Source organism: Pagrus major, chromosome 1, assembly GCF_040436345.1.
Source record: "Pagrus major chromosome 1, Pma_NU_1.0".
In the NCBI taxonomy this organism is placed as follows: Eukaryota; Metazoa; Chordata; class Actinopteri; order Spariformes; family Sparidae; genus Pagrus; species Pagrus major.
In genome coordinates this window covers 35,523,315-35,667,493 of record NC_133215.1, presented here as the reverse complement: position 1 = coordinate 35,667,493, position 144,179 = coordinate 35,523,315, and the positions used below count along the sequence as shown (strand labels likewise).

General features: G+C 42.0%; 5 protein-coding genes and 1 non-coding gene across 6 annotated transcripts in view; 2 read left to right on the top strand and 4 right to left on the bottom strand.

Moving 5' to 3' along the window:
* Window positions 1-6,256, bottom strand: part of LOC141005064 (sarcoplasmic/endoplasmic reticulum calcium ATPase 2) — a 31,898-nt gene extending 25,642 nt beyond the window's left edge. The window contains exons 1-5 of the mRNA XM_073476815.1: window positions 5,932-6,256; window positions 4,232-4,351; window positions 2,245-2,262; window positions 2,068-2,150; window positions 1,736-1,840 (exon numbers count right to left, since the gene is read on the bottom strand). Of these exons, the coding sequence (XP_073332916.1) occupies window positions 1,736-1,840; window positions 2,068-2,150; window positions 2,245-2,262; window positions 4,232-4,349 (324 nt within the window). The 5' untranslated portion in view covers window positions 4,350-4,351; window positions 5,932-6,256. The remainder of the gene's footprint in view (window positions 1-1,735; window positions 1,841-2,067; window positions 2,151-2,244; window positions 2,263-4,231; window positions 4,352-5,931) is intronic.
* Window positions 6,257-7,210: 954 nt separating this feature from the next.
* Window positions 7,211-16,357, bottom strand: pold4 (DNA polymerase delta 4, accessory subunit). Its single transcript, XM_073477983.1, has 5 exons — window positions 16,192-16,357; window positions 13,765-13,880; window positions 13,181-13,264; window positions 11,762-11,873; window positions 7,211-7,352 (listed from the first exon to the last, which is right to left on the bottom strand). The coding sequence occupies exons 2-5, from the start codon at window positions 13,868-13,870 to the stop codon at window positions 7,328-7,330; spliced, it is 327 nt and encodes a 108-aa protein (XP_073334084.1). The 5' UTR covers window positions 13,871-13,880; window positions 16,192-16,357; the 3' UTR covers window positions 7,211-7,327.
* A 5,718-nt stretch (window positions 16,358-22,075) lies between these two features.
* On the top strand, window positions 22,076-33,500 carry LOC141002645 (P2X purinoceptor 3-like). Its single transcript, XM_073474020.1, has 12 exons — window positions 22,076-22,197; window positions 23,231-23,366; window positions 23,472-23,543; window positions 25,520-25,589; window positions 25,794-25,887; window positions 27,234-27,311; window positions 27,398-27,539; window positions 30,502-30,638; window positions 31,664-31,757; window positions 32,724-32,789; window positions 32,910-32,987; window positions 33,375-33,500. The coding sequence occupies exons 1-12, from the start codon at window positions 22,076-22,078 to the stop codon at window positions 33,498-33,500; spliced, it is 1,215 nt and encodes a 404-aa protein (XP_073330121.1).
* A 7,626-nt stretch (window positions 33,501-41,126) lies between these two features.
* LOC141003226 (uncharacterized) lies at window positions 41,127-126,778 on the top strand. The gene is made up of 25 exons (XM_073474550.1): window positions 41,127-41,523; window positions 43,199-43,329; window positions 47,457-47,654; window positions 57,678-57,744; window positions 67,668-68,649; window positions 70,066-70,213; window positions 75,694-75,827; window positions 75,929-75,993; window positions 78,397-78,485; window positions 78,756-78,879; window positions 82,610-83,852; window positions 86,545-86,951; window positions 88,063-88,139; window positions 88,444-88,558; window positions 88,720-89,713; window positions 104,492-104,623; window positions 104,662-104,666; window positions 105,412-105,515; window positions 105,640-105,757; window positions 107,105-107,832; window positions 116,743-116,752; window positions 119,322-119,529; window positions 122,416-122,476; window positions 122,589-122,997; window positions 123,888-126,778. Exons 1-25 carry the CDS (start codon window positions 41,235-41,237, stop codon window positions 124,577-124,579), a joined length of 7,530 nt encoding a protein of 2,509 aa, XP_073330651.1. The 5' UTR covers window positions 41,127-41,234; the 3' UTR covers window positions 124,580-126,778.
* A 480-nt stretch (window positions 126,779-127,258) lies between these two features.
* On the bottom strand, window positions 127,259-127,330 carry trnam-cau (transfer RNA methionine (anticodon CAU)). Its single transcript has one exon. It is a non-coding gene; the product is annotated as a tRNA-Met (tRNA).
* A 1,458-nt stretch (window positions 127,331-128,788) lies between these two features.
* On the bottom strand, window positions 128,789-141,341 carry tmem132a (transmembrane protein 132A). The gene is made up of 13 exons (XM_073474446.1): window positions 141,317-141,341; window positions 140,954-141,180; window positions 140,612-140,824; window positions 140,337-140,518; window positions 136,952-137,029; window positions 136,558-136,830; window positions 134,983-135,135; window positions 134,444-134,639; window positions 134,163-134,306; window positions 133,311-133,513; window positions 132,241-132,460; window positions 131,795-131,986; window positions 128,789-129,748 (listed from the first exon to the last, which is right to left on the bottom strand). The coding sequence occupies exons 1-13, from the start codon at window positions 141,339-141,341 to the stop codon at window positions 128,789-128,791; spliced, it is 3,066 nt and encodes a 1,021-aa protein (XP_073330547.1).
* Between the last annotated feature and the right edge of the window lie 2,838 nt (window positions 141,342-144,179).

Here is a 144,179-nt window from a genome sequence, read left to right as displayed (position 1 = left end):
GATAGAAAAGGGAGACAGAAACAGCTGCCAACAAAACAGCATTATCCAAAAAGATTCTGTGAAGAGCAGTCACGTTCCCCTGCCTCATTCAAAGTATTTTCTGTAGTTTAGCGATTGACCACAGTACACAGACTGCTTCCTGTTTACAACTGCATGTTCATACCCAGTGTGCATGAATGGACATGAGATATGCTTTTCAGGTGTGTTGTATGGATGCAGATTATTTCCGAAACAGTGCGAAGCGCTCATCATGACAGAGATTTTTTTTTTTTTCAAAAATACCCACATATGTATAGACTAGGCCTCACTCAGATCAAATGAATCCAGGCACTGCTAGAATTTAAAAACATCGACTCATCAACATGTGAGAAACAAGATAGCATTGATGAGCAACTCTGAGAGTCTGACAATCAGAAAGTGCATGCAAGCCCTGAGTAGGTTCAGTCTAACTGTAAAATAATTATAATTAATAATGAATAATTTGCACTCGCCACCTTTGTAGGGATTTGGAGAAACATATATTGGGTAAGGCTGTACAAGCCTCATTAAGCTTTTCACAAAAACCTGATGTTAACACGAATCATTTCAAACACTTGTTTTACCCCGAGGAAACACGGGAAGTAGCACCCTGGAAAAGCCATGGAGAAGGTCAGATGTCTTATTTTGCAGTTCATCTTCAAAGAAGACAAGCGCCTGGGCACATTTTGGGTTTTGAATTAGCAAAATTTAAAAAAGTACCTTGTTATAAGTTCAAGCACCTTCACCTAGAGACAGTTTCAACAGTCACATAATAAGAGCCTGAAACTATCAGTTTATTGAACCAAGAACCAACTTTGAATCGAGAATCATTTCTGTATCAAATCGTGGCACCAAGAATCATTATCTAATCGTGGAATCCAACAAGAGCACAACAAGAGCTGTGATTGGTCAGTTTGGGCTTTTTGGGTTTTATCTAACAACTTTCTGATGGTAGCAGAGACTGATCAGAGCAAATACAGCACGCGGACAATCTTCTCCTTCTTCCTAACACACATCTAACATCCCATCTCTCGCAAGCTATCCAACCATCACTCCGTATCACAAAGTGAATGAAAGACAAGTAAACACTAGGGGGTCGACCAATATGGCTTTTTCAGGGCTGATACTGATTATGAGAAATCAAGGACACCAATGACCAAAATTTGGAACCGATATTAATTTGCAGAAACAAAAAAAAAAGAAATACGTACAGTTTACTCAGGTACTGTTCTAAAGTACAATTTTGAAGTCCTTTCATTGAGTATTTCCATTTTCTGCTACTTGATACTTCCTCTCCACTACATTTATTTGATACATTTATTTACTAGTTACTTTGCAGATTCATTTTGCAGACTTTAAAGTCTATACATTTCGACATATGACCAATCAGATATTGTTGTAGGTGGGACATTGTGTGAGAAGATGCTACATCAGAGCCAAAGTAGCACATTTTTAGATTGATTTATTTTCCCTAATAAACAAATTCACTGTGGGGAACATAATTAAAGCATAACACAGTTTCTCACTCCACCATGAAAAAGTTGTATTTTTCTGGCTTATTATTTCTTCATCCATGTACAGTAAATCATTTTTTGTTAAGTGTCTGAAGGGAATTTTTTAAGAATTCAAGACTCATTAATATTTTTGAATGGATTCAGAATTTGACTTGATGATGATTTGATTGTTGGTCCACAGAACCTACAAACACTTTGTTTACCTGCCATACTCCTACAATAGCATTGGCGATGAGGATGAGAAGGATGACAAAAGGTTCAACAAAGGCTGTGATTGTCCCCTCCCCTTCTTCGAACCAAGCCAGGGTCTATGAGACAGAAGACAAGACAGAGAGAGGTGAACATTTGTGTTGACTGTGGCTCTGTGTTAGTAACACTCCTTTCATTTGTGTCTATGGAGCAGGGTTAAACTAATGTAGCAGTTAGTTAAATACACAGTCCATACAAACTACAAACTTGTCGATGGTTGTGATTACTTGTGTTTGTGAGTGTGTATGTGTTTACATATGGTTGTGCACAAAGTTTGTTTCCTTACAAAGGAGATGCATGCAGCCAACAGTAAGATTCGAACTAAGAGGTCCTCAAACTGTTCCAGGACCAGCTCCCACAGTGACTTCCCTGCATCAAGACACCAAGGAACACAATGAGCAGCAGTAAAAAGCAAAAGAAAAGACAGACAGAAAGGGAACAATGAAACTGATACATAGCTCACCTTCTTCAGCAGGCAGTTCTGTGAGTAAAGAGAGAGGAGAACGTAGATAGTAAAGAGAGAGGATGCAGAAGAGAAACAAAATTATATCACCAACAGTGCTTTATACACTACAATGCAGAGTAATGATCAGCTACTATTTCTTCCCCGACAACTTGGTGCATATGAGTTTGTTTTTTGGCAGCAGGACTAGAAGATATTGAGTTTACCTATACTTGAACATAATACAGATCTAAATGATGAAAGCAGAATATAAAATGGATATCATGATGCGTGACAACACTGTACAGTAAATGTGTATCAATGTACACTGATTTACTGAACATTTCATCAATACAGCTGTAGCATAAAACAACATTATGTAACAATTTTACCTTCAAATTACAGCTTCAAAATCATATTAAAGTTACAGTGACTTGTAATAGAGTGAATGGTGTTTCTGTCTCAGCCATTCAGCCCCTTATCACTTGTTTCTATGTAACTATGGTGAGAGGGTAGCATATAGGTTACATCACTATCACAACAGCTTTGGGCCACTGGGAGGAGGGGGTTATCAGGGGGGCCTCATTTATAAACATTGCATATGCACAAAAGAAGGCGTAATGTTTGGGATTTATAAAAACAAACTTGACAGGAGAAGTGCGGCTCCCCACTTTTTCAATTCTTTTTTTTTTGTTTCTGCAAATTAATATCGGTTCCAAATTTTGGTCATTGGTGTCCTTGATTTCTCATAATCGCAATTGAAAATGATTTTGACCCGAAAACTAAAATACAGTAAATCTTAAAAGTGGCTTTTTCTTCGTAATTATGCTTTTACACGAAGGTTTGACTGGGGTACATTCACAAAAAAAGCCTAGGCTGTATTTTGGCAAGAGTTACACTTTAAACGTGTATGGTTAACTCTAATTCAAAACAAGGGAGTATAAATTCAGCTACCTGAGTCATGGTGCATCTTTCACAACTGTGTCCTGCTCCAGCCCCACTCCACTCAGGAGGGATTCTCTGCTATTCCTGCCAGTTTCTCATCAAGGGGGCAGAGCCGCATGTCCTTGATCCCCCACAGCTTGACTTTGCACTTTTGGTGTCCACTTTAATGTCTGACAACTTCTTTTTTATTTCTGAGCCAGCACTATTCACTGCATCTGCGACTGTCTAAACCTCCACAAAAAGACCTTTGATTTCACACTGTGTGAAATTCCTTTTTTTTAAATCCGTTTTTCTTTGCGTTTCCTGTGGTCAGATTCATGCAGTCAGTGTGAATCAATATGAATACGGTGCCTTTCAATGACTATTTATAGGCAACTAGGGGCATTACATGAAACTTGCAAAAGATGCACCATATCTCCAGTTGATTGTGAGTTATAAAGCGAAATCGGCGTAGGATGTGCACTGTTTTATAAATCAGAATATTTTGGACCATAAGCTCTTTCTTTGCTTTGTCTGTACTCCACCTTTTGATGTGATTCCCACACACAGTTTTATAAATGAGGCCCAAGAACCAGAACCTGACGAGCAAGCAACGGAACCGGGCTCAGCAGCCTCTACGGACATCAGGACAGAGGTGAGGGGACCGAAGAGGTCTGCCTAAACAGACTAAATAAACAAACTGTCTTTGTTTTCAGGACTGAATAAACATAATCTATACTGTTTTACTTTGTTTATATGTGGCGGACCCTGCCACCTTTCTAGCTTCAATCAGTGTTCTGGGACTTTATTTTCCTCTGAGAACAGCTTGTTTATTCACCTGTGGAAACAGTTTGTATTATTACCTCAATAATATTATAAATATTAAAATTCAAATTTCTTCTCCAAAACTACACAGTGCCCCTTTACCTAGAATTAATTCTACTATAATATTTTACATGAATATGTTTTCTTAACTATAATGTTGGTAATCATTAGTAGTAGTAATAATTGTAGCCATTTGAAAATCACAGTGTGACAATTAATAAATAGAAGATAGAAAGAAAAAAATGATTTCCATTTGTACCGTTGGGTCCCCATTTCTCCCTGTTCTTCTTCAGCTGCTCACAGCTCAGACCTGTAGACTCGTTTACACTGAAGAAGCCCAAAACCTCCTCCACCGTCTTAGTATGAGCATTATCCATCACTATGGAGAAAGCAGCAGAGAGAAGACAAGGCAATATCAGTATCAATATCAATGTAAACAATAAGATTCTTCAGCACAAAATTGACACAAGTCAAGTCCCTTTTTTTTTTTTTAAAGTAACTTAAAGAGGCAGAAATAGAACTGAAAGAAAAGCAGTTCAATTCAAAATGTTCATAGCGTTTAAAATGATCATTATTTCCAATTAAACAAATGGAAGGTAGTGTCTGTAAGGTAGGTGATGATATTTTGGGTTGAAGGTGCAAACATTTGTTTTTGTATTCAACATTTCATAGATTTTACTAAAAATATTTTCACATGCTTATTCTTATTGGTCCTATTTAATATATCTGAGAGGGAGCACACTGACTGGAGCTATTTTCAAAAAAGGCAGTGTGTCAGTATTTTCCACACTTGAAAGACAGCCTACTTCTTTAATGTGTTTCCTGGCACCTGCAATAAAAATTACACACTGTTGCAGCATTAGTTGGCTGGGGAATCAAATGTACTGTATAGCCAAGCAACCACACAAACTGGAACCCACAGAGTCAAACAGGCCCAAGAGACATGAATTACTATCCACAGGGTGTGAGCTGGCTCTGAAAAAACACCTCCCTGTGTTGCATTACATTAGACTATATTTATTTCTATGTTATTTAAGGCAGTGCTTCTCTTGGAGGCTACTTGGCCTCAGACTTGCTCACGTGGCTCCAAGCTCCATTAAAAAATGTGACAATTTAACACTCTCTTGCCTCGTGACAAATCAGAGGTACCTGATCGAACAAGGCTTAAGGCCTTTGTAAAAACAGGTAGGCACTCCGTCAATTCGGCGTATATCTAATGAGTTTTCACTTAGTCTAGCAATAATGTAACAGTAACAAATAATTTGCCTGTTATCCTCATAATCTCCTTCTACCACTATGGTCATGTGGACTTATTCAAAAACTTTTAACCCTATTTAAGTGCTTAATGGCAGATCGTCAATGCCGAATTTACCACAGGACCCCATGCTCAATGATTCCTAAAGGCCCTAAATCAGGTTCGAAGACATAGACCTTCAATTAAGATAATTAATTCGCCCTAACCACTGATGCCAATTTTGCCATCTACAAAATACAGTATTGGGCGACCAACCCTGCATTCTGCACAGGAGCCAAACATGTTCCGAAATGGGCTGACTACGAAATAATAACGATGACACTTCCGGCCATTTGATCAACGTTTGACGTAAAATCTGTCGATACCTAGCAATGGTAACGTGTTAATGGTAACGTTAGATAACATGAGTTAGTCGCTGTTACGACTGGCCCAGCTAAATCCTGGTTATATGGATGACATAACGGAACATTGTCTATGACATGTTGCTCACGTCTGATGAGGTTTGCTAGCGATGTGATAAGGCTGCATAATGAACTGGTTATACATGTGTGAAACGGCAGGTGAAAAATCACAACAGTGTAAAGCCTTCGAGCCAGAAGCTAACAGATAGCTTCATGGATGTCTCTGTAGTTCACTTGCTAGCTAGCCACACAGCTAGCGTTACGGTACAACGTTAATCCTCCGGAGATGAACAGGTTGCTTACCGGAGCGGTTGGTGTTCCTGCCCGTGTGTCGTCTGTCCACTATCCCCTCAGATTTAGGTAGACGGGATATATCACAGCACCATACGTATTGGACTTAATACCAAACAGTAACGAAAAGAAAGCAGCGGAAATATTTGGAATAAATAGTTTTTAAAAGACTATCTATCTTAGGTCTATCATAACAGCCGCTCGTGAGTAAAAATCATCAGGACAATATTTCCATTGAGACAGAATGCGTTTCCCAAGTCGAAAAAATGTCCGTTAAAAAAAAATAAGGCTTACTTAAGGCAAATATTACTGTAAATACGGCTGAGTAGCAGTTTCTCCAGACAGAGCGGTATTATCACTCCTTATCCTGGCAGCAGGAGGGTCAGTAATATTCAGCCTGCAGACTTCAGCAGCCAATCAAATCAAGCTAGAGAATCACACGGACACTTCCGCTCCCACCTTTCAAAGCAAAGGCTTACCCTTCATAAATCCTGCATGTCATGCCATGATCATCCCAATGTACATTTCATGACAATGATTCAGTCATAGTATATTGGAAAATTCCTTTTTTAATGGTCAACCAACGGGTAGCTGACAGCTGTATTTCTTCTAACATTAGCCGCTTCTAGGCTTATTTTAAATACAGGTCGTCTTACTTCCTGAACTATCGCGACTAACTCTGCCTACCTTGACCGTGCTGCACCGTGATGAACATGATTAGCGGAATTTGCCAGTGTAGGAACCCGACGGTGGGAATAAACCAAAGAGCGGCCCAAGAATCAGACTGACGGAACAAATTAACAAATCAGCGTGTAGACTCATCTGAAATCCCGCCCATTGGTAGATTTACTACTGATACACCCGCCTCTGATCCCAGCTACCGAGCTCTCAGCCAATCAACGAGTAGTGCGTCTGCTGTCGCTCAACAGATCAACATGCGAACCAATCACCGTTGGGTTATGAGTGTTTGACGACACTGCGGACCAATAGAAGGGCGCTGGATGCGGTTTACAGTGTAACACAACCTGGTGTCCATCTGTCAGAGAGCTGTAGCTTGTAATACATTGTATACCAGAGGGGAGTAAATAATGTGAATGTGTAAATAACATCACAAGACGGTGTTTTGGTAGATTTCTTTATTAAAAACTTTAATAAAAGCTTACTGCGTAGAAGACAACATCATAGAACATACACAAAACAACCACAGGTACATGTTGTGTCATTTGTCTGTCTCCTTCCTGAAAAAGGGAACCTCCTATGTTGGTATGTTGGAGAGATTCCTGCTTTTAGATATTTTAACCCTGTTTTATAAGGTTAAGAATAGAATGGAAATCCCTCTGAGACACATTTGTGATTGAAGTCCACTTTTGTTGGTGTCTACGCTCCTTTCTTCCTTCCAATGTCTTCCTCACAAAGGATATTCGCTCCATAGGCTGAAAGACAAAGAACACAGTCATTACCAACAAACTGAGACAATCTCAAATCAAATCAAAAGCAGCATCTGCAAGAGTAAGGGCTAAATATCTTCCCACAGTGACAGTGTCTGCCATGTATCTCAGCTGATGAATTAGGGGAACATTATTTACCAGTGGAGTTCACCCAAGACTGACTTACACATTTACAAGTTGATTAATTTGCTTTCCTACAGTAATACAGAATGCACAATGTTTAAATGATAGTCCCCTTTTCATAGACTTACAATTGGTATAAGGGTGAGTAGATAATGACTGAATTTTCATTTTTGGGTGAACTTTTCCTTTAAGGGTCATTGTAACTGATAATAATAATTGTGAAATATGGTCTGAGATGGTATTCATAAAGTGAAAATGTAACACTGTTGCAACCCTGAATATAACTGGTGTCCTTTTAGTTAACATAATGAATTTATGAGGTCATTGATATGTGAGCTGTGTTGATACAATTTGAGGTCATATTGAAGAGAAATGAGTTATACTATAATTTGTATGAAACCCAGGGTCATAATAAATGATACTGTAATGTACATTTTCTCATATGAGCAATGTTGTAATCATATTGTTGATATGTTGCACAGAATGGGACTTACAAAATGTGACTGTCATGTAAGTTGTGACCCTGGGCCTTTACAGAAGCATTTCCATGCAAAGCTGCTCACAACCAAATCAGCTTCCTGATATAGATCAGCCAAACAGCTGTTGTGTCATTTCTGTGCAAACCTTATTAGTGTGGCACTACTTCTGTCTCTGCGGTAGGTAAAGTTATTACAAACTAACTTGAGGGCATTAAAGTGTCATCAAATGAGGTTACATGCACTCAAGTAACCTGCAGTGAAATGATATAATTAATAACCCTTTTCCACCGGTCAAAAATCCCACTCCCAGCATTTATACCCGGGTCAGTTGACTCTGCAGTAGACCCAGGTTTTTCAGGTAGACCCGGCTCGGCTTTGAGCTAAACTAAGACCCGGGTCAATAGGCCAAATTCCGCTGCGCAAAGTGATGATGCGTCATCAACATCTGGTGGCAGCGAGTAAATAAGGAAGGAATTTGGGATGCATCTATCCAAGGACGTTTTATCACTGGACACAGTGTTTGAGATGGAGCACGTTCATTCCTATGAAAGCTGCTCAGTGGTGTTTTGAAGCCAAAAAACCTCGACTTCCTCGCTGTGAAAAAAACCTGGATTGCCTACCGAACTGGCTAACTTCCAGTTTAGTGCCCAGCTAACTTGAATGGAGATAAAATGATTTACTTGTGCGGCTCTTCTAGACTTTCCAAATGTTATTGGCCCGACTGGCTCAAATTCTGACAGTGAAACAAGTCTTTTTGCAGAGGTTGAGACGCTCAAAATAATGGTTCCATCGTTTTACAGACGCTTCTTTCACAATGGGTCTGTTGTTGTTTTCTCTTCTGTTTCAACTGTTTCCAGCACATTCGTGATGTAAAAAGGGGACTTCAGTAACGTACAATGCAACGCAGAAAGAAATCACAGACGGGCTGCTTTGCCTGTGGGAAGTGGGAATGGGTTGACCCGCATTTTAAAAACCTGTGTAGACCTGCTAATTTTGGTGGAAAAGCAGTATAAGGTTAGGTACAGAGGAAATCTGGTTTCCATGACCAGGCTAAATTAGGGAGACCTGAGTTCTTAGCCATGTATACAAATAAAATAAAAGGAGACACCATTTAACACAGTGGTGATCAAGACCACTAAATGTGTCTATTGCAATAACCTGATTCCTCTGATTTACATAGATGATAACATATTGAGTATAGGAGTTCCAGGACAGGGGAACAGGGGATGTGTGTTTTCCTCCTCAGCCGAAGTTGTTAATAGCCCTTTTCACGCAGAGTCGCCGCATTATCTCAGCAGCGGCGGTTCGCAAATTCTCCACCGTTGTTTGTTCACACAGAGCCAAGCAGCTCTGGCGTAAAGACGAACCAGTGTGTCAATTCATACAGCACGCCGGCACTGCTGATCCAAAAGAGGCGTGAAGGTACACGTCATGATGATGACGTCTGTGTGGTTTTTTCAATGTGTTTCCCCCGGCGTCCTCCTGTTAATCTAAACATGTACCCACTGACTGTTTATAATTATATGGATGCTGTTATAATGTGTTGTGATTGAGATCCTGACCCACCAAACATCCTGGAAAGTGACAAAGTCACGTTTTTCGCTCTAAATTACATAATTACATAATCGCCATTAGTAAACAGGACGCTGTCTGACTCTCTCACTCACGGGGGGGGGGAGCTGTTTTCTGGGGGAAAGTTCACTGAAGTCTCGGTCGGGAGGGCTGACCGTCACCGTGAGACAGTAACTACAACAACACAATAGTGGAAGGAGACAAACACATGGTGAGTTAAAGTTTTTGCCGGGGACAGATGCTGTTATTCGGGCAGAAATGTGACGAAGAGTCGGTAGGACAGACAGGATGACAGACACTTCTCCACGTATAACTGCGGTATTTTTTTCCTCACATAAGTTGCCACAGACACTACCAGTTACTATGTTACTGTTGTTTGGTCCTGTAACGTTGCTTTGTGGGACATTTCTCTTTATTTTGTTGAGTGATGGATCTGTTTAGTTATCAGACTGTCAGACCGACACGCCCCCACTCCGCACCGCTGGCTTATCCACTCACACAGGTTCTGTTTGCCAATAATGCGCCTCTGATACTACCTCCGATGCTACCTCCGATGCTACCTCCGATGCTACCTCCGATACTACCTCCGATGCTACCTCTGATGCTACCTCTGATGTAGGGGTGTGCGATTTGACGATATTAGATCGTGAAGGATTAGAATGTGTAGACGATCTGCCAAAGTGCAGAGATCGCAGGATCGTCTTGGGCAAAGTCTATAAATTGCAGTTCTATGCTGATGCACCGACGCACCAAACGTATTACGTCGTCAACCTGACCGACCAATCATAGCGAATTACGGGCAGTGACGCGCTTTCTTACCGGCCTCCTTGTTTATGTGTGTAGCGGTAGCCGCATACAGAGCCATGGCTGAAAGCCAAACGGAGGAGTTGGTCACTTTTTAAAAAAAAACAAAAAAATCGCGTTTCACCATCTCTCATCTCTGCCAGTTAGCCCCTCCACCTGCTGCCTCTCTCGGGTGCGCACGCACGCACGCACATATGAATAGGTCACGCTTGGCCGCTAATAAACCGTACTACCTCTGATGCTACCTCTGATGCTATCTCTGATGCTACCTCTGATGCTACCTCTGATGCTACCTCTGATGCTACCTCTGATACTACCTCTGATACTACCTCTGATGCTACCTCTGATGCTACCTCTGATGCTACCTCTGATACTACCTCTGATGCTACCTCTGATGCTACCTCTGATACTACCTCTGATGCTACCTCTGATGCTACCTCTGATGCTACCTCTGATGCTACCTCTGATACTACCTCTGATGCTACCTCTGATGCTACCTCTGATACTACCTCTGATACTACGTCTGATGCTACCTCTGATGCTACCTCTGATGCTACCTCTGATACTACCTCCGATGCTACCTCCGATACTACCTCCGATGCTACCTCTGATACTACCTCTGATGCTACCTCTGATGCTACCTCCGATACTACCTCTGATACTACGTCTGATGCTACCTCTGATACTACCTCTGATACTACGTCTGATGCTACCTCTGATACTACCTCTGATACTACCTCTGATGCTACCTCTGATACTACCTCCTGAGGCACATCAGAGGTGCAGCTAAATTTCACCCCTCACTGCATCTGAGACTTTCACACGGTGGAGGATGCGGAGAATTGGTGCAGGATCCCTGCACTCAAAGAGCAGTGTGAATGGGGCTACTGCTTCACCGCTTCACTTTCAGTAGTAATGACACAGGGAGACTACATTTAGGTTACTGCTAAACTACAAACCTACTGCTAACTGCCCTTTTTCTCGAGTCACTCTGCTGCACAATGTCACACACTCACTGCTCACTCACTCACTCTTGCTCTACCATGCAAACCTTACATGTTGTGTCATGTTAAGTTACTGCTTGTGAAAACCCAGCATTTCCTCATTTTGCTGCTTCATATCAAAAGATTTTTAAATGAATAAATAACGGAGGATTTCTATTGTGAAGAATTTATAGGAAATGAAACGTGTTTGCCACTGAATTAATAAAGCTTTGGAGGGGGACTTTTTGACAGTACTGTGAGGAGGAGGACTGATTACAGCTGCTCCTTTGTCCACTACACAAGAGAAGCACTTCATTAGTTGAAGACAAACCTTCAAGCAGGTAGCCCTGTTGTAATGGAAATGCAAGTCAAACTGAGTTGAGCCAGACCCGGCAGATGTAATGGAAAAATGCTGTGTGTGTGTGTATGTTACCTCAGGTTGTACTCGGAGTCAGTGTGTGTTTGCGACAACAGCCATCTGATCTCCTCAGGTGGGTTCAGACCATGAAGTTTTGCTCTCTCCCATCTCTGCAGCCTGCTGATACCTGAAAGAGAAAGGTGATGTGAGGAGATGATTCTGTGTTTTAACACCACTACAACTTTTCCTTTCTCAGACAGAGCAGATCACAAAGTAATGCAGGAAAACTGCAACAACACTGCTTTGTGCACCAAGATGTCAGTGGAGGAAACACGGACTGTAAAAAACATGACATCACAGATTTGTGAAGCATGAACCTTTACAGCTTGGAGTTCAGCTGACCTTTTTGAGTCACTCGAGTCAGGCTGGTTGTAGTTGTGATTAAGGATGCAACAATTATATATTTTGATAGAAAAATCCTGGTTTTATGATTATAATGCAATCATTTCTTTTAAAAAAAAATCATTGTTGTATTTTGACCCCACAATATGATTTTGTTGGCCTTAGTTTTAACGTTTTTTGTCTTTCAAAAAAGAAATCATATAGTAATCAAATAATGAAGTAAATATGAGGTGTTAGACCTTCTTTTTGGCAAGTTTTGCAGATTGGATGTCCGTCCTTTTCATTCGCTCAGTATCGAAAATGCCCCCACACCAGTGAAAACAAAAGTTTTATTGTGTTTTGGTTCCGCCTGCAGTCTGTCGGTTGTGTTGGCAATTTTTTAAAATATTTTTTAAAATTTTACTCACTGTACATCGCAAGTTTGTTCAAAGGAAAATAATGTACCATACGACCCAGATGTGTTTTGGCCTACAGAACAAGTTGTAAACACGTCTGACACATTATCACTGTATAAAGTTGACATGTTGAACGTATTCGCAAACATAAAACATTCAACTGACACAGAGCAACTTGAGCATTTAATTGCAAGTCTAATATTCTTGCAGCTAACTTTGTTGTCAGTCATTTGGTACTGGACAAGTAGCTAGCAGCTGCCTGTTGTGGATGGAAACAAGGCTGACGTCAGCAGGAAGGCTGAACCCAACAGTGAAGCTTGTAAATCTTGCAAAACACAACTTTTTTGCTTTCTTTTATCATCCTGAAGTAAATACTGATTGCACAGCATAATGGCTATAGAGCAATGATACTGTCCACATATAGATTAGTTCCCTATAGACCTCACTTTTACTATGCTATTCAGTTGGCCAATGGGTTAAATTTTTCAAAGAAAAATAAAGGTCAAAGTAATACGGCACAAAGGAATTGCATCTGCCATTGCACAACCAAAACAGGAAGAGGCACCGTTGAAGCATGTAGACAACTTTGACTACTCAGAGATTCTTATCCTGTACACAAATTCAAACCAGTGAATTATATTTTTATGCCAAAACCAGATACTGTACTTTACAATGTGTGCATGTGTAGGAATGTTACCTGTGCAGGGCCCAAATCTCCAGTCCAGATCAAACTGTCTGAGCTTCTGCAGCTCCTTCTCTCGGACCGTTTCAGTTTCAGCCTCTGCTCCAAGACAGAATTCAATCACAACTATTTAGTGTCAGAGAACTCGACTGCTGGTCTGACATTGATTATATTCAACTGAAATCAACGAAAATAAAATTCAATTTAAAATTATACATCAAACATTCTTCTTTATTTCACAAACACTTTTTTCCAACAAAAAATACTACAATACTTCTACTAACCAACAATTTTCAGTAACCTCCAAAGTAAGTAAACAGTGCATTATTAATATACTATGACATCAAGAATTTTACAGGGTACATACAATATGGACCTGGAACTGAAGGTAACACCAAGTAAAATATGAAAAATATATCTGAAATTATGAATATAACATTTCTTTTTGCTGTTTCAGAATCTATAATGCTGGGATTTGTAGTTCATTGACTGTTTTTGACTTAGGTGATGCTGCAAACAATGAATTTCTGTTCCACAGAGTGCAGATTAAAAACAATGCAGAACCCAGCTGAAACATGACCACTACAAACACTGCTCACCTCTCTGTGGTGGAGGAGGAGAAGGCCTCTTCTCTCGTTTACCACCTCTCCTTGCTTTCCTCACCACCTTGAAGGAATCAGTTATCAGCCCGTGCTTGGTTGTCATGCTGACTGATCTAGAACATGCAAACACACATAGACTTTACTGTAGGCTTTACATTACTGATCACGGGGCTTACAGTTTTTTCCAATTGCTAAAACCCAATTTTGCAAACTAGGCTGGTTTCACACACACCCAAACTGCAAAATACTCATATATCCTGCAAAATGAAGCACTGCAACCAAAACTACATATAGCATTATCAAAATCAAACTTTTGCACCAAGTGGCACACACTTCATTCATATTACCAGATTTTTGTCTAACCAACTACACACTGTTGGGCATAATGAAAAGCACTCTCATCATTAGTATGCTTTGCCATAATACTAAAATAGTTCAAATTGTAGAGAATTCTTCAGATTGTTCACATGCACAGAAATATTTGCAGATACACACACATGCTGTTGAAACATTTATTTTTTTTATTTTTCACCAAACAAGTCAGCGCAACATATGCACAGCAGATATATTTACATTGGAGTGAACAAAAATATGCTCACAAAACAGTAAACTGAAAAAGAAAATTGCAGAAAAAATGTGCAGAAAAAATATAGAAAAAAAAGAGGCAAGAAAAAAATTTAGGCAGCATCTTGCCGGACAGCTGGGTCTGGCCACAACGCTTCGTCCACATCACAGGCAATATCTTCCCTTGCCAGACATCGAGGGAAGAAGCGCCTTGAGTGCCTTATCCATCGCTACAATTGTTTGGCTAGGTGGCACATATATTGGCCAATTAGCTCATGTAGTGTCATTTTGAATGGCAGTGTTTTGAAATGGCAAACGTGACTTTATTTCAGATTGTTGTGGCTTATGCAGAGAGCCGTGTTCTGTGCATTTAAGAAGTGCCATTTTGAATAGCAAAATGTGTGTAAAGCAGAAAATGTGTTTAAAGTTTTGGAGACTTGAGAAGAGGTTTTGCTCCCTGTGTGTCAGTTTAAATATTTGTGCTATGCATGTCATTTTAGTGTGTTAGCAATTGGAAATCACTGTAATAGAGCATGGTGTATGGTGAGTTGTTTTTTGTACAACACTAATAAAAATCATTTTATTCAGGATGTTAACAATTCTGCTTGAGAAAATGTATGTATAACCGAAAGACAACAGTTACCTTATCATCTTTCTCTAATAGTTATCAATGTTCATGTTTGATGCACAAAAATGACTCAAGGTTCATAATAAAGTCTGCCGATGATTCAATGACCGTTTCCTGCAGGACCATGAAGTTTTGGACAATTTCATCAAAAGGTGTGATGACTAGTACCTTCAACTCAATGTCTCTAAGACAAAAGAGATGTTAATTGATTTTCGTACAAACTCACCTGCTATAGCACCAACTTTTATCAATGTCAATATAGTCAATATAGGTACCTCAGCACCATCTTGGATGATTAACTGATTGTTGAGTCCATCTACAAAAAGGCCAAGACTGTTTTATGTGAGAACGCTGAGGTGTTTTAATGTCGACAAATCGCTAATAAAATTGTTTCAATCATCTTTTAGCAAGTCGCTTATAACTTTCAGGATGATGTGTTGGTTTGGTTACCTTAGCATGGTGAACAAAATGATGCTGGCAAATGTTGTTTAACTAACCATCACTAACTTGAATGATCTTGGCTATGTTTATTGTTGTGTGCTGTGCTGTGTGTTATGTGTGCTGTGTGTGTTGTGTGTGCTGTATGTGTTGTGTGCTGTATGTGTTGTGTGGTGAGTGCTGTATGTGTTGTGTTGTGTGTGCTGTGTGTGTTGTGTGTTGTGTGAACATGTCCCGACAGAGGCTGTACTGTGTCTGCTCTTACCTTCCACAATAACCCAGCAGTGAGAGCAGCAGTAGGGTCAGCCCTGGAGCTCAGTAACAGTGACACTTCTCAAACATGATTCATGTGTTTCAGTGACTTGTAGCCACAAACTGTTCACTTCAAATGACACACGTTGCACTCTCATACGGTCACAGCAGATTCAATGTTTACCCACTAAACCAAACCAAACCAAACCAAACCGAACCGAACAGTGCAGTGAGAGTGAGAGTGGGCGGCCCTGAGGCTCCTCACTCCTCTCCGGACACTCCCTTCTCCTTCCTGAGCGGACCGGAGCCGTTCAAAACGCGTTAAGCAGTAATAACAACTTTAGTCACCTATTACTAACGATACTCTTACATTTCAGACGACGTTACCTATGTAAAGTAGACAGAAGAGAAACAGTATGCCTCACGTTACTTATCGATAATAAAAGCTGCAGGAAGTAATCAGAGGTTTCATAATGAGCTCGAGGCAGAACATGGAGGTGTTTGAGCGCGTGCAGCTTCATGTTTCAGTGTGAACAACTTACCTCGTTATTCACAGAACACCTGCTCTGTCACGATATGTCCTCTGCACTCAGTCTGCAGCCTAACCTAACCCTATCTCTAACCCAGACCGTCGACCAAAACAATGACGACGACGATGATGATGATGCTGTCTTCTTCTGTCTCTTCGGTAGACTCCTGGGCTCCTTTGCTGCCGCCTGTCGTTTGCTGTGCACATTACACTTTGGTGTTTGTAGCTCCCTAACCTCAGTAGGGTGATTTATGTCTGATTTGTGAGCATTTACAATTCTTATTCTTACAATAATTAGCACTATATCTAAGACTATTTTTGAGTTTAATAAGTCTGCATTTAACAACAGACGTTGGTTACAGTGATCCATGTTTTAGTTTGGTTTATATTTACTTCTTAGTTGACAATTAAGTCACAAACTACCATAACCCCATACAGTACTACCTAAACATGAAGGAATCAAATCTGTTTTACTTCCCTTATTGTTCCTCAGATCTTTTTCTTTGCCTATGTTGCCTCGTTTTAGAGGACTTTGTCCCTGTATACAATGTGAATAACTCACTATCAACATTGTTAACAAAAATGCCAACATTTAACAAAAATGCCAACAACAGACAGCTTGGAGGCTCCACAATAGAAAACAAATTGAAAATATGTGTATGTCTATAGGAAGCTGAAGTGTAAACAGAATAAAAAGAAAACTCAAAATCACACTGACATGTTACTAAAAACAAAAAATCCAGCCTTGAACAGAAACCTGCTCCACAGTAAACTGTGTTGTTCACTCTATGCCAAAAAGAAAGCTTGTGACATAACAAGTGATCCATCCCATCCACTGTACCCACAATTTGAATTGCTTGTCTCGGAAAGGAACATTGGACTGCACCAGCCACCAGAAATGTCTCAAAGAAATCATTTGTCCTCAGCATAGGTAAATGTTTAAATAATTAATCACATCGTTAAATCACACAGGGCCACTCCTCGCTGAATGTGTACATCTGTATAATATATGTTAAATTAAATGATAGAATAATTGCAGCTACACTGGCCACAAAAGAACAACAATAGTTTTGTAGTTGTTTATAACTGTAATAATAATTGTTTATTCGATCGGCAGAGCTGGATTCAGCAGTGATGGCTGAACTAGTCACCACTTCCAACCATCAGCTAGTGAAAAGAAGACATTTACTGTACTTTAGTCTTTATCTGGATTCCCATAAAGTGGTCACAACGTCCAGATAAAAGTTTACTGACATGAACTTTGTAGCTAATGCGTCAATCATATCGAGGGATGTAATCTTTATGATGAAAAATATGGTGAAGATGATCTAATGATGATGATGATAAAGGGTGACAGAAAGGCGGAGGCCTGTCTTTGTGTCTCTCTCTATTCTCTCTCAATGTGTCTTTCTCTCCCTCTCTAACTGGTTGTGAAAATCAAAATCAATACAAATCTTTTTGACCTGTTCTGCAGCTTTCTTCCTTGGTATTTACTTCTCTACATCTCCCTTACCCCTCTATCCAGATAGATCACTTATCATATAATCTAATCTAAGATTGTGAAGAAGAAGTGTGTGTGTGTGTGTGTGTGTGTGTGTGTGTGTGTGTGTGTGTGTGTGTGTGTGTGTGTGTGTGTGTGTGTGTGTGTGTGTGTGGTTACTCCTGGAGAGAATTCCACATTCTCTTTGTCTTTTACGTTACATTGAATACATTGAAATAAGGGGAATGCTTATAGGAGACTTACAATTTGGGAAATATAATTAATTTGTCATGGTTTTATCAAACATGTTTTTTAACATGGCAGTATGATTTTAATAATAAGTTATATATCTTAAAGTCAATTTAAAATATATATAAATATAAATGATAAGATGTGGCATGTGCAGATGCAGCGGTGAGTAGCTCAAACATCACCACATTCATGTTTTATTTGTTGTTTTCACATTTCTATCTGAACTACGCGTTAGGCCTACCACTGACAGAAAAAGGCTTTGAGATGGTCACTGCCCAAAACATCTACATCTTCTGACCCACAAGCAAAACCTACAATACAAAATTACACTACAAGTGGTGTGACTATCCCAGGAAGAGAGCCGGCATAAGAACTAAACTAACCCGGCTTGGGCCTAAGGCTGCTCCATTACCAAGTCAATTCTGCCTAACGTCCAGCTGCAGAAAAATAAAATGGATGACAAAAGACTCACGCTAACCCAGCATCAGGAAATCAGAGACTGGTGTGTGTACAGCTTTACAGAGAGCGTGTTTCACACTGAAATAACAAAAGGCTCCGGTTAGAGGAGGGGGTGATGTGCTGGCTCTCCAGCACATCAGAGGCAAAATCCCAGCCAGCCTGGACCCTCACCAGTTTGCATTCAACACAGAGGAAGCCATATCCACTGCCCTCCACTCAGTCTTCAAACATCTGGAGATTAACAACAGCTACTTTAGAATGCTGTTTGTTGACTTTAGCTCAGAATTCAATATATAATCACATTCAACTGCAAAAGGCAAACTGAGCACACTGGACTTGAGTATCTCACTCTGTAACTGGATAATGGACTACTTGGATTGGCAGTCAGCCCTACTCACTCTAGTGCTCACCACCGGAGCCGTGTGTACTGTACTGTACACCCATGACTGCACTTCCAGACATCAAGAGAACTCTATTGACACCACCATTATCTGTCATATTATGAACAATTATGAGAGTTCATATCAGGAGGAAATCAACAATCTTGCAGAGTGGTGCACAGAGAACAATCTACTGCTCAACGTCAGCTAAACCAAGGAGCTGATCATCACACATCTCCGTTCTCACTGTCCATCAGTTGCCAGTTTATGAGGTGCACCTAGCTAAATAGTGTGTGTGTGTGTGTGTGTGTGTGTGTGTGTTTACTCCTGGAGAGAATTCCACATTCTCTTTGTCTTTTACGTTACATTGAATACATTGAAATAAGGGGAATGCTTATAGGAGACTTACAATTTGGGAAATATAATTAATTTGTCATGGTTTTATCAAACATGTTTTTTAACATGGCAGTATGATTTTAATAATAAGTTATATATCTTAAAGTCAATTTAAAATATATATAAATATAAATGATAAGATGCGGCATGTGCAGATGCAGCGGTGAGTAGCTCAAACATCACCACATTCATGTTTTATTTGTTGTTTTCACATTTCTATCTGAACTACGCGTTAGGCCTACCACTGACAGAAAAAGGCTTTGAGATGGTCACTGCCCAAAACATCTACATCTTCTGACCCACAAGCAAAACCTACAAGACAAAATTACACTAGAAGTGGTGTGACTATCCCAGGAAGAGAGCCGGCATAAGAACTAAACTAACCCGGCTTGGGCCTAAGGCTGCTCCATTACCAAGTCAATTCTGCCTAACGTCCAGCTGCAGAAAAATAAAATGGATGACAAAAGACTCACGCTAACATCTCCGTTCTCACTGTCCATCAGTTGCCAGTTTATGAGGTGCACCTAGCTAAATGGTGTGTGTGTGTGTGTGTGTGTGTGTGTGTGTGTGTGTGTGTGTGTGTGTGTGTGTGTGTGTGTGTGTGTGTGTGTGTGTGTGTGTGTGTGTGTGTGTGTGTAAAGTGTAAAGAATTTTCTGGAGTCAGTCAGACTGGCGACCCTGGAACAACATAACCGTGTTGGTTTTGTGTTTTGCTCGGCTTTTGTTTTAAGTGTGTGTAAAAGCCTTCTCTTTGCTCTCTTCCTGCCTGTTAACCCCCTCATCAGTCTGACTGGCGACCCCCGAACAACATAAACAAGCTGGTTTTCTGTTCTGCTGAGCATCTATGTTACATGTATCTTCTCTCCATCCATGTCTCTGTGTCTTCTTACCTGATGACACCCCGTCCTTGTCCTCCTCCTCCATTTCTCCCTTCTGTTTCTTTTCATCTTTTCACTGTCGCCATCTTTCTCCATCTTAATTCCCAAGCTGCTCCCTCCTCCTTTTCCTCCTCTTCCTTTATCTCCACTGTCTCCCTTTTTCCATTTTCCATTTTTCTATTCTTCCCCTTATCAGCTTCACAAAGAAAAAGACAAAAAAAGAAAATGTAATAATGTTAATGATATTTAACCACCTCCTGATTCTTGTCCAGTGGCAGTCCATTATTGACTTGTCTTAAGTGACTGCTGTTTAATGGAGGCATTCAGAGGGCATTAGACTGAAGGAAGCTCAGATTGAATTAGTGTGAAATGTTATCTCCTGGATATGGTTTGCCTTGTGAATTCGGATGTAGAGCCTGATACATGGGGCTCATTGTAGCCTGTTATACACAATAGGGTCTACTCCACTGTCTGTGGTCAACCTTTGACATGATCATGATGGATATTATGGGGATGAATTTTTACATATTAATTGTAGAATTGACTATCAACATTACGTGGTTGTGTAAAGGAAGACGCGTTCTGCTGTTCTGAAGTGATATGGGATATTTCCATAATTTCAAAGTTATCTATAAGTATATTGGAAATGTAACACTTTGATTCATAACATGTTTGAGCAACCACTGTTGTGTTGCAGGGATGATGTATTTTTGTAGTTAGCATCACCCTGGTTCCCTCAACAAAAAGCCTGTAGTTGGAGTATTAAGTGGATCATTGCACAAAAAAGGCTCAGTGGCAAAACACATTTTTTGATACTAGTTCTTTATTTCAGCATGATCATCTCTATAAATGAACACCACTTTTATGATATTTGAAGCATAAATGCAATCACCAGATATATAAAGTGAGTGTTAAGGCTATAAACAAACTTCATCACGGTTGCATGACTTCAACATGCACACCACTAAGCCTTAAAAAACAACAACAACATAGCTTGGCCTAAATGTGGGATGAATACATTTAAAGGCAATCAGTGCACAGAACTCTCTCGCATAGGACCTGTGATCAGGTGCTGGTCGAACATATAAGGTGAAGATAGAAATAACCACTGCACTCTGAAATGACTTTCCTGTGAATTTATTTGTATTGTGTTGTGATATTTAGTCATGTGACCCAGATGTATTTATCACTCCTGTGAGGACTAAACGAGTTGTTCGCTCCCAATATATTCACAGTAAAGTCAATTCAATGTGTGCTATTTTGAGCTTTACACTTTTATTTACACAAACTGAATTAAAGAAACACATAGACAGCAATCAGAATGTTAATACCACTGAAAGCAGATTTTAGACTGTAGTAATCACAATTATGACTGGAAGTTGCCCTAGTCCTGTTCAGTACTCTTATTACAATACACTTTCAGTTGTCTTTTCCCCAGAATGCTGCGCACAAGAAACTTGACTAATGAACGTCCATGGTGCTCTGAGCAGAAGGAGGGAGGAGTCATTCAGATAATGGAGGGGGGAACCAGAGGGTCAGAGATAAACAAGAGAAAGAGAGAGAGGAAAGAAGACAGAGTGGCAGAATGGGTGATGAGCAAAAAGAGATGAAGAAAGCTGTTTACTTGTTGACTTCATGATACATGAAGTCTGATGTTACAGGAAGAGTGCATCAGCTGAAGATTGGTGTCACAGAGCTACAGGGATTACTTCACCGTGTATCAAAGACAGTTCGACTTTTTCCATGAAGAAGGAGAGATTCAGCCCTTGGATATCTGGATGCTGCTGTCAGTGTTGGATCTGAAATATTGATTGATTTTTTCCTTTTTCAATTCAACAGAAAACAATATGAAGACATCGACATTCGAAGAATAGAATCTGTGATTGCTGCAGGCACACACACAAACAGCAGTGTCAGCCTTAAAATCCATAATCTACACATAGTGGAATGATTTTGTGATTTGCTTTTTATTTCTAAAAGTCATATAACACACAGAGAACACACACACACAGTAGTTTTTGTATTAACTACAGTAACACACATACTGCTGGGATGTGGTCTTGTATAACGGACTTTTTCACCTATGAAACCACCAAGTCAGTGGTAGTGAAGAGCTGGACCATCGGCATCATCAACCGTGTCGTCCAACTCCTCATCATCACTTACTTTATTGGGTGAGTATTTCCCTTCATTCTGGTGTGTTTTTAGCTTTACACAGTGGTTACATTGGTCTGATTGAATGAAACAATAGCAGCTGCTGATAAAAAAGAAATAAAAGACATTTATATGTAATTTGATGGATTAGACGTTGATTATTATATCGCACAGACCCTGATTGACAATTAAGTACTAATTACAAAGCAAATAATGTAATGATGATGATGACATGATTACAAGTTTACAATTACATTTAAAATTATAATAATGATGAGTAAACAAATGACAAACAAAAAACAAACAAAATAATTTAAAATCAAAATAAAAAATAGATAATCGATAAATAAAAAAATAACAGTACCAATAATAATTTCAGTATGGTCATCACAGTGGAAATGTCTCATTTCTACACAGAGTCAGAGCACATCTAATCAGGCTAAGTGAATAGTCAGATAAGAGGTTTCCATGTTCTCAGGACAATTTCCCCCCCATTTTTAAAAGTGTAGGTACGTTGTACTACATCTGTTTGAACAATTTAAATGTTGAGGGTCTTTGCTGGTTCCAGTTGAGCAGAATACACTTCTTTGCTTTGTATGATATTATGCCATTTCATTGACATGGGGTCTAACATCCTGTCCAATTCTTTACCAAAGAGGTACCTTACTGGCGAAATCTCCGAGACCTTAACAGTCAGATCGTGTACCTCTTTCCAAAAGTATTTTAGTCTTCTGCATTCCCAGAAAATATGGATGATTGACCCTGTACATGTTTTACATCTGTGACATCTAGAGGATGAATTAGGATATATCTTACTTAAACGTAGTGGGGTAAGGTATATCTTGTGCATAAATTTATAATTTTGTTCAATTATTTTATTACAAGACAATGAAGCAAAGACACATAACATCCCCTGGTCATCATTAAAATCACATGCCAGATCGTTTTGCCATACAGTCTTCGATGGGAACAAGAAGGAACTATGATGTTCTAATTTTATTGTACATTCCCACAAGTGATGAAAACATGGATGTGTTTGTGTGTGTGCTTCAGGTGGGTGTTTGTCGTTGAGAAGGCCTATCAGGTGAGAGACACAGCTATTGAATCCTCAGTGATGACCAAGGTCAAAGGTTTTGGAATCTACAATGATAAGGTGATGGATGTTGCAGACTACGTCACTCCTACACAGGTATGGATGGTTTAATGGATGGATGGGCAAATAGATGACTGGCAGTAGGATGCAGTGATGGTGATGAGCTATGTATGTTATGTATATTTTGTTTTTTTTCCACAGGGAGCGTCAGTCTTCTGCATCATCACCAAACTGATCACCACAGAGAACCAAGTCCAAGGATACTGTCCTGAGGTCAGCTACTGTCATGACCATTACATTATAATACCACCACTATTATCAGTGTGTCACAATTATTACCACGTCAACTACCATTACAACTACTGTACATTAGCATTAAGGTACATTCTCACAGTCACTGTAATTGCTAATAGTGCAAAACGCATCCCATTACTGTTAATACTACATTAAAGTAAAGAGAATACATTTTTTTATAATTCATTTTGGAGGCTGTTTGTCTTACAGTTAAATTGCATTGCATTATTTGCTAGAGGTATTTCTACATTAATATTTAAGTCTATCCTCACTGACACAAATAGGGTGACAACATTACAAACAACTGTCACTATAACAGATAGAATGCAGTCAGTAGTTAGTAGTTATTGCACAGCAGTTGCAGTATGCTGCATAAGGGTAAGTTAGGTGAACCTAACAAACAGACAACTGAGTAACAGCAAGAGAAAACACAGGCAGCTGAAAGAAGTCACATCCCATAAACTATTCAAACCACTCACCCTCAACCGCAATAACTGCTGCCGTTTCATCACCAGTGTGGCTGTGTGTGTCCGCTTTCCACAAACAATGGCTTTGACACAAATAACAAATAAGTAGCCCAGGGAAACAACTAAATAAAGTTTAAACAAAGTGAAGGTTTCCACCAGCGTTATTTTTAAATGTCTACAGAGAAAAGTAAAGCAAATTAGTATTATGTGCATTGATTTGGAAATATTGTTACTTCCAATCCCCAAATTTTTTGTTCTGGGATGGAAGATGAGACACATTAGAGTAACTATACTATCACCAGGATCTAGTCTAAATACTGCCTGCTTAATATGGATTCATTTTCCTTCTGCCTGACATAGTCGTATGTGAACTACGGATTAATAAAAACAAAGGTTCTGCTGACAGAGAGTTGACAATGATGATGGTAGAGCTTTTTCAGTCGTCAGAACAGCAACATCGCAGTATTTGATGTGTGTGTGAGGACTGTGAGGTCATGCAGCAACACCACAAACCCTGTTAAGTATCTGAGATTTAATCAATACAGAATATAATGAAGTTATCCAGTGGTAGTCTGAGGAAGATAAGAAGAAAGGTGCTGCTAAAACCAGACAGAGTTCAATCACTGAGTCCTTTGGTACTGGCAGGTATAATCCAGGTACAGAGAGAGAGAAAGACCCACTCAGACTAGTCAGTAAGAAGCATGGACTGGTAGCTGGAGAGGTGCCAGTTCACCTCCTGGGCATTGCCAATGTGCCATTGAGCAAGGCACAGAACCCCTAACAACTAGGGGTGTCCTCGCTCTGATACCTCTCCCAACCCAAATGCATCTGTATAGGTCCTGTTTCTGCATGTGTATTACGGACATGTGTGTGTAAAAATAACAGCAGGGGGATTAATAAAGTATGTCCTCTTCTTTTTATTCTTGGGGTTTTTCCACTGTTGTTCCAGTTAATGTGATCATTCACACGTGCAAACTGCTTTTTGTAAGAAGCTGATTAATGTTTTATCAAGATCATCATCATGGTCATGATCGAGGAATGACCTGCTTTTTTAATGCCAGCTACCGCATTACCACGTTACCACACAGCTCTTTATTTACACAACAGGCAGTTTCTAAGGGAATAATGCATGGATCTTAATGAAAAAAATCAGGTGTATTTAGGTGACTGGTATCTATCGGTGCATACAATTTGATGCAGATAAAGGGCACTGTTGGGCCTTGGTGGAGGTATGCGCTACACTGATGGCCATTCTAGTTCTGGGTTGTATAATGACATGTAGTTAATGATGAATGTATTTTTCATATTGAAGTGTGGAGAAAGAGTCCAGGAGTCTTGCCTGAGGAATGAAGCTGCTCTGTAGTCTGGTGGTACAGCCCCAGATATTTTTTTAGTTTTAATCAGTCCTTTGATGTGTTGTTGAAATGGGAAAAAAAATGAATGCAGTTTTAATGTGTGTGCCCGTATGTGTGATTGTGTGTTACCCAGAGTGAGAAAAAGTATTATTGTACCCAGGACACTGACTGCACTAGGCACCTCAACAAGCCAGGAAGTTATGGTGAGATCCTCTGTTGCTTTATCTACACTTCTCATTTCTACTTCAGAATATTTAATAAAAACAGTTTTATGAGTATTACTGTTATTGCATCAATGCATACAGTATGTGTTGAATTAATTAATAAGAGATGGTACTAATTTTTGAGACTAAAATACATTTTTTGCTTTTCCAGTTCGCTCAAAAACTTTCCTTTTTCTGGCTCAGGAATTCTTACAGGGAAATGTGTTCCTTTCAACACCACCATCAAGACATGTGAGATAAAAGGATGGTGTCCTGCTGAGATCGACACCATCAAGACGTAAGACGATACTGTGCATGAGATCGCTTTCACTGCTCTGTACTGTTATGCTACTTGAACCATTGAGAGAGAACATGACTATCCTGATAGCAAAGTCATGATATGCAGTTCAATTTAGACATGTTGCTATGTTTGGGCAGTGCTCTCCTTAAGAAGTCACTAACCTCTGCTTATATCTATCCATGCAGATAGTTTTTAATAGTTTTTTGTTAGGCATGGGCGATAGAACGATAGCAATATGCATTGACGATAGACACATCATTGATAGAAATAAGAAAATAATTCGATGTTTTTATTAAATTAAAACAAATCCCACATAAAACAAATTCCATGTGTGCTACCTTCCTGGCTCATTTACAGCCTTTCACGTCCCTAGGTGCTATCTGTGACACACAAACTGCAAATCATTTAATAGGTGTGTAGCTTGGTTGCACCCTCGCCCAGTGAGGCATTATTATGGCTCCCACTGCAGTTCTCAGAAGACCAGTCGACTCCACCTGTAAAAACTGTTAACTCACACAGTATCTCTGGTAATGGCTCTTCTTGCAGTCTGACATTGCAGTCTATGAGCTGTGGTTTCACTGATAAACACAACAACCTCTTATCCTCAGGAGCCGCTCATTGCTGCCGGAGTGTCTCCGGGCTTGTTAGCAGAGCCGACAGAAGGCTGCCCTACTGCTGCTGGGACCCAACCAGCCTGTCCGCTCTACCTTACAAGCCCAGAGACACTGCAGCTGCAACAGCCAAAGTGGTTGGTGTGATTACTGGGGTAACCATGACTCACATTCTGCAATATCAGCTCCACCGCTGGCTGATTATTTTACAAACCAACCACAAGAAAAACACAAGCACAACCCATTAACCCCAGAATGAGAAAACAAGTGCTGACAGAGAGGAAATTGTAAATGAAAAAGGTCAGCTCACAGGTATGGCAGTATTTTTTAAATTAATTTGTGTAATTTTATTTGTGGGTTTTTCCTTGTTGTGTTAACATAATTATAGCCTGTGTGTCTTGATAAAGTGGTTAAATTCCAAATAAAGAGGTTTATTTTATTCAACCTTTTTCCGTTTGGTCTTTAAAAAAGATAAGGTAATCAAAACTTGCGATATGAAACCTTACTATCATGACTTTTCAGCCATATTGCCCAGGCCTAGTTTCTGAGATATCTGAGATTTATACATTCACCCCAATACGGTGGTGGTGAGAGGTGAATTGGTGGAAATCTCCCCCTCTCCATACCATAATCTGTTTGATAGATAACATTGTGTGCTGGCTTTGTGGTGCTCTAGAAAAATAATCTGTCTGTTCTCCTCTCTGTGTGTTTCTCCCTTCCCCTATCCCTCAGTACACCAATGATGGAAGTGGAAAATTTCACCATTTTCATTAAGAATAGCATCCGTTTCCCTACCTTCAACTACACCAAGTATGACAATTATGATTTTGATGATGATGATGACACTGATGAAGACGTGATGCATTTTGATATGATGACTGTCTGTTTGTGTGCAGAGGGAACTTCCTTTCTACCATCACTGACGATTACATCAAAAAATGTAACTTTGACAAGATCAACAACACCTACTGCCCCATCTTTAGAGTGGGAGATGTGGTCCGTTATGCTGACCAGAACTTCACCAAACTCGCAGACAAGGTAGAGTTCTCTCAATACTGGCCATTACAATGACACAGATTTGTGCATTTCCTTACAAAGCTGTGTTAACAGTGTTTTTTTAAAATATAAACATAAAGTCTATCCCTTAAATGTTCAGGAGCATTCCCTATGGGGTCATATGTGAATGGGAGCAGTGATCGATGTTCAAGGAAATCTGTTCTACCATTGGAGCATCTACAATATCCTGCTTCATCTGTAAATTTAGAGCGATAGCTGTAGAAGATGAAGCCTATATGAAACAGAATGTTAGTGGCGTAGCACAACTCCAGATATCAGAAGTATGGATGGAGCCTAAAAAGCTGTTTTCCTTAAAACTATCCAACTGTCTGGTCTCATTTTAATTTATACACAAGGTTGAGACTGAGGTGGGGCCCACATTATACTTGGAAGTGGACTAAAAGTCTAGTGCTGTGCGACCAGGGATGAACCCACAAGCAATGACCTTACAGGCACCTGTACTCATAGAATCTTTAGTTACAGTCCCTAACTCAAGAAATCACACACTATAAGATTTTATCAAGTGAATGTCAACACTTACTAATCCAGACTGGAACAAACTTGGTTCGATCAGTCATTGCTCTTAAAGAGATCGTTGGGGTCTTTTGATGTGGGGTTGTATATTTCTTAAATCATATTAAGAATTGGCTCAACAGCCGTGATGTGTGTCAGTGCCTTAAATTGTAATTTTTGTTAAGTCTTGCATGATATGAATTAGTGATGTCAACGATGTCAATGAATTAGTGATGTCAACGGTTAACCTTTAACTTTTAAATTAACTGCTAATGGTTATCGAAGAAATATTTTTGACTGGTTACCCATCGGTCTCATGGCTGTAGCCAGCCATGGGGTCACCGAGGTCCAGACCTTGGTATTTATTTCCTGAATATTAAAATAAAAAAATCGGGGCTATATAACTGTATAATCAAGCATTGAAACATCTGGTCAGTCCTTAAAGAGTCTGTGTGGCAACTCTACTTTTATTTATCTATTATTTTTATAAATTAATGCACAATACATTGAGAGATGGTCAGCTCGTCCCAGGTCTGCTGGTGCTCTGTTATTCTACCACAGTCACTCCTCCACATGTAGACAGATAACAGCTGCATTAAAAACAGCTCCATAAAAAAAAAACTCCATTTAAAACAAACAACAACAAAAAATCTAGACCTCACTAATTTATAAATCCTGGATTGGTCTATAGGATAAAGCTATGAAGATTTTTTTTTTTTATGTATGATGCTAAACTTTAGTTTAGTAGTGTTTATGCTGTACCACATTAAGAACTAGCACCCTGCTCCCATGTCTGAGGATGGCTCGCAGCCAGAGATCATGTCGCTCCTAGCGAGAAAGAGAAGGTGTGATGCGCTGGTCCGAGGAGATATGCTGCCATCAGTGTGGTAGAGGGCAAGGGATTCAAAGACCTAGTTCAGTAACTTGAGCCCGTTGAGTACATTATGAGAGCTACTGTGACTAAACACATGGAAAAGCACTTTGAGAATAAGATGGGTGAGCTCAAAGTAAAACTAACCAGGGCAGACAGGCTAACGATCACCTGCTGGACAGCTCTCACAAAAACAAAGTTAACTCAACAACTGCTTGTAGCTTTATCAGTGCTGACTGGGAGATGCAGTCAAATGTTCTCCGTTCTCCAGAGCTGGCACAGCAATAAAACCAAATGTGGAAATGAGTCTGGTTATTATCTGGGTTAGTGTGCTCTGCACTCGAAGCCTCTCTGTCTGGCCTGTCAGACAACCTTGCCAAGAAGCTGATGCGGTGTGCCAGGGCTCATTGAGTCAATGGAGGAGCTGTCTGTAGGGGAGCAGGAAGTGGGAGGAGCAGGACTTGATCAGAAACTATATATGTGTGATCCGGGTTCAGGACACCTGCAGCAGCCCGCAGAGCCATGATCTCCCATGCTGGCAGCAATTGCTTGGCTGTGTGAGAATGTGAGTGAGGGTTAGGGTTCTTTGTTCATTCATGTTGGCAGTATCTTAATGTTTGACCTATTTAAGTTAAGTTAGAATGAATATTAATACATACAGATATTTGCCCCATATTAAGTTTTGTACGATGTTAGTTTATTGTATTTTCTGTTAAGACAAACCAGCTACAAATGGTGCCAGGCTCCTCTGTTCAACATCCTGTTAAGAGCACAATACACCTTGATTGAAGTGGACCACTTCTGGTGTCTAACTCTTCCTGACCGCACACTCTGTGTTCATCACAATCCTGGGAAATCAGCCTACTCTCCTTTACAGTTCTTAAAGTATTTTACAGTGGGTGTCAGACAGGCTGTTGAAGGCAAAATGAATCGAACTGACAACCCTAATATGAACCAGTGTTTGTGTGGCGTGACATCTTGCCTTTCATTTCTGCATTCATTTTCAGATTAGAGCAGCCACACTGGCTGCAAGTTGCACTGCTCACGCATGTCAAGTGAGGCTGCAGCAGCACTTTATCTAGAGATTCTGAGTCTCGCCTATTACTGTGACACATGTGTGATTCTCAGCAAATATAGACCTGAAAACGACCTGTAGACGGTCACATCCACATCATACCAGCGTTTCACTACAGTTTCAATGTTGGTATCTGTAAAATATGTCACAGACATGAAGATAATACACACAACAGGTGAAGGGCAGTTTTTTCCATTTTACTTCACAGGAAAAAAAACACGTATTTATTGATAATTATCAAAGAAAAACTCCATGTAAACAGACGTGTGGACACACGTGAGTGAGCAGCAGCAGCTCAGCAACGCAGCCGCCACACATACAAGCAGCCAGTGTGTCCATATGAACAAAATGTTACTTTTGACCATAACACAGGCAGCATAATATTAGCCGGTGCAAAATAGTTGTATGTAAATGTAATTCCTTGGAAATAGGGTTCTGCACAAACAGTCATTTGTGTACTTCTCTAACTTTGACGATCCTGTCAGGGAGGAGTGATTGGAATAAAGATCGGCTGGATATGTGATCTGGACAAGTCAGATGACCAGTGTAACCCCTCATACTCATTCACTCGACTGGACGCCATGTCACAGAAGAACTCTGTCTCACCGGGCTATAATTTCAGGTATTTAGCTGCATGGTTCGACAGACATATAGCATCTAGAGAACTTAACAAGAGAATTCATCAACTACTGCCAGATTGCTATAAAGGTAGATTGCAATGGATTTTACTGGATTTTCTTTAGGAGGATGCACCCTGACCACGTTGCACAGTCTGAGCTTTACTCTTGTGCTAAAATGACTTTGTATGTAAGATATCGACGCCACATCTGCCTGAAGTTTGCTGTGGATATTCATGGCTCACTGTTTACAATTGGGTTCTCTTTTTCATAGTCATCATGGCCATCATTCTCACCAATTTCAAGTACCTGAGCCACCTATTTGTAAAAGAATAGTTGTAAAAACACAATCAATCTGGAGTGCATCATTAACATCCTGTACATCAGAGATTGCTGATTTACTAGTCCAGGACTAGTCCAGGACGGATTATTAGACAATAACAGACCTTTGCATCTGTGTGTCTTTGAGTGTCAAGTGACACTTGAGGGGGTGAAACATTTAGTTTTGAAGGCAAATCAGTTCATGTCATCCTCATGTTCATCACCTTTAATTTAATGTTTTTGCTGTTTAATATTTGTGATCCGGCTGGTAGAGATTTGACCCTTGCTTTCAAGTGGGATTTATAAATAACTGTTTATGGGTTTTTTTTTTCTGAGCAAGTCCCTAGAAGCGGAGCGTCATGCCTGTCTGATGTTGATGTGCTCAGATTGTGTTTATTTCATAATTTCTCCTTGAATTTGTGCTTCTACTGTGGCTGAGTAGTCTATAGTTAAATTGTTTATTGTTCATATTTTCAACTTTGTTCTGCTGTGGATCCTATGCTGTTCCGCTGTCCAATTTCCTGTCTGGCTCGATCTGCTCTGTGCAGACTGACACGGCTGCCGTCTGATTCTGTCAGAAGTGGACTCTGCTTAGACGACTGCGATCAGCTCTGGTGACCATATCACGGCCGAAACGGTCCCGGTGGAATCTGGGGGTCACAAGTATTTTCTTTAAGATAAAAATGATGTGATTTGTCTTTCTTAACAGGTTTGCCAAATACTTCAAGATGGAGAATGGGACAGACTACCGCACTCTGGTCAAAGCTTATGCTATTAGGTTTGATGTTCTGGTCAATGGAAATGTGAGTATAACTATATCAGCCACTTATCCCCAATCAATATAACACGATATAAACCTGCCCTTACAGGAGGAATTGATATACTGAAGTCATTTTTGTCTAAAGAGCTTTAAGTTAAGCATGTGTACTTGCAAAACACTGTCCATTATGAATAATGACACAGGGATATGAATCTGTATCGACAGCTTAACATGAGCTACTTGTTTCTCTTTATACTGAAATATATGTTATGGTACGTGTCATCTTAGGCATCTTGTGTAATACAAAGATCTTGTTTGGCATTACAAAAGGTCTTCGGATAATATATATAAAACATCTACATACAATCTTGATAACAGTGTGGCCTGAAATGTCAGGTCAGAGAAAGTAGATATGATCAGTAAAATTCTGGTATCAATATTTTCATATAAAGGCTCAGGGTTTGTATGTTCTCTCCACTTCTGTGTGGGTTTCAGGCACAAGGTGTATTTATTATTCTACAACATAGTCTTGTACAATGAAATGCAAGCTTTCCCTTTATGACACACAAAGAACAAAGTACCAATTCCACTAGAAGAGACAGTGTATCGTCCCGTAGCAGTGACTCTCTGTTCTTGCATTCTAGCTGCCTGCTTTTTTCTTTTTGTAGCTAGACACAGGTTATAGCATCTTAAAATGTAGAAATTGTCAGTTTAGTAGTAGATTCACATTTTAAGACATTAAGACTTTCTTTGCTCCCTCCAAAACTCTGCCATTTTGACCAGCTGACAGATTTTAACTGACTTGACCAACTGACTTTGTGGTGAGGCACTGCTGGCTGGTTGGCTGTTGAAACAGGTGACATGACATGCTAAAAACAGCCTCTGGTGAACTGACCTGCTGAGTGGCAGGTACTAAAACATTTATGAAGTGCTGGTCATACCTAGGAGACTTAAACCTGATGTACATGTAAACCACCAGGTTAGAGCTTCTTCACTTCTTCCTTCATAGGCAGGGAAGTTCAACATGATCCCTACACTAATCAACATGGTGGCAGCCTTCACATCAGTGGGAGTGGTGAGTCTTACTAACCAGTGTAAACCAGAGTTTGCATCATTTTTCATGTAGCAGTTTTGTTTTTCAAAAACAAAATAAATGGAGCCAGAAATAACCTTTTTATTAATTATTATCATGAAGGGCACGGTGCTGTGTGACATCATACTGCTGAACTTCCTGAAAGGGGCGGAGCAGTACAAGGCCAAGAAATTTGAAGAGGTGAATTGTCAATTCTAAAGATAATTGACTACAATGTAATGTACACTTAATTTGATAAAACCTTATCAGTCAGAGTTCATGATTACAAATATGGGGTTTGTCAATCCTAAAAGCAGAATTAATTGATTGTATAATTATTTGAGCCACTTCAGACAGTAGAACAAGCTTTAAACCCAAATAATCATCCTTTAAAGTTGTAATGTTTAACCTGCAAGCATTAATAAGGTGAAGGGTGGTAGATTTCTCTTAGCCTACACTTCAATTCAGTGTTTGTAGTGTGCATACAGTTGAGAGATGAGTTAGGAGGCTTTGACAGATGAAAATATGTGTGCTACCATACTATAGAGCATAACATCTCTCTCTCTCTCTCATATGCTCTCGCTACAGGTGTCGGACAACCCGCTGGATTCCCAGAGCAATGGGTTTTACCGCTCACAGCTGTCACTCAGACATAATGAGACCATCATGAGGTCAAGTGACTCAGGAGCATTTTCTATTGAACATTATAGCTAAAACCGACCACTGTGGACTGACGATACAGTGGACTGACAAATGTGTATTGAGTTGCTCTAAAAATGAGTTTTATTAACATGATGCATTCTAACTAAAGTCAAAAACATCTGAAGAACTTTAAATCGTTGCTGTATGAACCTTTAATCTTTCAAACGGAGACGGACGGTAACAAACACATTTAATAATGAAATACAGAAGCATGAGTGTCTTTGCACGATGACACTTTTGGCATGTGACATTGGCTCAGGATTTTCTGAGCTTCCAATGTTTAAAAAAGAAATTAAACCTGTTATGTTGTTATGCTACTAGCATGCTGGTCCCAGTAGTGTTCTTTGTCCACATCAACGGATTGGAAAACATCAGTAAACAAGCAGGATACAAGGCTCTGGGGCACAAGATCAAACCAAGAGATCACAAGTGAAACATAGCGCTGTTCCCTCTGTAGCATTTAGCCATGCTAAATAACATGCCCCACTTCTGACCTGTTCTGATCTGAGGTCATACCTCTGCGACAGTAGGTTAAGCATGTCGGTCCAACAGTGATCGTCTGCACCTACAGATGAAATAAATTGTTTTAAACTGGTGTACAAAGCCAAATTGAGTGAATAGTCATGTCACGCTATGTTACACTCCACTGTGTTTTTAGTAATTCATGCTGCCAGCCTGATTGCCAGCTTATGTCACTGGCCACCACAACATGAGGTCAGGATGTGTTTCTCCAAAAGTTGGGTCTGTGTCAATGTTTCTGCTGCAGCCAGTTGCATTTTTTGCCAGCAACCCCCTGCATTCATACGCCGAAGCCTTAACACACTACTCTCATTCACATGAATGGGAGGACCTGCGTTTTCACCACAATGCCAGTTTTGGTTAACCTGGGTACTCACCCTCTACCAAGTGAGCTGGTGAGGTGAGGTGACCCAGGTGTTTTCACTTAATCTGATAATTAGACCTCAGCTGTTGGATAGAGCTATGTTAGGAATAATATCAGGAAGCCAATGAGTGTCTGCAGAGGCTTAAAATGTTTAAAAAATACTGAGTCAAAAGTACAAAGTGTCACATTAACAGCCACTACTACAGCACTAGAAATCAGGCTTGCTGCAAATTTGTCTACAGTACAGAAAAGAATCTCCTGCTGCCCCCAAATAATTGTCCTCATAAGCCTCCAATAGAAGACAGACATTTGTAAAGCTACTGACAGAACAGTTAATTTGTATTACAAAGGGCTGTATTATTCAGAAGCTTGCATGATGTGTTGGACATGGTCGAAGAGTATCTTATTGATCAGTGAGGGAAAATATCAGCAGCACAAAGTATAACCTCCAAAATGACCATGATCTGAATCAACACCTCGCTAAAACCATTTCAACAAAAACTGAGCATTAGAAACTTCATGCATGTAGGATTCATTTCAGGACTGTTGAGTTTGACCCTGTTTGTTTGTGATGCAACTTCAGTGTGTCACCAGTGTTTATTTGAGTTTATTTAGACAATTTCATTGTCATTGATCACCCATTAATAAAATGTATGCTGTTGACAAGAGAAAGCTTAAGCACGGTCTGAGAAGATGTTGTATACACCCCAAAATATATAAGGAAGGCGTATGACTCAGTTTGAGTGTAACTATGTTCATTATCCATATTATATATATTATTATTAATCATTAGCACTGTAACTTTAAGCAACCGATGTTAATGTGAGATTCTGTCTTCCTCTTAGTTATATGCTGTTCAGTATTGTTTAAATGGCATCCATATTCATTGTTTAACCTGATTAATCTGTGGTTTGTATGTTTCCCTGTATACCACACACTGTCACTGTTCACCATATAACCTGCTATTAAACTGCTCAAGAGGAGTTCTGTGTCTCCTGTGTCTGATCAACACATGTGGCGACAGCTATCACCCCTGAGCCACTAGGCTAGGGCACACTCACACCAGGCAAGACCCTTACAAGCTGGACACACTGGATGCGTGGCGTTACCTCTCGCTTTCCATGTCAGAATCAGATCAGACAGATCAGAAATACTTTATTATCCCCTAGGGGAAATTGTTTGTGTTGCAGCTGTTACCATTCAAAATTCAGAATATGCATAATAATAATAATAATATCAATATCAACAAAAACAAAACAAAAATAGATATACATATCTCTACATATAGAGATATGATGTATAGCTCTACATATAGAGATATATATGTAGAGATATACATCATATCTCTATATGTAGAGATATACATCATATCTCTATATGTAGAGCTATACATATCTCTATATGTAGAGATATACATCATATCTCTATATGTAGAGATATACATCATATCTCTATATGTAGATATACATAATATCTCTATATGTAGAGATATACATCATATCTCTATATGTAGATATACATCATATCTCTATATGTAGATATACATAATATCTCTATATGTAGAGATATACATCATATCTCTATATGTAGAGATATAATAATAATCAATATCAACAAAAACAAAACAAAAATAGATATACATATCTTTACATATAGATATACATATCTCTATATGTAGAGATATACATCATCTCTATATGTAGAGCTATACATATCTCTATATGTAGAGATATACATCATATCTCTATATGTAGAGCTATACATATCTCTATATGTAGAGATATACATCATATCTCTATATGTAGAGCTATACATATCTCTATACGTAGAGATATACATCATATCTCTATATGTAGAGCTATACATATCTCTATATGTAGAGATATACATCATATCTCTATATGTAGAGATATACATCATATCTCTATATGTAGAGATATACATCATATCTCTATATGTAGATATACATCATATCTCTATATGTAGATATACATAATATCTCTATATGTAGAGATATACATATCTCTATATGTAGAGATATACATATCTATTGACAATTAAGCGGGCTTTTATTTTGAAATTCCACATCAGAAGCTTGTGATATTGTGTTTATTTTTACATTGGACTAATTATTCACACAGTTGAAATGCCATGGCCTCCATCTTCTAAGGCTTCAGTGTCATCAGAATTAGGATGGTAAAATGAATTAAGTAAATAATCAATTATAAATTCCTTAAATGCTCAATTAATTAATTGACTAATCGTTCAAATAATTCATCAATTAATTAACAGACTGACCTACTAAATTAACGTGAAATTACAAATTGAGTTCATAGATCGGTGCTTTTATTTTAAATTCTGTACTTGCACTGCATTACCATAACATTCAGTACATACAGGCACCACAAAGTAACTGGGGGCTAGTTTGACCGGGGTTTTTCGGCTTGACCGTCGGAGGACATGGGAGGGCGACAGGTCAAGGAGCAGATGTTCATACATCGAGTAGAAGATCTTCAAGCTCATGAACAGGTCAGCATCTCAAGTGGTGATGTCAGTAGCCCCTTTTAGTTAGAAAATGCGGCACATTTGCAGCCAGGTAAAGGCTGCAATCTGCCGTCTTGTCCATGTGAAACGGAGTTGTAATATTCCTCCTTTCCAAAAAAGCCGCCACTGGGGTAGGCGTAAACATGTGATGTGACGTGAAGCACGAAGTTGGGTTTGACGAGTGATCTGGTTATTGACGATTCTCTCGGCTGTGATGGTTAGCATCTCCCGGATCTCAGCGGCTTTCCAGTTGCTCATCTTGACGTCCGCGGATGAAGTGATGAACTGACAGCTGTGATCAGCTGTTTCCTGCTTTTAAAACTCCCGGCTGTGGGTCGCACAACAGTGCACGTCATCGACACCTCTGCCCATGTCACGCAATTGCCGGGACATCGACGACTTGGATTTACATAGCAATGGAGGCGGCAAAAAGTGTACCCTCCTAAGCGTCATATTGGCGGACCAAAACAGACTCCCAATATACCGCGGTCTGTCTAAATTCGCGGACCTAGCCACAAAAAAGACAGCCAAATTTGCGGGTTGCTGTCCAGTATAAAAACGCTTAGTGACTCCTGATAAACACCACCTACAACTATTTGTGTTTGTACAGTATATGGACCAGGTATGTAACTTGGACACACAAGTGCCCTAATCAGAATCACATTTTTTCACCATTTCAATTTGTGTTTTGGTGCATAACAATAAACACAGTAAGTAGAAAAATGTAAAGAAAGATAAAGGGCTGGTACTTCAAAAAATGTTATATAAAGTGGGACATCTGTACAGTTTTGTCCAGGAATGTCTAAAGTATTGACCATTGAAAGTGTGTATGTTCACAGTATGCTGAGGACAGTCGAGCTCTGTTCCATAAAAATATCTACTCATGTTGCTCATCTGTTGCTTTACAGGCCAGAATTCAAGGACTAAGTTTGGAGCAATCACATCAAGTGCTGAACTCTGCCTGACACCTATTTATTTGTTGTTCTGTTTTTACTCCTTGTTTTGCATCATCTCTAACTTGTTTGAATAAAGTCTTGAAAATGATAAATGCCTTTTCTTTACACTACCAGCATAAACAACCATCCCATTACAGTTCTTTCACTTTACATGATGCACTAATAATAACAACTGAATTAGGTAAGACTCTTGTTTATTCCATTTTTTCGAATACATGTAAATAAATAACTACAAAAAATAGTATATACAGTACAATTAGCATAAACATCTATATACAGGAAGGACATCCAGAGGTTTCTTGACTGATTATAAACACAGATCAGTGATGGCCAACAGTTTAGGCTGTTGATGTCGGTGCTGTCTCAATCCTCTACTGTTTTGGCAGTGATTGTCCTATAGAAAGAATAGCACAATTACTTATCTGACAGTAAATACAGCTTTTCAAGACCTCTGCAATTCGCCCCGGCATGCTGTCGAAACTTCTGGGCCAGATCCTGACTGATGGCAGCCCATTCTTGCATAATCAATGCTTGGAGTTTGTCAGAATTTGTGGGGTTTTGTTTGTCCGCCCGCCTCTTGATGATTGACCACAAGTTCTCAATGGGATTAAGGTCTTGGAAGTTTCCTGGCCATGGACCCAAAATTTCGATGTTTTGTTCCCAGAGCCACTTGGTTATCAAAGTGAAATTATCTTCAATTCATTATAACACCACAACTTGAGCTGCATTTTATGCAGTGACAAATATTCCTGAGAACAACCAGAAATGGCCTCTGTTACATCAGAATTGTGCTTTAGTTTCTTTTCATATGAGGTAATGTCTGAAAAAGCAGTGGCAACTGTTGGTTGTTGAACTGAAGTTTGACTAGTAGAAGCGGTGGGGCTGGGCTGTTCGCTACTTGAGGGGAGGCTGACGCTAGCATGATAGTGTCACAGGGTGTGTGTGTGTATGTGGGTTCCCTCCCTTTCTAAGATGTGTGGCTGCACATACGCTGTGACAATGAGGAGATTGGGAACACCTGTCCGCTCTGGGAGGAGGGCGGTGATTGGTTGGTGCGGGCAGGTGGTTTCTTTTTCTTGTCTCCCTCCACATTGTTGGGAGAACAGGACGGGACAGGACAGAGTGAGCGCGGGCGTGCAGCGAGAAGACAGGTGTGCGGGAGGACAGAGTGAGCGCGGGCATGCAGCGAGAAGACAGGTGTGCGGGAGGACAGAGTGAGCGCGGGCATGCAGCGAGAAGACAGGTGTGCGGGAGGACAGAGTGAGCGCGGGCATGCAGCGAGAAGACAGGTGTGCGGGAGGACAGAGTGAGTGTGGGCGTGCAGCCAGAAGACAGGTGTGCGGGTGGCAGAGCGGATGTCGTGCAGAACAGACGGCGTGGCGGAGCAGGAGTGGGCTAAAATACCTGTCACAGGTGCAGAAGTCTCATTGAGAGTTACAGAAATCGTTTGATTGCAGCGATTGCCTCAAAAGGTTGTGCAACAAAATATTAAGTTAAGGATACCATCATTTTTGTCCAGGCCAGTTTCATTAGTTTGTTTTTTAAAATGATTCTCTTGAACCACAATTCAAAAGCAATGTCTGATTTTCATTAGTTCATTTTCAGTAAATTTTTATTTATTATTACTTTTGTCAGTTTCAAGTTAGTTCAGTGACCATTGTGGGTTTTTCTTTCTTTAAGGATGGGGTACCAACAATTTTGTCCACGTGTGAAGGTGGGTGATGGGAAGCCATAAGCTTCCCATCATGGGTGATGGGTGACAAGCGGTTATTTATAGGGATTGTCAGGTGCATTCTGTGTTTCCCACATTCTACTGTGGTCAGCTCACAGTCAGATCATGAATTGAAATGAAAAATCTACTTTCTTTTTAAAATATGTCTTACTAATAAGCAATAGTCTCAAGCAGTAGGCTAACAGATGACTGCTAGGACCAGTACTTGAAGCATTTTCCTGGTGCAGCTAATGAGATGATGCCATTTCTTTTAGTATTGGGCGCCCAAGAAAGTCCAGCCAGCGCCAGGACCGTCTCCTAAAGTTGATTCAACTGCAGGATCGGGGCACCACCAGTGCAGAGCTTGCATAGGAATGGCAGCAGGCAGGTGTTAGAGCATCTGCGTGCACAGTGAGGCGAAGACTTTTGGAGGATGGCCTGGTGTCAAGAAGGGCAGCAAAGAAGCCACTTTTCTCCAGAAAAAACATCAGGGACAGACTGATATTCTGCAAAAGGTACAGGGAGCGTAGCAAGTCATGTACTCAAGGTATCCTTGATAAATACCAGCTAGATTTAGATTTAGGGCATTTGGCAGACCCTTTATCCAAAGCGACTTATAACGAGTACATGTAACGAGTCACAAGAAAGAAACCACAACATATCACCATCGATAAAGTAGAAAAGAAAAAATAGAAACATTTTTAAAGCCTTCATCTGAGCAAAGTAGCTGCTATTTATTAAGGATACCTTAAATAAGTTCTATGATTTAAGTGCTAAGGGTAAGAACACACAAGTGTATATATAATTTTTTTTTCTTTGGGGTGGGGGGTGGAGAGGGAGTCATGCTATGCGGGGTCGAGGTGAAGTCTGAACAAGTGAGTCTTGAGTCTTTTGCGGAAGATGGTGAGTGATTCTGCTGTCCTGACTTTGGTCGAGAGTTTATTCCACCACTGGGGCGCCAGAACACAGAAGAGTCGCGACTTTGTTTGCTCTCAGCGATGGCAGTACCAGTCGGCCAGCTGATGTAGTAGAGTGAAGTGCTCGCGCAGGGCTGTGTGGTCTGACCCAGTGTTTGGAGGTAGCTACTATGCTCAGACGAGGGCTTGAAAATTGTTTCTATTTTTTCATTCTTACTTTATCAACAGTGATATGTTGTGGTTTCTTTCTTGTGACAAATGTACTTATTGTAAGTCGTTTTGGACAAAAGCATTTTGGACTAAAGTGTTTACATTTAGGGCTAAATGCCCTAAATGTAAACACTGCAAATATTGACTCTTTGCATAAACTTAATGTAATTGTCAATAAAAGCCTTTGACACTTATGAAATGAGATCTAAAAACACTGAAGCAGCAAACTTTGTGAAAACCAGTGCTTATGTCATGCTCAAAACTTCCGGCCACGGCTATACTGTACTGTGCGGCAGGTCGGCTCCTGGACACTGGGGGCGCTGTCATACTGTATTCATAGGTTCCTACTGGAAAAACATGAGTAAAATTAGCGCTTCCGCGTAGCCAGTATATCAACAAAAGACTCCGTAGCTCACACATTGAACTAGTTATGCATTTCAGTTAGCACGGCGACGTTTATAGTACGGTCAGTCTTGTTTTTAAGGAAAATATACGTCTCTTCGACTAAGAGGCCGTGTGTTGACGATGTCGACTGCCATGGACTTCCATTCTCAGATTGCCTCCATCATGGAGGTCCTGGCTAACGCGGCCGTGGCAGAAATTTGTAAAGTTGTGGACGACGGATACGCGGTGGTTCATCTGGAAATGTCCAGGAGCCAGAAGGAGAATGAGTTCCTGCGGAGGAAAATCAAACTGCTCGAGCTGCAAATCGCAAGGTACCGAGTGGAAAGAGTGAAGGGAGCGGAGGGCTCCACCAGCAGCCGCTTCCCCGGGGTCCGCCTCCTCAACCGGCAGAACAGGGACCCGCTGGCCGGTATGTAGCCACGACGCCTATTATGGTAGTCAGCACAAACTCCGGTCACAAACATGTTCAAAATGTATGGTACGTATACTGCTCTCAACATGAAAAAATGCCTTCATAAAATTCAACATCAATTTCAGAAATAATCCTCCCAGTCATGTGATAACAGTCCTCTTAATAGTCCCTATGAAAACTATCACAGTGTGATCTGTGGATAAGCCACAGTATTACCACAGTATTATATATACTTTACTGTAGATTAATTCTGGTGGAATATTGGAAATTATATCAGAAAAAGTTTCTGTTACAAAAATCTTTAGACCTCTGCATGATCCTTTGGAGACACACCGAGCTGACGCTGGTATCACTGTTATTGATAGTTCTCCCTGTGTTGTTAATAGAAAGGCATAGCAGACACACTCATTGTTCTCACCATGTTCAACCATTACTGAAAGCAACCAGTCACAGACTTAAAGTTGTGCTGATCAAATTTTTATATCGAAAATATTTAAACGACTGTGTGAAATGTATCCCTTTTTTCCTGACTGGCCAACAGGAAGTTCTTTGTCTCTGCTGATTTTACTTAATCAACTAAAATACTGAGATCAAATATGGAATACCACAAGGATCAATTCTGGATCCTGTTTAGTTTTCTGTGTGGTGATTCTGTCATCCTTACTTTCTGTATACATCTCTGACAACACAGAGGCTCGATATAACACCTTTTTAAAACATATACAGCCACTCACTGGCTCCCCCAACACCACATTTGCCTCAAAAAGTATTGCTGCGGTGTTATTTTTAATAACAGTTTTAGGAGCAACATACCAAGAAATTAAGGCTCAACAATTAATCAAAACCTCATTGAAATGACAATCTGACCAAATGCAATATCCAAATTACAGCTGCTACATTTTGATAAAGGTAAAATGTCTGACAAACGGTACAAAAGTGCTGCAGAGATGTCCTGGTCTACAAATCTTGTTCTCCAGATGTAAGAAAACATGTTTGTTTGGTATGGACCCCAACAAATGTCACATCAGTACGATTTTAATAGTTTTTCAGTGAAAATTAAAATGTTGATAAAAGATGATCATTCCCGCTAATTGTGATTTATATTGCAATATGATTTCGTTTTACCACATTGTGCAGCCCTAAAATAAATTAAGTTTCTATGAACTCTGAAATATCTAAAAAAAAAAAAAAAAAAAAAAAAAAATCAGAGCTGTTACACCTTTTAGCAACATATGGAGAATGTGACTGTGTGTCTTTATAATGCCATGTTAGATCATTGTGATATCCTGTTCGCCTGCTGTAACATGAGTGTTGGACTAAGTGTTGAATTGTGAACAATTCTGCAGCCTGTGCCACTTTTGTTTTTTCATACATAGGTAACTCACACTAAGGGTTGTAATAAAGTGCTGATCACTGGAAGTAGACTGAAGTGGGAAAAAAAAGTTTTGCAGACTCTGGCTTTGTATGCAGAGCAACACGGTGTTGATCTTGAAGAAGGCCTGAGGGCCGAAATGACATCAGATTAAAAAGTAAACTGCATATGGAGGCAGAGTGTGCAACACTTTTTTTTCCACTTTTTACTTTCTCTACATTTTTTAAGCCTATATAGAGATACTTTGAGTTTAGTTGGAATAATCAGTGGCTAATTAATCTCCTTCCGATCTTCCACAAGGCCCGTCTCTGCAGGGCAGGACCAGGTTTCTGAACCGTGGTCCAGGGGCTCAGCAGTCTGTGCAGAAGACCCAGCCCATCAACCTGGACCAGGACCCTGATCAGGAGGTTGTCACCACCACCAAAACTGAGGTAGCTATCCCAGATGAGCACCAACACCAGAAAACATCTTCATATAGGTTCCTATGTGCAGGATTCAAAAATGTCTTTGGATTGCATCCACTCAATACTACCACTAAAAGTCTACGTTTAACTTTTGTTTGCAACTTTAAACTCTTTTCATGGAAGATGTGGTATATGACTAGGGATGTAACGGTATGAAAATTTCACACCACGGTAATAGTGACCAAAATTATCACGGTTATCGGTATACTGCGGTATTTTTAAAATGTCTTCAAAATGTTGAAAAAACACTGATACACTGATAAATTGAAATAATTTCACCAAGATTTATATTTAAATAGATTTATTATATATTAAAAGGGTTAGGGTATAAGCAGCCTGTTTTTGAAATGCGTCCTTTAATGTCTGCGTTACAGAGGTAGAATGAGATGTACTGGCAGTAGCACTCGATTGGCCAGCAGACCCTCTCTGTGAAAAAAATGAATAGAAAATATCATTATTAATTATTACTGTCATTGTTACTCAATACTAAGGGTGCAACCAACAGATCACAAAACTCACAATCTAGATGGACTCGGTCAATCTGATTGGTCAAATGCTCCGGTGAACGGAGCTGAGATGAAAGTCAGTCATCTCAGTCAGTTTGCATTCACTAACTCAGTCCACCCAGTACGTCTTTGTCTCAAATCCTCCTCACTGCAGCTCTGCATCAATATTTGGGGAATTATTAGGTCGACTTTAAAAAGTGAAATCTACAATTAATAAGCGGTTCAGATAACGTGCCAAATCACGGATCAACTTCGTTCAGTTATACCACTATCTGGTCAGTTTGCATTAGTGACAACAGCAAATTAGACAGAGAAAACTCGACATACACACACGTCATTCACCTGAGCTTAAGGTTAATTTACCTTGCATTCACTTAACAGTTGAGGGCGATGGTTGCGCAAATAAGTAAGTAAATTGGATGTGTTGCTGCCCCTCGCAACAACTTTCTTCTTGCAGCTCCTGCAGATAGGGCTGCCATCCTCAACCAGCTGTCCCTGAGCATTCTTTATAATAACCAAAATACGCCCAGACTTCAGATTTGGTTCTCTTTGAAGGCGGAAAAATGCCTTGAGGGCCGCTACTATCACGTCCTCCCTCCGCCATGTCTTCTTCACTACATAACAAGCGCACATTGCACGCTGCGCCTGCGTAGGGAGACTTGGATAAGTATCTCGCGAATTTTCCACACCGTGGTTATCGGCCGCGTCGGTTGCCATGGTAATTAAAACTTAAACGGTAACCTTCACCGTCGGGAATTTTACCGTGGTTTACCGTGACACCGGTAACCGTTACATCCCTTTTATATGACCCTTCTTTGAAGCAACATGATTGACTTTTGTACTTTCAAATAACAGCAGCTAAATCATATTGATGGTACAATGTCTTGTAACAGAGTGAATGGTGTCTCTGTCACTTGTTTCTGCTCTGTGACTTCAGTGAGAGGGTAGGATCGCAGCGTTACATAGAAGTAACAATGAACAGAACACCATGGTTATGATGTAATGAGTTTTGTTTGTAGTTAGCACCTACATTATGTCTGACAAAATGTTACACACCTGGGATTAGTGTTTACCACAGTGGTGTTACACACAGAAACTGTGGGGGGCACCAAATTGCACAAAATTACAATTTCTACATAATGTTACTTTAATGCAAGAACTATGATTGGTTTTTGATGGGAATAGAGATAGTGACAGAGATAGACAAGTTGAAGAAAGAGTCAGTAGGGTCTTCCTGTCACCAACACACATTTAACAATAAAGCCATCTCCACTGCAAATCTCCTGCTCCCTGCAATCCACACTGTTTGTTAGTGCATGAAACAACATAGAACCACAACAACTGCCAGCAGTAGGCTGTCAGACCAGTTTAATCACATGTAACTCTGGGCACGCCATTAGCACCAGCCACCAGTGACTGGTAGAGTTGCTTCACACACCAACCAAAAGACAAAATTGTTGCACTCCCAAGATTTTTGGGATACTTTAAGGAACAGAAATCACGTCTTTAACAATATAAATGGGTTCCTTTACATTTACTTTGACTTCAGGACTTACCATCTATGTTAGAGTTTCTTAGGGGAAACTTGGGCAGTTTCTGCTTGACATCAGGGAAGCCACTGACTGTTAACCATGTTGGCTTAGTTTGTGGAGAAAGACCTAGCAAAATAAAATATTTTGTCATTTATTGAGAGGAAATTCGTAGATAAAGTTCTTCAGACTGCAAAGACATCTAGCGTGACAATGACCACTAGAATCACAGTAGGTGTCATTGTATTGAGTTATTGTGAATTAATAATCAGTTTATGTCACTAGGTGAAATAAACATATTTTGCCCATGGTAACACAATGACTGGGTTTTATAGCGAGATCAAATTTTTTCCCCCAACAAAGCAAAATGGTCTCGACGTGTGTGTGCGTGTGCGTGTGTGTGTGTGTGTGTGTGTGTGTGTGTGTGTGTGTGTGTGTGTGTGTGTGTGTGTGTGTGTGTGTGTGTGTGTGTGTGTGTGTGTGTGTGTGTGTGTGTGTGTGTGTGTGTGTGTGTGTGTGTGTGTGTGTGTGTGTGTGTGTGTGTGTGTGTGGCTGCGTGTGTGTGTGTGTGGCTGCGTGTGTGTGTGTGTGGCTGCGTGTGTGTGTGTGTGGCTGCGTGTGTGTGTGTGTGGCTGCGTGTGTGTGTGTGTGGCTGCGTGTGTGTGTGTGTGGCTGCGTGTGTGTGTGTGGCTGCGTGTGTGTGTGTGGCTGCGTGTGTGTGTGTGGCTGCGTGTGTGTGTGTGGCTGCGTGTGTGTGTGGCTGCGTGTGTGTGTGGCTGCGTGTGTGTGTGGCTGCGTGTAAATTTACTTGATAGACATGCCCTGAAGATGATGATTATAGGTATATGTGACAAAGAAATGGTCAAACTGCAGGAATTCATTTTTCGAAAAAAGACACTGCTGTTGAGTTTTTCAAGCACCACAAGCCGATCTCCATTATATTCAAGAAAGGGCAGACGTCTCTATAGCTGCTATCTCCAAAACTCAGCCTACAGCCACGCCCAGAGGTTGTGGCAATGGATATTGCCAGCTTCTAGTTTTTATTGTTATACTAAGGTGGAAAATGTTGTTTTTTGTTTTTTTTACCTCATTGTGATATCATTACTGACACACTGTCCAGCTGTTATATTCCAGACAAGAGAGGTGAATAGAGTTTATAAATATACTCTGTGTTAATATGTAATTAGATGCCTTCTGTGAGATAACAGACATTTTTTGTATTTTAAAAAGTCCATACCCTGTAGTTTATCCACACCTGAGGATAAGAAAGGCTAGGATGTATTGAGCAGAGATGGATGATTTTGACATTCCACAGCTCTAGTAAGATTAGTTGTGCTAAAAACTTGTAGACTTTTCCCCTGCTCTCTGAACCCTTAAGGAACGTGTGTTTCAATCATGTTGGAGTCTTCTGAAACTGTAAAAAATGTCCGCACAGCAACACTTTGGTCTACTCTGCATGGCTCTGTCAAGCTTACGTCATCAAGTGCGACAAGCCATGCTTGTTGTTGTTGTTGTTGTTGTTCTTCTTCTTCTTCTTCTTCTTCTTCTTCTTCTTCTTCTTCTTCTTCTTCTTCTTCTTCTTCTTCTTCTTCTTCTTCTTCTTCTTCTTCTTCTTCTTCTTCTTCGATCGCAAACCAACTTTCAAGGTGCAAACAGCCACCTACTATATCAGTTAGTTCATTCTGCTTTATTTAATTATTAAGTCTATAACAATCGAGCTGCACGTGCTCTTACGTAGTATTGTGCAATAATGATTTGCAAGGCATATTTCATTGCTTTGTTGGCTTCTGTTATTGTGGAAAACAGTAACCTATTTCATCATGTTTGCTACATTGATATTAATGTATATCAAAATATATGATAATATATTATAAGAACCAATGTGACATGTTTTAACATCTGTTATCCTTTTATCATTGTTTAGTTTTTAGTATAAAACTATAAGCAGCATCTTTATTCTTGTGATATTAATAAATATTATTGTAGACACATTATTATTCTCATAATAGTTACAAAAATTGTGGACCCTTTTTTTTTTTTAATTAGTTTGTCCTCTCAGTCAGCAGAGCCAGAGGAGGAGGGGGAGCTCCTGATAGTCAAGGTGGAGGGAGCAATGGAGACCGGAACCACCAACCATGATGTGCCAGTAGACGCCTGCAACAGCAGCAGAGGTGATGCAGACACCGCCACATCGCTCCCCACCGCCTCAAAGGACACCAGTGACAGCCGGCCAGCCCGACGCCTCAGCGAAACGGAGGTCAGTGGATCTGACATCGTCACCTTTGTTGTCGGCAGGACAGCTGAAACTGACACTACTCCCAGTTCCCAGCTGGCGCTAACAGGAAGTGATGTCAGAGCAGGGAACAGTGAGCAACTGAACTCAGACACTGACATGAGGCCATGCAGGGACGCTATGCCAGCTTCCGGCGATGATATTATGGATGCCATAAAAGATAATGAGGCTGTGTTAGACACCTCCAAGTCCTCCATTTCAGAGGTAATAGTCATTGATGGAGGGGGGACATCAGACAAGGAGGGGGAGGAGTGTGAGTGGTCAGATGTAGACCACACAAAGAGAGAAGCAGGCAGAGGGAGAGACACACATGAGACAACTACATCACCCATGATTCAGTGTACTGGGCTGGAATCAGCAGGACCTAGGTCAGTGCAGGCAGGGTCTGTTCTCCCTTGTGACACTCCAGGAACATCCAGTGGTGGAGCTACCTTCAGTATCAACTCCTCCAGCAATGCACACAGGGTGGCTCTGCACCGCCCCATGAGTCATCTCAACCACAGCCACTACAAACCCTTCTCCAGCAGCTTCCACATGGCTTTCTACCACGCCGTCACCATGGAGCGTCCATACGGCTGCACCAGCTGCACTAAGCGCTTCTTCCTGGAGTCGGACCTTCAGAAGCACATGGCCAGGCACACCAGGGAGAAGCCCTACACCTGCCTGCTGTGTGGCAAGAGCTTTGTGTGCCAGAGCCAGCTGGACATCCACCGCAATGTGCACACTGGAGAGAGGCCCTTCAGCTGCTCCATCTGCAGCAGGCGCTTCTCCCATCCCAGCAACCTCAAGAGGCACCAGAAGATCCAGCATTGAAGACACAGACCAGACCTCCCACAACACTGCTACACCAAAGTCTCACAGCCAGGGTTTAGTTATCCCTGAAGAGTACTAGACAAGGCTTTTTTACACCGTACCAACAGTTTCACTTTTTAATCCTGACGCTTATTTTTTACGACTTTTCAGGGTACTTCATATTTTATTTGGAACAGGACGAGATGGAAGAAATGCAGAGCAGACAAAAAAGAAAATGCAGTCATCAGAATCAAATGTGATATTCCAAAATATCAGTAGGGCTTCTGCCCTATGACATGTCTGCATGATTCTCAAGTTTGTGTCATCATAAAACATTCATCATTTTATTTAAAATATAGGAAATTCAAATCTAGTCAAGGGATGGTGGACACTAACAATGGAAATTACTGTACAGTGCATTACAGAATGAAAATACAATCAATGGCTATTGCAGAAAATAATAGACCATAAATCGTTTTAAAATTGGAAACTGAATTCATGTGAATTTTTTCCAGTGCAGTATGAATTATAATTCCACACTGTATAATTATTTCAGTAAATCACACAAAGTATAGAATGTAATTCTTTGATGAGAACACATATACATGCATACTTGTACTTCAGTACTTGTGAGGACCCTCATTGACATAATGCATTCCCTAACACTTATCTTAAACTTAACCATCATAATTAAATGTCTAACTCCTATCCCTAACCTAAACCCAGCCGTGGTAATTTCGTTTCAAAAATGTCTAAGAAGTGTTTGTCAATGACACACTTTATTTATAATTCAGCAAAAAGGAAAACACAACGCAGTAAACTGACTGAGAGATGACCTGTGGCTAAAGAATAAGTGGTAAGAATACAAACAACCTGAAGAGACCATTCAAGCTGTACCACCCGGCTTTTAATGCCACGGTGAGTTGGTAGATTTAACTAAAAGTCCTAATGTGAACTAAGCATATATATTTGCTATCGTTAGTCAGTCAGTCTGTCAGTGTTACTGGGCTGTGTAAACTTGAGGCAAATGTGCCTGAAAACCACGTTGACTCGTCCTGGCTGGAAGCCAGTTTCTCGTTTTTAGTTTATGGTAACAAAATAATGAATGAATGAATGAATGAGCCTGTCTTCAGGCTAACGTTGGATGGGTTAATGTGTTTGCCAAAGTCAGTTCACTAGCTTCAAACTTGTGAGTGAAAAATGCAGAACTACAATTATCACTATAACTTGCCCGGGACAAGTAAACGTTTTGGTCGGACAAATAAATTGTTTTATCATATAGTAGCAGTGTGACAAGATCTCATGCCACAAGAGAGTGATATTAGAATGTGGTGAAAAGCTGTCTTGTGGTATCAGTACATAACAGACTAAAGCAGCCAGCATGATGAAGTCTGAGGTTTAACTCAAAATAGCATAGAAGATGCCCCCTCCACTTTTAAATCGTTTGTGTGGCAGCACTTTGGTACCTGGTGGAAACAATAAACAGCGACAGAGTGACAGACAAGACATGAACAATATGTAAGCACTGTAAGAAATGAGTGCCGTACACGGTGGCTAACTAGAGCACTATGCACAAACACCCACAGAACCACCACAGCTCTCTACTGCAATCAACCACACCTGGGAAGAAAACACTGAAAGGCCAGACAACGCTGACAAATGCCTGGGAAATGGTAAATGTTGTAATTCAGACTCGCCCACTTTTCGAGTCCCATACAGGGACAAACATAGCTGAAGTTTTTACAAGCAGCTGTCACTGACTGGCAGCTTAAAAGGCCAAACCATGGCATCGCTATTGGGACTGACAATGTGCGTAACAGCCTAGAATATCTTAAGCTGGGCAGTGTAATTGTAGCCAGCTCTCAGCTCTGTATCATGCTTGAAGAAAAATGTGGTCAGTCTCTATTTGCACTGTAAGTATCCAGAGAGTTCTACTTTGATTATGGTTTGCACTTAAAAAATAAGACTAAGAAAAACTTAGTGTTATCTATTTTTGTCATTTATACTGTTTTTATTTTTAATTTTCAATTTGTGGAAAGGAGTTCAGTTAGAAGGTCACATACAGCTTCAGTGAGAAGTTAGAAGCTCACACATAGTTCATGCACAGTTATAAGGTCTGAAGAGACTCATGACAAATCATACAGGAGAGAGGACAGTCGGTTGAGTTTATGGCATAACCTTTTACAGTGCTTACATACTGTTTGTGTCTTTTACTGCATATGATAATTCATACTCTGTCAGAAATTAAAACTCAAGTGACATTCATCACATGATGGATACTAGTTAAAACATTTCTGAATGGACCTGCATTGTTTTACATTTTGTGACTTTTGATCTAATAAAAGACTATTTTTCCAGTCATATATTTCATCATTGAAGTTTTCTTAAAAACAGTGTTAAAATATTGTCTTGTTTCGTCTCGTTCTCATGAACCAAATATCGTGTATCGTCTTGTCTTGTGAGATGAGTGTATCGTCACACCCCTATCATATACTCTCCTGTTGTTCTAGTGAAACATGGGGTAAATGTGTCTGTCTGAATGCGTGTGTTGCTGCTTTAAAGATTGTAGCCTGTGAGTATTTGGACAGGCAGCTTGTAATCATGTTTGATTCATTTTCACTTACGTATTTAGCTCTCAGTGTGGATTTGCAGTAACTTTTGAGTATAAGTGTTGGTTCTTGGATGACACAGCAATTTTTTGGGAAGATACTGTATTTGTGTATGATTTCAAAGCTCAGAGGCCAAGTAGGAATATTGATTGTTTCACCACTAGTGTGATTTTAGTGGTAGTATTAAGTACAACCTACACAACATGATCTAACTGTGGCATTTTTGGAAAAACCTGACGCTGCTGATAATGCAGAGGCGTATTAGCCTAATTGGTTAACAAGTTTAAAGAGGAAAACATTTTCATTTAAAGTTGACTAAAATCGTTGCTTAAAAATAGACTAAAGGTACGAAAGATAAAATTGCTAAAATGTGACTAAATCTAATTAGAATTTTCATCTAAAAACTAAGACCAAATCTAAAATGGCTGCCAAAATTAACACTGAAACCCAAGCGAAACCTAATTTCTAACCTATCTCTTAAAACCAAGTCTTCACCTTTAAATCAGCCTGCCTAATCAGAAAAAACACCATATCGGTTGACCTCTAGCGGTTGGAGTAGTTATTACAGCTGCAAAGGAGGAAGTGAGGAGAAGTAGAATAAAAAGCGAGAAAGTCTGTACAAGGAGGAGGTCAGGGATGAATGTTTGGGTTAAACAAGCACAGGACTTTCAGGGAACCGCTGTTTGTGTCCAGTGTGAAACCAGAAGTCAACGGTGAGTTATTTTAACTTACTATCATAGTGAAGTTATGTCATGCACATAACCAACCGTGAGTTACTTAGTAACCTAGTTACATTTGTAACTGAAGTTATAGAAGTAACGTAGTTATATTAACCCAAACCAAAATGTTTTCCTAAACCTAACAAAAGTACAAGGGTATGTCGAATGTCCAGTCTGCCTGTTTCTAGTACACTGCAACAGACATGTCGTGACTGGCCAAAACGTCCTCACTTTCCAGTAATGTCCTCATTCTGTTTTTAGAACATGATCCTCACTATGTAGCAAGAACAAGTGTGTACACACACACATATATATTCATTACATTCATTATTCAATAATCCATTACTAACCCTTCTAGAGCCACAAGATTAATTTGACCAGCTGTTACTCTCCTTTTATTTTACATTTCATTCATTCATGCCAGCTGCATCAACGAATTTATGAATTTCCAACACGTTCCGTACGGCATATGAGCAAATAAGACTAACTTAACATCTCATCATTCTATTCATGTGCACTGTCAGACTTTATCATTTACTTTTCTATATAATTGATGAGATTGATGAAATGTATTCAGACATTCACTGTGAGAAGAGGGGCAAGTGTCCCATTATTAAGGGTTTTTAACGAGATTTAAAGTCCATTCTGACAATGTGACTAAATCTGCTGGCTCAAAAATATACATACAACTCGTATAACTTAAATAATCATTTCTGGTGATTATAGAACATTGTGTGAATGAAATGTTCTGTGTAGCATGGCCTCTTAACCTCTTCTGAGTGATTTTGTTTGATAACAGCTGGTTACTTTTCTGGGCCCATTTTAATAGGACCTATTTGATACACCCATTAGACTCAGCCACTAACACTACAATGGGAAAGTCTAAAGAGCTCAGCATTGATCTGAAAGAGATCATTTCTTTGAACAAGTCAGGAAAGTCACCTGGAGCCATTTCAAAGCAGTTACAGGTTCCAAGATCAACTGTACAAACAACTGTTTGTAAGTATAAAGCTCATGGCACAGTTGTGTCACTGCCTCCATCAGGAAGAAAACACAAACTATCAGCTGCTGCTGAGAGAAAACTGGTCAGGATGGAAGAAGAAGCGTCAACCAAAAACCACCAAAAAGCAAGTCTGCAATGAATTAGAAGCTGCTGGAGGACAGGTGTCAGTGTCCACAGGCAGGTGTGTTTTACATCAACATGAGCTGAGAGGCTGCTGTGGAAGAAAGAAGCTCTTGATCCAGACGCAGCACCTTAAAGCGTGCCTGAAGTTTGCTGCTGATCACATGGACAAAGAAAAAAACCTTCTGGAGGAAAACTCTGTGGTCACATGAAACTAAAACTGAGTTGTTTGACCACAATGAGCAGCAATATGTCTGGATGAGCTAGAATTGAGAATTTGGGATGGTCTTCCCAAAGTCCTGACTTGAACCCCATCGAGAACATGTGGACTGTGCTGAAGAAACCAGTAAGTGCCAGGAAGCAAACAAATTTAGTTGAACTTCACCTATTCTGTCAAGAGGAGTGATTAACAATTCAGCCAGAGGACGACCAGAAGCTTGTGGATGTCTATCAAAAGCACCTAACTGAGTTGAAAGTGGTCAAGGGTGATTTAACCAAATATTAAAATTACTGTATGTATATTTTTATAGATTTGGTCACATTTTCAGAAGACCTATAATAAATTAATTATTGAACCAAACTTCATGAATGTTTTGTGACAAAGTAGTATGGTTTCCACTCATTCCATCACAGAAAAATGAGGGCTGTAGAAATCATTGGAACTGAAGACGTCCATGATATACATGTTCTTTACAAGCGGATGTAAACTTTTAACACATACTGTATGTATGAGTGACCAGAAGCCACCACTCTAACATGTAGTTGAAGTCAGCAGTCTCAGAAAAAAGGCTGTAGAGAAATGTTTTCTTTTCAGTTCCTTCCGTGATGTCATTAAATTGGGATATACTCTACCAGTCAAAAGTTTGGACACACATTTACATTTAGGGCATTAAGCAGATGCTTTTTTCCAAAGCAACTTACAGTAATTCATACATACATTCATACACTGATGGCGGTGGCTGCCATGCAAGGTGCCGACCAGCCCATCAGGAGCAGTTTGGGGTTCAGTATCTTGCCCAAGGACACTGTGACATGCAGACCAGGGAAATCAACCAGCGACCTTCTGATAACAAGACGCTGGCTCTACCCCTGATCCACAGCCACACCTCCTCATTCATGGTTTTTCTTTATCTGTATTATTTTCTACATTGTAGATCAATACTGAAGACATCCAAACTATGAAGGAACACATATAGAATTATGTAGTAAACAAAAAAGTGTTGAACAAACCAGAATATGTTTTATATTTTATATTCTGCAAAGTAGCCACCTTTTGCTTTGATGACAGCTTTGCACACTTCTGCCATTCTCTCAGTCAGATTCATGAGGTAGTCACCTGGAATGGTTTTAATTAACAGCTGCGCCTTGTCAAGAGTTAATTTGTGTAATTTCTTGCCTTCTTAATGTGTTTGAGACCATCAGTTGTGTTGTGCAGAGGTAGGGTTGGTACACAGGTCAATACAGTGAATAGCCCTATTCGACTGCTGTTCTAATCCATATTATGGCAAGAACCACTCAGCTTAGTAAAGAGAAACGACAGTCCATCATTACTTTAATATCCTCAAGTACAGTCGTGAAAACCATCAAACACATGATGAAACTGGCTCTCATGAGGACCGCCCCAGGAAAGGAAGACCAAGAGTTACCTCTGCTGCAGAGGATAAGTTCATTAGAGTTACCAGATTCAGAAACCACAAATCAACAGCACCTCAGATTAGAGCCCACATAAATGCTTCACAGAGTTCAAGTAGCAGACCCATCTCAACATCAACTGTTCAGAAGAGACTGCATGAATCAGGCCTTCATGGTCGAATTGCTGCAAAGAAGCCACTACTGAGGAAGAACAAGAAGAAGAAGACAATAGCTTGGGCCAGAAACACAAAGATTGGACATTAGACCAGTGGAAATCTGTACTTTGGTCTGATGAGTCCAAATTTGAGATTTTTGGTTCCATCCACTGTGTCTTTGTGGGACGCAGAAAAGGTGAGCGGATGGTTTCTACATGTGTGGTTCCCACCATGAAGCATGGAGGAGGAGGTGTGATGCTTTGCTGATGACACTGATGGTGATTTATTCAAAATTCAAGGCACAGTTAACCAGCATGGCTACCACAGCATTCTGCAGCGACATGTCATCCCTTCTGGTTTGCGCTTAGTGGGACCATCATTTGTTTTTCTACAGGACAATGACCCCAAACACACCTCCAGGCTTTGTAATGACCATCTGACCAAGAAGGAGAGTGATGGAGTGCTGCATCAGATGACCTGGCCTCCACAATCACCCAACCTAAACCCAATTGAGATGGTTTGGGATGAGTTGGACCGCAGAGTGAAGGCAAAGCAGCCAGCTCAGCACCTCTGGGAACTCCTTCAAGACTGTTGGAAAACCATTCCAGGTGACAACCTCATGAATCTGACTGAGAGAATGGCAGAAGTGTGCAAAGCTGTCATCAAAGCAAAAGGTGGCTATATTATGTAGTAAACAAAAAAGTGTTGAACAAACCAGAATATGTTTTATATTTTATATTCTGCAAAGTAGCCACCTTTTGCTTTGATGACAGCTTTGCACACTTCTGCCATTCTCTCAGTCAGATTCATGAGGTTGTCACCTGGAATGGTTTTAATTAACAGCTGCGCCTTGTCAAGAGTTAATTTGTGTAATTTCTTGCCTTCTTAATGTGTTTGAGACCATCAGTTGTGTTGTGCAGAGGTAGGGTTGGTACACAGGTCAATACAGTGAATAGCCCTATTCGACTGCTGTTCTAATCCATATTATGGCAAGAACCACTCAGCTTAGTAAAGAGAAACGACAGTCCATCATTACTTTAATATCCTCAAGTACAGTCGTGAAAACCATCAAACACATGATGAAACTGGCTCTCATGAGGACCGCCCCAGGAAAGGAAGACCAAGAGTTACCTCTGCTGCAGAGGATAAGTTCAGTAGAGTTACCAGATTCAGAAACCACAAATCAACAGCACCTCAGATTAGAGCCCACATAAATGCTTCACAGAGTTCAAGTAGCAGACCCATCTCAACATCAACTGTTCAGAAGAGACTGCATGAATCAGGCCTTCATGGTCGAATTGCTGCAAAGAAGCCACTACTGAGGAAGAACAAGAAGAAGAAGACAATAGCTTGGGCCAGAAACACAAAGATTGGACATTAGACCAGTGGAAATCTGTACTTTGGTCTGATGAGTCCAAATTTGAGATTTTTGGTTCCATCCACTGTGTCTTTGTGGGACGCAGAAAAGGTGAGCGGATGGTTTCTACATGTGTGGTTCCCACCATGAAGCATGGAGGAGGAGGTGTGATGCTTTGCTGATGACACTGATGGTGATTTATTCAAAATTCAAGGCACAGTTAACCAGCATGGCTACCACAGCATTCTGCAGCGACATGTCATCCCTTCTGGTTTGCGCTTAGTGGGACCATCATTTGTTTTTCTACAGGACAATGACCCCAAACACACCTCCAGGCTTTGTAATGACCATCTGACCAAGAAGGAGAGTGATGGAGTGCTGCATCAGATGACCTGGCCTCCACAATCACCCAACCTAAACCCAATTGAGATGGTTTGGGATGAGTTGGACCGCAGAGTGAAGGCAAAGCAGCCAGCTCAGCACCTCTGGGAACTCCTTCAAGACTGTTGGAAAACCATTCCAGGTGACAACCTCATGAATCTGACTGAGAGAATGGCAGAAGTGTGCAAAGCTGTCATCAAAGCAAAAGGTGGCTACTCTGATGAATATAAAATATAAAACATATTCTGGTTTGTTCAACACTTTTTTGTTTACTACATAATTCCATATGTGTTCCTTCATAGTTTGGATGTCTTCAGTATTGATCTACAATGTAGAAAATAATACAAATAAAGAAAAACCATTGAATGAGAAGGTGTGTCCAAACTTTTGACTGGTAGTGTATTTTGTGAAATTACCAGTCAGATCTCTTGTGTACCTGTGTGTTTAAACATGCACACACATATACTGTATAACCAAACAAAAACAGTTTATTTTAATGAATGCCTCAGTGGACTGAGAATATTAGAATCAGATGTTTGTTTATTAATAGATTTCTATTTTCCATTCAGTTCTTAAAGATTTTAATGAGTCAGATGAGTTTTCTCATCATATCATTACATTTTGTTTTCCAAGAAGAATTCCTCTTTTGGTCATATTAACCAAGGCTGACAACAATTGGGATGATATTGTATACTACATTTCTGGATAAATACAGTATGTGAGCAGTTGGAGCATGCTCTCGCTATTTGGATTCTGCAGTAAACAGGCTTAAAATCTGTGGTTAAGTTTCTATACATGTTGTTAAAGCACCATTATTGTTGACTGCTTTAACACTTTAGACCTTCTGTCAGTCACATGTTACTGCATGGTTAACCATTGAAATTTATCCTTTTAATCAGCTATGAGTTCACCAAAGAGGAGAGGTGAATGTAAGCAGAAATTTGTACTCATGTATTCATACAGTGTGGTGTAAATATGGCAATAAATAAAAAAAAGAGTTTCACTGTGTCATTTCATGTGTTATTTACTGTTTTAGTCACAGTGGATGCAGTTCTCCACTGCAGTTGAAAAGATTTACTCAAAGTGAATAACTGATCTTCATTAAGTGACAAATATCTACCTTATCAATCCAATGACTCCCATTTGAAGCAGTAATTATCACTGTGACAGAGCCTTTTGGGTTCTTTGTGTCAGCTAAATGCCTCCCTCCTCTTTCCAGGGCCAGGGATATCTGACCAACACGAGCAGCCCTCAGAGCAAGGAGGAACAGATGGATGAAGTGCAAGGTATCAGTCTGTTTTTCTGTCGCATTGTTTCCTGTGGCATGTGCAATCTGCACTAAGCAATGTCATACACTCACTCTGTGACGGTGCTCTACTTTGACAAAGTCATCAACAAACTACAGAGAACATCCACATTTACCTCCTCAGCTGTTCTGTGATGGTGCATAGCAAAACACAGAAAGGAGGCAAAAAGGATGAAACAGTTGAACATTCTTATTGTCAACATATCCCAGTCAAACCAACAATGTGTCAGTGTCTGTGGCTCTTGGTTCCAAGCCCATTTTTCCTTACTGATGATGTAAAAACACCTCACAAATATGTATATAGTTTCATTTTTAAGAAAAGAAAAGAATGTAATTTCCTGAAACAGTTGTTTGCTGTAGTTTTTAACAAATGTTACTCAAACAGGAGGACATTGCATTTATTGGGTAATATTTTCAGCAGTAGATGCATTTTTTCTTAAAGATTTTAATGTTAATGTTCCCTGTACAATACGAGCAAATGTAACTGGAGTCAAATTCCTTGTTTGTGTACACATACTTGGCCAATAAAGCTGATTCTGATTCTGAGAATAATCCACATCTGGTGCTTCAGTGAGAGTTTCCAGCAGCTAGACAGTGTGTAGCTCTCTTCACAACAGGACAGACACAGGTCGTTCTTTGAAACGGGCGTTTATTGCTGCAGACATATCTTGCTTCTCATCCCTGCACGTCTTGCTCACGCCGTGAGAACTGTATATACATGAACAAACATATTGCAAACACACGTAGGAGCTACGTTAGCATGTAGAATGAAATGCAAATGCGGTGCGTATAAAACAAAGAAATACAAACTTCAACAAATACCTCGTTGGCCGCTTGCCGTGAAAAGAGGTTAAAGTCCTTTTAGAGTCCTTTTAGAGTCCTTCGTTGTCTTCTTTTAGCTTCATAATTTAGCATAACGAACGAATGACGATAACAAAGTCTGATGACATGCGTAACATGTGTCCTATACAGTGTCTCCACAAATCTCACCGTAGTGATAACACACCTGGGAAACATTAGTTCCGGCCATGAAATAATTACTGATTACAATGACTAATAACATTTTCATCTGTCCCATGACGTTTTAACACCTCAATTTTACATTTGCATCATATTATTTATTTATTTATTTAACTTAAAATTATCGTTTAATTTATGAATTATTTATGCCTAATGAACTTAAATTTTATACGGCACTTACACTCCCACCAAATCACTCATTAACCTCGAATGTGGGATTTTCTCTTTAAACAACACTAAGGAACCAACAAAATGTTTCAGGTTTGAATGTATGTGACCTTATGTGTGCTGCTTAACTAGCTTCAAGTAAGGTGACAACCTTGTGAATGGGCCTGTCAAGATGAACTAGTCTGGTAAGTGTTTTTCCTTTGTCAAGTGTTTTTTCAGTGATGAGAAGCTTCAGCTTTCGTACCATGCCATCTGCACTGGGGTGAGCTTCCACGACTCTGGCAAGTCTCCATTCATTCCTTGGTGAGCTGTCGTCTTGTAGAATCACAATATCATTTACTTGTGAGTTTCGTGTTGGTCTTTGCCATTTCTGTCGTTGCTGGAGGTTTAGCAGGTATTCCCGCTTCCACCTTTGCCAAAATTCGTTGGCTAAGAATTGCACTCTTCTCCACCTTTTACAAAGATAGAGGTCTTCCTTGCAGAACTGTCCAGGAGGTGGTAGGATAATTGATGATTTCATGGTTAGTATGTGATTCGGTGTGAGAGGTTCTGGGCTTGTAGGATCATGAAGGTGTTCAATGCTTAGTGGCCTGCTGTTGACTATAGCCATTGTTTCATAAAGAAACGTCCTCAGAGTTGTGGTATCGAGTCTGCTTGCGCACTTATCGAGCATGACAGTCAAGATACTGCGGATCGTTCGAATCTGGCGCTCCCAGACTCCGCCCATATGGCTAGCTGATGGGACGTTGATCACAAATTCACAACCGAATGCTCGTTGACGCTCCTGATTCATTCCCTTGAGCAACTCAGAAAGCACTCTCCTGGCACCCATGAAATTTGTTCCCTGATCGCACCTTAACTGCCGAACAGGTCCTCTGATGGCTATGAATGTCCGAAGAGCATTCATGAATGCATCTGTTGTCAAGTCATCTAGTGTCTCTATGTGCACAGCTCTAGAGCACAAGCATGTAAACAGCAATCCATACCGTTTTAATTCCTTTCTTCCTTCCTTTACGATAAAGGGGCCGAAGCAGTCGAGGCCACAGTACGTGAAGGGAGGGGATGCTTCAGTTCTCTCTTCAGGCAGATTAGCCATCTGCTGAACTTCAGTAGTTCTGCGGTATCTTCTACATTTTACACATTTGTAAATGTGTGAGGAGACCACATTTCCACATCCTAAAATCCATAGTCCATTTGCACGTATCTCATTCATGGTCATGCCTCTCCCTTGATGGTGTACACGCTCATGGTGGTACTTGACGAGCAGGGCTGAAACATGGGATTTCTTAGGAAGTATTGCCGGATGTCTTACATCATGGTGCAAGGCTGATTGGGACAGTCGTCCTCCCACCCTGAGAACATTGTTCTTATCCATGAATGCATTCAACCGGTGAAACTTGTTGTGCTTGTTCATGGTGTGTTCCTTCTGGAGTCTGAGTTTTTGTATCTCTTCGGCGAAGGCGTCTTCTTGCACCAACTTAATGATGCAGATTTCGGCATCCTTTCTTTCTTCTAGGTTAGTTGTTTCGTTTGTTCTTGATTGAAGTCCCTTAAATTCTCTGACAAATCTTTTAAGCCTGGCCACTGCTTTCACGACCCTGGACCAGTCCGAAAATTTGGTGAAACGATGTGCTATCGGATTCACTTCCTTTGTCTTGACCACATGAGAATAGGCTTTGCGAAGCTCAGGGTCGGTTGCCTCGACTTCTCCCACCATCTCCTCTTCACCTGGCAGATTTTGCTGCCAAAGGAAGCTGGGTCCTTTCAACCAGCTAGACTCTTTCAACTGTATGGCAGTCATTCCCCTTGAAGCGCAGTCAGCAGGGTTGTTTTCAGAGCTTACATGTTGCCATTGTTCAGGGGTTGTACTCAATCTTATGCGTTGGATTCGATTAGCTACGAATGTGTGAAATCTCTTGGCGTCGTTGTTCACATAGCCAAGGACCACTTTAGAGTCGGTCCAGTAGTACTCTTGCAAGTCATCAATCTCAAGCTCTCTTCTGATGACGTCGGCGTTGCGAACTGAGGTCACAGCTGATGACAATTCGAGTCTTGGGATGGTTGTTAGTTTGGTCGGGGCTACTCTTGCCTTCCCCATGATGAGAGTGCAACTGATCTGTCCTAAATCACCTGTTGCTCGTAGATATGAACATGCACCGTATCCATTGAGGCTCGCATCTGAGAAACTGTGCAGCTCGTATTTCGTGACCTCACCAAAGCTTGGTGGAAGGTAACTTCTTGGTATCTTCAGGGCTGCCAAGTGAGGCAGATCTCTAAGCCACGATTCCCATTGGAACAGAACATGGTCAGGAAGATCTTCATCCCATCCTAACTTATCTCTGCACAAGGTCTGAAGAATCTGTTTGCCGACAAGTATGAAGGGAGCCACAAACCCTAGTGGGTCATAGATGGAGGCGACAGTAGAGAGAACTCCTCTCCTTGTCAGTGGATTTTCCTTAACTATGACTCTGAATTGGAACTCATCTACTTCGATGCACCACTGAACTCCAAGTGCTCGCTCAATGTGAAGTTCTCCCAGAGCCATGTCTAGATCCTTGGTTTGAGCACGTTCTTCAGGTGGTACTGCTGCGATCACGTTTTTGTCGTTGGAAACAAACTTATGCAGTCTAAGATTTCCTGTTCTACACAAGGCTCTTGATTCTTCTACCAGACATATGGCTTCAGCAGGTGACTTCACGCTTGTTAAGCCATCATCAACATAAAAGCTTCTCTGGATGAACTTGATAGCCTGTTCACTAAATTTTCCATGCCCTTGTGATGCAAGATGTTTGAACCCAAAGTTGGAGCAACCAGGGGAGGAGGCTGCCCCAAATAAGTGTACCCTCATCCTGTACACCGAAGGTTTAGAGTCCAAATCACCTTTGTCCCACCAGAGGAACCTTAGGTAGTCTTGATGTTCCTTTACGACGTGAAACTGGTGGAACATTCTCTCGACGTCACACATTATAGCTATTGGACCCATTCTGAATCGACATAGCACCCCAACTAATGTGTTAGTCAGATCTGGTCCAGTCAAGAGGTGGTCATTAAGAGAGGTTTCTTGGAAGCGCGCTGAACAATCAAAAACCACACGGATCTTCCCAGGCTTGTGGGGATGATAGACTCCGTGGTGCGGAATATACCATGCTGGTTGGTTATTGAGTTCAGGCTGTGGAACCTTCTCAGCATCTCCTCGGTTTATGATGTCATTCATGAAGTGGACATAGTCTTTGCGATACTGCTCATTTCTCCTCAGTCGACGCTCTAATGAGATGAGCCTGTGAACTGCACATGCCTTGTTGTCTGGGAGATTGGGCTCGTCCATCTTGAAGGGGAGTGGGAGTTCATAATGGCCATCTTCCTTTTGCCTTATGCCTTCCTTTACCTTTGACAAGAAGAGAAGGTCTTCCTGAGAGACTGGGTTATTGTCCGCAGTGTGATCTGTGAAATCAGACTCCAAAGCCTTGATTATATCTGTTGGGCCAATCTCTTTGACTTGAATTCTGCACATGAAGTGTACTTCTCTCTTTAGGTCAGCAGATGCCAGCACAACAGGTGTCACTTCTCGTACTAGGATTCTGTGACTGATTCCTATTGCATCACCGTAGTTGCTTACTGGATTTGAGCAGCCGATAATGCTCCAGCCAAGATCTGTCTGCTGTGCGTATGGTTGATTCTCTTCTCCAGACAGGATCTCTTTTGGGAGAAGGGCTTGTTGGCAATCATAGCCGATCAGAAGACCCACCTCGCAGTCCAAAGGTGGAGGGATCTTGTCTGCCAGTTGTACTAAATGAGGCCATTTCAGAGCAGTTTCAGAAGTTGGAATGTGGGACCTATCTGCTGGAATGAACTCACGTGTGAACAGTGGTGGCAATGGAATTCTTTTCTCCATGTTGTATCCTCTCACTTGTAGATTTGTTAGTTTCTGGCAGGGTATTATTGTTGACCTTGCGGACATTGTAGATAACTGCAGGCTGGTCTTCTCTTTGTTTGTATCAAGGTCTTGAGCGACTTGGTCCAGAACAAAGGTTGTGTCACTCTGGGTGTCTAAGAGTGCGTAGACAAGGACTTCCTGATCTGGCCGTTCAATGGGTGAGATTAAAACTGGTACAATTGAGGAGGTGCGTGTGCCTAGGCCTCTTTGCATGACTCTGTTGGTGGTTGCTATTGCAGCTATTTCTTTGGTTTCCACTTTGTCCCTATAGTCTCTTTTAGGGGGTGCTGACCTTTGATGTCCTTTGAAATTGTCATCGTGTAGACATGTTGGATGTCTCCTTTGACACTGTTCACATGTGCTCCTATTGTCACATCTTCTTGAGTGGTGACCAGGTTTTAGACATCCGAAGCAAAGCTTCTCTACTTGCACAAACTTAACACGCTCTGGAACTGTCTTTTCGCCAAACTTTCGACACTTGGCAAGAGTGTGTCCTGTCCTTTTGCAGAATGTGCATGATGGAATGCTACTCTGTGTTGTGTTTGTGAGCAGTGTCTTTGCTTGAATGGTTTGACTTCGCGGGTGCTTTGGCTTCTCACCTTCAACACTCCTGAGTGCTTGTATTGAAGATATAGGATCACAAGCTAGATCTGCTTCCTTTGATAGGAAGTCAACAAGTACCTTGAATGGTGGGTACCCCATGTCAGTTTGTCTGGCTTCCATTGCTTTGCGGTTCCATTTGGATACCAACCAATCCGGCAATTTCAGCAGAATCCTTTGACTCTCGCTACAGTCATTGAGAACTTCTAATGTCTTAATATGGGGCATTGCAGCCTCACAGCCCTTGAGGAAGTCTGCAAATTCTCTTAGCTCGCAACCATCCTTAGAGCTTATTCTTGGCCATCCATGCAGTTTGTCTCTGAAGGACTTCCCAATTATGAATGGGTCTCCAAAGCGTTTCTCCAACACCTGCCAAGCTGAGTCGTATGCTGCTTCTGTGCCTAGTAGGAAAAATCCTTCAACAGCTGTCTTTGCAGCGCCTCCTAAGTACTTTCTAAGGTAGTACAGTTTTTCATTCTTTGGAATGTTTTTCCTGTCGATTAATGTGTCGAAAGATAGTCGCCAGTCTTGGAATTTCAAAGGATCTCCAGTGAATAATGCAGGCTCAGGTGTTGGAAGACGATTAGCACTTATGGCTTCTGCTAGCACGTTGACCAAATCAGAGCTGTTCTGTACTTGAGGCATGGGTACTGGCTGCCGTCCATGGAGAGTAGGAGCTTGGCTTGTAAATGGCAGGGGTTGAGAAATGAATGGAGAACTTGAAACACCGTGGACTTGTGTTGTGACTGGCAGAGACTGTGGAATGAGTGGAGGGCTTGGAGCATAGAGGGCTTGGGTTGCGACTGGTAATGACTGTGGAATGAAAGGTGGGCTTGAAGGGTTAAGAACTTGGAGGTCTCCTGGTGGTTCAGCATTATGCGAGAAATCAATTGCTACAGAATTTTCTTCAGTTTGGTCGTAGACCTTTACTCGAGCTCGTGCAGCATTCAACTTCTTAATTTCTTCCAGGCGGTTAAGCTTTCTACGTTTGTCTTGTATTGCTTGTTGTCTAGCTAGGTTCTCAGACTCAAGCCTTTGAAGTTCTATTTCTTCTCTTTCTTGTTCATCCAACACTGCCAGAACTTCTTGGGATGCAGCAACTTCAGCCGCAGCCTCACTTCTTTTGACTGAGTGGATGCTAGAGCGGGTAGAACCACATTTTGATCGCTGAAGCACAGGTGGCCTTGATAACGAACCTGTTGAGTCTAGGATCGATCCAACATCGGGCCAAGATTCCTCTTCTTCACCAGTTGCATGCTCCTTAAGTTGCCTTTCTGCCTTTCGAATAATGAAATCTGAAAGTGATATGCATGTATCAACTTTGCGCCTCAGTTCTGTTTCGGGAGTTTTCAATCGACGCAGCTCTTCATAGATGACCTTTACATCAGTACAGGTGCCTTTCATGTTCTCAATCAGCTCATTCAATTCCTCTTTGGAAGCCTCATCATTCAATATTTCTCTCCCTATTTTTGCATAATACCTCCATTTCTCATAGATAATTCTGTACCGACGTTGTACACTCTTCAGCCTTTCTTCTTGAAATCCTGCTCCCTTTTCTGTGAGTGTTCGAGCTCTTTCACCTCTTCGTAATCTTTCCACTTCTGCAGATTCAGTGTTTGTAGCTTCTGGTTGAGTATTGTTACGGCAGGTCTCAGCACTTGTGTCAGACATCTTGAAATAACTTGAATGGCTATGAAAGCATATAGCTATTGAGACTTGAGTTGGATTTCTGTTAGGCTGTCTGTAAATGTGAGCTACTTAGGCCTAAATGTGAATAGCCATAAAGGTCGTTAATACCTTAATCCCCTCAATATTACATGAAGATAGCTGTTGGCATTAAAACCAATGTAGACTTCAGGTTCACTTCAAATTCAAAACAAAGATGATAAAATCAAAAATTAAAAACTTGGCACAAATGCAAACGAACCTCTACTGCAGATTAGATATGCACAAATCACTTATACTTTGCACATGAAATATTTTGAACCAAAAGAGTGACCCTTTAAATTGATCTAAATGACCCTTTAACTTGATCTAAATGTAGTTTTACAAACTTAATTTCAATTCAAACAACGTTCCTTTGTGTAGTCTCTACTAAAAATTGTTTACTTTCTTATGAATTAAATTAGCTTATGATAGTGTATTTACCCTTTAAACCTTATAGCGTGTAACAAACACGATCACCAGCACATTAGATTTACCCCTTAGACATGTAGGCTATAACACAGTATGCAAGGTTAGTAGAGCTGAGTCCTTGTTTACAATTTCCAAGCAAATCCACTTCTCACACCGCTTTAACTTCAAGGATATGGTAGAGCACTTTCTGGCGTTGGCTTGAAACTTGCGTCTTCAACACAGTCTAATCCCCGTTGCTTGCTGTTGCTATGCCGACAGTTCGTGGTGGGCTTTGCTTATCCGATGCCGGTTCCTCGTTGCGCCGTTACGCAGCTGGTCTCATCATCTCTCCTACCCGTGTTGAGCAGTCGAGTTCTCACTGTAGCTCTCTTCACAACAGGACAGACACAGGTCGTTCTTTGAAACGGGCGTTTATTGCTGCAGACATATCTTGCTTCTCATCCCTGCACGTCTTGCTCACGCCGTGAGAACTGTATATACATGAACAAACATATTGCAAACACACGTAGGAGCTACGTTAGCATGTAGAATGAAATGCAAATGCGGTGCGTATAAAACAAAGAAATACAAACTTCAACAAATACCTCGTTGGCCGCTTGCCGTGAAAAGAGGTTAAAGTCCTTTTAGAGTCCTTTTAGAGTCCTTCGTTGTCTTCTTTTAGCTTCATAATTTAGCATAACGAACGAATGACGATAACAAAGTCTGATGACATGCGTAACATGTGTCCTATACAGTGTCTCCACAAATCTCACCGTAGTGATAACACACCTGGGAAACATTAGTTCCGGCCATGAAATAATTACTGATTACAATGACTAATAACATTTTCATCTGTCCCATGACGTTTTAACACCTCAATTTTACATTTGCATCATATTATTTATTTATTTATTTAACTTAAAATTATCGTTTAATTTATGAATTATTTATGCCTAATGAACTTAAATTTTATACGGCACTTACACAGTGTATGTGGGATTGAGTCAAAATACACTACAGTGTGTGTTTATGTGTTCATGGTAATGAAGGGACATGTCACCCAGTGCAACAGTGTGGCTCACTGATGCGTTTTTAATAGTTTCGGACAACAATGAAGAACAATGAAGGACAATGAAGCACAGAGGGAAAAGAAACATCAGGCTTAGATACAATACTTAAAGGATACAATCCGTGCTGCTCTGGCTCTGCATATTAGATTTGTTGACACACCGGGCCAACGGTTGGTTGATGTCGGGGATGTCGATGAGCATAGAAAAAGATAGTGAAAGTCCATGGATTCTGTTGCTGTAGTATCTGTGATTTCATCCATTCAGTGTGGTTTCTCCTTATATTTTGCATAACAACTGTTTATATATCTGCAGTCCTCAGTCTTCAGGTCGAACAGCTTACTTCTGGTTTAGCCCTCCACTAACTTTAATTGAAATAAAACCCTGGTACAGCTCTTCCAGACTTTCCAAATGTTATCCTACCAAATGACTTTATTTCTGATAGTGAAACAAGTCATTTTGCTGTGGTTGGGATGGTCAGAAACATTTATCCAGTGTTTAATAGCCATTTCTTTCACAGTGTAAGCTAATGGGAAAAAGTCTTTGGGCCAGTGTGTATCTCCTGGCGTTGTAATTACATGCTAACGCCACTATACCAAATTGGCTTCAAAGCCCAGCTCACTTCCAGGGGTGTTGGGCTGTAGTCTTTGTGGTGTGCTCAGGTGTAGCTTTTTGGCCAAGACAAAGGCAAAGTGAGGCGACGCAACAGTCAGCCTTCATTGCAAGTACTTCTTTGATTTTGGTTTAATGTGTCTGGACCCTCACAGTTTAAATTGGAGGTCATCATTTCCATAAATGTTTTCCAAAATGTCATTGTTATGTGGCGATACAGGCAATAGCAGGATATTACCAAATTAAAATAATCTGCTCAAAATGTCTGTGTTTTTTTAGAGTTTGTAGAAGGATTTATGACACCAATTCTCATAAATGCTTTCTAGAATCTTCTCACAATGTTCAATACCACGAAAAAAAATTCTTTTTCTGTTTTCTTTGCTTCAGGCTCATCAGGTGACACCTCAGAGAAACACAGTTCTTCCCAAACGCTGCTGGAATGGCAGGAGAGCAGGCAGACTGAAGATATGGAGCGGCCATCTTGTTCCACATTCACACCTGAAACCGTGGCAGGAAACTCATCATTTCACCAAATAAGGACCAACCATGCTTCTGGTTTCTCCGGTGTTTCTGAAAGGCCTCAGTGCAAAGTGGATCAGGCAAACCCTGCATCTAAGCTCAACGTCATTGTCATCAACTCACTTCCACATGCAGCGGAGGTCAGCTGCGGTGGGGCGGTGTCCTCTGGACGAGGTGGAGATGGCGGAGCTGAGGAAGAGACACCTCTCACAGGTCAGAGCAGCAGCAGTGTGAATTCGCATTATCAGCCGCTGCTGTGTATTCAGATCAATGAGCCACCTGGTGATGTGATGTTTGAAAGTGATGCCGCCTACCGTCATCACATTTCTACCTTTAACAACCAACCTGTTACCATGGGAACAGTGGACTCCCAGCAGCAGCAAACCCAGCATTCCTGGTCTGGGATCAGGCCGATGGACAACGTAAACTTCTCCAGTCAGAGCCACCTTTATGGAGCATCTAGCAGTCAGAACCAGGAGTCTGTGTCAGCACAGCCCCAGCAGCAGCCGCTCTGCCTACCCTACGCCTGCACCTTCTGTTCACGACGCTACGCCCACCAATGCCAGCTGCGCATCCACGAGCGTGTCCACACAGGGGAGAAGCCATACCAGTGTGTCCAGTGCGGGAAGAGCTTCGGCCAAGTCTGCAGCCTCAAGCGCCATCAGATGGTCCACACAGGCGAGAGGCCGTTCCCCTGCCCCCACTGTGGGAAGCAGTTCTCCACCTCCACCAACCTGAAGGTCCACCAGAGTGTCCACACTGGGGAGAAGAGGTTCCATTGCTCCAAGTGTGGCAAGAACTTCTCCTTCCTCAGCAACCTCATCAGGCATCAGGCGCTGCACACCACCAAGTAGAGCAAGTGACACAGACAGGTCTGTATGTACCGGAGGGAAGAAATAAACATGAACACTTTCCAGCCAGTCAAGGCTACTTTATGACATTAAACTGTTAAAACAGGTGTTCATATTATTGTGCCCAGCCCCTGTGGATAGATGAGATGTGTGCTCTTCATTCCAACAGCATTTGGTCCATCATGTCCTTAAAAGATTTACATTTAGTGTCACTCTGTTTTTGTTTTTTTGGATTCACTTTGTAAAATGTTTTACATGTGTCTTCCATCTTCCTGTAATTACTGAGTCAGGTTTTGTTTTGAAAAGATTTGATTAAAAAAATGAGTAATGATGTACTTTGTTGTTTCTAGAGAAATGAGAAATTAGAGCTGATTGTGGTAGCATAGCACTTGTAGCAATTTCATGAAATGCAAAGAGAACATCTCTGTCATCATGGGTGCACGTCATGTTAACAGCTCTCTTTACTTTGAGGTTAAATAAATTTAATTTGCTCATCTAGCTGCTTTGAGACACAATAGTTTGATCCGTTGAACAGACAGTTTGCACAAGCAGCTGAGAAGAGAGGTGATAACACCCAGTGAATTCATCATATAGAGGATCATTTCACCCAGAGATCAAATTAAAGGGACATTGGGAAAAACAACTGTGAATAAATTACTGTTGCATCAAAGGGAAAAGGAAACTGTTAGAATAATTGACAAATGGGTGTTCTATGATGATAATCTGCAAAGTAACATGGAAAACATGAAATGCAAAGTAGAAATGCTCAAATTTAATGCTTAAAATTCCAGTGTGTAGAATTTAGGGGCACAAATGGAACATGATGTTCATTCTTGTGTTTTCATCAGTATATATTCATCTAAAACTAAGAATCTTGTTTCTGTTACATTGGAATGAGCCCTTTATATCTTCAGAGGGAGTGGAGTCTGCCCATAACGGACAAGATACATTTTGTCCAGTTGAAGGAAGCTGTGAACTGCTGCTGGTGAGTAAGGAGAAATTGTAGATTCAGTGTTTAGGCATTCTGTGAGGAAAGTTAGTTGAAATATTTAATCTTGTCTAGATACTTTTTGTGTCAATTGTTGTGAAACCATTGAAGCTAAGTAGCTATCAGTGAGTTTCTGCCAAGTCAGGTGTGTTGAATAAGCTTGATTGCAGGGCATAGCTAAGTCTGCATGAGAAATCTAGCACATATGGGCTAGTCACTACAGCGTCAGCTGCAGCGTCAGGACAGCCGAACAAGGACATAGGGAGTCTCTCTGCGGGAGTCCAAATAACTCACTGTCCATCACCCATCACAGCCATGAGTCCCTGCCAATCCCAGTCAGGACATCAAACCGGAGAAGATTTCACTGGAGACCCACTGCTTGAGGCTGTAACCCAGCCAATGTCTGTTACCCAACATTCTCCACCAGTACTGAACTTGAAGTACTACGGGGGCTAAGGAACTGCCAATCTGCAGTCAAGAAGGCGGACACCATTTCAGCCTATGCCTCCCTGCAGACTCTCCACTTCCTGGCCCTTACGGAGACCTGGATCACCCCAGAAAACACTGCCACTCCAGCTGCCCTCTCAACTGCCTACTCATTCTCACACTCCCCGAGACAAACCGGTCGAGGAGGAGGAACACGACTCTACCAGGTCCTTACCCTTGACCACCTACCCAGATCTGCATTTTAATTCCACGCTGTCTCTCTCACCCTTCCTTTCAAGCTCAACATCAGCTCAACTGCGACATCTATGATGAGATGGATGCCCTCCTAAGCTGCTCCCCTGACGATGGCACACCACTCGTTGTCCTGGGTGACTTCAACATCCACCCAGAGATTCTCTTTGCTCCTCACCCCTCCTACCCCTCCCCCTCCCTCCTCCCTCACTGCTGAGGACTTTGCAACTTACTTTACCAAGAAAGTAAAAGACATCAGCTCCTCATTTACTCCTATGACCTCCCAGAAAGCACCTCTCCCAACCCTCACCTATGACAGCCTTACCTGCTTCAGCCCTCTCTCCTCTGAAGATGTTCACACACTAGTGACGTCTAACCGTGCCACCACCTGTTCCCTTGACCCGACTCCCTCCTCTCTTCTCCAAAGTATCTCACACAACATCTTGCCTTTCCTCACAACTCTGATCAACTCCTCCCTCACTTCAGGCCATATTCCAGCTCCTTTCAAGACAGCTACAGTAAAGCCACTCCTAAAGAAACTCACCCTAGACTCGGCTGACATCCAAAACTACAGACCTGTATCTCTTCTCTCATTCCTCTGTAAAACCCTGGAACATGCCATCTACAACCAACTGTCCTCCTACCTTTCACACAATGACCTCCTTGACCCTAATCAGTCAGGCTTCAGGACTGCTCACTCCACTGAGACGGCCCTCCTCGCAGTGACTGAGTCACTCCGTGCAGCCAGAGCCTCATCCCACTCGTCAGTCCTCATCCTCCTCGACTTATCCTCTGCGTTTGACACAGTCAACCACCAAATCCTCCTCTCCACTCTGGCTGAACTTGGCATCGCTGACTCTGCTCTAACCTGGTTCACATCATACCTGACAAATTGCACCTTTCAGGTCACGTAGAATGGTTCCTTGTCCAAACCCTGCTCCCTGGAAACTGGTGTCCCTCAAGGCTCAGTACTAGGAACGCTTCTGTTTTAACTATACACTAGATCACTAGGCTCTGCAATCACATCACATGGATTCTCTTACCACTGTTATGCTGACGACACCCAACTGTTCCTCTCCTTTCCCCAATCCTCCAATACCCACGTTGCCACGTGCATCTCGGAATGTCTGACAGACATCTCCGCTTGGACAACTGCGCAACATCTCAAGCTCAACCTCAGTAAAACTGAACTCCTCTTCATCTCGGGTAAAGACTGCCCTCACATGGACCTGTCAGTCACTGTCGAGGACGTCACAGTGTCGCCTTCATCGACTGCGAGGAACCTGGGCGTAATCCTTGACGAGGGACTATCCTGCACCCCAAACATCACCACGGTGGCCCGATCCTGCAGATTTGCCCTCTACAACATCCGCAGGATCCGGTCTTTCCTCACAAAGGACGCAACGCAACTCCTGGTCCAATCGCTGGTCATCTCCCGCCTGGACTCCCAGCCTCTGCGACTAAACCGTTGCAAAGTATCCAGAACACTGCAGCGCGCCTTGTTTTCAATCTACCCAAATTCTCCCATGTGACCCCCCTCCTCCGTGACCTCAACTGGCTTCCTGTTGCGGCCCGCATCAGATACAAGACCATGGTGCTGACCTTCAAGGCCGTCAACGGAACTGCACCCATCTACCTCCACACACTGGTCAGACCACACGCCCCAGGGCGAGCACTTCGCTCTACTACATCAGCTGGCCGGCTGGTACCGCCATCGCTAAGAGCAAACAAAAGCCGCTCAGCGAAGTCGCGACTCTTCTCTGCTCTGGCGCCCCAGTGGTGGAACGAACTCCCGACCAATGTCAGGACAGCAGAATCACTCGCCATCTTCCGCAAAAGACTCAAGACTCACTTGTTCAGACTTCACCTCGACCCCGCATGGCATGACTCCCTTCCCACCCACCCCCCACCCCCAAAAAAAGAAAAAAAAAATTATATGCACTTGTATGTTCTTACCCTTAGCACTTACATCATAGCACTTTTGTACTTAAAGCTATAGTTGGCAATGTTGGAGAGCTAGCAAGATTTGAATGTGGCACCTCCTCTAAGCTCCACCCCCTCCCGTCAGTGCTCCATCCAAAGCCACGCCCCCACAAACTTGAACGCACATCTGACAGTAGGAGTCAGCAGGGCAAGGAGAGCCGAGTATTTCAGCACATTTTGGACATCAACCAAGCTACCTCATGTACTACCAGATGCGTCGAGTACAAACGCTCAATGCTCCGTGCAGGAAGCACAGATCCTATAAGTTGGATAAGCAGTATGTACTGATGACCTGTAACGTTACTGGCTTACACTGACAGAGAAGCTAATGTTAGCATTGGGCTAATACGAGCTACAAAAGTAGCTAAGTTGGCTAACGTTACATATTTCATGGAAATAACAAATCCCCCCGAAGCAAAACAAAGAATTACCTGTCCAACAGAAAGACAGCAACCTCTGCATCACTTCTTAGGCCCTTCAGCTCCCTCAGTTGTCTCCACCGTTCAAAAGCTGAACCGATGTTGACTCTGGTTTTCCCTCTGGTTTTTTGTTGCAGCCTTTTCTGCCTCCGGCTTTCTTTTCTTAGCCTGTTCAGCGGGGCGAGCCGTTAGAAGTAACGCTGGAAGTGCTACTACTGGCTGCCATTGTTCTCTCCTGCTAACTCGGTATGGAGTGTGCTGAATAGTTCCGACAACGGTGACATGTGATGCGTGCACGCAGGGAGGAGGGAGGGACAGAGGGGGGCGTGGGCAGGATGAGACATGAAGGCATCTGATTAGTTCTTTCCACTCGCACCGAGAGGCAGGGATTGGTCAGAGTTTTTACAGGCCTGCAGCTGCCACAGAGGTCTGGTTTTTTTCGTTCCTTTTTCTGAACACATTATGTATTGACTACTCTCAGGATGGAAGGACCATTTCACCCAGTATAACAAAAAGTGTTTCTGAACAGGATTATCAACTATAGCTTTAAGGTATCCTTGATAAATAGCAGCTACTTTGCTCAGATGGGGGCTTGAAAAATGTTTCTATTTTTTCTTCTCTACTTTATCGACGGTGATATGTTGTGGTTTCTTTCTTGTGACAAATGTACTTATTGTAAGTCGCTTTGGACAAAAGCATCTACTAAATGCTCTAAATGTAAATGTAAGTCAAACACTGGTAAGAGAGAGGGCCTTTATAGCGACCATTGTCGGGGAGGGGGAGATGAGGGGTGTTCAGTTGTTTGCAATTTGCAACCTCATTGCTAGATGCCACTAAATTCTACACACCTGTCCTTTAAATGCTGTACTACCCTACTACGCCTGCTTCCACTGCGATCTGACCCTGGATAAGCGGATGACGAACAACAAAGGAAACAACACTGACCATCACCTTTCGCGTTGATATGTGCAGCCATGTGCTTATTTACACGTCCAGCAGATTCAGAGCAACATTATCATCCATTTGGAGTTATGTATGTGTCCACCTGATGAATGTCAGTAATATTCTCCAATATTCTTTCGATCTTGGCTCTGATTTGGTCTCCACCAAGCCTCTGCTAAATACTGCACTATGTTCAGTAGCTGGTGTCTGACTGTCTGTTAGCTGTTGGCTGCTGAGCAGGTAGTGAACAGAGGGCTTTTAGAGCTTTTTCTCTGAAAACAGCTAATCAGAGTATGAATGTGGGATGTAAAGCTGCAGGGAACTGCTGTCAGGTGATACCTTTAACAGGGGTTGTCACTTCAGATGATTACTGTCATATTACACTGTCATGCATGATACAGTATATGATCCATTGTTAGTAAAACATATATATATATATATTTATTTAGTGCAGTTAAAGAGGCACTATGTAATTTTGGAGAGGAAATTCAATCCAACAAATTTTTCCACGAGTGAATAAACAAGCTGTTCTCAGAGGAAAATAAGGTCCCAGAACACGAGCCCCTTTCACACTGCCCTTTGAGTGCGGAGAACCTGCGCCAATTCTCCGCATCCTTCTCTGTGTGAAAGTTTCAGATGCGGCAGGGGTGAAATTTCACTGCGGCTCTGATTCGCCTCCAGAGGTAGTATCAGAGCCACAGCAGAAGCGAACCGGTGTCTGTGTGAATGGATAAGCCGGCAGAGCAGGGGCGTGTCGATCGGATGGTGTTCACAGTCTGACAACTAAACAGATCCTTCACTCATCAAATAAAAGAGAAGCAACGTTACAGGACCAAACAACTAGGGATGTCCCGATCAGGTTTTTTTTAACCCTGATCCCGATCCGAGTTAGTTAATATTTAGTATTTGTTGATACTGAGTCGATCCCGATCCAGTATAGCCCTAACTAAGATTTGATTAATCCTTTGTCAAAATCCTTAGCTTTTTATTCCACATCAAAGTTGGGCGAAAATACTTATTCTTGTTCTCTTGTAAGGATTACTTGAAAAGTACACAGTAAAAGTACTTCATATTATTCATGCAAGTAGTCTAGGAAGTACTTAGTTCAGCTTTATATGAATCTTGAACTACTTATGGAAGGAATGTTTTTTATTCCACATCAAAGTTGGGCAAAAACACTTATTGTTCTCTGGTAAGAATTTTGACAAAGGATTACTTGAAAAATACACAGTAAAAGTACTTCATATTATTCATGCAAGTAGTCTAGGAAGTACTTAGTTCAGCTCTATATAAATCTTGAACTACTTATGGAAACAATGTTTTTTTTAATTTTTTATCTCACGTCGTCCTTTACTTTGAAATCCGGAAGGATACCTTTGTGATACCTTCAGTTCATTACGGGGAATAATTACTGTAAAAGTATCGTATGTTTCATGGGTCTGGCTGTGAGACTGCAAGCTGCTCCAAATTCAGTACCAGCGGGTCTTCAGAGCAGTTTCATTACGATTACCGTAAACGTTAGATCATTTGCGCACTGGAAAAAGGGGCGGCTGATTTGACCAAGCAAACATGAACCACGGCTGGCTTGACCGCAGCAGTAGCAGGGTTAACCCGCCCTGTTTTTCACTAACAACGCCTCACCAGCTCTTTCAAGTATTTTTAATATTCGCCTATACTCGGGTAATTGCGGCACGCGAAGGAACAGCCTTGCGGCATAACCGGAAGTAAACAGAAACACAATTTTCTTTTAGAAGCAGTTTTTAGGAATGGCAGTTATACAGAGGAGTACTGTCATTGTCCCCGCTCACATGTCTCATCTATGACCTTATGACTTAATTTTCAACATACAACTTGAAAGTAGATTTGCTGTGAGAAACGCCGAAGTGAAGCAGCGCCGTCCGTCCGTACCGCTAGGACAGGATGGCAAGTTATGTGGATTTCCACGCTCAACTAGCGTCTATCATGGAGGTGTTAGCTAACGCGGCGGTGGCTGAGATCTGTCAGCTGGTGGACGATGAGTTTGCCACCCTGAGGCTGGAAATAACCCGAAGCCACAGGGAGAACCTGGCCCTGAAGAGCAGGCTGCGACTGATGGAGGTCAGTCCAGGAGAGCGACCCCACAGAGAGCCCAGCACCCCTCCGCTGGATGTGACCCGCACCGGGAGAGGTTAGCTGCTCCAGCAGAAACTAACCCAGCTTTGTGTCACCAGGGTCCAGTCAAACATTCTGCTTTTTAACAGCATTAACACTGCAGTTATTTTCCCACAGCAGGGAAACAGCTGCTGCCCCGACACTACGATCGAGGACGTTATGCTCTTACAGCAATGTGCTCAGTATGTATGTTTTTGTCTCTTGAAAACTATCCAGTCAAAGCTTAAATACATACACAACATTTAACAAAACAATCAGTATACGTCCTGAGTGGAGTAATACTGAGTAATAGTACTGAAACATAGTACCTGTGTGTAGTTAGGTGCAGGGGTGCACGTGTGTTAACAGCTTTGGCAGCCCATTGGTGACAAACATTTCTCAGTTTTTCGTTGTTTTGAGAAAATGCTCTTGTTTTAATGTTTTTGCTATAACTGTTTGTGCAGAACATTCTCATGTTGGAATGATATAATAATTATTTTTCAGTTATTTAGTTTAACAATAAAGCCTTCTTCTGTAACATCATATCACTTACATGGAGCAACTCTGTTTACAATGTGCTAGCTGTACCAACACATCTCGAACAATAAGTTATGTTGTTGGCCTCAGCAGAACCCCGGCCCAGAGACAACTTATTTTTTCATTTGTTTTTGTGGTTTATGTTTACTATACTGTTTTTGATGAAGACATTTAAAGATGGAAAGTGTTTTTGTATGCTTTCTAATACTTAATGAAATAATGTAAATAATATTTATAATAATAAAATGAAAAAATACATGAAAACAAAATAAAAATAATCAGACAGCCCCATAACTCAAATTAAAATGTTGTTAAACAGTATAATAAGTGTAGGAGGCAAAGTGTGTATTTAGCCTGTGTTATTGTTATTATTTGTTTTGACTGCTCATGTCTTTTTGGGTACTGTTGTTGTGGAATTTCGGCTCGCTTGAGAGGTGAAGAAAACTCAGAGACGCCGATGACTTACATTGAAGTAGTTTATACAAACATAATCATGGAGGAACAAAATAACAGCACCACTGTATCTACAGTGCATTTTCAAGTTAATCCTCCCCAATGTTCAGATTATATCTACACCTCAGAAAGCACCCCTCCCATAAATGGTTAGTTGTTTAACAACAAATAAGTGGAAAGTTACTGCAGAGCTTCTCACCTCTGGCCAAGTGAGGAATAGAAAGAAAATGTGTAGAAGACAGTAAGTCTGCTATCCTAGATCGAAGGCCATCCTACGAGTTTGAGATATAAACTCATAGATCAGACGTCACTATGCCCTCATCCATACCTTATCGTGCCTAACCTTTATACAGGGTGCGTACGACATCTTATCCTGTGAGGCCAGAGTGCTCTGGGCCATTCATTTTTCTCCCACAACTGTCACATCCGGTATTTGGCACCTGGTTGTGGTTACACATTATTTACCTGTTCACTATACGGCAGGAGTTGGACAAAGAGGGTGAATCAGGCTCCAATATTTGCTGTTGACAGTCAGGTCTTGCTTTGATAATTATTGCTCGTCAGACTTTACTACAAAATAAACAGTTGGGATGCACGATATTGGATTTTTTGCCGATATCCAATATGCCGATATTTTACAACTCATTTGGCCGATAACCGATATCGATACCGATATATATAAATATATATTCTTTTTCTCCCCACACCTACTTGCAGGGATCATCAAGTCTCTTCTGTAGTGGAATAACAGGCCCACCGGTAAATGCAGACATAAAATACAAAGCTAATAACATCTGCGATGCTGCGCTGAGGCAACACACCTTCGTTCACCCTAAGCTGCAAGGTTTGTGCCATGCACGGCAAACTTGACACACCTAACTCCATCACTGCTTTTGCCATGTTGCGTGCGTTGTCTCTCACCACTGCATGCACTTTGTGATTTTCCACTTTGCAAACTTGCCATCAAAAGCAGTTGCGATTGCGGCTGCAGTGTGAGATCCTCGGCACTCTTGTGAATGAAGGACAGCTTTTTTAAGTTCAAAGTTTTCATCTATCCGTTGTGCCGTGAAGCTCAGCATGCTAACAAGGCTAACAAATGTCCAGATGTCTGTGGTAAACCCTTCTCCCTCGCTCTGCTGCAGGTTGATGTAGGTGACGTGTCACACCGCGATGCACACAATCCTCGCGCCGTCGGGCATTTAATCTGATTTAATCAAGGGAGCAGCAGTCTATTTATTTATCGGCTTATTAAATCGGCGTGTTATCCGATATCGGCCGATACCGATAGCTTGCCGATATTATCGTGCATCCCTAAGTTAAACGAATCTGAACATCATGGATTTGTTGGAACGAGTTACAGATAAGAGCCAATTTAGCCTGTTGGCGGCTTTTAAATGGATAGTAGTCGCTGCAGAGGGTGACTCGTGACTTGTTGTGTGTCAATAGTTACTGTATATAAACAGTAGCCTGCTTGTGTGTTGACTCAGTAACTTAAGTTTTCCTCACTGTAGATACTGAGGGTTTAATCACATGATACTTGGCAAAAAGCACATGTAACTTGTGACAGTGGAACAGTGAACATATTATAACAACCTGCTGTGAATTACTTTGAACAGATGTTCACTTTGCAGAAGAAGTCAAGTCCAGCCCACTGGAGAACACTGACATCCAGCAGTCACAGGTCAGTGCTGCTGTCTGTGCAAAGGTCAGCCTTTCTTACTACATCTCTTCTTCTCTCTTCCATCATGTCATAAAAATGATGGAAGTGAGAAAAGCATGCTAGCTTAATTGTAACCTGTTAAAATAAAGATAGTGTTGAAGGCACGTTTTAAAAAGTATGCATGTAGAATTTAATAAATGAAAAACAGAAAAGGATTTTGGAGCAATCATGGCTGCTGATAAGTTTCATCAGCATGTATCAGATTAATAATGCAGCAGCAGTAATGACTTTACATACATGCTTTGTGTCTGCCAGCCGGCGGTTCTGACAGAGCAGCCGGTGGAGCCAGAGGTAGTTGTGATAAAGGAGGAAAGGCTGGAGGAGGAGCTGACAGGCTGCAGTGTACTGGAAGACCATCAGACGCCTCCTAACAGCAGCAGTATGTATGAAAGACTGTATGATACTGTACAGAGTGTTTGACTTCTTTATATCAAACACCAAAAAGGAAGAAACAGACAGAAACATTTAATGAGTAGATAGAGCAGCTGGTTGCTACTGAAGCCTCTTTCCTAAAGGAGAAAAATGAAAATCAAATACATTTTTAAATGAAGGTGTGGAGTAATGAATGGTAACAGGGATACACGATATATATCTGACTGATAAATGATCGTCTTTTGGCTATAACGATGTTCTTGATGATAACTAGAGGACATAATACAAAGAAAGATTGACGTCAAACTGGGGCACTTAGGTAGAGCCATGCAGTATAGACTAGAGAACATGTAACCACGTTTTACAGTTTCAGAAGATGATAACGCATTTGTAACTTGCAAAACCTATTCCACAAGGGTTCAGAGAGGAGGAAGAAAGTCTACAAGTTTTAACACAACAAATCTTTTTGGAGTTGTGGAATATTAAATCCTCCATCTTTGCTCACTACATCTCACCTCTAAATTCCACAAGATCCGTGTTCAGTCCGTCCTGTCAGCTCCACTCCGCCACGGCAGTGGAGCTGATAGGTTTCACTCTAGTCTATGTGAGCACCTCCACTGGCTCCGCTGCATTGCGTTTCTACTCCGTTGCAGCTCCAGCAGTCCGGACCCTTCTGTAGCAGATACGCAAGGCTTCTTCAGCGGGGAAAATAAGTATTGAACGTGTCAACATTTTTCTCAGTAAATATATTTCTGATGGGGTTATTGACATGAAATTGTCACCAGAAGTCAGTAACAACCCAAGTAAACCACACATACAAATACATCAAAACATATATGTCCATAAATTAAGTTATGTGTAATAAAGTGAAATGACACAGGGAATAAGTATTGAACACATGAAGAAAAGGAGGTGAAAAAAGGCATGGAAAGCCAAGAAACCAGCTGAAATCTGTCAGTGTTTAGAAAGCAATCCTGCCCCCTATCAGTGCAAATTAATATCAGCTGGTTTAGTCCTAATTGATGGCCTATAAAAATGTTTCTCATTACCACAGTGTCACACAATGGGCATCATTATGATGGGTAAAAGCAAAGAGCCCTCTCAAGACCTTCACAACCTTACTGTTGCAAAACATACTGATGGCATTGGTTACAGACGTGTTTCTAAACTTCTGAATGTTCCAGTGAGCACCGTTGGGGCCATTATCTGGAAGTGGAAAGAACATCATTTCACCATAAACCGGCCACAGCCAGGTGCTCCTTGCAAGATTTCTGACAGAGGAGAATAAAAGAATAATCAGAAGAGTCGTCCAAGAGCCAAGGACCACTCGCGGAGAGCTTCAGAAAGACCTGGAATTAGCAGGGACAGTTGTTTCAAAGAAAATAAGTAATGTACTCAACCGCCATGGCCTCTGTGCGCGCTCACCGCGCAAGACTCTATTGTTGAAGAAAAAGCATGTTGAAGCTTGTTTAAAGTTTGCTGCACAACATTTGGACAAGCCTTTGAAATACTGGGAGAATATACAGTTGCAAGAAAAAGTATGTGAACCCTTTGGAATTACCTGGATTTCTGCATAAATTGGTCATAAAATGTGTTCTGATCTTCACCTAAGTCACAACAATAGAAAAACACTGTCTGCTTAAACTAATACCACACAAACAATTATATGTTTTCATGTTTTTATTGAACACAACATATAAACATTCACAGTGCAGTTTGGAAAAAGTATGTGAACCCTTGGATTTAATAACTGGTTAACCCTCCTTTGGCAGCAAGAACCTCAACCAAACGTTTCCTGTAGTCCAGATCAGACCTGCACGACGGTCAGGAGGAATTTTGGACCATTCCTCTTTACAACACTGTTTCAGTTCAGCAATATTCTTGTCTGATGTCTGATGTGAATCGCTCTCTTGAGGTCATGCCACAACATCTCAGTCGGGTTGAGGTCAGGACTGGGCCACTCCAGAAGGCGTATTTTCTTCTGCTGAAGCCATTCTGTTGTTTTGATGTTGGTGTGCTGTGCCTTTTTTTTCTCCACACATATTGTTGTGTGTTCCTTCCAAACAACTCAACTTTGGGTTCATCTGTCCACAGGATGTTTTGCCAGTAGTGCTGTGGAACATCCAGGTGCTCTTTTGCAAACTTCAAACGTGCAGCAATGTTTTTTTTTGGACAGCAGTGGCTTCCTCCATGGTGTCCTCCCATGAACTCCATTCTTGTTTAGTGTTTTACGTATCTTAGATTCGTCAGCAGAGTAAAGAATAAAAGAATAATAACATGAAAACATATAATTGTTTGTGTGGTATTAGTTTAAGCAGACTGTGTTTGTCTATTGTTGCGACTTAGAAGAAGATCAGAACACATTTTATGCAGAAATCCAGGTAATTCCAAAGGGTTCACATACTTATTCTTGCAACTGTTGTCTGGTCAGATGAGACCAAAATTGAACTCTTTGGACACACCATGTTTGGAGGACAAATGGCACTGCATCACCCCAAAAACACTTTACCAACAGTAAAGTTTGGAGGTGGGAACATCATGGTGTGGGGCTATTTTTCAGCATATGGTACTGGCAGACTTCATATAATTGAAGGAAGGATGAATGGAGAAATTTGATAAGAAACTGCTGCCATCTACCAGGATGCTGAAGATGAAACGAGGGTGGACATTTCAGCAAGATCCCAAACACACAATGATCCCAAACACACAGCAAAGGAAACTCTCAATTGGTTTCAGAGAAAGAAAAATAAAGCTGCTAGAAAGGCCCAGTCAATCACCCGACATGAATCCAATGGAAAGAACTGAAGATCAGAGTTCATAGAAGAGGCCCCCGGAATTTTCAAGATTTGAAGACAGTTTGTGTGGAAGAATGGGCCAAAATCACACCTGAGCAATGCATGTGACTAGTTTCTCCATACAGGAGGCGTCTTGAAGCTGTCATTACCAACAAAGGTTTTTCTACTACATATTAAATACATTTCAGTAAGCATGTTCAATACTTTTTCCCTGTCATTCCACTTTTTTACACATAAGTTAATTTATGGACATATATGTTTTGATTTCTTTGTATGTGTGGATTACTTGCGTTGTTACCGACATCTGGTGACAATTTCATGTCATTACCCCCATCAGAAATATATTTACTGAGAAAAATGTTGACACGTTCAATACTTATTTTCCGCGCTGTATTTCTGCCGGATGCTGGAGCAAGACGCATCTATTCAGCACAGAGCAGACAGGAAGTCACCTACCGAAACAACAACATAACATCTGGTTAATTTTCATAATAAAACACACCGTGTTGATGCCAGCACAAAAATCTCACAAAAGAGTCAAATCCAAGCACTTCTTCTAATCCTTTGGTTGGGAACACTAACCTTTTGTCTGATTGTTGTTGTGTTTATAACACATACGTAATATCACATCTGTAATTATTGAAAAAACCGTAGCAGAGCCGTTTCGCAACAAACATGCATCCAGTGGAATTCCCAGGTTAGCCTTTTCTTACCATCAGCTGTGGATAAACTACAGGTTATCTACTTATTTTTTAGAAACAGAAATGTGAAATTATTGGTTCTCTTATCAATATTATCAGTATTGGTTTAAAAAAAAAAACATCCCTCCGTTCTATGTAAACTGTTGCTGTTGATGATCAACAGTTACATGAACAATCTGAATGAGAATGAAAGACGGATGTAATCTTTGTCTTTTTCTCTCTCTCTCTGTTTACTCTTTAGTTGGACCTCCAGCTCTCTCTCTTGCTGATGAGGGTGACCGGCCTCTGAGTGTTCAAGCAGAAAGCCCCAGAGTCAGTGCGTCAGGTTGGGATGAAAAACAGGACTTTGCCAGAGCTGAAGCTCAGCAGCAGGTGGAGAGAGAAGGAGCGGTAGAGGCCAGTACTCTGGATCTGTACTCTAATCCAGCAGAGCAGAGCCACAGAGCTGCACCAAGAGGTTCTGGCCCAAACAGAGGCAGGAAAAGGACAGACTTCACCGAAGAAGAAGAAAAAAATGTTGCAGATCCCTGCGACTCTCTGTCTGCTGAATATAGTAGCAGTAAAGTTCCTGATGTAGAGACTCCACTGGATTCAGAGCTGTCACTGACTAACACTGGAGTGAAGGGTTTATGTGGTGCTGCAGCAGACTGGAGGGGGGAGGCGGTGTCAACAGCAGTCAAACTGGAGTCTGAACCTTTGTGGGCTGAAGCTTTTAAGACCCCTTTAGTTTCTGTCACGAGACTTGAGTGTGTGAGTAACAGCAGATTAACTAACGCCGACAGTGATCACCACACAGAGAGTGGAGCAGCAGAACCAGACACCAGCAGCCTGGACTCCTGCTCCTTCGATGACCTGTTCTCCTCTCCGGAGGTGGCCCAGTCTCTCACAGCTCCTCACAGACACTCCACAGATGGAATCACAGGTGTGGAGGAGCCACTGTCATCCTCATCTTTTTCTTTCCTGAGCGGTATTGGTAACTCCTCCATGTCAGACTCTCTAACTGCTGCCTCCTTTAGTAAAACCTTGTCTGACTATAAGAGCAGAGACTTTCCCAGCAGCACGAAGCAAGTGTTCAGTTGCCAGCAGTGCACCAACCTCTTTTCTACCTCCAGAGACGTGGTGGTGCACCAGCGTTCTCATGCCGGGGAGAAGATCTACCACTGCCACCTCTGTAAGAAGCCCTTCATTCACCCGCACCAGCTGAAAACCCACCAGCGGGTGCACACCGGGGAGAAACCGTTCAGCTGCGCTATGTGTGGCAAGCGATTCTCCCAGTCCAGCCACATCAAGAGGCACATGAGCGTCCACACGGGGGAGAAGCGTTACAGCTGCAGCCTGTGTGGGAAACGATTCTCACAGGCCTGCAGCCTGAAGGTGCACCAGGCCGTCCACACCGGAGAGAGACCCTACAGCTGCACCAAGTGTGGCAAGAGCTTCTCTGTGCTGGGAAACCTGGTCCGCCACCACAGCGTCCATATCAGCAAGTGAACACACAGGAGCCGACGTGTCAAGTGTGTATGAAGTCACTTTATTGACTGAATGTTGTTCCTGTGCTACTGTACTTTTTATACACCTTCAGGTTTACAATAAAACATTCAGAAAATAAGTACCTCCAGGTGTTGGTCTGTTTTAATTCGGCCTGTGTGATCATGTTTGTTTTTTTTTTTCAACTTTATTGGAACCTACTGTATGTAGCGAGGGTAATAGTATCTTGAATCACACATCCCTTCCATCATCACAGTATAAAAATGATGAAATAAAATGTCCAAAAAAGCATAATTTAACATGCATATCTCTTAAAATAGCTCTGAAGCTGATTAATTACATTAATTACTTTTAATTAATTTGTAATTATTAATCAAGAGACTTGAGTGTAAATTCCAAGTTCAATAGTAAATTATTCAAATACTTTGAGAGATTTGCACCACCCATCCAAACACTGTTGTGGACCAAGTACACCCCCTCATCACAACAACACTACCTGATGGCAGTGGCCCCCCAGCAGGACAATGTGCCCTGACACACACAAACACTGCTCAGGAACAGCTCGAGGAACACAATAAAGGACCCAAGGTGTTGACCGGGCCTCCAAATTCCCAGATCCCAATCTGATCGAGCATCTGTAAGACGTGCTGGAGCAGGTCTGATCCATGGAGGCCCCACCTCCCAACATACAGGACCCAGAGGATCCACTATAAAATGCCCTGGTGCCAGACACACAGGACACCCTCAGAGGTCTGAAGTCCATGTCTTGACAGGTCAGAGCTGTTTTGGCTGCACAAGGGGAACCTTCACAATATTAGGCAGGTGGTCATAATGTTATGCCTGATGGGTGTATGTGTAAGGAAATGTTCCTTATTACTGAGTATTTGAATGTCATCATTTTTAAGTCTGCTTAGAAACTGCAGAATCCACTGAAGCACTGAGCTCTATTTCAAGGAAGGATTTCACAACTGGTTCCAGAACAGCGATAGATTGTTTACTCAAGGTAGAACACATATAATAATCCATTAATATTGAATTAGAATAAATAAAATTACATTTCTGATTAAAGTCATTACACAAGGCTCCAGGTAGACAGATGAACAGATAATAGGTGTTAGCAGACATTTAATTAATACAACTACCAAATTATTAATTCAATTTTCAACTTAAATTAATTTTCAAAATAGATGAACTCTAGTTTGTATTGTGATTGATGGAGCACAGAGAGGACAACATTTTAGTTTTTGTAGTTTGGGGAAAAAGTGTTATTAACAAAATTAATAAGTTACTGATACAAACTCAGAAATAGTAACTTGATACTGTATATTTCCATATAAACAAGCCATCCTCAAGGGTAGAAGGGTGCCCAGAGCACTGTTTGAAGCTGGAACTGGGCTGCTGAGAAGGTCCTGCTGACATAAACAAAGTACAACAGTGTGATATTGTGTTGTCCTTTGAGGATATTTTGTTTATTGAGTTTATTCAACATTCTTCTCGTCTTTCTCGAGCCTTCCTCAGACTACATAGTGCACCTTTACTGAATCAACCTGTTATATTTTCATGACACTTTGAAACTAAACATTTGAAGTATTTGAGTATATACATGTTTACAAATGATTTTTAGAAAATATTAATAAAAAAAGTAGTAGGTGTAGCCACCCATTACACATATGCAACATAGCAGTGTAACTTGAGCAGCAGCTGCTGTATAGACTCAAGCTACTGACTGCCACTTCCTAAAGTAGGTCAAACTGTGGCAGCCTCTGTCTGAATGTCACGAACACACTGAAAAACAACAGCTTAACTCCAATAAGTGCTCTTAATTGTTTCCCATTTATTTGAAAGGCAGTGCTCTTTGTACTTCTGGATCTATCTGGAGCTCTCTTCCTAAACACAGTCAGACTGTTCCAGCCTGTCCACATTTAAATCACCAATCACAACTCACCTCTTTAGCACTGTGACTCTTTAGAAGAGGAATCTATTTCTGATCTAACAGGTTCCCATTTGTTATTTTTGATGAACGATTAAACAGTTATTAGATCTATAAGGTTAATTGAGATGTGTATACCTGATTGTGATAAAGCCAAAATACAGTGGAATGACAAACGTAGTAACTAAGTGGGAGAACATACAGCACAAAACATTTTACTGTCTCTTTGTTTATTGTAAGAAAATGACCAAAAAGACTGTCAGACTTTATCTGACCCTATATGTCCATCTGACCACTTGCCATTCTTTTAACAGGTCTCTTGCAACCGCTTGCACCCACAGTGTCTACTTAAGTTTCTTCTTGCCATGACAGGTTTACTACGTGTTGCTGTCCGCTCCTTTGTACTGAACTGGTAGTTACCTGCCTGTGGTGCGGCACGGTGCGTGGCTAATAATTCAATCCGTGGTTGTAGATGACAGATGCACCGTTTAAACACCTGGTGTGACTGTTGCATTCGGATCATTGTTAAATGAAAACGGACAGATGTGGATCCACTTCACAGTAAAGTGTCCAGCACACAGCCAGCAGCGCTGCTCTATCTGTCCCTCTTCAGACCTCCTGTCCAGTCTGCTCAGACACAGCTGCCTGTGAAGTGATGCTGAACAACAAACTGACGTCATCAGGAGGCGACTCTCTCACCTCAAAGAGCCACAACTGTCTTGAACACATTAAATACGGTAGACAGTGTGAATTACACGGAGCTTATTGCATGTCCGCCGTGTCTCGGCGGTGTGTGGATGTGTTCACGGCCGTGCACCGCAGCAGCAGCAGCAGCAGCAGCCGTCCGCCGCGCGCATCTGTCCGTGCAGGAGCAGACACACAGACCTGGCGATGATGGCGGACTGTGTCGGCTTTCAAGCGCAAATCGCCTCGATTATAGAGATATTGGCCAATTCTGCGGTGGCAGAGATCTGTAAACTGGTGGACGATGGCTACGCGGCGCTGCGCTCCCAGATGGACCAGGAGCGGGAGAAGAGCGAGAAGGAGAACGATACCCTGCGACAGAAACTGCGAGAAATGGACGTGAAGATGCGAGGCTACGAGAGGAAAATGAGGAGACGGAGTCAGCGGGAGGAAATGCACGCCGTTCATTTTAGGCCACCTGAAGGTAAACAGATGGAGGGGCAGGAGGCAGGGCTGCAGACATCCTGACAGACACATACAGCATGAGCTCATCTATAGAACAGCACACTGACGCTGTCACACACTGATGTGCTCTAATGCCTCCTGCACTAATGTGGACATCAGCATCATGCATGCACACATCATATCATATGGCAGGCTGGCCTGGTTGGAATAGACTGGATCTGTGTCTGTTCAGGTCAAAAACTAAAATGCTCTCTTCTAATTTACCCCCAGTGGTGTCCATGTTTGCAGATATCTGCTGGGCTCCTCTTAACTGGTATTCCTTCATGTCTCTGGTCACAGTTTGTGTGCTGTATTTCATAAGGGACATTCATTTAGAAAGATGTCATTTACTGTATAAGCACAGAAGTGGAATACTGAATGTAATAAAACTCTGGTTTGACAGATGTGGCCCTCTTTAAGTCGACGCCAGGCGATAAAGCAGCACCCACCTTCACATTCTGTCAACTCTATCATAATACAACAGTCAGGCTGGCGACCACACTGAGTCAGCACATCACAATACAATTCAGTTATATCTGGAGATGTTTCTGTAAGATTTTACATCCACGCCACACACAAAAACTAAAACAAAAGTCAAAAATGAGCAAAACAAACAAAAAGACAGCTCACACTGTACGGCTTCAGTATCACAGTAGTCACCATTGTGGTGCATTAAAGATGTAAGCAGAGGATATTTTTCACTAAGTTCTGTTCTTAAGTACAGTTTTCTGGTATTTCCATTTTCTGCTACTTTATACTTCCTCTCCACTACATTTATTGATACATTTAGTTACTAGTTACTTTACAGATTCAGATTATTCAGTGTTTATGGGCTATAAATTGAGGAAGCTGCATCAGAGTAGAACATTTTTAAATCAGTTTATTTTATCTGCAATCAGACAGAAAACTCACTGATACTGATAATCGGTGAATATTGGCCCGATAATCATCCAGGGCCCATAATCGGTCTACCCCTGATTTTTATACAAGAACCAAGCTTTTACAACCAGAAATCAGAGAGCACAATGTGACTGTCTGAGGCAGCGAGACCTGTGGATAATACAAGCTCAGTTTCCTGTACTATCTTTCAGTACCTGACGACCATCAGCCTCTGGTGCCACCTCTTCCTACCTCCTCTGAAGACGAACCCTTTCAACATGTTTCAAAGGTAAAGATTAATCAGCAGAGTACGTTCAAAATCTTGTGAGCACTTCACAGCTGTTTCAGGGCAGCTACAGATGGTGAGTCTGAAAGGTTCCTACATTGCTTGTGCTGTTCCCCTCATAGTCTTGCATAGCACAAAGTGTAGTGGACGATTTCTGACTTGTCTCCATGACGTCATACATTTCAGGTAGCCCAGACATATGAGCATGGTCAGACGTCTGAGTTTAGGTTCATCCTGAACTGTGATAGCAGAACCTGATGAATGCAGAAGTGTTGTCATGTTCCAGCTGCTTTTCACTGTATGACAGCAGGAGGACACCAAGGTGTTGCCCCTGGTGAAGCAGGAGAAAGTGGAGAGAGACGACTGCAACCTGGACCTCAAGGTGGAGGTCAACATCAGGGCGGAATGTGGTCTGTCTACTGGTGAGTGTGGTTTGCTACATGATTAAATCAGTGTGTCACTGATTCTTCTGATGGGGTCAATGTAGATGAAATATTTGCACCATGTCTGTACTGCAGACGCCTGCTTACTTCTTCTCCATTAATACACCTTAGTCAATTTGCCCTTACCTGTCCTTCTTCAGCCCTGGAGTCCAGTGAGGAAACCCCACCCAGTGACATTGTTCTTGGCACCAGTGTCACCTCCACGGTCCAGCCCTCCCCCCCCCCCATTGACGCCACAATGGACCTGACCTGCAGGCCTCGAGCAAAACGTAAAACCAGCAAGCCTCTAAGCAACAGTTTGACAGTCAACAATGGGGGGGTTCCAGCCCCTGAGAGTGTACGCAGGGACCTGGGTGGGAGCCTAACAGATGGTGCTATGAAGCCAGAGATCGAGACAGGTGATCCTACAGAAGACGAACTCCATCCCTCTCAGCTGTCAGCCCCTGTAGCCTCAGATGAGCCCAGCCCCGACCGCCTCAACAGCCTGGGCCTGGACCTGGCCTGGATGCAGGAGAGGGTCAGCCATCTTGGTGCAGCGTATGCAGTAGCACAACTGGGTTTGGGGAACACAGAAACCGGCCACCCCTCTGCCTCCTTCCCCTCTCAGGGAGGAGGAGACAGTCTAGATGGCCCTCCGACCATGCTCTTCGCAGGTGGCGCTCATGAAATGGCTGCTTTTGCTGCCTCCTTTGACATGGCTGCTGCCGCTGCCGCCGCCGCCGCTGCTGTCGCAGCCGCGCCCCCTCCACCACCTCCTCCCCCCCCTCCCCCTGCAGCTCCTTCTGTCACAACGACCAGCCAGAGGCGGCCTTACAGGAGCAGCGCTGCCGGAACTAAAGAACCTGTGGTGTGCGCCGTGTGTGGCCGTATCTTCCCCAGTGCAGCCGCCCTGGAGCTGCACCAACGGGTGCACACAGGGGAAAGACCTTACACCTGCCCCCACTGTGGAAAGGGCTTTGCCCAGCCCAACAACCTGCGGGTCCACCTCCTCATCCACACTGGGGAGAGGCGTTATCGATGTTCGCTGTGTGGGAAGAGTTTCATCTCGTCCAGCCATCTGAAGAGGCACCGCACAGTCCACACGCAGGAGAAGCCCTACAGCTGCTCACGCTGCGGACAGTCTTTCAGCCAAATGTGTAGCGTTCGCAGACACCGGCAGCAGTCCCAGTGTGGCCTGTAGACAGACTGCTGGAGGAGGTGGATTTCATCTGGAAGTGATACTCGTACAGTTTGGACTCTGAAGGGTGAATGATTGAAACCCCTTCATATGTGAATTATAGCATCTTATGTAAGCAAATGAGAGGCGAGGCTGTATCCGGTGATATCATGGCACGTAGAGGTGATATTTGTCCTAGATTATAGCAGTAATATGTGACTTCTGTTTTAAGGTTTTTTTTCCCCTGAAGCCCTCTCAACCTTTTCTTACTCCTTGTTTCAAAGTGAGGGGATCACAGAGTGGACTGTAAACGAGTGCCTGAGACAGTGTTGATAGCACTTAACCTGTCATTTGTCATTAAATGGTCCTGTTTGTGACAGACTGTCTGGTTTACATAACTTTCCCACGTTGGCTGATCCAGAAGGGAGAGGGTCTTAGTTTATCTGGGATTGTTTTGGCTGATGATGATGGTACACAGCCATCATTAACAGGGTGAAAAACACCATATTTTGAACACCTGCAAGCTTTAATTTTAAAATTCATTGGATGTCAAGTACCCATCATGAAAAGGGACTTCCAGGATTTTTAAACCTTTGCCCTATATTTACATGTTTTGGTGTGTAATTCATTCATACTCACAAAGTTTTGGAATCGGTTCAGTAGATCACCTCAGCTGAAAGGCGCGACAAAGCTGCAGTGGCTGCAACATAATCCTTTGGAGCAACTCCAACTGTCAAAGTTACGTCCACTAATAGTGCTTGTTTTTGTCACTGACAGGCTCAGGTTGCTCAGGTTGTGTCTGACAGAAATGATTCCTGGAGAGAGACCTTTTTGTTAAAGTGTAAGATCCTTTTTGTCTCGTTGAAGGAGTGAACTGTCGTGTCTTGTTCTGAAATCTCGCAGGTGAGTTGTTACAGTTGTTGCCTCATCTAGATTGTCTCAATCGGTTTAATAGTCAGCTATGACTGTGAAAAACAATTCTATTATTTAACTAAAAGGTCTCTCTCTGTAAGAATTATTACTGTAATGTTGTCAGACACTCCTGAGCCTGTCAATGACAAAAACACTTTTAGTGGATATAACTTTGACAGTCGGAGTTACCCCGAAGGATTACTTTGCAGTCGTGTCATGGCTGCTAGCTGAGGAGATCTGCTGTACTGTTTCCTGAACTTTTGTAGTATGAATAATTTACACACCAAATATATGGAATTCCCCATTTTAAGAAAAACATTTTTTGGCCCATTTCTAAAGCCAGATTCATATTTCTAGACACTGCCAGCTGTTGTTTGTCTAAGGACTGCTGGCACTTTATTTCTGCACACACTGCAACAGATATGACAGGATGCCTGTATGGTTAATTTAGTCCTGGATCTGGTATTGGATGCTCATTAAATTATTATTATAATATCCATCTTCTTTTCTGACTGTGGGTAAATATGTCTATTATGCATAATGTCAGACTCTTCCTTTAAAGCACTTTAAATGTTCCCATAACTAACTGTTAAAGCCATAAATTAGGAGGCAGTGCTGATACAGATTTTGTTTATCATGATGTATTTGTCATATTATCCACACCGTTTCTCATATTTCTACAATATCATGAATGAGTGGCCTTTTCGAGACAGCCTGCTATTGAATGGTAAATGTTGGCACTTGTAGTGCAGGCCTGCACTTTCTCATGTATGATTGTGTTCATGATAATGTCTGTCACACTGATTTACAGTGTATTTATTTACTATTCATTCCTCAAGAATAGGGGAAGATGTAATGTATTGTCCAGAAGGTTGACCTCTAGGTTTGAATCCAGAATTGGGCAGTGAAATCAGAATATTTTATTTTTTAGGGACAAAGCACTGTTGACGCTGGCCTGCAATGTTTTAATCTCCCTTTCTCAACTCTTCACAGGATGAAGCCTGAGATTTAACTTTTTAATGTCAATCATTCTTTTTCTCAATCCAGTAACAAAGGACTGTAAAAAGATGTAAAGTAATCACATATATATATCAGAGAGTTGTGTTTGTATGTGTAGGTGTTTGGATGTAATTGGCACTAGCTGTTGCACAGCTAAAACAGATATTTTGCCTTTTAGTATTCTTTCATGACATGTTCCAGTGTGTTAAAATGTATGGGTGTCATTAAACATGTAAACAGTTTGCAATGGACTTCACTGTGCAGTGGGAATCATTTGTGTAATATGACTTCACATATAAAGGACTGGACATTCTCAGTCGTCTGGACTCCTCAGTTTTGTTTTGAGCCGTTCAATTGAAAAAATACAGGGACAGGAGAAGAAGTCACTTGTCTTACAGTAGATAAAGTAAAGGGTTAGGGTAATGGTACAGTATGTGTGGATTTGACTTGACACTTGACAGTGATGAGAAGTGACGAAAAATGTATATACCACAGAATTGTGGTTTTACATGATTAATAACTGCAGGTTTCCTCATCCCGTTTTGATTCAGTGACAAAAGCTACTACATGAATCCATGTGCAAACCTGAATATCAAAAATATACAAAATTGATAAATGAAGAGTTGACTTCATGACTGCCAGTTGAGTAGAAGTAACTTCTGTCATCTCGGACTTCACTCACACTAAAAGTGGCAACAGCTGAGCAGCTGATTTGTACTATACAGAAAAAAAATATATTGGAAATCTTACTTGACATCTGATAAGTTGACTCCCTTTTTTTGCAAATTATCCAGAAACAATCAAACATGATGGATAACTTTTAAATGTGGTAAGTGCAGTCAGATCTCCTGTTTCATTGTAGATACAGTATATAGAAATATAAAAAAGTTTTATGAAGTGTTCCATATAGTAATGTGTGTGTGTGTGTGTGTGCGCGCGCGCCTAGCTCTTTTGTCTCTTCGACAGTATATGTCAGGAAAGCATCCTGTCAACAGAAATACAGCCATAAGAAGTCATTACGGAATTTATTGGAATCAACTTATCATTTCTATAAACTTAACATAAATATACATGTTTTATATACTTCGGCTAACCCGAACAAGCCGGCTTTTCCATCAATCGTACTAGCCAATGTACGCTCCTTGGACAATAAACTGGATTACATACAGCTCATGAGATCGACCCAGCGGACTGTGAGAGAGTGCTGTGTTTTTGTTTTCACGGAAACATGGCTGAACAACAACACACCGGACTCCGCCATCCAGCTCGACCGGCTAACGTGCCACCGAGCAGACAGAGCCCTCATTGAAGGAGGTAAGACCCGCGGTAGCGGGGTCTGTGTGTACATCAGGGATGCTTGGTGTCAGGATGCTGTGGTGGTTTGCAGACACTGTTCACCCCTTGTGGAGTTTATGATCATCAAGTGCCGGCCTTTCTATCTACCAAGGGAGTTTTCTGCCATCCTGCTGGTCGCAGTCTACATCCCTCCCAGCTGTAACAACAATGATAGAGACAAGGCACTGAGTGAACTGTACAGCTCCATCAGTGAACAGCAGACTGCCCATCCAGAGGGACTTCTCATCGTGGCTGGAGATTTCAATCATGCAAATCTCAAAACAGTGTTTCCTAATGTGTACCAACACATTGACTTTGCAACAAGGGGAAACAACACACTGGACCAGGTTTACACAACATTGAGAGGAGCATACAAGGCCTCACCCCTCCCCCATCTCGGCGCTTCGGACCACATCACTGTTATGCTAATGCCAGCATACAGGCCTAAGGTCAAAGTCACCAGACCGGTTCAGAAGCAGGTACGGGTGTGGCCAGAGGGTGCCTCCTCAGCACTCCAGGACTGCTTTGACACCACAGACTGGGACATGTTCAAGCAGGCAGCCACCTACAACCACCACATCAACATACAGGAGTACTCAGACACTGTTACTGCCTACATCAGCAAATGCATTGATGATGTCACGGACACCAAGACCATCACAGTACGGGCCAATCAGAAACCATGGCTGACGGGGGAAGTCCATCGGTTACTGAAAGCCCGGAACGCTGCTTTCAGAGCAGGTGATGAGGCTGGTCTGAGATCAGCAAGAGCCAACCTGTCCCGTGGCATCAGACTTGCAAAGAGGCAGTACAGCAACAGGATAACCCACCACTTCACCGACAGCAGAGACACAAGGAGCCTGTGGCAGGGGTTACAGACCATCACGGACTACAAACCTCGACCACAGACCTGTGACAACAACATCACTCTGCTGAACGATCTGAACCACTTCTTTGGACGGTTTGAAGCCGACAACACCACACCTGCACAGAAGACAACACCCCCTCCAGATGACCAGGTGCTGTCCCTGACTCCAGCCAGCGTGAGGAGATCCCTCTCCAGGATCAACGCTCGCAAAGCTGCAGGACCGGACAACATTCCTGGTCGTGTGCTGAAGGACTGTGCAGAGGAGCTCACAGATGTCCTCACAGACATCTTCAACACCTCCCTGAGCCAAGCTGTTGTCCCCACCTGCTTCAAGAACACCACCATCATCCCGGTCCCAAAGAAGACCTCCCCATCGTGCTTCAACGACTACCGCCCCGTGGCACTGACCCCCATCATCATGAAGTGCTTCGAGCGGTTAGTCATGCAGCACATCAAATCCATCCTACCTCCCTCCCTGGACCCGTACCAGTTTGCATATCGGGCCAACCGGTCCACTGATGATGCAATCTCCACCGCCCTCCACTCAGCTCTCACCCACCTGGATTCTAAGGACTCATATGTGAGGATGTTGTTCTTGGATTTCAGTTCAGCTTTTAACACAATCATCCCCCAGCAGCTGATACAGAAACTGGACTGTTTAGGACTAAACACCTCACTCCGTAACTGGTTGCTGGACTTCCTGACAGGAAGACCACAGGCAGTCCGGGTCGGCAGCAGCGCATCCAGCACCATCGTGCTGAACACAGGGGCTCCCCAAGGATGCGTGCTCAGCCCCTTACTGTTCACCCTGCTGACCCATGACTGCACACCAACACACAACACCAACCTCTTCGTCAAGTTTGCGGATGACACGACTGTGGTGGGGCTCATCAACAACAACAATGAGTCAAACTACAGGGATGAGGTGAGCCAACTGGCCAAGTGGTGCAGAGACAACAATCTCTCTCTGAACGTGGAGAAGACAAAGGAGATTGTTGTCGACTTCCGGAGAGCCTCCACCCAGCACCCTCCACTGACTATCAATGGAGCTGCTGTGGAGAGAGTGAGCAGCACCAGGTTCCTGGGTGTGCACCTCTCTGAGGACCTCTCCTGGAGCAGGAACACCGCATCACTGGCCAGGAAAGCTCAGCAGCGCCTCTACTTCCTCCGCAGACTGAGAAGAGCCAGAGCACCAGTCCACATCATGACAACCTTCTACCGTGGAACCACCGAGAGCATCCTGACCAGCTGCATCACTGTGTGGTACGGCAGCTGCACTGCATCCTGCAAGAAGTCCCTGCAGCGCATAGTAAGAGCAGCTGAGAGGATCATCGGTGCCTCCCTCCCCTCCCTCCAGGACACTTACAGCACACGTCTGGCCCGCAAAGCACTCAGCACTGCGGGCGACCCCACCCACCCCAACCACCAACTCTTCAGTCTCCTGCCTTCCGGGAGGAGGATGAGGAGCCTCCGAGCGAGAACCAGCAGACTGAGAGACAGTTTCATTCATCAGGCCATCAGGATGCTGAACTCCCTCCCAGCGCTGCCCCCCCTTCCTTCTCCTTCTCCGCCCGCTGCCCCCACTAACTATGGACATTGTTGACCCCCCCCCCATGGCACCAGCCACTTTTACAACTCAAAAACACTTTAAAATCTATTTGCACTGTGTAAGAATGTTTACAATTTCATTGTCATAGACCAGTTTACACCATTTTATACTGTCATATTTATATCAAACTGCCATATTTATATCTATATTTATATCCAATCCCAATACTGACATACCTATTCCACACTATTTATATCTCCGGACTTTATATTCCCGAATGTCTCTTAGCTGTACATATTTTATTTTTATTTTTATTTTTAGATCTATATTTCTATTTTATTTTATATTCTTATATTTCTTATTTCTGTCTGGACAGAGGGAAACACAATTTCAATTCTCTGTATGTCTTGTACATATTGCAGTTTTGACAATAAAGTCGACTTTGAACTTTTGAACTTTGAACTTCAAGTTGATTAACGTTAACATTTTTTTTTTTTAATTTTCAAACCACTTCAGAACATAAAAAGATACTCAAATTCAGCCACTGAACTTACATTTTAAGCCGAAACAGCTAAAAATTATTTACAGTGTACAGTCCAGCAGATATAGCCTATGGGATGTCAACATCACTGGAACACCACCATGGGGAAATATACCTACCACAGGGAGATGAAGAACTGGGTTTCGGGGATGATCCTATCAGCTCTGACTACACTGACCATGTATGCCGCTGAAATACTACAACAGTGTCTGAAAACACTGATTGGAGTACATTTAATGTAGTTTGCAACGCCCTTGATGCACTCACTGACAAGTTCTGCAGGGAGATGTCCAAGTAGATGTCCACCCATACCCAAACAGTGAAATTCTATGGCAATAAAACAAAAACTATACACACTAATTAATAAATAATCAAGTCACAAAAATAAATTATTCATGGTGGAGTGTTGAGGATGAGCGTCACAGCCAGAGGACAGAAGCTGCTTCATAGTTTGATGGCAGGCTGGATGTCTGTGGCTCAGGAGGTGGAGCAGCACATGTGTGAAGAAATAAGAGAAAAACGTTTTAATTCACGTTATTTATTAAGACTTTTTAAAATGAGTTTAGACATCTTGTAGATGCATTCTCATAAGCTATATGAGTATATATGATGTCATATACACATCACAAATGCAAGCATATATTTGTGAGACATAAATGGACATACACTATATATGTAGTATTTCATATATCAGATTTATGTATGGGATTTTTCAAGAAATTGTTTTTGGCGCCCATGGCATCATGTAACTTGCAATACCAAGGTTAACTGCTGATCCTTCACATTAAAACTTGTTTTAAGTCTTAATCAATAAAGTCAGAAATACAGTACATAATTTCATAATAAAATGTTTATGACTATCAAATAAAATGTTTATCTTCTATTATACCAGATTGTATAATACTATAGTGTGTTATGCATCGAGCAGCAATGACCATCAAAGGAGTTATTAAAACTCCACCTGTTGTAGACGTTCCTCAGCTAAAAACTCTACTTCCTTTAAAGTGAAAAAGAAAAAAAATGACATTTCATTTCAATTATTTTACACTGGGGTCAAATACACCCCAGTTGGTTTTACCATATAACACAAATAATGTTTTTACCTGAAATTACTGAAAACTAAATGACACCATTTTGACAGGATGGCTGTTTCTCACACGTTATTCTTGGGCTCCCCCAGCACCCCCAGCCTGTAGCCCTTGCACTGTATGTTCAATGTGTTGGTAGGATGAGAGATAGTTAACTTTCCATTAACAATATCATCCCTTTGCATGTAAAACTGCTTACAGTGCCCGTCAACATGTTCAATTTCTGACCCACGAGTACTCAGCTGTGATTACTACATTATTAAATAAGTAGTCAGGGCCAGGTACTCATGGGTCAGACCACAATCACACATCATCAACTCTGCCTTTATTGTAATCTGAACTACAAGCCTGTAAAGTTTGGGACTTCATGTTGCACAGTTATGTGCTATCACATTTACAAAATCTGTCCACAGACAGACAGACAGACAGACACACACACACATACACCTGGCAAAGTACTCAAACCTGCCTCTAGTTCTCACTACAATAGGTGTCTCCAGAAATATATATAGGAATTTGGGCCAGGGGCTTAAAGTGTCAGGGCCAACCACAGATTTATATAGAACAAGATACCAGATGGAAAGATGGCGCCCATTCAAACCAATGAGAACTGCTCGTGTAGCACATCTGCCAAAAAATGTTTCCTTGCTTCTGTGTTTACTTCCTGGTTACCTATTGAATATGTGCAGTAGAGTTTCCCCTGCTGCTCAGCCCCCTTTCTAAGACCATGCCCATTTTCCAACTTGGCCTTCATTTTGATCTCAATGGCACACCTGTAAAGTGGGTGGGGGTGATTGACACTACGTAACTAATTTATTTTAGGATTCATTTTAAGATTTTAGTACTTACTTTTCGAGCCCTCCATGATCAAGCTCCCTCGTACATCATGGAGCTACTGAGACCCTATTCTCCCTCACACTTACTAAGGTCATCAGATCAGAAACTCTTGATGGTCCCCCGCACTCATTTTAAAACATGAGGTGATTGCTCTTTCCAGGCCAGTGCCCCTCACCTTTGGAATGCACTACCATTGACCTTACGTAGCATAGAGTCCACTGAAGGTTTTAAGAGAGAACTTAAAACCTATCTTTTTAGACAGGCTTTTTACTGATGTTGATGTTCTGGGGCCTCTGTGAAGCTACCGGGATTTGTGCCGTTGTGTGTTTTTTTCTGTGATCTCTGTATTCTATTGCATTTTATCCTTGTTGTAAAGCACTTTGTGATTTTATCTATGAAAAGTGCTATATAAATTAAATTTACTTACTTACTATATATATAAATTAAAATAAAAATTACTTATGTTACAGTGATCGGCAACTAAAAACAAATCTAGGCCAGGGTCGTAGAGCGGGGGGCCAATGCCCCCTTTCCCACTTACTACCTCCCTAATTCTGGCCCATCAGTTGGTGCTGTTGCGGCTGGTAATTAATTCCTTTTTTTAGCAGCAGAGAAAAATGTGGTGGCAGACTATAGTGAGCAAACAACCCTTGTTTTTGTTGTTAAGTACAGAAATAAAATCACTTCAAGTCAATCTACTGTATGTCAGCCTAATTCCCAAGCTGCAATATAAGTAGTTTGTAGGCTATAGTTTGAGATGTATATAAACAACAAATGTATAAATAAATGTAACTCTGTTCGTAGTCAACATATGCTTCTGTAATCAACCACCAGCACATAAGCTATGGACCAGGACTGGCCGCAGCTAGCTGGTTAGCATGCTAACTTAAGTAGACTTCTCTGCAAAAGAATACATAGGCATCATGATGTCAAATTTCACATTCTGTTGATAATTTGTGTTCATTTTTTAATCGTTTCAAGTATACATTTTTACATACAGCCCCATTAACATTTAGATTTTAACATTTAACATTTAGATTTAAAATTGACATTAAGATTAAACATTGAGATCTGGATTTAATGTTAAGATTTAACGTTGAACCTTTTTTAACATAAACATATTTTTAACAATTAGATATAACATTTTGTTTAGGGGTGCGCCGCTACTACTACGGATCATGACTCGGTTAATATACTATTTAACATGCCATAAATGAAGACTACTGGAAATAAAATGTTAAACCATGCCGTGAAATAAACAACCAACAAGCAGCATATAAAAAGAGGAGTGGCTGTTATTAAATTGTGTGAGGAAATACTCCAGTACTTAAGGTAATGTTTCTAAAGCCGGAAGTGACGCCATGTGTTTGCGGTTGGAGCTTGTGAGTGTAGGAGAAGCTACCTAGATTAGCCATCTTTTGCCTAGTCAAAATTTAAACGAGTAGGATTTCCAATATTGCTGTAATGATTTGACCGAAACTCCAACACACCCAGTCCTGCAAGAGGAGTTAACACGGAAATTTCAACGCGACGGAGCAGCCAGAGAGCCACCGACTGCAGCAACAATGTCCAGCCGTCTGGCCTTTCAGACGCAGCTAGCCTCCATTATGGAGGTTCTGGCTAATGCAGCAGTGGCGGAGATTTGTAAACTGGTGGACGACGACTATGCGGTGGTGAGTTTACAGATGTCGCAGTGCCAGAGAGAGAACAAAGCCCTGAAGAGGAAACTGCATCTGCTGGAGCTGAAGATGGCCCGGGGAAACGCCGAGAGAAGGCTCCGTGAGAGCGCCATGAACAGCAGCCGACCGAGGGTGCAGATAAACACCAGCGACAGGCTGCGAGGGTCCTCACCGTCCACCGGTAAGATTATTATCATAATAATGCAGGAGAGTGGACGGCTTAAAGAGGCACTGTGTAGAAATTCAAACTCAGAATTGTATTATTTAAATTATAAATTGGGTAATAATACAAACTCAGAAATATTTATTTTTTCCTTAAGTGAATAAACAAGCTGTTCTCAGAGGAAAATAAGGTCACAGGACACTGTTTGAAGTTAGAATGGTGGCAGGGTCCGCCACATATAAACAAAGTAAAATTGTATAAATTGTCCCTTAAGGTCAGTTTGAGAGTTTGATTATTTAGTATGTTTAGGCAGAAAAATCAGCCAATGAAGGTCTTTATCTTCTCATTAACATTTCTTCACCAATACTACAGAGTGCTCCTTTAAGTAATATTTTATTGAATGTATGAGTGTTAATGATGAACTTAATGCTTAGTACTTGTGTAGTACCTATCTGCTCAGTGCCCCAGCCTCTTAATTGCATGATTTGTTACTACATTATGTTCAATAATGGCCTTTGTCAAGAATATCTTTATCATGCAGATCATGTTACTACCCCTCCCCCTCTCATGACAGCTTTGACATAACAACTGTTTGTTATATAGGATCATATGAATTTGTATACGCATCAATACAAAATTACATTTACAAATAGAAAAAAACAAAGCTGTTGGCTTATAAAATGTATGTGCACCAGATGTAGATGGCTGATTATCACCATTGTCACCATTATAGTGATTCTAGTATCGGGTCAGGGCTCAGTATGTACTCATGCACAGTCATGCAGTTGATTATCCTGTTTCAATGTGTCATGTGAATATGGTTTAGCTGCTTGGATTGTCATTGCGTCTTGGATGTCTTTAAACTGACTTACCAAAACTCACTTTAAATTTCCATTTAGTTTCACAACTGACTTAAATCAATCAATAATTATCAAACACTTTGATCATAGTTACTGTACTAGTATTGATTAGAAACAGTTTTGTCACACTCCTGATCCTGTCTTCTACACAGCGTTGGAGCCAGGTCACACCATTGAGTACACCCAGAAATGTGTAATTTCTGTGAAAACTGTACACCATTAAAAGAAGCAGGAAAGTGACTAGACCCACACTGTGTGTGTATGTTTGACTTTGCCCGTAACTTGATGTTTCTCTCCTGTTTTCCTAACATAAGTAGGACTGTGCTAATATTCCCTTATTGTCATTTTTAAACTTAAATCACATTAACAACAACCCTTCCCACTGTATTGCTAGTCCTGGTGTGTAGAGAAACCTTCGAGTGTGTTGTCACAGTTGGCAGCTGCTTCACGGCTAAAAGAAGGTCTGAGGCTGTCTCAAATCAAATACAAGTTGTACACTCGCATAGATTCTTAATCACGTTCTTTGCTACCCCCAGACATTGAAATCTATCAACACTCTGTGCACTGATGCTGTCTGCATTTTACAAATGTAGCAGCTTCAGAATTTCTAAAATAAATTAATTTTGTTATATTGATTGTTAGAGTTTGTCCTTTGCTTTAAATTAATTTCAAAACATACTACTGTGAAACTGGCAGCAGTCAGTTGTCAGGTGAACACTGTGGTTTTGCCCCAGGTTTGTTCACCGTAGAGCCAGTCTGTACACTGCAGTACAGTCTGAGGAGAACCTGAAGTTTTGTGGTGGAGCTGTGGGCTGTATGAGTGTGAGCAGTGACTAATTGTTGCATTATAAACAAGTAAGCTGTGAAGTTGGTGGTGTGGCATGAACACAGAGGCCCTGTTCAGACATGGTATTATCATTGTCCTAAGTGATCCAATCACAGGTGGACAGCTCTAAGTATAGAGTGAACACCCCCAAGATGCATTGAGGACACATTTAAGATCCAATCACTCAGAGCGCACTCACACTAGGCAATCTCTACCATGCCCATGCACATGGGCATGCATAATCAAGAAATCCAGGAACATGAGAGGGAAGTCTATGACCAAGATGACACAGAATAAGCCACAAAAAAGTCAATAAAGTCATGTTCTCTCTGTTGTTCTCAATTGTGCTGTGACTGCGCTACAAAGTGGTGACGTATGTACAAGAGGTGACCGTGATCAAGCCTGGTTGCGGCGGAGCTATGTGAGTGCAGGCCAGCTTGGGACTGGGGAGGAGGGACAATCATGCTTTGGCATGTTCCGGTGCAACTGGGCCAAGTGTAAGTGCGCCCTCAGACCACATTCAGAGGTGGTCTGGACTACATGTGAGCACATTCTTTCAGCAGTGTGAACGCAGAAGAAGAGGCAACAACAGGCAGAATGGATTACACACTGTCTGACTTCCATGTGCTTTACTGTAATGTAAATTACATGTTTGGGCTCTCTTAACCTGCCAATGTTAGCAACAGATGTTTGTGAACACGACTGTTTCAACTGATCCAACCATTGAACTAGTAACCACTATATCACCAGACTCCCTTCACAAATCACTCAATTTTGAGAGTAGAATGGGGTAAATGTTCTACATTAAGTGATGTACATGTTTATTTGCATAGAGCGAAGGGAAATGAGATCCAGTCATAAGTGGTCACTTGAGACGCGTGTCGAGACGCATTCTAACACCAGGTGTGAACTGTCCACTTCTGATTGGATCACTCAGGATGGATGCTTTCCTGCTGATGAGCCCAGCTTAATTAAACAAAAGAAAATGCAGACTGCCCTAGTTGTTATGCTGTAAAATTATACAAATACAAACAGAACATTTTTGAGCCATAAGTGAAACCGTTGATGTCGATCATCGGGTAAGTTAGCCTTTTTCTTAAAAAATTGCCTACGCTGATTATCGATAACAGATTATCAAATAGTCAATCAAGTTATTAGGTGACAACTTATCGATCAACAGATTAATCGCTGCAGCTATTTGTGTATTAGAAACACACATGATGCTACAGGACCTGTTGAGAGCACTACGGTGCTGAAAACATCACAAGCTTATTCTTATTTTCTTCTCTGTTATGGTCAACTTGTCAAGAGACAGTGTCTACTTACACATCCAGCAGACATAGAGCCACATCAGTATTCATCTCAAGTGGATTGTCAGAATAAAATACTGATTAACATTCCTGAGCAACCATATGTCTGGGTGTATTTCGATACTAATTTAAAGACAACTGTTAAATGGTAGGAAAGACACGTTCTTTTGTGTGTATTTTCCCATTTCTGTCTCCACTGTAGTCACACTGTCGGCTACAGACCACAGACACCTGCTCCGAGCGGCAATGACGGAGAGAGCCAAACATTCAAAAGTGTTGTTATACTTCACGAGAATCCATGTAGACAATGCTCGTTGCCACAAGTGCAGCAGGTCTTTTGCATGTAAGCGTGGGAACACAAGCAGTACATCACACACAGACAGAGAAATGCAGTTTTCAACAGTCTAGCTCGTAGTTCCTCTCCCGTTTCCCCATCTACCTCAGATATGTTATGCTAGCAAGAGCCCACACAAAGTTAATTAAATTATACAGACATTAGTAACCATTAGTCAGCTGACATGGTGAAAGCATCATTCAAACTAGGGTTCGGGTCATAATATGAGCTTTGTGGGTATCTCTATGATAGGTAACCCTAACCAATGTTAGGAGGGAAATGGATAAATAAGATAATAGTGCACACCATGGCTGACATTAAATGAGTGGTGCATCACATCATACAAACATACGGATAATTTTTTTACGCAAAGAAAATAATTCTTCATGTATAACGTTTGCCAAATGAATAAGGCCCAAATAGTTAAGAATGTGTTGTAGACAGCGTTTCACAACATTTATTCAGTTTCTCCTAACACAGCAAGTTTTTTAATTGGATGTGTGTGTGTGTGTTTTTTTAGGGAGTCCGGTGAAGAAGTAACAGGCTTTTATAGCAATGTCGCAAAGTAACTGACACTTCTAACAAGGACAGAAACCAAATTTACAAGAAGGCACCAATGAGTTAAAATTTGTCGTAGCTGTTTCACAAAGTTGGGGAGAACGGGGGAGAAGCCTTTCAACTGCTCAACCTGTGGGAAGATGTTCTCTGAGGCCGGGAACTAGTGCTGTGCGATATGGACAAAATTTCATATCTTGATATAGTTAATTTTATATCCCGATAATGATATATATCCCGATATAGTATTTTTTCTTAGAATTATATATATATATATATTCAAATCAATCACATCTCAGCAGTATTTTTGATAATCATGTGAATGAAATGCAAATGAATGGCACTTTCTCCTTTTTATTCGTGACTTTTTGCAGGACTGTCACAACAAATAATAATTTGTAAACAAAAACTATTCCAAGCTTTTATGTAAATATAAAAAAATAAAGATCTTTTACCGGGTAGGACAGCCAGTAGGCCTCACGGCTGGGTTCTGCTTCTGTATCCGCGTCTGATGTAATGTTACTAGTAACGTTATTTTCGTCTCCCATTGCGCTCTCCTCCGTCTCCGCATGCTGCTTTGCCTCTGTTTACTCCTGGGCGACCAGTGCCGTAAACGAGTCCTTGCGGGTGACGTAAGAATGCTACCACAAAGTAGTAGCGTTGCTGCAGTTACATCACCTTCATACAATGAACTTGTTTTGAACTCAAAATCTGGATATCCAACGATCATTCCGACGTTGAGTTGTGCTTTACACGGCGTATTAAATCGTTAACGCTAGTGTAGCAACAGTGCTAAACAAGTAGCCTACACGTTAAAATTACGATATAAACAACAGAGGGTTATATCCTACGGTAGACATTTTTATATCACACTACGATATATATCGTAATATCGCACAGCTCTACCGTGAACCTGAGAAAACACCAGAGAGTTCACACTGGAGAGAAACCCTACAGCTGTGGGCTGTGTGGCAGGGGATTCGCCTGGATAAGAAACCTGAAAACACTGAGTGATGCGATCACAGATGGACAGCTCTAAGTAGACACTCTAAGGTGTGATCACCCCCAAGACGCAGTGAGGACACATTTGAGATCCGATCACTCAGACCACATTCAAAGGTGGTCTGGACTGACCACATTCTTTCAGCTGTGTGTACGCACATGTGTACCCATATGTGCCCATGCTCACATTGAAGGTCTGCCTACACAAAAAGAAAAGGAAGAATAAGAAGATGACTTCTGTTTGATTTTCATTTTACTGTAATGTAAAGCAGCCCACTTTTTGCAACAATTGTGTAAAGTAGTTCACAACAACAGTTAATAAATTCAAATAAGAAAAGGTATGACACACCCCAGAGAGCGAGAATTACAATATGTGGTCATTGTCACTGTCATTCACGAGAGAATATGGTGCATAATTCCTATGGAAAACATGTTTCTTTAAACTTATGTATATCATTAATGGAGAAGAATTGCTCATTACAGTGAAAAAAATCATTATTTGTGATTAAAGTAATGGTTGTTGATGAGACCCCCACAGATCTGTGGTTTGACTGCTTTAATGGGAGATTAAGCTAATATAGCTATAGAGTAAAACATTATAATATTAATACAGTTAATACATATCAATTACCAGTATATTACTAATTGTAGCTAATGTGTATAATATATATAATATATAAAAAACATATATATATATATATATATATCATATTTTATATGTATTCATGTTAAGAATACCCACCCCTACTGTCAGCACTGATCATTAGAATATACACTCCCAGTGTTTCTAAATAGATATTTTTCTTGTGTCTGTGTAGATGGCGTGTTTGAGCGACAGATGGATGTTCCTCTGTGGTCTGGCAGAGTTGCTGCTGGGGCCACAGCTAGCAAGCTGATCCACTCTGAAAGCGTCCAGAGTAATGTAAGCACACCACAAGGCACTGTGGAGGACTGGAGACATGATGCGTTGATTTGAAATGGATGTTGTTGCATGAATATGAAACTGGTCTTTGCTGAGCGAGTGACAAACCTTCCATGTTTTGAAGTCTCCAGATGTGGAGCTGGTGGAGCCAGAGGCAGTGCTGGTAAAGGAGGAGAAGGTGGAGGCAAACATGTCACAAGTTGAAGTAACAGAGGACGACGTGCCGCTTATAGGAGATGATGGTGAGTGCAAAGTCCCGATGCATGTGTATAGAAGACAACCGTGTGTAAGGCTCAGTATTTTACAGTACTGTCCCACTGAAAAACATTCAAGCCTCACACAGGGTCAGTTTACTAGTGATGGTGAGTCCTACCTACCATATAAAATAATGTCTTCCCTGACATAAGAGGAACTTTAGGAAGTCTGAGAAAACCACTGTGATGATGTCAAAGTGATGTCATCAAGGTTATCTCAGGTTGCTCTGGGAGAGTGCCAATGTTTCTTGACATAGATGCTAAATTGTCTGTGTCATCAATGTGTATTGTTTGAGTTTTTGCCAACAGGCAGGTAGGACGAGAGTTGAGACTTGATCTGATAGGCTCAGCAGGACTTGCCTTAGGTTGGCATCATTAACATCCCTGGCCACACTAAAAGCAGCCTCTGGTTTTTGGTATCAGTCCTATTGAAAACTCCATACCATCTTCTAGAACTAGGCCTGCCCCTGACTGAAGATTTTCTTTGTAGAGAAGTAGTCGTTAGATCTAGCCATTAGCTGATTGGTCGTCGCACGTTTATGATATTAACATTATTATTGAATTTAATTATTGAATTATTATTATTATTTATTATTGAAACAGCTTCAAGGAACTTCTATTTTTTGTTGATTCTGGCAACCCATGTGGACAAAAGCGGTACGAGCCACCACCTCAAGTCCTAAAAATCCAAATCCTTGTGGATAATGGATGATGTATACTAATGAACTTTCCACGAACTTCTTTGTTCTGGGACTCAAAGTAATATAACTGTTAATATATTCCCTGTCGTTGAAACTGGTCTGTGTTGGTTTTGGAGGCTGTGTTCAGTCCTGGTTTGGCCAAGTTCACTGGGAATGCTGCTGAGCCAGGTTCAGGTTCTGGTGGTCAAGCCTCAAAATTCCTCCCCCTGGCAGTCCAAAGCTCCTGTGCTAGTGGTGCAGCCACCAACAATGCCCCCTTTTAGCTCCCCCCCTTGTTCTTCCCTGATCGTATTGTCCAGTCCTGGTGGTGAATGAAGAGCTCCTCTGTAACAATGGCTGAGACCTTAAAGTTCAGGAGGCGCTTGAGACACAGCAGCTCTCCTCAGTGCCTACATTTTTGGGGGGTAAAAAGAGAAGGTGACATTAAGAAAGTGAACTGGTGAATCAGTGCTTTGGAAATGTACATTATGATGAATTAACCATGTTGGCTACTAATGGTGATTAATACAGATTACTGCATAAATAGTATTTTATAAGCCATGAATATTAATTATGTAAGTAATTTCATCTGTAACACTAAAATATTATCAATTCATTTTTTCTCCATTCTCTGCCCCAAATGGTCTCTGTAAAGGAGTGGTGGAGTGTGTGCCTCGTGGAGCTGCAGGACAGAGAGCCAGCATTGAACAGCAGGACACCCAGTCCACTTCCTGCCAGTCGCAGTCCCAGATCCAGTCCCAGAGCCAGAGCAGCAGGACGAGGCGTACCAGCAGCAGCAGCAGCAGCAGAGGAGTGGAGGTCAGTGACTCCTCTCCTCTCCTTAAGTGTGAATTCAGTGCCTCTGTCGAGGGCAGAGACTCACTGCAGGAAACAATAAACCCACACCAGTATATCGAAGACGGCAGCAATGACTCACAGTTTGACGTGTTATGTGACAATGATAAAAGCGCTAACTTGTTGGTTGAGGAGTTTTTTGATGAGCATTCGGGGGTGGAAGTGGAAGGAAGGAGGCCATCTTGTTCATACTCGATGGCAGCAGCTGATTTCCCATCGACCTCTGCCAGTATTAATGGCTGGACTCGTTACGGCCCCGGTTTCCCCTTTCCCCAACTCTCCAGTGACAGCAGCAAAGTAGACCATCGATCCGGCACCAAGGAAAGACGGTTTGTTTGCAGCTACTGTGGAAAGGCTTTTAACCGGCCCAAGAAAGTGGAGATCCACCAACGCGTCCACACAGGGGAGAAGCCTTTCAGCTGCTCAACCTGTGGGAAGATGTTCTCTGAGGCTGGGAACCTGAGAAAACACCAGAGAGTTCACACTGGAGAGAAACCCTACAGCTGTGGGCTGTGTGGCAGGGGATTCGCCTGGATAAGAAACTTGAAAACACACCAGCAAAAGAGCCACCCTGAAATTAATACTGTAGTGGAGACCTGGGAACAGACCTGAACTGTCATCTTACTTGAGGCCTGTGTACTAATTCAGCAGAGACTTTGCTCAACAGAAAGAAAATAATTTATACCCAGGACCATCTGAAGAACTTTATAAACAGATTTCACAATAGTTAAGAAAAAAAATGTTTTAAATGTCACTTTGTTTTCAAAGACAGAAATAAGAAAATATTAATTAGAATTAGAGTATTTCTGCTATAGTGAGGGGAAGCAGCTTAATGACGGACAGTTTGAGTTTCACAGTCTTTAAATCAGTCTTATTAAAAATGTGTCTCTACACACAGTGTTCTAGTCTAGTGAAGGTCAGATTGAAAAGTGGGGACACCAGCATATAGACCTGAAATGTGTTGTTGTATCTGTTTCCTACATGCACACACACATACACGCACACACACACAGCTGGTGCTTTGCATTGCAGAACATGGCATATCTCTTTCCAAAAGGTGAGCCAAGAGAAGCTTTGCTGCTGGATGTTCTGCCTTGTCATCGACCGTATATGTAGGATATTTTAAACTGTGGTTTTTTCCAGTGATTTATGTGTTAACCTTAAAGCATCTGAGAGGCTGATCAGACCGGGTATTATCATCTGTCCTGGGTGATGCGATCACAGAGCTCTACGTAGACACTCTAAGACCCCCAAGACGCATTGAGGACACATTTGAGATCCGATGACCCAGACCACATTCAGAGGTGGTCTGGACTGCATGTGACCACATTCTTTCAGCCGTGTGTACGCATATGTGCCCATGCTCACATTGAAGGTCTGCCTACACAAAAAGAAAAGGAAGAATAAGAAGATGTCTTCTGTTTGATTTTCATTTTACTGTAATGTAAAGTATGTGTTAGGGCTCTCTTAAACTGCCAGTGTTGGCAGCATTCATTCAGGAGAGGTGGACCACCACAGTAAGAACATTACCACCAGAGATGGATATACTGAATATTATAATCCAGATAACACAACAAAAAAACACAAGGCCCATTGCAAGTAGCCCTTTAACCATGATCAAATGATTAAATATTAACAATAGTGCTGTAATTACTAAAACCTGGAGAAGTGAGATCTGACCACAAGTACTCACTATTAATGCCAGGTGTGAACTGACCACTGTTCACTTGTGATGGGATCACTCAGGACGGATGGGAATACCAGGTCTGAATTAACTCTCAGCTTTACATTAGATTCTTTACAGCCACATTTTCTATAACACAGGTTTAGACAGTGCTGTTTAGCTTTAGGCACACTTCTCTCAAAGAGTAACTAAACCCCCAAACCACTTTTTTCTGCTGAAAACAAATGTATTTGGGTATGAAGTAGTGTTGTTTATTGATTCTGGTCCAACTCTTGACATTTTAGTCAAAGTATTTCAATTTGGCGTATTTTGTTGTAAAAATGTAAGAGTGACTGCCCTCTATGGGTTGAAACCCGGCTATTACAATCTAATTTTGCTACTGGCTGAGATGGAGGCCGATGACGTTTTGGAGGCAGCTTTCGTCACGAAAGTCTGGGTGTGGGAGGGGGGGCTCTGTTGGAGGCTCTGTTGGAGGCTGCACAGAGTGACTGGGCGTGTGGGGGGGGGGGGGGGGGGGAATCAAGGAATTTTTTCAATTTCTAGCCTAGATGCACCTCAGCCAAAACCTAGGTGTTTAGTTACTCTTTAAGTAAGGCAGCTGTTCTGCCATGCAAACTCGACCAAGTCAACCTGAGAAAATCATGTTTTGCCTCAGAATTTGTTGTCACACAAAGCTGCATATTTAAAGACTAAACTAGAATAAGTATCAGTCAGCAGTAGGTGAAGGAGCACTGACTGACTGATCTTCACATGGTACAAAGTGGCCTATAGGAGAACAACTGGTTACACTTCCACTTTTATATGTATGAGATTGTGAAATGTGGTTTGTCCTGTAATCTGTCACCCCCATTTCCCAAAACCATCTTAAAGGAAAAGGCTCTGTCTGGGGTTTTCCTCTCCAAACCCATTGGATCCTACTGATCTTTGAAAACGCACATATACTGTTTCACTCTCAAACAAAAAGTTGTTTCCTAAAACATCACTAGAAACAGGAGTGGCAGATTAATCCATATTTGGCGCTCCAGTGAGTATTCGAAGCAGCAGGACAGTTCATGTGGCATGGAGTCCAAATAAACTAGAGTATGTACACACTGTAGTTTATTTGGGTTATTTGGTTGGAATGAATAATAAGTTCTGATGTTGGAATTCAGTCTTGGCCAGTATTCAGTCATTTACTCTTTCTGAAAATGCTATGCATGTACTTCCACAAAAAAAGTAAAAGTTTGAGAGCATTGTTCAGGAGTGGATTGTTATTCTAAATGTAACACATTTCATGTGTTTTATAGCTGAAACATTACACATTTTGTATGCAGCATTTCATTTATGGAATAAAATATGCTTCTTTAACCACTGGAAAGTCTTTTTTTGTGAACCGCTTCTGTCAAAATGAAGTCATGACTTTGACTCTCAGATGAATGACATCAGATTTGCATCACTTGTATGGAGAAAGATTTGTAGCTCCACTTTGTATACAGCAACAGTAAACTGTCACTGCTCCTCAATCCAATGCTGGTTTAAATCAGTGGCTGAGTATTTCTAAACTAGTTCCTCTGAACCACTTGTCCCAATAATTTAATAATTTTAGCTCAAAACATTAAAAAAATAAACTTACATAATCAACAGAATGAAACAACAGTGTTGACGTTCTGTCAAAGATGTCCATTTACTGTGTTGTAGAAGTTAGCATGCTAACCAGCTAGCCCCTGCCCATCCTGTCACTTAATACCACTTTGTACCTCAAGAGGTGATAGTCTGATGGACCTTGTAGTTTCAGCTGGGAAATGTAAAAGCAGCCAGTTCACTACTTAGTCTCATAAGTCGACAAAATAAACTCACAAAATGTCAAAAAAGGAAATATTTTTACATTTGTTTTACTTAACAGAAAAATACAACCGCACACCATCTGAATTCCACTTTCTCTCTCTTACTGAACCAACACGAGCTTAATCGCTTCGTTAACTCATCGTAAAACATATTTCATTCAAACTGGACATAAACTGAATCAAAGTCACCAGAACAGTCTTGGTTTGTCTTTCCACAATCACCTCTGGTTTGGTCCAAATAAATCCTCAGTTCACAGAGTAAGATGTGAAAATTTACATTAACATTTACATATAGGGCATTTAACAGATGCGTTTGTCCAAAGTGACTTACAATAAGTACACAAGAAAGAAACCACAACATATCACCATCGATAAAGTAGAAGGAAAAAATAGAAACAATTTTCAAGCCCTCATCTGACCATGGTACCTGCTATTTATCAAGGGTATCTTAAGCACATAAGTGCTATGGGTAAGAACATACAAGTGCATATACTTTTTTTTTTTTTTTTGATATGCGGGGTTGAGGCGAAGTCTGAACAAGTGAGTTTTGAGTCTTTTGCGGAAGATGGCGAGTGATTCTGCTATCCTGACATTGGTCGGAAGTTCATTCCACCACTGAGGCGCCAGAACACAGAAGAGTCAAGACTTTACTGAGCGACCTTTGTTTACTCTCAGCGATGGCAGTACCAGCCGGCCAGCTGATGTAGTAGAGCAAAGTGCTCGCGCTGGGGCGTGTGGTCTGACCAGTGTTTGGAGGTAGATGGGTGCAGTTCCTTTGACAGCCTTGAAGGCCAGCACCATCGTCTTGAATCGGATACGGGCCGCAACAGGAAGCCAGTGGAGGTCACGGATAGGGATGGGGCAGATCCGATCCAGTATCGGTATCGGGTACCGATACGAGTGTAATTAACGGATCGGAAAATTTCGATCCAACCTGCGCAAATTTCCGATCCATGAAACACATGTGCTTTCACTGTTGTCTGCTGAAATGATTCCAAAAGTTACTCCTGTTGGCTACTCTGCTAGGTGGCTGCAAAACTGTGGAACGGATTTCCTGAAGGAGGCGTGTGCCTGTGTCAATGAGGCACGGTGATGAGACACGCCCCCGTTCAGGAAATCCATTCCGCTGTTTGCAGCCCGCCGAGCCACTAGCGTTAGCAGCCAGCTAACAGCATTTAGCAGTAGCAGCCGGCTAGCAGCACGTCATGTCCGCTGTTTGGAGTTATTTCACGCTGGAGACACCGCAGAGCAAGACGGCAACATGCAATGTTTGCAAAGCCGCCATTCCGAGGGGAGGAAGCGCCGTCGCGACATACAACACGACAAACTTAAACAAACATTTAAAAAAACACCACGCGAAAGAGCACGAGGATTTTTTAGGAAGGAGGCAGAGAGAGGAAAGGAGCCGGCAGGAGTCACTTCTGGAATCGTTTCAGAAGCAAGGAAAACTTCCGGCAGACAACATGAAGGTTAAAGCAATCACAGAGAAGTTGCTTAACTTCATCGTACTCGATGACCAACCGTTTTCAGTGGTGGAAAACGTGGGTTTCCGCGGCCTGATTGAACACTTGCAGCCCAGGTACAGTCTACCGTGCAGGAGATATTTATCAGAGACTGCGCTACCCGAGCTATACAACCGAGTGTCAAACAAGTTAGCTCAGAAGTTAAAAGGAGTTTCATCCCTGAGCTTTACTTCAGACATTTGGACTTCAGATGTCTGCCCAATGTCGCTGATAAGCCTCACAGTGCACTGGGTAACACTGTCATGGAATTCAATAAATATATTTTTCTAACTTCCATTTCTGTCCTCATACTTACCTTAAGTTGCCTTTTTGGACATAATGCATGCATACATACATATACTTGCCTATAGCGAGAAATTTATTACAGCCTCATAAAAGTCATCAATAATGATAATATTATTGAAGCAAAAAAAAAGAGCTCTGGTATCGGAATAGTATCGGTATCGGCAGATATCCAAATTCTTGTATCGGGATCGGATCGGAAGTGAAAAAATGTGGATCGGTGCATCCCTAGTCACGGAGGGGGGGGTCACATGAGAGAATTTGGGTAGATTGAAAATGAGGTGCGCTGCAGTGTTCTGGATACATTGCAACTGTTTAGTCGCGGAGGAAATCCAGATCCTGCGGATGTTGTAGAGGGCAAATCTGCAGGATCGGGCCACCGCGGTGATGTTGGGGGTGCAGGATAGTCTGTCGTCGAGGACTACACCCAGGTTCCTCGCAATCGATGAAGGCGATACTGTGACATCCTTGACAGTGACTGACAAGTCCATGCGAGGGCAATCATTCCCCGGGATGAAGAGGAGTTCAGTTTTTACTAAGGTTGAGCTTGAGGTGGTGCGCAGTTGTCCAAGCGGAGATGTCTGCCAGAAATTCCGAGATGTCCATTGCAACGTGGGTATCGGAGGAAGGGGGAAAAGAGAGGAACAGTTGGGTGTCGTCTGCATAACAGTGGTAAAAGAATCCATGTGATGTGATTGCAGAGCCTAGTGATCTAGTGTATAGTTAAAACAGAAGTGGTCCTAGTACTGAGCCTTGAGGGACACCAGTTTCCAGAAAGCAGGGTTTGGACAAGGAGCCATTCAATGTGACCTGAAAGGTGCGATTTGTCAGGTATGATGTGAACCAGTTTAGAGCAGAGTCAGCGATGCCAAGTTCAGCCAGAGTGGAGAGGAGGATTTGGTGGTTGACTGTGCCAAACGCAGAGGATAAGTCGAGGAGAATGAGGACTGACGAGTGGGACGAGGCTCTTGCGTCACGGAGTGACTCAGTCACTAGCCCCATTCACACTGCTGTTTGAATGTGGGGATCCTGCGCCAATTCTTCGCATCCTGCTCTGTGTGAAAGTCTCAAATGCAGCAAGGGGTGAAATTTAGCTGCGCCTCCGGAGGTCGTATCAGAGGCGCATTATTGGCAAATCGAACCAGTATGAATGGATAAGCCATCGGCACGTAGCGGGGGTGTGTTGATCTGATGGTGTTCACTGTCTGATAAGCAAACAGGCACTTCACTCAACAAAATAAAGAGGAATGTCCCACAAAGCAACGTTACAGGACCAAACAACAGTAATGTGGTAACTGGTCGTGTCTTTGGCAACTTATATGAGGAAAAAAATACTGCAGTTATACCTGGAGAAGTGTCTGTCCTCCTGTCTGTCCTACCGAATCTTCGTCACATTTCCGCCCGAAAAACAGCGTCTGTCCCCGGCAAAAAACTTTTAACTCACCAAGTGTTTGCCGCGGTGAAAATCACCGCGACGGGCAGCCCTCCTGACTGAGACTTCAGTGAACTTTCCCCCAGAAAACAGAAACCCCTCCCCGCGAGTGACAGTGTCCTGTTTACTGATGGCGTTTATGTAATTATGTAATTTAGAGCGAAAAACATAACTTTGTCACTTTCCAGGATGTTTGGTGGGTCAGGATCTCAATCACAAAACATTATAACTGCATCCATATGATTATATACAGCCAGTGGGTACATGTTTAAATTAACAGGTGGACACTGGGGAAAACACAGTGAAAAAAACACACAGATGTCATCATCATGACGTGTACCGTCACGCCTCTTTTGGAGCCGCAGCGCTGGCTTTCTGTGTGAATTACATACTGGTTCGTCGTTATGCTGGAGCTGCTTGGTTCTATGTGAACAACCAGCGGCGGAGAATTGGCAAACCGCCGCTGCGGCGATAATGCGGCGTCTTTGTGTGAAAAGGGCTACTGTGAGGAGGGCCGTCTTAGTGGAGTACGCAGTCCTGAAGACTGACTGATTAGGGTCAAGGAGGTCATTTTGTGAAAGATAGGAGGACAGTTGTTTGTAGACAGTGCGTTCCAGGGTTTTAGAGAGGAATGAAAGAAGAGATACAGGTCTGTAGTTGTGGATGTCAGCTGAGTCTAGGATGGGTTTCTTTAGGAGTGGCTTTACTGTAGCTGTCTTGAAAGGAGCTGGAATAAGGCCTGAAGTGAGGGAGGAGTTGATCAGGGTGGTAAGGAAAGATGCCGTGTGAGATGTTTTGGAGAAGAGAGGAGGGAGTCGGGTCAAGGGAACAGGTGGTGGCACAGTTAGACGTCACTAGTGTGTGAACATCTTCAGAGGAGAGAGGGCTGAAGCAGGTAAGGCCATCATAGGTGAGGGTTGGGGGAGGTGCTTTTTGAACGGGCATAGGAGTAAATGATGAGCTGATGTCTTTTACTTTTTTGGTAAAGTAAGTTGCAAAGTCATCAGCAGTGAGGGAGGAAGGAGGGGGAGGGGTAGGAGGGGTGAGGAGCGAAGAGAACATGGAGAATAGTTTCCTGGGGTTTTTAGGCAGAGGAGTTTATCTTTGACAGGTAGAAGGCAGATTTGGCTGCTGAAACAGTTGATGTGAAATCAGAGAGGAGGTGGTGGTAGTGAGCAAGGTCATCAAGATGACGTGATTTGGGGACAGAGAGTGCTTAAAGAGGAGGAGAGGGAGGATAACAGAGTGGAGGAGGCTTCCTTGGTGGACAGTAGAGAGAATTGTTCTGTAGATGGTAGTGAGGAGAGAACAGTTGAGGAGAGTGGCGGGAGAGAGGGATTTCAGGTTGCAGCGGGTGGTGACCGTGCGAGGTGTAGGGGTGAGGAAAGTGGTGGACTTCAAGGGGAGAGAGAAAGCGACAAAGTGGTGGTCGAACACAGTGGGGTAACAGAGAGTGCAGAGGTACTGCAGGACCTTGTGAAGACAAGGTCAAGTTGGTTCCCGGCCCGGTGGGTGGGTTGAGAGGGGGGGAGTGTGAGGTCAAATGTGGAGAAGAAGTTGATGAATTCAGATGAGTGCAGCTTCTCTGGGTGGATGTTGAAGTCACCCAGGACAACGAGTGGTGTGCCATTGTCAGGGGAGCAGCTTAGGAGGGTCTCCATCTCATCAAAGAAGTCACAGAGAGGACCGGGAGGGCGATAGATCACCACAATGTTGAGCTTGAAAGGAAGGGTGACAGAGACAGCGTGGAATTCAAATGCAGATCTGGGTAGGTGGTCCAGGGCAAGGACCTGGTAGGACCACGTGGGTGAGATGAGGGGTCCAGTTCCTCCTCCTCGACCAGTTTGTCTCGGGGAGTGTGAGAATGAGTAGGCAGTTGAGAAGGTAGTTGGAGTGGCAGTGTTTTCTGGGGTGATCCAGGTCTCTGTAAGGGCCAGGAAGTGGAGAGTCTGCAGGGAGGCATAGGCTGAAATGGTGTCCGCCTTATTGACTGCAGACTGGCAGTTCCATAGCCCCCCTAGTACTTCAAGTTCAGTACCGGTGGAGAATGTTGGGTAACAGAGATTGGCTGGGTTACAGCCTCGAGCAGTGGGTCTCTGGTGAAATCTTCTCCGGTTTGATGTCCTGACTGGGATTGGGAGGGACTCATGGCTGCGATCTGTTGTGGACAGTGAGTTACTTGGACTCCCTCGATGGACTCCCGCAGAGAGACTCCCTAAGTCTTCGTTTGGCTGTCCTGACGCTGCAGCTGACACTGTAGTGACTAGCCCATATGTGCTAGATTTACCTTATGCAGGCTTAGCTCCACCCTGCAATCAAGCCTATTCACCACACCTGACTTGGCTGAAACTCACTGATAGCCACTAAGCTTCAACAGTTTCACAAGAATTGACACAAAAAGTACCTAGACAAGATTAAATATTTCAACTAACTCTCATCAGAGAATGCCTAAACACTGGATCTACAATTTCTTCTTACTCACCAGCAGTAGTTCACAGCTTCATTCCCCTCGACAAAATGTAACTGTGGCGCGTTTTGACCTGCTGCTGATGTCTGACTCTCTCTCTGCTGCTTCATGCCTCTCCAGTCTTCTCGTCCCCAGAGTCATAGTCCTGGTCATCCGCTGTAAATCACCTCCATACTGTATCCCTTGTCTTCAGACTGACCTCTGTCACTCTCAGAGGCTGTGTTCAGTCCCAGTCTAGTGTCTAGCCATGCTTACTGGGGGGTGGTTGAGCAGAGCCCTATTGCTTGTGCTAACTCTCCCTGTCTTCCAATGTCACAATCATGGAAGCTAATGGGGCCACTTAGCTCCACAGCTAACTGAGCTATTTGCTAACGGCAGCTAGTCACAACAGCCTAAGTTAGCTAAAGCAAACTGTATGGTGAGCAGCAGTTAGTGGTCCAGCTGCCCCCTATAGTTTTGGAGCTACCTTCAAAGTCTGACCATTTCTTACAAATTACACCTTTTAATTCTTTAAAGAATCATGAAAGCAGATGTTGCAACATTTTAATAGTTATAATCGGCTTCAAGTAACTTAATCAGGTTTGGTATCAGCGGAAGGGTATGCTGTTATTTCTCCCGCATGCAGCTCTTAATAATAAATTGAGCATTGGATTAGAGCCCAGCCCAGTGCTGCCCAATATCGTTTTTGTAATGAAATGAAATTTCCTTATTAAAGCTGCATAATCAATATATTGTTATATTATGCCTCACTCTGCATACCTATGTGATGTATATTGCTGTACTGATATGTCTGTAATAAGCAAATACCAGCTGGACTTTTTTGTTTTGGTCATCATGTTTGGTATGAAGTTGCCCTCATGTTGTGTGTCTGTGGTGCAGTAACATCCAACATTTAATCTCTTTACTGTATGTGCAGAAGGAGGAGGAGCCAGATGTGGTGCTGGTGAAGGTGGAGGAGGTGGAGCCAGTGACAAGGAGCCAGACTGGCCTCAGCATACAGGAGGGTGAGTGGACACATCCAACTGTAATGATCCTTACAATACAAAGTACATATTCAGGATTCATTTATTTGTCAGTACACAACATATTTTTTATGGTTAGCTGTGGAGGATGAGTTCAGGAGCCCTACAGCCTGAGGAATGAAGCTGTAGTGTGGTGGTACAGCAGCAGATACTTCAGTATCTTTGGGTGAACAGACTGTGTCTGGGTGGGTGTCGTCTTTTAGTATCTTTGGGCTCTGTGCAGACATCTCACTTAACCAGTACTGTTTGGGATTCCAGTCAGGATGCATTTTATTGCTCCTCTGTAAAAGTTGACAAGAACATTCCGGAAGAAGCATCGTAGATTCTTTGCTTTTTTTTAATTTTTAACATGGGTTGGGATGTATGGTGGCCATGTTAGGTTCCCTGTGATGTTGATTTTCAGAAACCTTGAACTGTTAACCTGCTCCATCTCAGCTCCACTCATGTAGTCTTTATAGTTATTCTTACCCAGCATGGCTACTTGTGTTTGTTATCAATTTCAAAATGAAATGCCTCCTTCCTGTATGGTAGCAAACTAGATTAATATTGGAAAAGCAACAACAAGTGCGACATCACAATAATATCATCATCATAATAATAAAACAAAATATCAGTAATAAGATACCAGTTTATCAATATAAAAGTCAAACACTACACTCAAGCCAAAAGGATGCTTCAAGCAAGAAAGATGAAACCTCACACATCTAAAGGATAGAAGTGCCAAATGCCTCTTTGTCATATTGTCAGCCCAGGGACGTGCACAGACATTTTGGGGGGGGCAGGGGCTCAAACAAAATAGGGGGGCACTCGACCCACCCACAAATTCTCTATTCCCATAATTCACACGCTTTATTCCTTGAGAACCACACATTTGACATGTCCTCATCAAATTAATTCATTGTTCACTAGTTTAGACCAGTTTAGTCACATCGGATCAACAAGTTTTTCTAGATAGGAAAATTAGGAAATATACAATTAAGTGGCATCCAAACAGATTTCCTGTTTGTCCAAGAACCTGATTTTTTTTAGGCCAGTATGATACTGATTACTGATCTCATGGGAGCATAATTCAACTATTTGAGATATGGAGGTAGACATGCTAAATTTCTGAACTGGAATGGAAAAAATACAACTTTTCTGTGTAGTTTATGTAAGGGAGTAGGTTTGCATGTAGAGCCACTCCACCCAGCACTGACAAGTTTAATCACAAAATCACTCAGTACCTCTCTCTTTGTTTCCAGGGTTGGTGGAGTCGAGCACCGATGACTATAGAGCAGGCATGCCATTTGATGAAACTACGCATGTCTCCACCAATCAGCTGTCTGACCTGCAGGAGTCTGGGCGGGGCTTCTCAGAGGTCAGCTATGGCCGTTCTTCGCTGTGGACTAATGGGGGGGGTAGTTATTGTCATGATGACAGCCTCCCAGGGCCATCATCACACTGCGTCCCCCTGTCATACTTGCCGAACACACTCATTGTAGCAGAGCCAGGCAGCTCTGGGAGGGGATTGGCTGTTGAGAATTCAGCAGGAAGGGGATTGGCTGCTGAGAGCTCCATAGACTTCCACACCTCTGTGTCCTTTCAGCAGCAGCCTCCTGTTATCGATCTGTCAGAGGAGTCCAGCCCTGTTCAGGTTTTAGGTCAGATACAGGGGCCCCAACAGTTCCTGGATGCAGGTCAAAGTCAGGTTCAGGGAGGTTTTAGCAGTGCTGAAATGCAGCAGAAAATCCCCAGGAAAAGGGTTTGCATCTGTAGGTTCTGCAGTAAAGCGTTCAGCTCCCCAGCAAATTTAGAATCCCACCTCAGGACTCATACAGGAGAGAGGCCGTATGGCTGTAGTATCTGTGGCAAAAAATTCTCACAGTTCTGGAACCTGAAGATCCACAAGAACATTCACACTGGGGAGAGACCGTACCAGTGCTTGCTCTGCCCCGAGAGGTTCTCTGATCCAAGCAACCTGAAAAAACACCAAAAGAGACACCATCCACAGATGTAGACCAAGATCTTAGCATGCTGTTATTATGTTTCAAAAAGAGTCAGAAATACAAGCTTTATATTTTACACAACAGCAAGATAGCGACCACAGTGTCAAACAACACAAATAGCTCTTCAGTTTTCTAAATTACTTTAATTTATCAAATAAAAAGGTATTTAAATGGTGTCAAATAATAGCCATTGTGACCAAATAAAGGCTGGTCCCTAATAAACATCAAGGCCCACAAGGTAAATTCCGTATAATGTCCACACAGATTTGACAACATTAATTCCATCATTGCAGTACAGTCATGTCATACTCAATGTTCTGATGAGAAGACTGTCTCTTTCCTTCAGAAAACCTGTTCTTATTCAGGAAATGTAAAAAATGAATTCCGGTAACTTCGTCTTTGAAACTCAACACTATTAACATGTATTTCAAATTCAAAGCCTACCAGGAACAGGAGGGGTTTTGAGACTTTTAATGTGAAAAATCTGTGCTTGATTGACAGTTGCTTATTTTTTTCAATTGCTGTTAAGCCACTGTCATCTCGCCACCTGGACAGGTGTTTCACATTAAAAGCCTACCAAGGAGAGGAGGGACTCGGCGATGCAGAAACACTCATAAGCACCGGTGAAAATTTCGGTATAGTCACACAGTCAACACAAGTTGGTATTACTAAACAACAAAACAACACTGCCACTATCCCTCTTTGGCTGTTCTGTATTTCAGCCAGTTGAAATTGGCAACTTAAGACATACATTTATCAGTACTTGTTGTGTGTGGCCAGGTGCAGGAGAGTCTGCTGCAGGGGCGATCTGTTACCAATTCTTTGTTTCTGCAGGGAGTGTCATCTCTTCGCACGTTCACTCATCGGACATCACAGTTTTGCACCAGCTACAGCTTTTCATACGTATATTTTTGACAGGTGGCGAGCAGCTGGGGTGGCCAGACATTTTTGAGCCACCCCAGTAGATCCGCCCCTGGATTGGAAATAATTAGTGAATAAAACTGCATTTGTCTTAGAACGGGCAGCAGAGTGGCAAGCATGACATATTTCTGTTGGTGTATATGTCGTGTGATCACACAATCACAAATAATCAAATACTCTTAGGGAAATTAGGCTTGTCTCTACTGTGAGCCTGTTACAGATGAAGGCAGGATCTCTCTGAATTGGAGATAATTAAAAGTAGTTCGAGGGTTACAGAGCCTGGCCTGTATTTGAATTAGCTGATGGTTGTCATGGATACAGATGTACAAAACAAGCCGATACTACAGAAAACTTGCAATCACTGATGTAATGAGAAATTTCAGTGCAGGACAGAATGGTGAGTTTGGGGACATGTTGGCTCAGTAATATTGTGACATTTTGAACATATTTTAATCCTGTTCTTCCAGTGGAAATGGATTCAGTTTGCTCTCAGTAATGCAGGACCTTCTTTGTTTCATCTACAGGAATATTTTTCTTCTTGAGGAATGTGTCTTTTTAAAGTGTGACTATTATGTAAGATATAAGCCATTGTAGCCTAAATATATACTGTTAATGTAACACTGGCTTTTTCTATTGTGTCACAATTTTGTAAATCCTGCTGAATGTTCACAGTTTGCAATGTAAATCATTAAAACTGGATTAAAACTCAACTTGTGAATTTGTGTTTTTATTTTAAACCATACATTACAAAATTGTGACACAATATTATCAAGTCTATAACTAATACAGTGTTCTAGTTCATAATGACCATATATACAGATTTCACACAGATGTCTATATGCCTTCAAGTAGAATAGATTTCACCACATTTCTGAAGCGAAGAGGTGCTTTTCACAGAATGGCCCCTTTAGATTTTTGACACTTTGAGCATTTCTGCACTGTCACCCTCAGGAGAAGCCATCAGATGGTGTTGTGTGGTGTAATGTGAGCCTTTACAATTGAAGTCTTGTCATGAGTGGCAGTTTTCCAGTCACAACATGACAAGATGCAGAGATGAATTATGACAGCAGTGGGGTATGAGGTGACATCTGTCTGTGCAGATTAGTGCTCGTCATTCTGTTATCAAGATGTCCCAGACATTAAAAAAACCACTACAGTCACATTATGAACCAACACTGTCCTATTTTGGGACTATAAGAGCCTTTTTTAGGGGCAAAGGACTACATGCTTTCATAGACCAATCATTACTGGAACCACTCAATTACTTAAAGGAACAGTTCACCCCCACCCCCCCCACCCCCCCAAAACAGCAAGCCTTATTCCAAACTGAAAATATACACCTATCAACACCTTTGAAGCTTCCTAATTATATCTTGTTGGATTAATCAGTACACAAATATAATGTCAAGATGATAAGTTGTGGCTGTAGGGGGACTTGTCATGTAACTGGTCATGGTATTCAGTGCATCCAGCCCGAAATAGAAGCATGTAATTCCTCATAAAAACACAACTTGTCATCTGATTGAGTGTGGAATAAATAAACAAGATACATGTTTATTAGTAAACTCTAGTGTGGTAGGTATATTTGTTACCTTTGTCAAGAGCTAGACTAACTTTTTCCCCCTGCTTCTAGTCTTTAGCCTAAGCTAAGCTAAGAACCTCTAGCTTTAGTATTATATTTAAGTTTTCCTCTTAATGTCTAGAAATAGTTGCATTACTCCCACTCATCAACACTGAACAACAGTTTATACTACTGTGGTGCAGGATTTGACATCTCTTGAGAGCAACAGCAGAAGCAGATTGCATTTCCAAGGTTATTCCTCTTTTGTGATGAACGGCTGAATTGGCATAATGCTACATAAATATTACATAGTATAGACCTGTGAGAGCAGCCCCTTTGCATCTTATCATGTCTGGTGTGGATACATCCATTCATCTTTACATCTTTGTTAATTGTGTATGAATTGTCCAGCTCCGTTCTGACGGACAGACATGAGAGTGGCCTTATTCCTCCTCTAACTCTCTACAAGAAAGTGAGGGAGCATGTTTCCCCATGTGTCCAACTGAATCCTGATGAGATTGAAGTCATTAACATCTGGTTTTAATACATCTCTCTTCTGCTCACACACCCCTTCCCGTCCCCAGTCTGCAGCACCTCAGTCACAAGACCCTAGCAGTATAGTGGCAGTCCAGCTGAGGGTACCAGACACCAACACACCAGCTAGCCCCAACACACAGCAACAGAGATCCGGTAACAACAACCCTCTGAGCTCTGAATACTCACTGTTTGAACTGGAGACATTCTTCACCCGCTGGGCCCCTGATGGTGACTCTGTATCGGCCCCTGGTGGCCCTTCATGTTCTTTCACCGTGGATGACTCAGCAGAGTGTGACCAGGATGGAGTTATTATTGTGGAGAGTGAACTACAACCTCAGAATGCTCTTCAGCCTCCACAAGGATCAGTTTCCTCAGCAGTGAGGATGAGTGGAGGGCAGAGTTTTTCCTCTGAATCCGACCATTCCAGAGTCCACATCCAGCCATCGGTGTCACAAGGTGAGGGATCGTCTACTCTCCTTTGTAGAGCCTTCATGTGCCAATGTTTTTCTTTTTCTTTTCTTGTTGGTTTGTAGAAATGATCATGTCAGGAGCTGATAACTGCTGCAACAGACATGAATAAAGATCATATAATTCAAGATTTTGAATGGAGTGCTAGACACAGAGGCCCTGTTTTCGGACATGATATTAACATTAACCTTAGTGATCCGATCACAGGGGGACAGCTCTAAGTGCACCTGTGAACACCACTCATTTGAGATCCGACCACTCAGACCACATTCAAAGATGGTCTGGGCCACACATGACCACATTCTTTTAGCTGTGTGTACATGTGTCCTGGCCCACTTACTCAACTGAAGCCACAACAACAGTCATAATGGATTCAAGGCTGTCTGATTTCCATGTGGTTCACTGTAATGTTAATTACATGTTTGGGCTGTCTTAACTGGCTTAGCTCTTGTGGCTGTGTAAAAGCGCTAAAGAAATACAAGTCCATTTACCATTTAACCTGCCAACAGCAGATGTTTGTGAACAACTTTCAACTAATCCAACCAATGTGCTAGTAACCACAATATCACCATGCTCCCTTAACAAATCTTCTGATTTTAAGAGTTGTTTAGGTAGGAGAAACTTTGTGAAATGGCTACAAAAAATTCTAAATGATTGGTGTTGTTTAAATAATAAATAAATTCTTTATTATTTGGCCCTTATTGTAAATATCACACATACATATTGCACCATTAAAATGACATGGTGTTTTCTTTTTTTTTACTGTCCAGTGCAGTAGCGGATTCTCATTTATTTTGTGTGTACAGTGTCATGTTTGAATCATTCAGAGAGAATGATGTTGTGGATGTGTGCTGACACATTGTTTTCTCTGCTCCCAGCTCTGTCAGCAGGGACTGTGTCCATACCTCTGAGGATGCAGGCTCCATCTTCCCAGCCTCCATGGAGCAGAACATCAGCCATGATAAGAAGTGCCAAGGCTCAGCTGCTACAGCAGCATCGCAGCACCAACAGGATGTCACAGCAACAACAGACCACACTGTCCTCCAGCACGGCTGCTGTCAGTAACACTGGCAGTGCTGATAAAACAAGTATCTCTGGTATCAGCTCAACCAGTAGGACTATGAGCTCCACGATGGCTCCACAGTCAGCTTTACCTGTCAGGGGTACCACAGCAGTATTGGCCAGCCTCGAGGTGGCCATAGCTGCACAGCATCAAGCCAGCCTCTTGGCTCACCACAGTCAAAGCCAGGGTGCCAGCATTGTTCCTGGTGAGCGTCGCAGAAAGAGCTATGTATGTCGATCCTGTGGCAAGGCTTTCTCCGGCCTTTCCAACTTGGAGGCTCATGAGAGAGTCCACACAGGGGAGAAACCTTTCCGCTGCGACACCTGCGGGAAACGCTTCTCAGAGGCCGGGAACCTGAAGAAGCACCAGAGAGTTCACACCGGGGAGAAACCCTTCAGCTGTGACCAGTGTGGGAAGAGGTTTGCTTGGATCTGCAACCTGAGGACACACCAGCAGTCTGCCACAGGCTGTGGCCCACAGGCCAGGGGAGGGTTAGGTCTGGGTTGATCACAGAGTAGATAGACTGTGGATGACAGGACTGTTATAGTTAATACTATTTAATTCACAAACACAGAGGCACATTGTCATTTCTTTATTATTAAAGATATACAGTGCATTGAAATGTCTAAAAATGACGAGACATTGTTATATATTTTGTTAAGTTGTGTTCTTACATTATCCCAAATGTTTCCAACATTGTTCAAGCTCAGAGAAGTCCCCAAGTTTATTTAAGGTAACGATGCATTTTCTTTGGTCGCCTGTCACTCTGACAGAGAGGATGAAGTCAAAGAATGAGACCAAACGTAACATGAATAAAACTGGAAAACATTACCTCGTCCATAAACATTTTTGCCTGAGTCACATAGCTTTTCATCAGCAATGGTGGTTGTTTAATGATGTATTCACTACCACTGAATCAAGTTTGACCATGGGATAATTTGTGTTTACTTATGTTACTAGCGCAAGTCACCCCTAATCACCAGATTAATTTACAGTAGCTGTAAGCTAGGGAGGGTGTGAGTGTGAGTGTACACCCGACAATGGATGTCACCTCCACGGATCACTGCTGCAGTCAGGTTGATAAACAGGACTGAAGATAAATCCACTTTTTAATCCCAAAAGTTAAAAAGTAATCTCTGAGCTCTCCTCCCGTCGGATCAGAGCAGAATCTGATGTGATTATTGGTGTTTATTCCTCCAGAAGGCCTGGCTCTGCAGCTGACTCGGAGGCTCTGAGCAGCTTAGCAGGAGCACTACTCCTCCTCCTCCTCACACAACACTTGGCAAATATATTTTGTTTTGTTTTGGATTGGGAGACCCTAGTTTTGAATAGTAGTACAACAATACAAAGTGTGAAACCGTTACCATATTCACTTATTCCGTCTTTAATATTTTCCGGATGTTTTTTGTCTGTGAAGAAACACTGTTTAGCTATAGGCCCGCAGTTACAGGGCCAAACCTGTGTTTTTTATGCTTAAGCTCACACACTACAATTCATTAGTACTTTACATTACTAACAACAATTTACCAAAGTAGGTTTTATTGTTATAGAGTTTTGAATGTGCTTTTCCAGGCAGTCACCTGTTTTAGTCAGAGGTCCAGTTTGTGGGATTTAGTGACATCTAGCGGTGGTGTTGCAGACTTCAACCACCTGGGTAGTGTTTGATTCGTCTGTTCTGAGCTACTAGAAACATGGTGGTGCAATACGATAGACCGTGGAAAGACCCTCTACCTTTGTTGATAAAACAGAAACACAGCAATTCTTAGTTTAAGGTGACTATACACTAATTTTTCTGCCAGTAGATCCCCCTAAATCCCACACACCGAACCTTTAATGTTGCTTGAATGCAGATTGATTTGGACGTCAGCCCTGTAATACCATGCAACAATAAGCTGACCTATACAACGACTGTAGAAACAATGTTGACTGTGATTCTTCTTTTTCAAGTGTCTGCAAGTTGATCTGCTAAAAGTCAATGAAAGCACATCAGAAATTCCAGCAGCCTATGGTGTGCTTTGGAAAATTGTTGCTAGTAATGTCATTTCTACTTGACTTGTACTTAATGGGATTAACATTTTTTTCTGGTCTTCCTCTAACTGCTCGGTTGTAGAAAAAAATACCCTGGTGTTGTGCCACCACCAGTTCACCTTCCAACTGGAAACAGATATTTTTTTAGTAGAATGTGGTCTGACTGCATATGGTTCAATAACACAGACAATATGACTGTTCAAAAAGTTTTAATGGTGCCAGCCCAAGCCAAAATCTTCTCATTGTGACTATTAAAATGACTCTGAAAGATGTCATTATGATGTGTTTTCATTAATGTAATTTATAGATAAGTAATAATTTTGAGACATTAGTATAATTACTGTAAACAAATTAGACCAATGCGGTTGTTACAGTTCTCTACATAGATTCAGCATAATCCAAAACAAAAGATGGATTAGGAGTAGGTTTTAGGGTTTATGGGAAATGTGGTTTTATACTTTTTAGAGACTCAGCACCATTCCACACATTCTTGTTAACATTACACTATATGGTCACAATTTGTCAGTCATGTACTTTTGTCCTCATTTTTTGCTGTCTTTATATGTCCCACCATACGATGAACCTCTGTCAGCAGCGAGGTCTGTAGTTGAGATGATTTTTTACTGTGAACGCTTCAAGTATATTTTGTTGATATGTACAATAAAGTTGTTATGTTGAGGTGGTCTCCTATCATTAATTGTCACAGAAATAAAGTAAAAGACTCCATCCATCAGCTCAGCATGTGTGTTGAGCTTGAGCACCATCAGGGGAGAGACCAATGATTTTACAGGACTCCAGACTTTTTACCACATGTAAGTTAGGTTTTGGTTGAAACATCACAATGAATGAGCCACATTAAAAAGGGGGTGTTAGCTAAATGTCACACAGTAGCAGCAGTTTCTGTGTAGTTAGTTTCCCTGTTCAACAAAAGTGGCCCGTTTTTCTGAGTCACAAAACGACATCATAATGGTTCACAGATGTGCACCGGATCTTGTGGATATGAAGCTAACCTTTTGTCACTTGTCACTGCAAAGCGTTTGATACTGTTCCGCGCAAGGAATTTATGTTTTACTAGTATCGATTACAATTTAAGTGTCTTTATACAATAATTATTATGTATAATAAAACTAAACATAATTTAAAGGCGAAGGAAAAAATTAGCAGAGGATGGTTTCGATCCATCGACCTCTGGGTTATGGGCCCAGCACGCTTCCGCTGCGCCACTCTGCTCACGAGGTATTACCTCTAGACGTTCTCCTACTTAAATTAACTCGCGCCTGCATTTCTGATAACTATTTTGACATGTTTTATTAGGCTACGTTCTCACCTCGTAGGGCGACTTCCTAAGTTAAAAGTTTGCCATTTAACCATTTCAGACGCGACTAGATAATAATACAACAGTGCATCATGAGGTTACGTCACACATCGTTAACTTCACCTCCGGAATTTGAGCTCCCAAATCTGCAGCCCTGGCTGAAATATCATGTTATCCTCCATCACATCACACCAGTTCTACGTGAAACGGCGGCCTGTCTTCTGCGGACACATGCTGTAACATGTTTGTTGGAGACACCTTCCTAATCTTCTCAGTACTGCCTGACGTTCAATACGTCGTGTTTCACCTTTACGCCTCTGGAGGGCATGGCAGCCTATTTTTTTATTAGCATAGTAGAAAGCACAGAAGGTATATTCGGATAAAATTCAAATGTCACCACATTGTTGTTGTCTCAAACTTCTTCAATGTTATGATTTCATACAGTAGCAAAACACAGAAAAAATCTACTCTGATTAAGTCTAGCATAGTTAATATTTTAATGATAATAATAATGATCTAATAATTTAGGCTACACTCATATCCAACACAGCCCCATGCCCTACACAAGTCAACTCACCCATGACTGCTCTTTATTCCTTGTTTTGCATGTTGAACAGCTCCATTTCATCAAATACAGCATGCTTTATTTTAGACACACTGATATGAAAGCAACAATACAACTGACAAAACGACATACAATGTGGTCTGAAAATAAAACATCAGGTTTAGAAGTAAACACATAATTTCTAAATATAAAGTAATTATTCAACATATTTACATTGTATGGGACGTTCAATGCTCTCATAGGGACTGCGAAGATTTAACAAAGCATGATTTATCAGTTTTATCAGTTCACAAAAAAAGATACGAGTGAGGCTGGATATGTATCTATATATTTCTGAAACGTAATCTTCCAAACTCTCATTTGTTTAGCAGAAGCAATTAAATATCTATTGGCTTGTTTTCAGGCCCATTAATGTGTGTAACCAGTGATAACACATGGACCAAAACACACTTTATGGATGGACTGAATCAGGGCTAGAGTGACTGGGGGGGGCAAAATGTTTTCCCTTGGAGGGTCAAAACTGAAACTTAATGGTGAGCCACAGGCCAAAAGACAATTTACAAATACAAGACCATTTCTTGTATTGTAAGGATGCAAAATGATAGTTCCCTTAATTGACGTCAGCCCTGGATTAAAGGGCAACAGACTCTGCTGCCACATCACAAGTGATGTCACACCAAAATGAGGTGGTGTCAGTGTTCCACTGTGGGTAACAAATAAATATTGAGCAGAGTGATCACAAACTGTAAACTGTCTATGAGAGTAATGTTGTGGTTTGAACGGGTGATACAGTTTGATCACTCACACATCAGCAAATGATCTCTACTTCTTTAATCTCCTCTTTATCATTCTCCGCCTGCTGCTGCTCTATGTTGTCTTCAGCTTCTGTCTTCTTCCTCTCCTTTGCCTCCCAGTCCTCTTCTTCTGTCTTCCTCCTTTCCTCCGCCTCTTCTTCGTTTGCGCCTCCCTCTAGTTCTACTTCCCTCTCTGCCTCTTTCATTGTCCTCCTCCTGTCCCGCAGGGCGCAGGGCAGACAGTTTGCCAAGAAGAGGACAGCAGAGAGACACAGCAGAGAGAGGACAGCTCCCACACCGAGCTCGAGCTCTTGAGCTCCCTGTCCTTCCTCCTCCTTCCTCTCTCCTTCTTTCTCATGGCTCGGGGAGAAGTACACCGCGCCCTCCTCCTGGTTGGGCATCAGCACAGCTCTTTCCAGATTGTTTCGACTGACCATCCCTCCATTCCCCACCCTATTCCAGTTTCTATTGGTCATCCTCCCACTGATTTTGTCCGAGTAGTCACTGCTTACATTCCCACTTTCGTCTTCGTCAAAGCTCGATGCATAGATGTCGCTGTCTGACTCAACCAGTGTGTCTGAAATGTCAAACTCAAACTCCTCGCCCTCGTCATTCGTGTCCCCTACTGGCTGCAGGAAGCCTAGGTCTAGGTTGACTCTTATCCAACCAGATCCTCTCGCCAGCCTCCTGGTCCCGCCTTCTCCACCTCCTGTCTCCATCCAATCACTGTCGCCTTCACTGATAGAGTTGGAGATGATTAGCTTCTCAGTGCAGGTAGAAACCAGAAGTTCTGCACGCAGTAAAGGCCCACCTCCATCACCCTGGGCAAAGATGCGTTGGTTAGAGCCAGGCGTCACCACAACCACAGTCTCAGCCAATGAGGAGAGACGGAGGAAAAAGGGAAGGTCACTGAAGGAGGAGAGGAGGGAGGCGGTGTCATCACTGAACTGGAGCCAGACGCTGATGGACGCCTCCTGGAGAGACACAATATGGATGGAAAGATTATTACATCTCTAAAGTCATTGTCTTCTTAACTGTTTCACATTCTTCCTTTAAACATAGCGAATACATTACAGTTAGCCAGTTGTTTTCAACTATCAGCCAACAGTGAAGTCTCAACAGTGCCCTAAATTTACCTCAGCTTCAGAAAGAACCAGGTCTTTATTCATACTTACACTTGTTATTATGAGCACATTTGATCATATTTTAGTAAAACCTCTGTCTTCTGCTCCTGTTTTACAAACACTTCCTCCTGGTTGTCTTGATAAATTAAGTAGAATATACATACACAATGTATGAGAGTCATTCCATCAGTACAAAAACCTGTCCTGTCATACACATCAGTCAGAAATAGAAAATAGAAAAGAAATACCTTCCTTAATTCTGCTTTGCCATTTTTCTTTCTTTTTTTTCTTTTTCAGTTTTAAGCTGCTGTCATTCAAACTCAAGACTCCCTGCAGCGTTGTTTTACATTAAAAGTCTTCCACTGTCTAAAAGGCATGACCCTTCCCTTTGCTTGTAGTTGTTGTAGTTGTGACATGGGAAACGTGCAGGAAATGTGCTGACAGTAACCGTTGAAGGCATCAGTAAGCTTGAAACGTAGTAGTTTGGGTAAAGGGCTGACCACATCCTAAAGGGACAGGTCAGCCCAAATTGAAAATTCAGTCATTATCTACTCTACAAGTTTCATATTCTACAAAACACTTCTGGAGCTTCACAGCAAAAAAGCATTGCAGCAGGGTGTAAAGCTTGCTGTCACAGCCACACACTTTCACACTGTCCTTCCTGTTCCTTCTTAGAGGCTTTTATAGTGTTGTGTTCAGTTGTACACAGAAGCAATTGTGTGCAGTATGTTAAAAAGGCATGTTTTACAGAGAGCTTGGCACACGCGGCCAAGTACATGTAGTCAGCATGCTCAGAGTCATTAGATTGCTGGTTTTCAGAAAGTTACAACTGTGGATGAAGGTGATACGAAAAATATAGCACATGAGGAGGAGGTTGGGGTAGTGGAGGGAGCTGCAGCAGCAAATACAACAGTGAGAAGTGTCAGGTAATAATGACCACCTGCATGATTGACTCACTGTTAGACTATTCAGACCAAACCAGGTGGTGCGACAAAACGCTGCAGGTTTGTACTACCATGTGGGAGTGTCACTACATGGTCTTGTGTGTCCACTGATCAGTTATATGAGGCAGATCATTACTGTGTGTTTTAAACTGGGGCAAAAGACTAAACCAACTGACCACAAGTGAAACCCTGCTACACAAAGAAATGTCCATTATGTTCCCTCTGTAGTGGGGCATGGTATTTAGCCGTGCCAAATAACATGCCCCATTACCAACCTGTTCTATTCTACCTCTGATCCGTGGTCATGCCTGAGCCACAGTAGGTTAAGCACGCTGGTCCTACAGTGATCGTCCGTGCTAACATGTTTTTTCCTGCTACTTTGTACTTTATGGTAAAAGAGTTTTCCCTTTGACCCAGGTGAGGTATGCGTAGTGTTGAGGTTATGGTGGTGCACATGTGAGGATGGCGGTGTGTTTCTGTAGTGAGCTAAATAGAGCAGGCAAAAGTATATGAACGTTGTGTTTATTACGTCTAACAGTCAGCATCCACAGATGAAATAAAGTGTTTTCAACTGGTGCACAATGCCAGACTGAATTTATTCATTCACACAGTACGCTCCACTGTGGTTTCACTCAGTTTTTTCGGTGCCCCTTGCGGCCAGCACTGCTGCAGCCAAACATGTCAGCCCGATAGTCAAGTTTCAGTCTGGACCAAAGTATTGAGCATGTCATGCCTAAGTTGTTGTATTGATGGAATTAGTGCGATGTAAATGTACATGCAATGCTTAATTTACCATGTGAGCCATTACAGTAATGGTAACTTGAACCCGCCTTCAACAAACTTCCTTGTGCTGGCCACACCTCAGTGCTATTATCTGGATCCCTGCTTCATTTATAGTGCCTTCTCTGTGTGAACGATTTATTTTTGCTTCAGAAATCACCCTTCCTCTCACCTGGTGGTGGTTGTACAGGATGTTGTAGGCTGTCACTGTTGTTGTGATGATGGAAGGGTGGGCAGGGCTCGCTTTGACTGACATGCCAAGGCCACTGACCACCTGCACAGACAGGTCACCAGGGGTAACAGGGTCAGAGGTCACAGTGATGTCACATCTGCCCAGCACACCATCCCACTGCTCAGAGATGACCTGAGAGGGAGAGAGGGTGAGACACACACAGAGAGAGAGAGAAGGAGAGACACACAAAGAGAGAGAGAGGGAGAGAGAAATAAGGACGACGATGATGATGATGATGATGATGATGATGATGATGATGATGATAATGATGATAATGATGATGATGATGATGATGATGATGATAATGATGATGATGATAATGATAATGATGATGTTGCTGTGTAAGTGAAGGTGTCTAACTGAATTGATGCACAACTGTCCCATACATAGAGTGACGTCTTTCCTGGTTGTAAACCAATCAGGTTGTTCTGGGCGCCAAGGTAAGCCACTCGAGGGTCTTCTATTCTCAGTGAGTCAAGAACCAGCTCTGTAACATCCACAAACCAATCCGATGAACCCAGGAGGTATGTGGTTCGGCTGCTGGAGTCCTGAGCTGTGAACTGAGTCAGAACCTGGACTGAGGAGCGCTGATACACCGGCACACACCTGAGGAGAAACACTCAATGTTTGTGAGTAGAATACATAAAGTTATTCATAGTAACCTTGGATCTCTGAGAGAAAATCTGAGAGTAAAGCTCTCTGCCTCAACAAGCCTTACTGGATTCCTGTGGGGTTACTGACCTCTATTAGCAGTGTTCTTGTGAGCAGTGTTTGGAGTAAGGGCCAATTTTGGGGCCGTTGGTGGGTGTTTGTGGCCCTAGATTTTGTTCCAAACACGAGTCAGCCCTTGTTGGTGACTTTTCGGCTGACTGAGCATGCCAGAGGAGTCCATTAGTTAGAGAAATGACTCTGATTGGCTGTTCAGCTAAGTGAACTGGAAAATATGGATGTTATTGATGCTGGATTTAACATACTTTATATGTTGTATGAGGCAGGAAATACTTCAAGGATACACACAATGTGTTTAGCAAGTAATGCTGAATGACATGACTTTTGTTTGTTTACAAGAAAGCACCTTTAAGAGCCCTTTCAGACTGATAATGGCACTACAAATTCCTAATGTATATCTGCACATCACTATATGTAGGCTACAGCCAGCTAAACTATATTTTGGTCAAGAGAAATAAAAAATCACAACCTTCCTCAAGCTGTTCCAGCTTTAGCTAACACTGTGATCTAAGGCTCATCATCGTGGATATTCTCTTTAGTGAAAAGTTACAAAAACAAGTGATTATTCTGTTGCATGTTTCTCATTTTGCCAGAGTCCAGTGGGGTTTCACTGCCTGTGCATTAAAGAAAACAAATGTGGCTGCCACTGAGAGAATACTTCAAGCCAATAAAGCTTATAAAGAGGCTGAATAAACCACAGTGAAGACACACTGGAGCTGTCTCCTACCCTCTCTCTGTGAAGTGGTTCCAACCATCAATGGCATTGAGAACGGGGTCTGACAAGGACACTCGCAGGGGCACTGAGGGAGCCCACACCTCCAGACACACAGAGCCATGTAGCGCCCCGAGTAGAAACTCCACTGTTGCACAGGTGTTACCCAACCCTGATTCACTGCCATCCACAAAGAGGGTGGAGCAATCACTGGACACCTGTGGTTAGAATTGAGATGGATATGGACAGATGGAGAAAAAATGGAGGAGATTCCAATTACACCAGTGATTAAAGGAAATATGTACAGTACATACATTATTGTTTTATATCAATGTTTTACTTCTTTCCTTCAATAATGACATTAACATGATATAAACAGTATCCCAGACACCATATGTATTATTTACATTTGAAATACTACAGATTTGTCTATCAATAGAAGAATAATTATATGATTAAAGTTCCTTTTAGTCAGTACACAGTTTTGTATGACAGGAGAATACTGTGATGTTGAAACTTACCCTTGATAGCATGTGAGATAACAACATCTGCCTTTTGGGAGAGGTCACAATATGACAATATTTGTGTTTATTTATTTTTGGAATAAATATGCTTTACTATGAATACACTGTTATTTATCTTTGTTAACATCAGCCATTATCCTCCTGCTTCCAGCTTTTATTCTAAGATAAGCTAAGACGGATAAAATTGAGCATTAGTTAATTCTTGACCTTGGAAATGGAAGTTTGGTGCCAAAGATCATCCTTGAACTGAGACAAGGGTTCAAATCTTTTGACTGATCTTTTTGTGTTTGACTATGTTACACCCTTTACACTACATTACATGACACTTTTATCCAAGGCAAACCTTGACGGTGTTCTCGTTGGTGGAGCGACATGTGACTGCGGATGTAACGTCTGACACCTTCCCATCACGACTTATGGCCAGGACAATGACAGGAAGTGACACCCGCTGGTTGGTCAGTATGGCTGTGTTGATTATTGTGTTACCCTGATGACAGAGTATAAGAAAACACATAATCAAAGTGATGTTTAATAATTCAGATTAGATAGACCTTTAAGGATCATACATATTGAAAATGATGATCCTGGGTTGTGATTGATTGAATGAATGAGTGAATGAAGCACCTCTGTAATGGGAGCGATTCCAAAGATGTGACGATCAGCGAATGAGAAGATGCTCACTCCTGCACTGTGTGGCGATAGAGGGTTGTTACGCCCAGAGTACTCCACCCACCAGTTAGCAGGCACTGCCATGGCAACACCGAAACTCTGCCTCAGGCCGTCGACTGACAGACACACCACCTGCTGGAGGAGAGTGGGACTGCAGGGCAACAGAGATCAGAGACTTACCCGCCAGTTGTTTACCTTGGTTACATAGTGATTAAATAAGGCTACTTTCAAAGCAAAAGTGATTGTACCTAGAAAAGGGAAAAGTTCTGATACAGTAAATACGATTACTGTTGTCAGCTTCTCTGCACCTGAACTGTTTCTTATTGGAAGGAGGTTGTGTGGCCTTTAAATGTACAGTTTGGTACAGTTGCAGGTGATTTGCTTAGTTATCGTGAGATTAGCAAATTGAACTTGCTCCATTCTCTCATCTGCATATTTGCATGTAATGGCTTATTGAAACACTGAAATGAGGTGGAATTAAACTCTTGACCTACTTGTGTGTTTGTTTGAGTGTGCTGTGTTTGTGGCAGAAGATGGACAGCACGTCGTGTTTGGAGCCTTGGCTTGTTTCCAGAGTCACTGCCCAAAGGTCAGAGGTCAGAGTTCTCTGGGCCACCATCGACACCAAGCCCTTCTTCACCTTCAGCCTATGAGAGTTTGTTGGCAGTTAGTGATACAGTGTGATACACATCATCAGCGTTTTCAAATTTAAAAATCTCATTTTCCTCTTACCTGTAATGCTGTTTATCCATCTAAATGTTGTGGTGTGAGTTGCTGAGTTTTGGAGATGTCTGCCTTCTCTCCAGTATAATGGAAAACTAGATGGCTCTCAGCTGCTGGTGCTCAAAGTGGCGAAAAAACACATTTGAAAGACTCAACTGCAATATCTCTTCCCAGAAATCATGTCTCCAGTACTCAAGATAATCCATAGACCCTTGTTATGAGCAGTTTCATGCAAAGAAGTAAGTGAGTAAGATTCAATTTATATAGCACCTTAAAAACCTAGATGACCAACCGTTGAAGAATAGAAAGGTTAAAAGGGCAATACATGAGTGAGAAACAAACATTACAACAAGAGAAAGTAGCACAGTAATAATTAACACAATAGAAACAACTATAAAGTGGTGCCACGAATTCACACAACTCAAGCACAATAATGCTTTGAGAAAGGTCCATTTCTGACTTTTAATACCAACAAAAGTTCATTGAGCTATTTCCCAGGGGGAAACTGTTCCACTGACTGGGACACAGGACAGTGAACACAGTCTCCTCATGTTTTCAGTCTTGACCAAGGTACAACTAACTGATGTATTTATCAGATTTCAGTTGGTAATCTAAAACATTTGTAAAGACCTGATCTGTGGAGAAAAACAGAACTTCAGGTTTCCTGTGATTTAAATGAAGCAATTTCTGAGACATCTAATTCATAATTTTGGCCAGGCATTTGTGCACAGTGGTTGAATGAGAGACGTCACTGAGCCTAACAAATAAATAGAGTTGAGTGTCATCGGCACAGGACTGATAAAACACTGAGCCAAGTACCTCAGCGAGCATATATAATTAATCCCAACAATCAATACAACTAGCATCAGAAGGAAGTGTGCATCTACTCATGGATGACAGGCTAGCTAACTAGCTAACTAAGCTGGCTAATGTTACAGCTCAGCTGAGGACGCCATTAATTCCACAAGCACTATCCTCTCATCCATGAGTAGATGCAAGCTTCTTTCTGTGCCATGATATGGTTGGCAGGTGTAATTTGGTAGACAGAAAACAGTCCTTATTTGAAACTGCTCGTAACAAGGTCTGTGGATTATCTTGAATAACTGCTTAATTTCTGAGAGGCATTGCTATTGAGTTTCAATCACACAAGCGGAGAGTAATCAAGTACCGTTATACTGGAGAGAAGGCAGATATCTCAATGGCTGATATATAAAGAAAACTTGGCAACTTACACAAAACATTCTAGATGGATAAATAGCACCCCAGGTAAGAGAATAAGTATGATTTGGGGTGAAGTGTCCCTTTTAGAAGGTGAAAGTAGGGTTGAAATATCATTTTGTATTCACCTTATGACAACAAACTCAGCACTGAAGTTGGCTCTCAGATTTACAGACACTCTGACTGGCTGTCCTATTAGAGACAGGCCCCTGTGATAGCTAATCAGGACATGGGAGTCCAGGTTAAGCTCCTCCTCTTCCTCTCCGCTCAAACAGGTTTCTTGTTCTTTGGTCCTGCTCTCCTCTCTTTCTTTCTCCTCCTTCTCCTTCAGTGTCACTGCTTTGATATGGAAGAGCTGCCTCGGGGAAGAAGCTGCTCTGTCTTCCACACATCTAAATGGATGGTCAGTGGGTACGAGGAGATCAACAGATGTTGGAGAATGAAAGACAGAAATTAATTCTTGAGCAGCAATGAAAAAACTCAAAAGTCAAAGAGTCTCTCTCACTACAGACGTACCCTTGTGTCAGCTCGAAGTCGGCCACTGTGTCAAAGGAGGAGTAGTAAAGCTGTATTTGGTTTCTCACAGGACCCCGTTGGTACCTGAAGGCCCGTGGCCCATGCACCCGGGTGTCTCCATTAACAGCTGATTGGTATCTAAATGAAGATGTATATTAATCTCGTAAAACAACAGACCTAAAAGGATAAGCATCACCAATGACTCTAGGGAAAACAAGGCTCCATGGAAACTGTTTCAAACATATCTGTGCAAGCAAAATATTTCTGTTATAACTGGACCAGTTCCTCTTGTTTAAAGACAGTTGGCTTCATATTCAAAGTGGGATTCACTAAACTTGCTATATTTGATCATTAGCATAATAGATTCCCCTACATTTCCATGTAAGGTTGCTTGTTTGACTTCAATCGTGGGCAAGTTTAATTTACAAAAACGATATCCAAGAATAAAAAGAATTTCACACAGCAGAGCATCAAGACAACAGATGTGAAACATTAGCGGGAAATTACAACAGCTGTTGAAGCAGTGTTACATGACAGAAATAAAAAATAAATTATTTATTTATATATTACATGATGTTAGATGCCCTGTTAAAGCAAAGACTCATCAACCAAAATGGGAAGCAGTCAGTGTGACTGAAGCAAGATTGGTGATGTTACAGTCAGGTGCTAGAATGTTCACCTGAACAGACACAAAAAGATGCTGTTGGAGTGAGAGAGTTTTCCTAACCAGTGTTTGGCAGTAATGCATTACTCAGTAGTAATATATCACTCTAATATTATTACTTTTCCCAGTAACAAGCAGTGTGAGGGACTACAATTTTTAAATCACTAATAATAGTAGATTAGATTAGATTAGATTAGATTAGATTAGATTAGATAGGGTTTATTTATCCCACAACGGGGAAATTCACTTGTTATAACAGCTCAAGATGCAACAAGTACAGGAAAAGAATCAGACAAATATGCATAAAGTTAAATAGAAAATAAATAGAAAAAAACAAGATATTTACAAAAAACAAACAAGTGGGTGGAAAGTGTTCAGGTAGTGCTTGAGTTAAACAGTCTGATGGCTGTGGGGATAAATGATCTGCGGTAGCGCTCCTTCTTACACAGTGGGTGTAAGAGTCTGCTGAGGAAAGAGCTGCTCAAGGCTTCCACAGTCTGGAGCAGGGGGTGAGAGGTGTTGTCCATGATTGTTGTCAGCTTGGCTAACATCCTCTTCTCACCCACCACCTCTATGGACTCCAGCGGACAGTCCAGGACAGAGCTGGCCCTCCTAACCAGTTTGTTTAATCTCTTCCTGTCCCTGTCCGTGCTTCTAGTACAGTTACTATAATAAGTAACGCAGCACTACTGCGTTGGCAGAACGTGATTTGTTTTTTGTCCTAGGTAGACTGTTTTATGGTGACGTGTGCATGCTGCAGGTCAAGGCAGGTCATGTCGGCTACTAGTAAAAACGCTGAAGGATGGAGGATGGGGGAAAGTCTCACTGAGTTTGTCTCAATCAAAGATGCAAAAAACACTGTGGTCTCTTGCAAACTTTGTACGAGCAGCAAAACACAAAAAAATACAACATGTAAATTACTGAAGGATCTGATAGGGCGGCAAGTTTGCTTGTGATTTTCTCGTAGTTGGTTTGAAAAGGCAAGCAGGCAGCGGTGGAGCTGATACAGCAGATTGTTTCCCATAGTTGCCATGGTAAACACACCGTCACTTTGGCTGTCGCAGCTGCAGTGTCTCTAGACTCGTTAGTTATATACAGGCCGGATGCAGTGGCAGGGCAACCCGCAGGCAGCGGAGCCCAGAGACACTCTTGCATTCAGGGAGGATGAGTGACCCAGACAGGAGCAGCAGAAGACTGAGAGAGAGGCCGAAGAGGTCTGTGTGTTTATCCGCAAAACTACAGCTCAAAAATCACCAAAAACAGACATTACCAGAGCTACTGTATGAGTTGACAGTTTGAGTCAAACATAGATAACGCAACCAATGAGACAGAGTAGGGTGGGACATGTGAGAACTAAGGACAGTGGTCAGCCTGTCAGTGATCTGGGGGGGATGGAGAGGAACTGGTTCACAAGGGGGACACATTTTGGTCACTTTGCTAATTAGGGGGACAGCGTCTCCCTCATCCCCCCTCAGATCCCTTTCTGATCGTAACTAATTACTTTTGGTACTTGATACTAATAAATAAAGTACTATTATTACTTTACCAGAGTAATATGTAAAGAGTTAATTATTACACTTTCTGAGTAACTTGCCCAACACTGTTTGAATATGACTATGGTTCATGCAGAAAAGCTTAGTGAAGTAGTTCAAAGTCTTTTTTCGAAGTAAGTTTTTGACTGTGTCATTTTTGCCTTTATGCGTTGCATGAATACATTGTGTAAGAGGCTCCCTCCTGAGGCTGGAGGGCAGAACTACCACTGTTGTAATGGTTGGTTTTACATCCGATGGCCACAAGGGGCAACAATGAGAGGAATGATGAACAGTGAGGAAGAGAAAAAACTTCAAATGTAGGACCCCACCTCTGATAAAGACCAGCACATAGCCTCTTCACTGCAACATAAATCCAACTCACCCTTTTAATCACGTCAGTGTACTTAAGCCATAAGTGGTGTTGGTGGGTTAGCAAGAGAGTGGTCCCTCTCTTGCTGCTTGCCTGCTGCCACACTGCTCACCTGAAAGCTATGCTGTCACTGATTAAATTATCTGCTGTTACTGCTGCTGTTCATACAGCATTTGAAAAGCCGCACCACAACCCTTCATCCACCTGAAGACTCTTAGGCTTAATCCCAGTTTTTACCCCTCCTTTTCGTCGTTGAGTGTCCCCTTGCCCCTCAGAACAGAGTTACAAGGGGTAGTGGTTTAAATCTCCCCCTATGAAATGGGAATAACCTTCAAGACCCTAATATTTCATCAGTTGTCATCAATAGCATTTCTGTAAGCAGATGGGACCAGTCTTTTCCAATATGGTGTCTTCAGCTTTCGTGGTTTCTCTTATGATACCATGGCAATCATGGTATTATCACAATAACATTTGCCATTTATCTGATGGAGATAGAAAAGCATAGGCGATCGCAATTCATTTACAACTTCACCTATCAATCAAGTCATCAAATAAAAAAGAAAACTGCTTCATTACCTGGACACTGTCAGGCAAACATTAGCAACCCGTGCTCCTACCCTGCCAGTCTGCACTGATTATTATAGTCACTCCCCACTCTCTGCTATACTGAGTGAGACGTTTCTTTGTGGGGAGTGACAAGGTCAGATCCTAGACACCAAACATAAATGCTGTGTTTATTCTACATTCCTATTTTAACCCATTCCAATCGAGTTGGCTGATAATGAAAGTGAACTAGTAAAAAATGTTTAACTTTTAAGATCTCACCTCAATGAAGGAGGAGTTGCACTCTGACGGTTGACAAAGTTGCTGTGATGATGCCGTTCCCGCTTCTGCACTCGGCGACGAGGGTGGAAGCTACTGTGCCACTGAAGCGATTGGTTGGTGTGTTGATCCTCAAACCAGTCACTGGGCAGTGTAAGAGTTACCACGCACAGCCCTAGAGGAGGCTAGGAAACAGCCAGGACAGATTGAAGATGAAATGGCGAAGTGAATGACTGTGAAAGACAGATGCACTAAGCTGAGAGAACCTTGTTTCTTACCTGTGTCATACAGGACGCCTTGTGTTCCTCTGTCTCCTTGAAGGCATGCAGGGTGATGCAGGTCCCTCGGGTGCTGGTGTCGCCCCGCTTGTGGAACAGTGTCCTCACCCTAAACCTCTCCTGCCCACTCTCATCCCTCTCTCTCTCCACATGCTCTGAAAGGAGGGAGGCGGACAGAAGGGGAGAGAATGGGAGGACAGGCTCTGATATGAGCTGTGGAAAGAGAAAGACAGGTGTGTAGCTGGTTAGCTTCAGCACTTGATGTAGGATTAGCGTACATTGCCATCTTCAGTCAACTCATCAAACAGTTACTCTCATCTGTCCTGTACCTTTAACCCTTACCTGTGTAACTGAGTAAGGGCCAAATGAAGCCTGCAGGCCTGGTCTGGGTGCCCGGCCATGTGGGGGCACCATGAACAGGCTCTGGGAGAAGGAGAAAGGGCTGGAGTTGGAGAAAAGAGGGCCCAGCTCTGCCTGGGACAGAGGGAGGAACTGCCAAGGAGGAGGGACAACCGACATGTGGACTGGCAGAGAGAGAGGGAGAGGAGGCTGCAGGAGGGATGGAGGGACTTAGGGAAGAAATACAGGAAGAACAGGAAGGAGGTGAGAACCAAAGGGTTAGTGATTCAGGCATTATGAAAGTCAGAAATCCTGCTTTTGTAACTTTAAGTCCCCCTCCACTCATATGTGTTTTGCTTCTTGTACCTTCACTGTGCAGAGTGACATCCATGTAGTTGTTTTCACATCTACTTTAAATCTCAGATCAACACCTGCAGGATTTATAGTATCACAACCACTTTGGAAGAAATCAAGGCCCAATAAGGAGTTAAGCAACTTCATGTAGCCATTTTACCTCAAACTGACAATGGACAACTTCAGTGCTTTAAATTCTTAAATAAATTCTGACTGCACAGTGTAGTGGCTGTAGAAAATTAACACTATCATTTTTCTACAGCTGATTGACACAGTTTGTAGGCAACCACAGATTGGCTGCCTATAAACCTCACTTTCACTAAGCTATTTGGTTTGCTGCCAGGTTTGATTTTCCAGGAAAAATAATGTTTGAATTATGGTATGAGAGAAGCGTGTCCTCCTTTGCACAGTGAAAACAGGAAGAGGCATTGTTGTCCCTGGTTGCTCTCCCCAGGTAACGGTAGAACAACTGGAATAACTGTGGAAACTCTACACTGCAAAAGAAAAAGAATCCTGCTGATGGAGGTGGCAAAGAAGGTGAAGAGGAAGAGGTAACCGAGATGAAACAAGAGTGAACGGAGGGGCATTCACTTGATGGAGAGCGCTCTGGTGTTATGCCAAAGTCTGTTTCCTCACTGATGTGCTCTCCCTTACCAGCAAGTCTTTAGACATTCTTTCTAGTAGATCAGCAAGTAATAAAACCTGCCTACTTATTAGTACAACCACCTGTTTTACTCAAATTTAGAGCAAATTGGGAATCTTACAGCTGTTTTCTGCTCTGGACATTTAGCCATGCTGCTAGCGCTGTCTTTGCAACAGTGGCGCCAGCAACAATACCACAGGCAAACACTAGGAGGGGGAAAGTTGAAAAGTTTTCTATTTCTGCTTTAAAATAACAGCTTCAAAGTTCTTTTGATGTTACAGTGTCTTGTAATAGGGTTAAAGGGATAGTTCGGATTTTTTGACATGAAGTTGTATGTGACATCCTCACCATCAGTGTGTGCAAACAGCTGACGGAGCGGTGCCATGTGTCAACAGGCGGAAGCGCGCAGTGATACGAAGGGAGGGGAAGTAGTGCCAGGTGATCGTGAGGTCTGACTTTTTTGTCGTAAACGATTTTGTGATGCAAATGTTTTACTCTTTTGAACGGATATTGTTTTTTGAAGCAAAACGCTTTATCTTCGTGACCCCGCAAACTAGCCGTAACTACTTTCTTCAGCAACAACAGCGGGACAGACCTCGGCTCACAGGACGCAGTGGGGGAAAAGTCACTGCTGATGCACGACACTGATGGTGAGGATGTCATACAACTTCATGTCAAAAAATCCGAACTATCCCTTTAATGGTGTTTCTGTCTCAGCCACTCTGCCGCCTATCACTTGTTTTTGCACTATATAACTCCAGTGAGAGGGTTGAAACTCAGAGTGAAACGCTTTAGGGCAGTACATCACACACAGCACCAGCTATCACTGATTTTGGTGAAACTTGATCATATTTTACTCTTAAGAGTTAGCTCTGATAGCAGACTCTGCTCAAAGCAACAGTGGGGAGCCTTGAAGCACTGGGAGGAGGACTTTTTCAAGTCTGTGTAGGGAATGGGCACCATGCTATTGGCTGTTAGCCAAGTTGTCAGCTTGCTAGCTTTTAATCATAAACCAAGTCAGCCCATTACAACAGAGGTTTAGTTGGTCGCATGTTACTGCCAGGTCTTTAGACAGACAGACAGACAGACAGACAGACAGACCGATAGATAGATAGATAGATAGATAGATAGATAGATAGATAGATAGATAGATAGATAGATAGATAGATAGATAGATAACTTTATTAATCCCTGTGGGGGAATTAGGTTATCATAGCATGGTTCAGGTGACCTTAGCTTGGTGTGCTGTTACTGTTAGGAGCTGTGTGCCGCATTTGTGCAAACTTTGATTGCCACATGGCAGAATGCCTCTGAGCATTCATTTTTACATCAAGGAATATGTTTTCAAGACGTAACATTGTTATGACGTGCCAGGTTTTGTTTGTAGTTAGCACGTATTGTTACACTACATCTAACAAACTGTCACAGAAACGCCAATTGTGAAGACCACCAAATCACAAAAAATACCTATTTCTACAACATGTTGCTCTAACACGTGGAAGACTGAAGCCTCCAGAACACAAACACTGAGAATGAACTTCATTGAACCAGGAGACATCTTGTGTCCAGCAGTTAAACTTATAGGTAAGCAATATTAACATATTGCAGAATACATTTCGTAACATATTACACAAGGAAAGAGATGGAGGCGTGTGTAGTTAAACTTTTTGTTTGAAAATTATATCAGGCACTAATCAGCATCAAAGAAACATTTTGAAATATCATAAAACATGTCTGGAGAGGATAAAAACAGTGTCCCAGAACTCATGGCTGAAAAGAGCAGGACTAACACAACATAAACAAGATGTTGAGCTCTGCAAAAGTCCACCCTACTGAGATGCTATAATGTCCCACTGATGAAAAAACTGTTACCACAATGAAGACTTACTCTCTGTGAAAATCCAAAAGAGCAGCAGCATGCTCTTCTCCTCTCGTCTTCTGCCCCACCGCACACCGGCCCAGCTGACATCTGCCATCCCTACAGACCTGATGCAACACAGTATCATGTGACAACAAGTCCGCTGTGGATTCAATCAATATGACACTATTCTGGATTACATAGTCTCATACAGTACCGGTCCAGGAAGTGTTTGACACTTTAACTGTTCGTCCACATTCCCCTTACCTAAGTTGTACTTTAGGTTTTAGGGTTAAGATGCCATGACGACAATTTCTAATCTTAGCCAGGTGCTTCAAGTTGTTATTTTATCTTAAAGCAGCAACAAGGAACTT

Excerpts from the sequence above, each read along its gene's own strand:
- pold4 (XM_073477983.1), bottom strand. The coding sequence starts at position 13,870 with ATGACAACCAAGCACGGGCTGATAACTGATTCCTTCAAGGTGGTGAGG. Across the intron at positions 13,265-13,764 it reads TCCTCCTCCACCACAGAGAG|AGGCTGAAACTGAAACGGTC; the intron begins GTGAGCAGTGTT and ends GTCTTGGAGCAG. Across the intron at positions 11,874-13,180 it reads GAGATTTGGGCCCTGCACAG|GTATCAGCAGGCTGCAGAGA; the intron begins GTAACATTCCTA and ends TTTCTCTTTCAG.
- LOC141002645 (XM_073474020.1), top strand. The coding sequence starts at position 22,076 with ATGTGGTCTTGTATAACGGACTTTTTCACCTATGAAACCACCAAGTCA. Across the intron at positions 25,888-27,233 it reads GAGATCGACACCATCAAGAC|TACACCAATGATGGAAGTGG; the intron begins GTAAGACGATAC and ends CCTATCCCTCAG. Across the intron at positions 30,639-31,663 it reads TCACCGGGCTATAATTTCAG|GTTTGCCAAATACTTCAAGA; the intron begins GTATTTAGCTGC and ends CTTTCTTAACAG.
- LOC141003226 (XM_073474550.1), top strand. The coding sequence starts at position 41,235 with ATGTCGACTGCCATGGACTTCCATTCTCAGATTGCCTCCATCATGGAG. Across the intron at positions 75,994-78,396 it reads CTCTTACAGCAATGTGCTCA|ATGTTCACTTTGCAGAAGAA; the intron begins GTATGTATGTTT and ends TACTTTGAACAG. Across the intron at positions 122,477-122,588 it reads CTCTAACTCTCTACAAGAAA|TCTGCAGCACCTCAGTCACA; the intron begins GTGAGGGAGCAT and ends TCCCGTCCCCAG.
- tmem132a (XM_073474446.1), bottom strand. The coding sequence starts at position 141,341 with ATGGATGTCACTCTGCACAGTGAAG. Across the intron at positions 141,181-141,316 it reads TGTCACTCTGCACAGTGAAG|TCCCTCCATCCCTCCTGCAG; the intron begins GTACAAGAAGCA and ends TTCTTCCCTAAG. Across the intron at positions 134,640-134,982 it reads ACACTCAAACAAACACACAA|TCCCACTCTCCTCCAGCAGG; the intron begins GTAGGTCAAGAG and ends GTTGCCCTGCAG.